The sequence below is a fragment of the Ostrea edulis genome, chromosome 4, assembly GCF_947568905.1.
Source record: "Ostrea edulis chromosome 4, xbOstEdul1.1, whole genome shotgun sequence".
Classification (NCBI taxonomy): domain Eukaryota; kingdom Metazoa; phylum Mollusca; class Bivalvia; order Ostreida; family Ostreidae; genus Ostrea; species Ostrea edulis.
The window spans coordinates 14656428-14800606 of NC_079167.1; the positions used below are offsets into that span (position 1 = coordinate 14656428).

Here is a 144179-nt window from a genome sequence, read left to right on the forward strand (position 1 = left end):
AATGATTTCAGCTTCTCCATTGTCAACTTCTCATATCTATGTAGCAATATTCCATTATCACTTGCATATGGTATTTATATCTCACCTGATTCGATGCCCAAGAACTTGTTCTGCGTATGATAAGTTTTTAAATTGCCAATACAACCTATCATAGGGTCAAATACTGTCTGACATACTTCATACCCATTGTTAGACCGTTCTTGGTTCACTGATTTTAACTACGGATTACTCCGTTTACCTGATCAAGACATACGGCGCACGGCAGGTATGACCGGTCGACAAGGAATGCTTGCTCCTCCTAGGCATCTGATCCCACCTCTGGTATGTCTAGGGCTTCGTGTTTGCCTAACTCTTTATTTTGTATTCCTTATATGAGTTATGAGATGGATTACTGTTCGTTCTCTTCACCTTTCATGCATGAATGATATCGGCTTCCTTCCTCGGAGGATCCAGTAGCCATGATAACGTACACCACCTTCAGTAATTGACTTACTATAGTGGAAGATTTTTTTTGTGTGTGGAAGAAACGTACCAGCCGCACCAATATAATCACGACATATTCACTGGGGACTTTAACGAGGTTAAGTGATGCTATTCCAGTAATTTTCAGGTTGTTCAAACATACCCCAGCTTCATCATCTATGTTTTGCGATAGATCCTGAATACGACTGTGGGTCACGCTTCTCTTTAATCACTTCAATCTTAGTCTAGTCAATCTAGCAAATCACCTCAAAGTAATTGCAACAGAAACAAACTCGACGGAATTTAATAAACAAAAGCGTGATTAACAACATACAAAAAATCGGACAAAATCGGACAATGGGAAATATTTAAAATTTAGACTTAAATATTTTAGTAAACCATCGATATTTTGTGGTGTTTACGGCACGCCGTACACGTAAAGGGGCGTAACTTAACTGTGAAAGTCATCGGAATAAAGTTATACACAACGATCTAAAGTGCATGTAATAAAAAACGCGATTAAACAGCTTAACAGTTGTATTAAAAAGGTGATTTTAAGACCTTCTATATACATACAATATTGCTCAGCATCTCGTATATTCTTTGCCGACTTCCATTCCCGGGGAACTTTCGCGAATAAAGCTTCAAAATATTTTGTTTGACCCTCTACTGAATTAATTTTAATTATAAAACACAATATTTACTTTAGAAGTTATGAATAATCAATTATAAATGAAATCTTAAAGAATTAGTATCAATTTACAAGGGGGAATTACGGTTGTTAAAAAAGAAAGTATGGAAAGCCATTCGGATTAAAAGTTTCAGTTATTTTGTATCTTCATCATTTGAGCAAGCGTTTTGTATTAAAAACTTTTATAAAACTAAGTAAGTAAAGTATTTTTGCTTTTCTTTTTCAAATTCAGGATTGGGGAGTCATTCATGGGTAATAATAATGATAATAAAACATTGATAATATAAATAATAAAAATCAATGTAAGTAAACACTTGCGCATAGTATCATGATTTGATGTAAAATCGAGTAGTTACTCTTTTTAATTACTCTTGGGCTCACGACCTGCGGAACCATATCTCCTAGCAGCATGCGAACAGCGCACTAGACCGCCTGGCCATCTATTCAAGACAACACTTGTTTTCGATGACGATGGAATTCTCGCCACGCTGGCACACGATACAGTTATTTATCGTAAATTTTAGAGGATCATACAAAATGCATATTGTGTTTGAAATGTCTATATATAAAGCACAGAAATAGCAACGAACTCTGAAATAAACATAACTGCCCTAAGGGACGAAATCAATGTCGGATGAAAATTTAAATTCAATTAGTTAGGGGGAGGGGAATAAAAACTCCCGCAAGTTTCTGTCATCCGACATCGATTACACTTTAGTGGAAAAAGGAAAAAGACAAGCGACTGTTGAATACCACATAATATTTAAAACATATTAATGAACATTTAATAGGTTTAACGAACACTTTCATTTGTGAATAAACAGTAGAAAAGGTATACAGAGGTATACAGAGTGTTATTTATAATCGTACGTTTCTTTTCTTGTTATTCGATTAGTTTCAACATTTGTCATATTAAGTTTTAAAAGGGGGGGGGGTTCTTGGTGAAAACTATGTGAACTTAGTTTTTTGTGAGACATTGAATTTTTGATCTTGCCCCTAATATAAGTGAAGAATATCGTTAAAACCAGACGTCTTTTTAGGAAACGAAGTTTGTCAATCCTTTCCCTTTCTACATGCATTCACAGGATGCGACACAACGTCAAGAATGTTCGGCATCGGAACAGGTCCTGTATAGTCAAAATGTAGACAAATCGCGAAAAAATTCTGTATATGATTAGTTTTTAAATGGAGACAGGCTACTGACAAACAAGTTGATGGTGAAGGGGTTTCAACTGTTTCGTTTAAAGTCAGCATTTCGCGAATTATATGGTCGTTATAACAATCTACTTTGCCAATACAACCTATCATTGGGTCAAATCTGTCTGACTTGTTTCATATAGATTGTTAAGCCGTTTTTGGCACAATGATATTGAATAAGGGTAACTCCGTTTGCCTTAATAAGATATAGAGCTCACGGCGGGTGTAACCGGTCAACAGGGGGTGCTTACTCCTTATAGCCCATAGACATCTGATCCCACTTCTGGTATATCCAGGGGTCCGTGTTTGCCCACCTCTCTATTTTGTATTGCTTATAGGAGTTACGAGATGGATCACTGTTCGTTATCTTCACCTTCCTATATGAGGATTTCATAGAGAAAAAGATATATTCTGGTGTCGATGTCATATCGACTTTGTACGATGGAATACCGTAGAGACACTTATAGGAGATTTGCTATGTGAAGAATTGTCTAACACAATATCATTTTTATAAGTTCAGTCATTGCCACTAACTACTAACTACAGCTGCAGAAAAGGAGCACTGCAAGAATTTTTTAAGTCATAGAGTGGACTAAAGAAATGATTAATTTGGATCCTTCGAATTGGGGCTTATCACTGCTTTCAGCAATTCTTGTATCCGTTAAAACTAAATTACAAGTCGCGCCAGATAAACTTTTGAACGTTTTTCGCTGTAAATGCAAGGCAAATTGTGACACTAGCCGTTGTACTTGTAAAAACATGGACTGAACTGTACTGCAATTACTCAAATGATCACTGATATAATTATCAGGCACGTAGCAATAATGGCTCTACACCTTTATCATTACATGCAAAGTTGATAAATTTTTACGTACAGAGGTCGATTTTTAGACAGATTGGTTGCTCTCCCTCCTCTTTTTTTTTTTTTTTTTTAAATAGCATTGTCGTGAACTGTACACAGTGGAAGTGTAAAATTGAACTGAGAGAACAACCTTAGCCCCCCACTCCCCCACCCCCCCCCCACCCCACCACCACCACACACACCATCAAGGATTTTTATAACTTTGGATTAAAATTTACTTGTCAATTTTCAGGCAATATTGTGAAATTATCTTCACCCCCCCCCCTTTTTTTTTTACGATGCTTCGTGCCTGATTCATTTTGCTTTTAATTCTATGTGTCCATTGTTTTTAAAACAGATTACTCCTGTTCTCGGTATTAATTGCACAATAATTTGGATAGAACTAAACATCAAATACGGCTATAACCCCCCCCCCCCCTCTTTCCCAAACTCTAGAACTTGACGAAGTGCACGTATTAAAGATTTCTTTATAAAATCGAAGAAACTGAACCTTGTTTCGTCATAGATGTAGTACAAACTGTTAAAACTCAGCTTAATAAAGAATTTGGTAACGTAAGCTTTACTATACACTGTTTGTTTTAAAATACATGTATTTATGTGAAACATAGGACCGGAATGGTAAGCGCGCCTCCAACTTCCGATGTAAGGGGAGTAACTGCAAAAATGTAGGTCATCTTTTACAGACCATTTTTGAAGGGGCACTTGTTTTGTGTTAACAGTTTATTTTAATGTATAAATCTTCATGTGGTAACTCATATATGCCTAATGGACAGGAAAAAGTATTTTCTTCCAAAATCCAGTTTTTAACGATTTTTGTTGGGAAATGAAGATTTCAGCCCAAAATTCGGCAAGGGAAAATAAATTTTGGTGCAGAAAAGTTTAGTTGTGCATTTGGACGTTTTATTCTTAAATTTATATGATCAATCAGTCATTTCCTATCATTTCCAATTTTTCACTATTTTTGTTTTAGAAAAAGGTAGGTTTTCCTACCTAAAATGGTATTTTTCATATATATTGCCAATAATCTATATATCTTACTTGTTGAGCAGTTTTTAAAATAAATCCTAACTTCAATATTTTATTGGTAGACTCAAATGTATGACAAAATGTGGGTTTTCTTCTTAAAATTTCAATCTTTAACAATTATATTCAAAAAAGCAAGATTTTACTCAAAAATTACAGTCAAGGAAAGAATGTATTCTGCTGTAAAAAAAATTAATCGAACATTTCCAGGTTGAAATTTGAGATATGAAACGTATTTTTACTGTATGTTACATAAAATGGACATTTTCTTCAATTTCACGTTTTTAGCGATTTTCATGAAAAAAACACATCCTTTTACCCCAAAATTCCAATTTTCCCATGGAAATACAAAAGCCGATTTTTAATATGTTGTTTGCATGTGTTTTCTTGCATGAATAATCAAAATTTCATTTCTGTTGCAATTAGTTTGAGGTTTTGCTCATTTTTGAGCTAGATTGACTAGACTATCTTGCCCTAAAAGGCTTTGAGTGAAGTGTTCCGTAGGTGTCCTTCCATAATGATTAGCATCCAAGTGCCAACCAGTACAATCAACCTAGCCTCGGTTGGAGACGGGCATGTATCGTAGATTAGACAATGAAGACGCGAGACTGTCACAAACAATCCTAAATAGGAGACAGATGGTTTGGTAAATCTGTCTTAAATGCTCTCACTCCTGGTTGAACATTATTGTCTTCATCAGGACTGACAAGTTGATAATCTACTTCCTGTACACACTCTGTACGTAAATGACTAGGCCCCTAGTCCAAAAGTTGAGTATCCAACAAAGTCTTGACGTTGAAAACCGAGCCCTAGTTGCAAAATTTAGGCCTATGCTGGGCGCTTATGGCCTTTGAGCAGGGAGGGATCTTTATCGTGCCACACCTGCTGTGACACGGGACCTCGGTTTTTACGGTCTCATCCGCAGGACCGCCCCATTTAGTTGCCTTCTACGACAAGCAACGGGTACTGAGGACCTGTTCTAACCCGGATCCCCACGGGATTTTACGCTTCCGATGTGTATCGGAGAATATTCTTTGTATGATTTATGAACACTATTCGTTATCTTCACCTTTTTATTTACATTTTAATTGAATAAACATACATTCTATATCAAATTTATTTTTCACTCGGTTCGTTGTTTCTTTTTCTAACCTGCTTACAGTGACCATGATTTAAAGTACTGAATCACGGAATAAAGATGCTTGAATTAAACTATTGTTTGATAATACCGAACATGTTTTCCTATATGTTACAATGCTAAAACGTTGGCGCGCCACAAAAATTATATAATTTTCTTAAGTATTATATGGTGAAATTTTATGAAATTTTCTTATCATTATTGTTTAACCTAGGATATTTGTTTGACAATGTTTCAGGGTACAAACATGTACTCTGACGTTTTTAAGCGCCAGTAAACTCTACATTAAATGCAAATTTTCAAGGCATTAGCTTTATTGCACTGTTAAACAACGATACTAAATTCATCATTAAATGGCTGTCTGTAGTGTGCATTCAACTTCAGTAAAATAATCATCAACACAATGTATATAGGTACGTCAAAATTAAACATTCACATTAAACATAGATATATAGATTCAGTCAAAACTAAACATTCACATTAAACATAGACTCCAGTCAAAACTAAACATTCACATTAAACATAGATATATAGATTCAGTCAAAACTAAACATTCACATTAAACATAGACTCCAGTCAAAACTAAACATTCACATTAAACATAGATATATAGACTCCAGTCAAAACTAAACATTCACATTAAACATAGATCTATAGATGCAGTCAAAACTAAACATTCACATTAAACATAGATATATAGATGCAGTCAAAACTAAACATTCACATTAAACATAGACTCCAGTCAAAACTAAACATTCACATTAAACATAGACTCCAGTCAAAACTAAACATTCACATTAAACATAGACTCCAGTCAAAACTAAACATTCACATTAAACATAGATATATAGACTCCAGTCAAAACTAAACATTCACATTAAACATAGATACATAGACTCCAGTCAAAACTAAACATTCACATTAAACATAGATATATAGAATCCAGTAAAAACTAAACATTCACATTAAACATAGATATATAGACTCCAGTCAAAACTAAACATTCACATTAAACACAGATAAATAGATTCCAATCAAAACTAAACATTCACATTAAACATAGATATATAGGTTCCAGTCAAAACTAAACATTCACATTAAACACAGATAAACTCGGTGCTCTAAATCGTAACTCATACTTAAAAGTGAAGGTTACAAAACTTTCATAAAATCATTCTTACACTGAAATAGAGCACATGCTCAAGATTGTTCGAGTATGTTTCGAAGTTTGCTCAAAGTTGTACTCAAAACAAACATAGTTGAGTTTGAGTATGAGTACGGTAAAAGTTTTATAACCTCCAGGCTCGATCATTTTAATTTTCAAGAAGCACGAAGCTTGCCGAAAATTAAAAACAAATGTTTGAGGAAACTGGTTTCTAAAGAGCACGTTTCGTGGGACCTGTTTCTCCTATTATACACGCAAGAATTTTTACCGTGATATCTGCTCTTAAAAGACAAGATGTATGTTTATATAAAAACAGTGATATTCATAATCAAACTGAAAAAAGTTTCCCATAGTAGCGTTACCCAAGTACATATACAATAATATTCATTTGTGCATTTAACAATGGGGTTGAATTATCATCCCACAATTACCACCCCAAAGACTAGATGAGAACAAAGGTATCCTGATTTTTTGCATTGTTTATACAAGTTACAGAAGTATAATGCAAATCTAAATTTATAAGGAGCAGGTAAAAAAAAAACCCGCTAAGGTATGGTCATTATCACAGGGCATTCAATGTTTGACTAAATGGAAAATAAAGAAATTTTGATAAGTTAAAATCGGCTGACCCTTTGCCAAATATAGATTTAAATGAATAGCATGGTTTCAATTTACTAGATATACGCGTTCCCTTTGAACAATAATATCTTTGAAAGCACACAACCTCTAACCTTCAACCCATTCCACATGTTAGTAAGTTTCTACACCGATTTCTGATATTTTACGGTGAAACATTGCTGGGTAAATTCAAAGAGAGAATCATCAGCAGTAAACCTATATAGTTGTCTATATTCAGTATAAATACATAGTTGTCCATCAGGGTAGGGTTGTATATCTATGGTTATATAGCACTTATTCGCAAAAATGTATATGCCCTAATGGTCGTCCGTTTGCTCGTCTTCACCGCTGAAAGTATCTAATCGCTTGCTGCGTGAAATTTACATCTTTAGGGTGAATGTGTCAATTTCAATCACGCTGTAGTCGAGTTGGTAGGAACGAGCAACAAAAAGGTTGAATGAAAAGTTAAAAATAACGAACAGTGATCAATCTCATAAATCCCATAAGCAATACAAAATAGAGTGTTGGGCAAACACGGACCCCTGGACACACCAAAGGTGGGATGAGGTGCCTAGGAGGAGTAAGCATCCCCTGTCGACCGGTCACACCTGCCGTGAGCCCTATATCTTGATAAGGTAAATGGAGTGATCCGCAGTCAAATTCAGTGTGTAAAGAACGACTTAACAATTGACATAAAACACGCCAGACAGCATTTCACTCAATGATAGGTTGTATTGGCAAACTAGATCATTATAACGACAACTGAATTTGCGAAATGCTGACTTTAAACGAGACTGTTGATACCCCTGTAACATCAACTTGTTTGTTAGCAGCCTACATCGACTTAAAAACTGTTCATACGCAGAACAAGCTCTTGCGTGTCGAATCAGTTGAGTGTCCTGTTCCAGCACAAAACACCCAAATCTGGGCGAACTGTATTGGTATTATGATACATAAATGAGGAAAATTGAAAGTCTGGTCGGGTCGTTTTTTAACTCGTGAACGTAAGATGCATTTTTTTTTTTGTTCACATTAAAGAACTCTCGCTGTTACAGCCAAGCATAGGTCTAAATATGTGGTACTTCACCGAATGCTGGTGACGTCTCAATACGAGTAAAAATTCTCAAAGGGATGTATGTAAATAAAAAAATATTTCATCACACATTTTCATAAATGTCCCACCATAGGTACAACTACAGGTAGCAAATACGTCAAAAGCCTATCTATTTCACGCTTTGATTAAACATCGTATCACAGTGCAAGCTTTCCAAATCATTATTTAAACTGTCTGGCGCCTTCTGTAAGCTCTGTTGGGACACACCATGTCTCTAGTGTAAGAAGATTTTACACTTTGGAAATAATTTACCAAGTATGTCCGGAAATATAGACGAGGAACGTATAGATAGTTTGAAATGTATAGTGTGCAAAAACGTTTTGCAGCGGCCAAAAATTCTTCCTTGTTTGCACTCAGTGTGTTCGAAATGCTTGCAAGCTGTTCTCGATAGCAACAAAAGCAAGGACAGATTCCCCTGTCCGAAATGCGAGGAATATATCACCATTCCAATTGGAGGAGTAGATGGATTTCAAGACAATGTTTACTTAAATGGGGTAATAGGTGTCCACAACTCGCACGATAGCAAGGGGAAGGTTTGCGATATTTGCTCTTTGCGAAAAAAGAAAAATGCTGCAACCTCAAAATGTTTAAATTGTGGTGATCTTCTCTGCCCCAGTTGCAGTAATTCCCATTCAGCTACCCGGCAGACTATCAACCATACGGTAGTAGATCTCGAAAGTGTCATCAAAGGTGTGCATGATAATGCTATTCGACAACTGAACAGAATAATGTGCGCCTCACATCCAGACGAGATACTGGTCATTTTCTGCTATGATTGTAATTTCCTAGTTTGTCACGAGTGCCAGCTGTCGTATCATTACAGCCACCACACGGTCGCTGTAGACGAAGCAGACGTGGATCAGCGTCAGGAAATTGCAACGTCCATACAGTTCTTGGACACCAAATTGAAAAATCTGAACGATATCGAAGATGGCGTACACGGGACCGAAGCGACAATAAATGAAAAGGAAGAAAGAATACTTGTAGATCTGGACAACTCAGCAAAGCAGCTTATTGCTCAAATTGAAACTGAGAAGGCTGAGCTCACTCAAAAAGTTAAAGCTCACATGGAAAGACAACGACAGATTTGCAGAGATCAATTAGACCTAGTCAAAGCAAGAAAGGATAAGATTCAAGAAAGCTGCGAATTTTGTAACGAAGTCGCTCAAGCTGGAAAGAATGACGAAGTAATATATCTAGAGCCCATGATTCTTCAAAGGCTTCACATCCTAGAAAATCTTCCCCGAATTCGTGACGAAGTAACATGCCAGTTCCCGGAGGTGCGCCTTCGGAACATATTTGGAAACATTGAAACAATTCGATTCTTTGATTTCCTACCGGGGTCGTCAAATGTTGTGCCTCTCCTGCCACAAGAAAACTCAGATGTCAGTGGAGCACCACAAGTCTCCCAGTTGCTGATGGTGAAGAAAATCAACACATTCACAAACGAAGACGAAACTTGTCCTAAGATCAGCAGTCTTGCCTGCACTGATAGTTTCTTTCTCGTCGGAGACAATGCCAACAGAAAAATAAAGAAATTCAATTCAACTGGGAAATATCTTGAAGCACTTGCAAGAGTGAAGTCATACAGTGTGTCAATATGTGATGACACCATCATATGTAGCGATAATTTCTCAGTTTCCGTGTACTCGTCCGACTACAATCGCAAAATTGCTATGGACGGCACCAGCAGTACTTATCCCACTTGCGTGTATGAATGCACAAATTTTGCAGTCGCCGACAGCAGCGCACATGAGGTCTACATCTTCGACAAGACCGGTGACGTCACAAGTAGCATTTCGATACCAAGGGCAACTAGGAGAACTCGCAGGCGCAGCTTAGCCTTCATCTGTTGCAACAGCAAGGGCGAGATTATCGCATCAGATTGGGGAACAAACTCCGTTTTCTTGATTGGAAAGAATGGGAAAACTCTCCGTGAATATCACACCAAAAGTGAATCCACCAGAGATTGGATACCAGGGGGTGTATGTGTTGATATCCATGACAACGTCTTTATCGCTGACCAGCAGAAAGGGGCAATTACTATTCTCAGTCCGAAATTCAAAGTTATTCTGAAGCACTCAACAAAAAGGGATTACCTAGAAAGACCCATGAACATTGCATACGACAGTTCTGGTCATATTCTGGTCGCGGGAAAAAATGGCATCGTGAACATGTACTCCTGTAAATATCTGTAGACTTATAGTTCAGGTTATGGACTTGCGTTTATCATATCATTTATCCAAAGTTGGTTGTTTTAATAGGCAAAATATACCCTAGGAAGCATTATGGGAAATAGGACATTCTAATTTGAATACTCCTCTGTGAAATTTTAGTGGTAGGGTCTAGGATTGTACATGTACGTTGCATTAATATATCATTCACACCTGGAAATGCTTCCTTTAAAGATATCAAACTTTAGGTCACCTGATTATACTTTGTTATTAATGTATACATCAAACTACAATATTTCCTTGTTGTCATAGACGTTCAATCCATGGATTGTCCACTTCATCTTATCAGGGTAAAAGTTGTCCGACATGAAACGTTGAAACATGCAGTCAAATATCAAGCATTCACTTCTATTGTCAAGCATTTGAGATAAGATTAGAAGCAGGACATGGGTCATTCGGTTGACCTTCGAAAACCGTCTTATGACAGGCGTTGGTATCATAAAGAACTCCGACCGGAGAGCAACGATTCAATTAAAGCAAGTGACCGGTCGCGGGGACTCAGTGGTAGAGCGTTCGCTTCGTAACCGGGAGGTTGTGAGTTTGAGCTCTGCTCGTTCCATGGCCGTGCAAACCCAAGAAGTTAAAATAGGTAGTGATTGCTCCTTCATCAAACGCTCGGCATTTAGAAGAATTACAGGTCTTTCCGATATAGCCTTAAAACGGAAGTTCCGTGTCGCGACAGGCGTTGGCACGTTAAAGAACCGTCACTGCTGAACGCTATTAAACATAGGTCGAAGTCGTACTTCACCTACTGCTGGTGACGTCTCAATACGAATGAACAATTCTCGATGGGACGTAAAATAAAACAATTCAAAAATGGTTACGTTGAATTGGAGATATCTCTTGAGATTATGTAATTGCTTTCTCTAAAAGTCAAATGAATCAATCACATAATTGATTAAATTGAAGTCAAAATTCAGTTATTGCTTGCATCAACCGAATTGATGCGCGCAATAATTCAATTGAAGCAATAGTTGAAGTTGCGCGCATACATTGAGTTGACTGTCTAAATTCAGTAGAATAGTTAATGCTATCAACTCAATTAATATGCGTAATAATTCAGAATTGATAATATCATTTACTAATATTGAAGATCTCGATCTGTAACTGAATTGTTGTGCGCGTCAAATGAATTGACGATACCGTATAATAATTACAGATGTCCTCACAATTATTTGAGTTTATGTAAATTTGGCGCTCCATAAGGTTGACAATGGCATAGTATAGACAAAATTAATGGATTAATTTAAAAATATCAAAAATATACACAGTAAATATCTTTAAATTTCAAATTTCTTCTAGGGGTCACCAATTGTTGTAATTAATTTAAATAAATAAGCACCGTAACCCTGGGATTCTATCAACCCATCATACATGTACGCATGTGGTGAAATATGCCTTCGTTCCAAAACTGTATGTTATTGGCAGTTAGAAACACAGCAAAATCAAAAGTGAAAGCACTTAGGTTTAGTGACGCCAACATCATGCTGCTGTTCTTTATGGAGAGCCAAATTAACAAAAACTCAAAATAATTGAAGATATCATCAATTCAATTATTGCTCTCTTTAATTGAATTAATGCGCCATTAAATCAGTTATTGCTCTCATCAAATGAATTAATGCGCACTTCAATTCAATTATTGCTCTCATCAATTGAATTAATGCGAGAGCAATAATTAATTTAGAGCTCGGTATAAATAATTTTATGATCTCTTTAATTCAATTGAAGATATCTTTAATCATTTACACTGCCTTTGTATAAGGAATTAATGTGCTATCAATTCCTTTAAAGAGAGCAACAATTCAATTAAAGAGATCATTAATTCAATTGTGGATATGTTGAATTGAAGATATCTTTAATTATATAGTTGCTCTCTCTAAAAGAATTATTGATCTCTTCACAGGAATTAAAGATATCATTAATTCAGTTGAAGAGAGCAATAATTGAATTAAAGCACGCCTTAAATCAATTATTGCTCTCATCAAATGAATTAATGCGCGCATCAATTTAATTACTGCTCTCATCAATTGATTTAATGCGCGCATTATATCAATTATTGCTCTCTTCAATTGAATTGTAGCGCGCATCAATTCAATTGTTGATACCATTAATTCATTTAAAGAGATCATTAATTCAATTAAAGCGCGCATCAATTCAGCTGAAGAATTAATGCTATCATCATTTCAATTAATGCACGCAATAATTCGGAATTGAAGATATCATTAATTATTTCAAGAGATCTTTAATCAAACTGTTGCGCGCATCAAATGAATTGATGATATCTTCAAATAATTGAAGATGTCTTCAATTATTTGAGTTTATGTTAATTTGGCACTCCATAGTTCTTGCCATACTTTCTTACCAGTTTTAGATGGCGTGCGCAATACACCATAGTGGGGGTCCTGGGATCGAAGTGACCTGATGCTCTCTTAGTAGGGATGTATATGTATATCACTTAGGTCCCTGGTTTAATCACTAATGGGGATGTAATAGGAAGGAAACAGAGTCTGTATCCAAGGAAGATGGAGGGTGCCCCAGGATAGAGAATTCATATTGATTTTAAATCGGTCGCCACTTAATTTATGTGGCGGCCGCCGGTTAATCAACTGGCGTCCGTCCCTCTTTTCTCTCTCTCTTCCACAACGAAAGGGGGTGCAACTTTTACAATTGAGAGCGTTATTGTTTGTCGAACTTGCTTTTAATGTACAAAGTTATATGAATGTTCACGATATCAAATGTGTACACGAGAATATATTAATGTTTACTAAATATACTTGCATACCAGGCATGCAGGAGCAGGGGAATGCCCCTTTCCCTTCTTTGACAACGTTGATTTTCCGTTATTTTTACAAAGTAATTTATATTCACTTGCAAAGTAAGATATATTGGCTGCTTGTGTCCCACCCCATGTTTTTTTATAGGAAGAATGTAAGCTTAAAATGATGAAATAAAGAACGAACGTCCACCCCCCCCCCCCCCCCCCCCCCCCCATGAATTAGGAATATGAAGCTTGGGCACAAGAGAACATTTAAGTTTTTCTAGGTTTTTTTTCTTGTCAAGAATGTTGGAAGACAACTTCTCTTTGGGGTGCTACCCTCATTTTGAAAAACAATGCTATTGTCTGTGTACTCTTTATACGACATAAATTATTTCTTAAATTGGCAGCCACCATGTTAATTATGTGGTGGCTGTTATAGGAATAAAACTGCAGCCGTCAGTTCCATTAAGTGCAACACCATGTAAATGAAGTGGCGGCTGCCTGTTTTTAATTTATTGAATCTCGGTATATACCCCTCATCAAAATTTGGAGGAGTATCTAACTACTGATGATATCTTCAAATAATCAGACAGTGTTACAATTAGTTGCATATATGCTAGTATGCTGTCTCTGTTCCAGAGTGCATCATGTAACAAAAATTGTTAAAAACCAACAAGATACAGAAACAAACATCTTTACTCTGAAGACGATAACAAGTACAGAAGATTGCATGCCCAAAAATCAACAAATTTGACAAAATGAAAGAAAGAGGTAACAGTAAAATATTACCTAGAAATGAACAACCATGCATCATATTTGGTAAGCTCGTAAGTGACTTTTGGCTCTGAATTCATTTAAATATACAGCTTAGTGCCATAAATTAGTCGACTAGTTCTTTTACTATAAAATTCATTAAACATATAGTAACTTTTACACCATAAGCAGGAATTAAACAACTGCAGTTTCTGGCCTCCCAGCTCTGATTTTTACCTGAAGTCATACATACTTTGTATACGACTGTAAAAACGTCACACTTGAAGTTTTAAAGTTTTCTATGTCTATGAAATAAATTTCACTTATGAAAATACACGAGGACATGAACTGCGATGGTTAACTTCAGCATACTTAATGAAGCGCGCTAGAGCATCATGAAAACTATGTCGTTGTGAAGCGTTACCAGTTCATACCCTCAAGTATTTTTTGAAAAATGAAATTTATTTTATTTATATTTTAATTTCAGTTCTGTTACAACTTCTTAATATCGGCGTACTATATTCATCAAGATTCATACGCAAAATTGTTCAGAATTGTATCACATTCATGAGGATATGGCTATCATTACAATGGTGATGCAAAAACACTGGTAATGTATTAGGAAACAGAGTTCAAAAAGTTGATGTTAAAGTTTTAAAAATCATTAATAGAAATTAAATCCAGATGTTTTGTAATAAATGCTTTTAGGTTTCATAATTATTACCGAAAAAATGAGTTCAGTACGATTTTTTTAGGTTTCATAATTATTACCAAAAAAAAAAAAAATGAGTTCAGTATGATTTTTCAAACAAAATATATTTTTCAATGAAATATATAATGTTAAACACGGACATTTACTCATTTATGGCACTATGATGTATGTTACTCACATGTTTAGAGCATACAGGGATACACGTAGGTCGTCATCTTCATAATGAATGAATCAAAAGAGAACAATTAATCATTATAATATATTGTTGGAATTTATGAGCTTTTGCTGAAAAAGAAGACCATGTCAGGTCTAGTGCTGCAGTATGGTGAAACATAAGTTTTAAATGAACATAAGATACACAATCTTCAAAGTGTCTGAAGTCATTGTGCAAAGTAAAAATAATGCTAAATGGATGATTGCAAACTATATGATCTATCCAATATTCATGAACAAATATGAAGTTTTAAGAGAAAAAAAGGGGGCGGATCAATAAATCCATCAGAAATAAAAGATGAACATCCTCTGTGTGCATGTTTGAGTATAATGTTGAATGATAGCTGAATTGCTGATACAAAGAATGATCTCTTGTAGTGTTACAGTCTCAGGACAAGCGACTGGATGGAAATTAATCTAAAACTGCTGTTATAACTGCTGTTATAACTGCTGTTATAACTGCCTATGGCACATTAAAGAAAAATACATCATTCATCATCACACAAACTATATCAGAATATTAATTGCTCCTTTAAAAAAAAAGAATTTCAATAATTCACAAGTATTTCAACAAATTCCATTAAAATTGAACACCAGTATGTGCATCTAATGTACAGCTAAAATTACAGTGCTGCAAAAAAAAACAATGGCTACAAGAGCAATTTACTTTCATTCGAACTCTAAAAATAAAACAAACTAGATAATACCACTTTATATTATAACCAATACATTCATAACAAGGGAAAATCATAACCACAGCTAAATACGTGGTAATAATTACCAGTAAGTCAATCTGTGGAAAGGCATCGACATGTCGTGTGTTACCTCAAAATATGATACATCTAAAAAGTTCCTATAACCAGTGCTTGATTGACTATGGATACCCTCTTAATATTTTTAATACATGAGAATCCCCCTTGCAACATGGCATCATTGAAAGGGTAGCATACACTGGATTACTACATGTCCTTGACCTTTGACCTAGATATCCATAAGTGTTTTCTTTTGTGCCTCCCTTTTACAATATTGAATATATGAAGCAAGTATAAGGTTGAAAATCAAAAGATAATCTAAAAATTATACCTACAACACTGACTGTTTTCAAAAATTCTGTGGCTATAGCTTTAACCTATGACCCACAGAAATCTCCTCCTGGCATCTCTGCAGTAACCACAAGAAGAAAACTTAAAATGGTATTCTTTATTTGATGTCAACAACATCTATGACCCTGACTTTTAACAGAAATCAATGGAGATATTCCTCTGCCTGTCTGTAATCTCTTTAGTCTATTTAACTCAGGGCTGTAGCAGTGAGGCTTCTTTATTGTGCCAATTTCTACCATGACACAGGACCTCAATTTTTAAACATTCCAAGCAAAGGAGCAGTCACTACCTATTTTAATATCTTGGATTTAATGCAGCCATAGCAAAAGCAGGACTCAACTCATAAACACAGCATTTGTCCCCAACATGAATAATTTTAAACCATTGCATCAACCAAATGCAACAAATTTATAGTACAAGCAAAATATTTTACCATAAAAACTGATGAAGAATACATGTTAAATGAATCATGTTTTTGATAAGAAATACATGGAAAGTACAATACAACAAAACAATACCCAGGAACCACAACATTCACCTTCTCTTATAGATATAAATAAACTGTGTTCTGGGTATTTCTATTATTCCCAATAGATAATATTGTGTAGCACACTGCAGTAATGTTTCTATAACCTATGTATGGCCACCACCCAACCCCACAATCATGTATGAACATATATATATACTTGATTCGCCACTATTTAAGGAATTTTGTATGTTAACTTAATTTGATTAAAAAATTTATATCTCGAGAGTTTTAAAAATAGATTTACCCCCCCCCCCCCCCCCCCAGATTCCTATCAGAATATTCTAGACCCATGTCATCAACAGAAAAGTCCCACATGGCTCCTGGGAGCATGAGTTGAATTTACATGTCCTGGATTCTTTCTTATTATTCTGACAAATTGTTCTGTTGTGTTTTTAATGAGGGTTTATAAAAGATCTTCCCTATATGCAAATGGTTTACCATTAATCAATCTGGAATCTACATTATACAGCTGGCATGGGATTCCTGTATAGAGTATACATATTTCTATACAAAAAGTTTTACATTCTTCTTGTAGCCTCATTTCCTGTAGAGGGTCTTGTTTGAAGATAATTTTGTCACTTGTGGAACAGTGGATCTAAAACAGACTAGAGCTGTCCTAACAGAACTGATACCCTCCATGGGGCACATCCCAAACTGAATATATTCTAAAAAACTGTATCATTCAAACACCATATTTTTCTCAATAACCTGTGATACAATCTTGTAAATCAAAGTTACACACCTTGTAAAATTACTGCTAATATGAAAATTTCATAATCCCAATTGGTATGTCTTTGAAATGTAACAGGAAGGGAGAAAATGCAACGGACCAGACCGGGATTTGAACCCGGGCCCCCTGAATCTCTAGTCAGGTGCTCTACCAACTGAGCTATCTGGCCACCGGCGATCGAACCCGGCTGACCGCTACAGAAGTATTTTTTTAAAAGTACATTTACTTGACATACATTATCATAAATAGTCAACTATGTTTTAATCTTGCAATGAAACAGAGCACCTGTAGCCATGGGTGAGTTTTGTTGAGATATTTCTTGTAATAAGGAAAAGACCTACATGCTATCCTTAACCAGATTCATTGAAGCATGAAATGTAGGTCAGATACAGCATCTATACAAGTTAAAAGAAGCTTCCAAAAATGTTATAAGATGAAGAGATCTACAGGCTACAGCTTAACCACATGTCTACAGACATACAAACAGACAAACACGGTGATTCCAGTATAACCCCGCGATTTTGTTGTGGGGAAGGAGGGGTATAATTTCAGTTTTGACCTCCTGTAATGCTGAAAAATTTAAAGCCCAGAGAAACAAAAGCAAAACTGTAAATTTTGGGGACCAAACTGAGCTCAGATGTAGTTCTTTGTTTAAGTCTATTGATAGGTTCTGGAGATGTGAAGTATTATTAACACATGTACAGACATACATACAGACATTATTGATCTGAAAAGTTCACTTGTAATCTTATTTGGTTTGGTGAGCAGTAAACAGTTAACTTCATACAACATGAGATCATTTGACATTCCAAGGATACTAGTATTGCATTTAAAAATCTCACAACCTAATTAAAAAATAATAAGCAATGGAATGTTCAATACGAATTCAGACTACACCAAACAATGTTGGACTATTCTAACATTAAATTACACTCATTCCTGTTTCAGTTACAGTGGTTGTCATCTAATAATAACATAAAAAGCTTCTAACTTTCAAAACAACAAATGACAGACACAAACAGAATTTATGATGACATCCACTGTGATCTTGGCTTTCAATACATGACCTGATTGCCTTCAGAGAATAAATTTTGTGTGAAGTCATTTATTCCTCACAAAAACATAACTCCACAGCATTAGTGACCTTTGAGATATGACAATAGGCCACAGTCATAAGATATCATCTAGGAGAAAGCTACTCTAACCAGTTAAAGACTCTGTGGCAATATTTTCTTAAGTTATCACGTTCATGTACTCGTACGTTCCTATTTCCATTGGTTCTTTGTATCATATTTTTTATTCCATATCATTCTCATATGTATTTTTCAATATCGCATACCAGTATCCAAGGTACATAAGGAGCATAGGGATGTTAACTGAGGCTCTTACTTGTAGGAGCTGGAGAAGGCAACATTAATGTGGGTGTGTGCATTTTATTACTCTAAAATATGGACTGTACTAACATAATTTGCCTGATGGAAACTGTAACCTTGACATTTGAGATATAACCTTGAGTCAGAATCCAGACATACCTATTGAGACAATATTTCAGTGAGGCAAAAGATTATGGAGCAAAGCCCAGTATATGTGTGTATGTCTGGTAGAAAGTCCCATAAGTGTTTGATCTTCAAGTTACGAGGGATCATCTCCTAGTCATAACCATCCATCCATGAATTCTGATGACCATTGGGCAAAGAGTTCTCCAGTTATTGATTGAACAACTGCTAGATAACCCCAGGACTTTTGACTTTTTCATCCGAAAACTCAAGATGTTATCTGCTAATCATGCCCAATCTGTTATGAAATGTATTAGCAATAGCTTTAAGGATTCTTCAATTATTGCTTGGATATTGATAGCTATATGCATTCCAAAGGGCCACATGACCTTTGGGACCTGAAAATATATAGGGGTCATCTACTAATCAGGACTAACTTGAGTACATAGTTTGATGATCCTTGAATAAAGCCCCCCCCCCCCCCCCCCCCCCCCCCCCCCCGAACCTCTAATTATGGGGGCATAAAAATGAAGGGTATAAACAGATACACAAGTGCAATTTACAATGTAATACTTTTTTAACCTTTAAAGAGTATATTCTCCAACCTACAATTTTTGCATACTTCAGCTGAATTCTTTTATCATCAGTAAATGTAGGTTGTATACTTTAATAAAATGACTTCATGAAAACTTCTGCATAACCTTCAACTGAAGGGTAAAACGATTACAGTCAAAATGCAGGTTACACATAACTTTTACTTCAAGGAGTCACAACAGATTCTGGCAATTGACCAATGCAAACAAAATCTCCTCTTGGGATACACTAAAAGTGATTGAAAAAAAATATATATAAATTCTGGTACATGTACAAATCTCTCTTCTTTTCCTTCATACATACCACATATCAAACTTCATCTGAATGACATATTACCATACTCTACTTCTGCGTAGATTCATTACTGCTCTTCATACAAATATTGGTAGACATGAACATAATGATCACTCCCAGTAATGAAGAGCTGTTTGGCGGCTCCACAAACAACAGACCAAGGCTTAGTGATGGTGGGGGCAGTGTTCCACTCCTGCAGCAGTTCACCATCAGTGTTCAGCAGTAGCAGACGATCGTGCGTGTAGTCCAAGGCAAATATGTCCCCAACATTGTTGAAGCAGGCACCGCCTGGATACCACTGGTTACCATGGTCACCGTTAAACATTCCTGAAATGTAAATTCAGTAACATCACACATGATTAGAGAATTCAAAATCCATAGATAGTAAACAAAATAGTGAATGGACATTTGTCCACTCAAAAGTTTTGTATAAAAGGATATTTCACTTTCAAATCATGGGCTCTATCAGGCATGCAGTTGTACCATATTTCATGAAAACATGACTTGATCACACATTAGTTTACAAAACTAATTTTCTTGTTCTGATACACGTGAATAAGTTTTTGATGTATAGTATCATTGATATAAACATGTATTTGCAGAAGACATGCATACACCTTTTGTTTTCCAGTAGTGCAAAATATCTGCCCAAATTAATATAAGCAGAACAAATGGAATTTGCTATGTTGCATGTCAATATAACATTCATGGAAATTTTGTAAATATGTTTGCTTGTTTACCGGTATGAGTAATTTTTCCGATTTATTCCCCAATTTTTACTAAACCATCTGGGTACATGTACCACCACATTTACAATGTATGACATTTAAGTCAGGATACCACAGTATACATACCTGTAACCTTTCCTTCCTGGTCTCCAACAACCACAGCCTTCAGGTCCCAGTCCGTCATCACAAGGCTCTTTCCATTGCCATTGGACTTGACAGAGAAGATGTTAGACATCCTCTGCTGGTTAGGGAGCTGGAAGGAGATCTGACACTTCTTGGTGAAATTCTGCTTGTCCTTGTCCACATGGTAAATCCTTAGGTGGTCCCCACAAGCTACAGCAAAATGACTTTGGGGATACCAAGATAGGGGATGGGGGATCGTGTCATTCTGAAAGTTGATAACTTTCTCAAATTCATCATTCTGGTCCTTAATGATAATTGTGTGACCAGTAGTCCAGACAAAAGTTCCACACACAAAGATGACACTGGTTGGATTGATGGCATCAAAAGATTTTAGGAAGTTACCATCAATGGAGAACATCTTTATCTTGTGATTCATGCTATCAGAAACAACCACTTTATCGTGCTGAATAGGATGCACTGATGTCAAGAAGGGAACATCTTTATCATCAGCACATTTTGTGTCCAGCCTCCATTTTGGAGTGATGGAAACAGATGAATTAGCAGGTTTAGTCTTTGTAGCTTTGGCTTTCTTGGACTTGGCCTCTTCAGGGGCAGATTTGGGTTTTGCTTTAGCATTTTCCTTAGAATCTTTGTTTTGAGTCTTCGAAGGATGACTTGCTTGCTTTGTAATTTTGACTTTCTTTGAAATGTCTGTAAGTGCATTCAGACTGGCAGAATTCATCATGTATCCTACACCGGGAAAGATGCCGGTTGTTGGATACTTGAGTGGATTGTGTGAGGAAGGATTAAGACATGCTTCCGACATTTCTATGTATCCTGGATATTGTCCAGACAAAGTTGAACCATAAGCTTCTGTATCAAAGAAATCTGAGTTGTACATCCCAGAGATCCCTCCACCTGGTATCTGATTACAAGGTGAAATGTTTTCCATGGAAGATGCAGTGTTCTTCTTCTTTCGTCCACGTTTCTTTTTTGGAGAAATGGTCTTAGGCTTTGCCCCCATATCCTCATAGTTTTCAGAATTAGCAGTACTTCCACTCTCACTCTGTGTGGACAGAGATATCCCTGTATCCATCATACCCTCTCTCTTATGAAGAAGACCCTCTTCTTTCAAAGGCATATTGTACACTTCTTCAGAACGCAAGAACCATTCTGGGTGGCCTGCCTTTACACATAACTCTCTGTCATTATAAATTTCCTTTACTGTTCCAACACATGGCATGTCTTTTGTCCAGTCATAACACTTGCTGTAATTAGTTACTTTGAAGAGGGACTTTAATTTACAATCATTCTGTAGTAAGGGATCTAATTCAACTGAAGGTTTTTCATACCAAGAAATTGGTTCTGGCATGAGAATCATGTTCAAGACATGAACAAGTCTTCTACAAAACATCTTCTCAAGAGCCATAAATTCCTCACAGTTACTCAGGGCACAGAATTGACTGCAGATGGTTTTGGCTTCTTTCAGATGGTAGAGCAGTTCATGAGCTGAACTTTGCCTTTTTTTATACTGTCCTTTAAGGCTTTTGAACTTCACTTGTACAGACGCAACAGCCTCTTTCTCCTGTTTTTGTATATCCTGTATTACTTTTTCAACTGTTGATTTGATTTTTTCAATCTCAACTTCTTCAGCCAGATCTGCAGCAGCCATTCCCATTTCGAAGTCTTCCATTTGTATTCTTTGAATTTGATCATCAACCCCTTTCAGCATCAGATCAAGGTTCATCTTCTGCTTTTCATATGCTTCTTGAACTGAAATACATGGGTGGTTCTGGTGATCCAGAAGAATGCAATCAGTGCACACATTCATCTCACAACCTTTACAGAAATACTTGAGGTCTTCATTTGAATGCCTACTACACTTGGAATTTTCGGTCTGTCTTCTGTTCTGTATTTCCAGTTCCTCTATAGAGGATCCATCCAAGGATATTACCTTATGATTAAGTGTAAACTTGGTAAATTTGTGCACATTCCAGCAATCTTGGCAAAGATAGTCCTTGCATTCAAGACAGAAACCTGTTGCGTCAGATTTCTTTTTCATTAACCTGCAAACCTCACACTGTTTAGTTCCTGTGCTCTGCTTCTCAGCAAGGGCTGCCAGAACTTTACTTCTCGAAAGTGCACCGATATCACCTCCAGGAATGTCAGTTTCAGTGAAGCAAGTGGGGCACCTCACTTTCTGTTCCTCCACTGTCAAACAGTTTGAGCAAACTGCATGTAGACATCCCAGACAACATGGATCAGAGAGAAGACTTTCACAGATGGGACAAATAAAATCTGTGTACATTGTGCTGGCTCTCATTTGTTTAAGTTTCAGACTATGACCATCAGGAGATTGGGCAACCATCTTTGTTTTCATACTGAGTCCATCCTCTTTCTCATCTGATATCTTATTAGCAAAATGATCCTTTGACTCCGGTTTATTAAATTGAACCTCAGGGAGCTTATCCTGTAAATTTTCCAAAGCAGCCTGGCAAACATCAACCACATCATTACTCATATCAATTTGAATTTCAGGAAAATTTTCATTTTCCAGAACAGGTTTGCTGGATATGCCTAACTCATCTGAAGAATCAATATTAATTTCAGAGCATTGCCCATTTGCTTGACGATCTTCTACATGTCTGGAATGCGACTCACTGGCAGCAAGAACTGCCGTCTGCCTCCCATCAGTGTCCAATGGTAAACTGCTGGGCGAGTCCTCTGACATGTCACCATTACCTGGCCGATCCCTCATGGGTTCTGAGAGGGGAATGCTGGGAACAGTGATGGAGTCATGGGAGGATTGTAAAGTCCCATTGCTTGTTTGAAATTCCACTGTGCCATCTTCAGTATCAGACATCATGGAATAACTACCAAAGAAAGGGCAGAATTTGTAAACTAAGTTATTAATACAAGCAATGCTCATTGCTGTATTTTTTTCTTCTTCCTTTCCACATTGAAGTGCAAAAAGAGTGTTATCAATTTTTACACATTTTAATTTTCTTGTAAAAATTCAAGTCAAAACCCAATTTCTAGTAAGAAAGTTTAAATCATGCATTACCAAGGCATACATTTCATTTGTTGACATCTGGAAGAATACTTATAGGTTATAGACTTTGTATGAGACAAGAGGCCCAGGGGCCTTATAGGTCACCTGAGTATCATGTAACAACCTTCCAATGTTTGAATTAGGTTTGTGTTTAAATATAAGAATTTTACTTTTGGATGGAAGAAACATTGAATAGCTATGTGGTCAGCCCCGCCTTTGCACCAGAACCCCTGACCCAGGGGCCATAAATTTCAGTTTTGAAAGAAGCATCCTTGATCATCATTATCATACTATTAGTTTGTCTACTTAATACCCAGCAGCAGAGGAGAAGATTTTCAAAGAAATAAAATGCATTTTCACTATATGATCAATAAGGCCCCACCCTAATACCAGAACCCCTGACCCAGGGGCCATGAATTTCACAATTTTAAAAGAGGCATCCTTGCTCATCATAACCATGCTATTGGTTTGTCTACTTAATACCCAAGGACAGAGAAGAAGATTTTCAAAGAAATAATGCATTTTCACTATATGACTTATAGAGCCCCACCCTAGCACCAGAACCCCTGATCCAGGGGCCATGAATTTCACAATTTTTAACAAGAGGTACTGTGAGCAATGCTCATTAAGAATACCCCCCGCTTACCCCAATCTCCCAAAGGGTGTTGGTAATAGGTATAAACTACCTCTTTTCTGAGTGTTGCTACTTCGATGTCCAGTGCGCATGACCTTTGACCTTTTGACCCCAAAATCGATAGGGAACATCTTCATCCCATGGGTAGTCCATATGTATGATATAGTGACTGTAGGTGGAAAGGATAACGCTTTAGAGCCCGGAAACCATATTGCTACTTCAATGTCCAGTGCGCGTGAGCTTTGACCTTTTGACCCCAAAATCGATAGGGAACATCTTCATCCCATGGGTAGTCCATATATATGATATGGTGACGGTAGGTGGAAAGAATGCTTTAGAGCCCGGAAACCATTGTGTCTACAGACGGACGGACAACCCGATTCCAGTATACCCCCCCACAACTTGTTGCGGGGGGTATAAAGAGGCATCCTTGCTCATCATTACCATGCTATTAGTTTGTCTACTTAATACCCAGAGACAGAGAAGATTTTCAGGGGCCATGAATTTCACAATTTTGGTAGAGGGCTCAATGCTCATCATAATTATGCCCACAGTTTGGCTTCTTGATGTCCAGGAGTAAAGAAGAAGATTTTTTAAAATTACACTCATTTTGATGGTTTTTGCCCCACCACTCAGGCCCCAGGGGGGCAGGGACCACGAATTTCAAAATTTTTGTTCCCCTCCACCCACAGATGCTATATGCCAAAATTGGTTGAAATTGGTTTAGGGGTTTCAGAGAAGAAGCTGAAAATGTTCAAATGTTAACGCACGACGACGGACAAAAACAGATAGCAATAGGTCACCTGAATGAATTCAGGTGACCTAAAAATATGACAACTGAGTTTTTTGGCGCGTAGACGGACCGAGCTTGCGAGGTCCGTCCACGACAAAAAATGAGGTCGTCATATTTTCTCATACAAAGTCTATAACCTTTTTATTAATACTTTCAATTTCATTTAGAAACTAACAATAATTTTATTTTTAACAATTTCTTTATTGGTTTAACTGAGTAAACGATGAAAAACACGAAAAATTTGAAAATTAACGGCGTACTAACGGCTTGTGTATTGATTGTGATGTAATGTTTGCGGGCCGGAATGTTTCCGGGCATATATAATCACACGATATATGCCCGCAAACTTTTAAAGGAAAAGAAGAGATGAAATTGAAAGTATGTAATAAATCTTAATACTAGAGATCATGATTTTGTAGATTCCTTCATATGCCAATAAAAATGACAATTTTTACACCAAATACTTAAAAAAGAATAAGACCGTTTTAATAAGATCATTGTAGTCCAATTATATCTTTAAATAGAAAAACAATTTGCAGTCAATATATGTGCCAATACACTGCTTGTGAAATTGAGAATAAACACAATGTTTAATCCTCTGATGCAGAATTAAGCATTTTGTTTTTCTTGTAAAAAGTGATATATTCTTATTCCTAGTCTAGAAGAAGAGAGAAATATTGGTTCAATATTTTGCTGTTGCAGTTATCCATATTCTTGATCCAATTTAAAAATGTACACTTGTGAGGGTTGTGCAACACTGCAGTCCACAACACACAAATTAAACTATTTCTTTTATTATGTACATTCAAAATGGAGATTTATTTATGTTAATTATAATAAACATATATATCTACCTAAAGCACCCAAATTTTGAATTTTAAGGACCCTTTTATACATGAATTAGAACAAAATATATTTGAGAGTTTATATATATAAAAAAAAGTCACCTTTTGTATTTTTATCATAGCGTATACAAGCCTCCTTTATTTAGTCTGTAATATTTCTATAAATCAGAAAATTATGCCACTAAAGCAGCAAACTTTATGTAATGAATTAATAGTTAAGACATTAAAAAGAATAGCAAGTAACTCATAAACATTAAAAACCACTTCATAGCACTACATGTATCTAGGATATAGACAAATCATATTTCATCTTTCACTTGGAAAATTTCAGTCTAAGCACTCCCCAGTATTTTTCCAATTTCACAAGAATATATGCCTAGATTTTATTGTATTGATATTTAGCATATCTTTCAGTAAAACAATTATTTTCTGATTTAGCTTACATTCAATGTTTCCTTAAGTGCAAAAAGGTTAATTTCCAGGCAGTCTGGGTTATTATCAAATCTTAGAGCTCTTAATAACCATTGGACCATAACATATTTACAGAAACAAGTGCCTGTGAGACAAATGTATAAAAATCAAATTTATTTCTTCTATTTACATTCTACTTTCATTTCTGTCTGAATTCCCAGCTGTTGAAATAGACATATACTATATTTACCTGATTGTTCACAACTGCAACACATTCATGAGGCCATCAACACAAATTTTAGAGATATCAAAAGACAAATTCATTGGAATGTAATTATTCCATTTAGTTTATCACATATACTACTTCTGGTCTGCATATTAATCAATGTAGTATCGTCAGTTTTCAAGCATGATGTCTGACTGATTAAATCGTTCACTAAACCTGCTGAAAAAAGGAAAAACCCTGACAATGGAAATAACAAATGGGATTAGAGACAGGCATTATATGAAAAAGAAGAGCAGCCCAAGCATACTTTACAGTAAAACCTTGTAGCGGTCAGCCGGGTTCGATCGGCGGTGACCAGATAGCTCAGTTAATAGAGCATGTGAGTAGAGATTCAGGGGGCCCGGGTTCGAATCCCGGTCTGGTCCGTTGCATTTTCTTCCTTCCTGTTACAAACTGCATGCATGGAGAAAGGGCCGGACTAGCTTGGCTGATTTTTGAAATGGAATAATTATGAATATATCTAACAAGAAAGATGTTAATATAGTATGCAATTTGAAGCAATTATGAAATTCATTTTATAGTGTTGGCTTTTGGTGGGTCCTACTATAGTTGGTAAAAGTTCTTAAGAACTCTGAGATCTTGTGAGGCTGGTTATCTATTACTTATTTATGCAATTCCATTTGACACGAACTGCTGATGATTCAGAAAAAGGGTTCTTACAAATGCTTGTTATAAATGCACTTTTTGAATTAAGGGTCAATAATCTTGGAACTAAACACATGCAAACTTGTGTTTCACAACTATAGGCCTAGCTATAATCATGTTGCAGTAAATTTGTTAATGCTATAGCAATGAGCTGCAGCTGACCATGCCTTTCTTTCTAATTTAAATTCTAGGCAACTAACACTACATATTCTTGTTACTCCCCGAGTGTGTATGTTTTTATCTGATTGATGTTCTCGGCTTGTGTTATGACCTTTAACATCCCAAAAATTTTATTGAAAATTAAAGCTTTTTAAAAGTTTAGTTTGGTGTGTATATAGTTTATTTATAGGAATATACAAGTCAAATAACAAATTAAGGCATAGATGCAAATCTATACAGCTACATTTTTTAATCGGTAAATAAATATAAATGGATTATAATTAATGATTTGTGTCGGATCCTGGTTGACGTACAGAACTTGTATAGACCGACTAAAAGTTTCGTTGTATTCAATCATTCGACTAGATTTGTTTTGCATTTGTCGTAAATGCAATATATTGAACAGCTGATTTTAAATGCACAAACCCGTGAATGATTGGTGTCAATACTCATTGTCTTTGTCAAAATGTTTCAAGGAGCAAACTTTAAAACAGGGCACAATTTAAAATTTATCATAACTATCCTGCAATTATTTGCACAAAAATTACCAGTTTGTAAACGTTGAACGGCGCCCTGACTGCACCGACCAAAACGAGTCATAACCTGGAAATCAAAGTGAAAGTACACATCGATTATGAAAGTTTTTCCACCGCAATTTATGAAAAACCACAAAAACAGCGTCGCGCCCGCCGTTTCAAGCTTCTTGAGTGAAAATGTGAATTGCATTGAATTCCTTACAAAATGCCATAACCAAACTTCTTCAGGGACAACTACAAACTGTTTTCTTAAATGTGTCTTTCCTTTAGTTTTTCCGGAATTATTAAAAAAAAAATATATAAAAAAAATAGAAAAGTGAAATTACCTATGAAGTCGTTTTGATGATGTCGATACGTTTTTGGACTTAACCCCCCCCCCCCCACCCCTATGAATATAATTTGTTCATAGGTAGACAATTTTCATTATTATTGATATTTAAATTTAACGTTGAGTGCCTGTGTCCTCCCCCCTCTTATTCTGGACAAGCTCATGTGATCTTCAAGGGTGGAGTAAGGAATTTTTACAAATGCATCACAGGTTAATTCTAACCAGTCTGATTAAAACAAGACGAGAGGACATAGAAAAAAAAAAGGGGGGGGGGAGCGAGATTGAAGGTCTGGTTTAGACAGACTGAATTTAAACATGGGCCACAATTACACTTACTTGAGTCACTTCGGCCATGCTATTGTGATGTTAAAAGACTTTAATTCTGCAATCTCTATTGCCATGAAAAATTTTGGCCCCATATATTGTGTCGATCCCCAACTCAACTCCAAAGGGTCATATGGCAAATGCTCCAAAAAGTTAGAGCCTCGGTTAACGTCCCTTATATACATGTACCTCATCACCAAGTCAAAAGTAGATTGCTGTGAAATTAACCTCTATCATACTGGAGTAGGTCATGACATAATTCTATGATACAAGGTCAAAAATCATGGTGTGTTATATAAGGTCTTGCCATAAGGAATCTATACACACTGCCAAAAGACAACTTCCCTACCTTCATTAGTTCAATTAGGATATATTGCCTACATTGGATTTCCTAAAAGTAGGTCAAACTCCAAGGTCAAAGTCACAAGGTTAAAAACTTTAGTACCAAAAGAAAAGACTACCTACAAGGAATGCACATATTATGAAATATGCAAGCCGGGCTATATCACTACAAATCACCATGTTCTATGAGCAAGGTTCAAGTTTCAGACATTAATGCAGACATGAAAAAAAGAATATTCCCCTCCCTCAACATTTAACTATAGTCAAGGGAGCACAAGAAAACTTTAATCCACATAACTTAGGAACATTTGTGTTTTGAATTGATTTAGTTTTGCCCTGCTAACTTAAAAAATAAATTGTTTTGATTAATCAGTATAATATTGTAGCAGTAAGGGCCATACGGTCAGTGGATATCGGCCTGGGTAGATCAGTAGAGTTGGCCTGGGTAAATCAGTATAGTTATAGTGCACCTGACTAGTAATGCAGGGGTCCCGGGTTCGATTCCTGGTCCAGCCACAGATTTTCTCCTCTCTCCTTTATATGCTACATTTGGTGCCCTTGACCACCCCTGCACTGCAGGTTGTCCTGCCAGGGGTGGAAAAGAAACTGGGATTTGTGTGTCTTCGAGGGCGAAGACAAATTAAGGAGAGGGAATGTGATTACGCCGGTTTCGAGATACGTCCAAGTTTTTTCCCTTTGAGAACTCTCATACATAGTAAGGCATGAAAGAATTTGTTTACACGCGGGAGTGGGACAGATATTCATCACAGCGTAAGTGCATGTTCTCAGTAAGTTTCTCATACGCTGTTTGATAACCCGAATTCGACTGATACACAAACTAAGTAAGTGATAAGTATTTAGGGAGTAATTAAACACATAGAATTCTTATCCTATCATGTTATTTCGTTGGTCATAAGTACCATATAATCCAAGATATTTCTTGCAAATATGACATTGTTTGTATGTTTCCACTTCGGTAAAACATTTCTTTCGATAGTATTTCCCACATTTACATATTTAAAGAGAAGCCGCTTTTAATACATTTCATTGTCTTTCTCGTTGGTTGTATATCCACTCTGTCCCACTTAGGCATTCAAAGTTCCACTAAATGCACCTCCTATGCAGAAGAGTTCGTATCTCGAAACTGGCGTATTAGGGCTATACGGACTGTGGATATCGGCCTGGATAGATCAGTGGTTAGAGCACCTGACTTCGATTCCTGGTCCAGCCAAAAGATTTTCTCCTCTCTCCTTTATAAACTACAATATATTCCCATAATAAACTATGATCTTCTATTGTGGCACCCCACTCTACAACCTTTTAATCTGCACTACCTGAAGAGTCTTGCAAATAAATACGAGTATTAATAGTCCTGCTGTTATTGAGAAAATATTTCCTACATATCATATATCCATCAATAATCTGTGTTTTGATACTGTAAAATCCGCTGAGTGTGATCCGACTTTACGGATAACCACTGTGGTGATCTGAATCCATATCATGTCTCTCTGAAACTGATGATGTCACAATGCATCAACGCAACGTTTTTTTTGGAAAATATTGACTACGTGTCACCAACAAAACTGCATGCATATACCAAAAATTATTTTACTCTATGTGTGTGTTTTTGATCATTTGGAATACATTCATTATCTTATAAATGCCGCCGTGGTCTAGAGGTAGAGCATTCACCCCACATGTGGAAGGTCAGGGTTCGAATCTCGGCCACGACAGACCTAAGTTGTTAAAACAGGTAGTGACACTTCCATCGCCTAACGCTCAGCATTAGGTGTGAATGTCACGGGTCCTCAGAAATGACCTTAAAAACCATATGTCCCATGTCACAGTAGGTGTAGCATGCTAAAGAACCCTCACTGCTCAATGGCCATAAGCACCGAGCATAGGCCAGAAGCCCTTCACCGGTATTGGTGACTTCTCCATATGAGTGAAAAATTCTTGTGAGGGATGTTAAATATGATACAATCAATTCATAAACATGGATTTAACGTTTATCTTATTATAAACATTTAACACTTTTATTCAGTTTGTGAGTAAAATGTCCAGAGTTTACACATCAATAAATTCTTCAAAAAGAATATTTAATGCTATAAGTCTCAATATACCTGGCGAATTGCCAATACGAAGCTAAAGTGACCAGGGTTAAAATGTAAATATATGTTAAAAGAGTATTTTATAGAATTTGAATAGTTTCATTGTAGTTGATATCTGTATTAATATAGGGAGGTGACCATTCTACATTGATCCGGTGCCTTTTAATGGGATTCGAAACTGTGACTGTGAGATGTAGGAGAGTTTGACTTGTAGATGGGTACTTCGACTTTCACTTTAAACAGCAAGTTGAAAACAGCATGATACATCTTTGATGCAAAATATCTCGAAAAGGAATCAAGGACCCTATTGCAAATTTGGCCTTGTTGGAAATGTTAGGATTTTTGCTAAAAGTTGAAACCTGTCATTATACTGTGAATTTTGGGGGGGGGGGGGGGGGGGGGGAATCACGAGGGTTTGAAAATGGGTCGATTATCATCATTTTTGGTGACATTTTACTCTCAGGATGACAGGTGCTTGAGTGTATTTCAACCCATTACCAGGCTAGCAGCAGGTGTCATCATGGATCTTCAAAATCTTTCATATGTGTACTTTCAAGATGCATATACATTATGTGAAAAAATTGGTTGCCATGGTAACAAAATATGAAATTTAAAAAATGGCCTCATGGAGGCGAATTTTCCAAAATTTTCTGGTAGTTTGAGACTATAGTAACTTTACAAAACAAGAGGCCCATGGGCCACATCGCTCACCTGAGTCACCTTGGTCCATATCAGAAGATTTTCCATATCTATTTGCATGTAAAACCGTAGTCCCTATTATGGCCCCAAACCTTCCCCTGGAGGCCATGGTTTTTGCAAACTTGAATCTACACTATGTCAGAAAGCTTTCATGTAAATGTGAACTTCTTTGGCCCAATGGTTCTTGATAAGAAGATTTTTAAAGATTTTCCCTATATATTTGTATGTAAAACTTTGATCCCCTAATGTGGCCCCATCCTACCCCAGGGGGGCATGATTTTAACAAACCTGAATCTGCACTATATCAGAAAGCTTTCATATAAATCTCAGCTTTTCTGGCTTAGTGGTTCTGGGAAGAAGATTTTTCCTATATATTTGTATGTAAAACTTTGACCCCCTATTGTGGCCCCATCCGACCCCCGGGGGCCATGATCTTAACAATTTATAATCTGCACTATATCAGGAAGCTTTCATATAAACCTCAGCTTTTCTGGGTCAGTGGTTCTTGAGAAGAAGATTTTTAAAGATTTTTCCTATATATTTGTATGTAAAACTTTGATGCCCCCTTTGAGGCCCCATCCAATCCCCGGGGTCCATGATTTTAACAAACTTGAATCTGCACTATAAAAAAAAAAACAAAAACAAAACAAAAAACAAAAACAAAAAAAAAACTTTGACCCCCTATTGTGGCCCCATCCGATCCCCGGGGGCCATGATTTTAACAATTTAGAATCTGTACTATATCAGGAAGCTTTCATATAAATCTCAGCTTTTCTGGCTTTTAGTGGTTCTTGGGAAAAAGATTTTTAAAGATTTTTCCTATATATTTGTATGTAAAACTTTGATCCCCTATTGTGGCCCCATCCGATCCCCGGGGGCCATGATCTTAACAATTTATAATCTGCACTATATCAGGAATTTTTCATATAAACCTCAGCTTTTCTGGGTCAGTGGTTCTTGAGAAGAAGATTTTTCCTATAAATTTGTATGTAAAACTTTGATGCCCCCCTTGAGGCCCCATCCAATCCCCGGGGTCCATGATTTTAACAAACTTGAATCTGCACTATATCAAAAAAAAAAAAAAAAAAACGAAAAAAAAAAAAAACAAACAAAAAAACAACAACTTTGACCCCCTATTGTGGCCCCATCCGACCCCCGGGGGTCATGATTTTAACAAATTAGAATCTGTACTATATCAGGAAGCTTTCATATAAATCTCAGCTTTTCTGGCTCAGTGGTTCTTGAGAAGAAGATTTTTAAAGATTTTTCCTATATATTTGTATGTAAAACTTTGATCCCCTATTGTGGCCCCATCTGACCCCCGGGGGCCATGATTTTAACAATTTAGAATTTGCATTATATAAGGAAGCTTTCATATAAATTTCATCTTTTCTGGCCCAGTGGTTCTTGAGAAGAAGATTTTTTAATGACCCTACCCTATTTTTACCTTTTCTTGATTATCTCCCCTTGGAAGGTGGCCTGGCCCTTTATTTTAACAATTTAGAATTCCCTTTACCTAAGGATGTTTTGTGCCAACTTTGGTTAAAATTGGCCCAGTGGTTGTTGAGAAGAAGTTGAAAATGTGAAAAGTTTACAGACGGACGGACGGACAGACGGACGGACGCCGGAATACGGGTGATCAGAAAAGCTCACTTGAGCTTTCAGCTCAGGTGAGCTAAAAACACATGTACATACACTGTATATCCATTTATTTTCTTTATTAAGATAATTACATTTCTTATAGAATTAATTGTGAAAGACAAATGTAACACTAAAACATCTCAAGTGCTTAAAGACATCAAAATACTTCTGGATTTATCACTAACTACAAATTGTAAAAGCATGTCTCTCTCCAATGAATGCATTTCTCCAGGAATGATCAGGGAATGCAGGGGTTCACCCAGATCAATAGATGTCATTTCTTCTAAGGTAGCACATACAATCTTCTGGGTGTCGGACCCGACACGAGAAAGTCCAACACATATTGTGTCTTCTGTTAAGGCTTCAAAGAAAAACAAACAGCATTTATCAGATTGCAGAGCAAAAACAGTATAAAATTGATAACTCATCTGTGCAATAATATCTATATCCTTTGCACAGCTGTAGTGAAGAAAAAAAAAGGATATAAAAAACAAGTTTCATATAGCCGTGGGGTGATCCCCGCAGCATAAAACAAGAGGTACTGTGAGCAATGCTCACTAAAAATACCTCCCGCTTACCCAAATCTCCCAAAGGGTGTTGTTAATAGGTATAGATTACCTCTTTCCTGAGTGTAAAAATATGGTATGTCTTTGTAGAAGAAAATGGAAAATATAGTCTGAACACAAATCCATGGCATAAACCTATAATTTTGACCTTGATATCAAAGGTCAAGTCATAAAGAGGTCATGAATGTACATGACACATAGTCTCATGGTGATACACCCATGTCTTATGGTATGACTATGTCAAAACCCTATAATCAATTTTGACCTTGAAGTCAAAGTTCAAGGTCATATAAAGGTCATGAAGGTACACGACACATCATCTCATGGTGATACACTCATGTGTCAAATATGGTATGCCTATGTCAAAGAACAAAGAAGTCATGGCCCTGACACGAATCCATTGTAAAAACCTTTAATTTTGACCTTGAGGTCAAGGTCATATGGACTTCATGAAGGTACATGACACATCGTCTCATGGTGATACACTAATGTGTCAAATATGGTATGCCTATGTCAAAGAACAAAGAAGCTATAGCCCGGACACAAATCCATTGTAAAAAAAACTCCTTTAATTTTGACCTTGAGGTCAAGGGTCAAGGTCATATAGAGGTCATGAAGGTACTCGACACATCGTCTTATGGTGATCCACCTGTGTGCCAAATATGGTATGCCTAAGTCAAAGAACAAAGAAGTTATGGCCCGGACACGAATCTGCACAGACAGACAGACGGACAGACAGACAGAGTGATTCCTAGATCAGGTGCCTAAGAGGAATAAGCATCCCCTGTCAACTGGTCACACCTGCTGTAAGCCCTATATCTTGATCAGGTAAACAGAGTAATCTGCAGTCAAAATCAGTATGTAAAGAATAGCCTAACAAATGAAATAAATATCTAAAAGAACACATGTACATTTACAAAATCAAGTATTGAATAGTTATCCTCCACAATCATCAATTTACATGGAAAGTGTCATAAGTGTGTGTTTCAAAATGTTAAGGCATATCTGAACTTGCCAATTTCTTAAGAAATCAAGTCCGTCTTGAAATCATCCTTGACTATACAAACCAGGTTTTTCACATCCATGTTTTACGGTACAACCTAGTGGGTTCAAAAGTGCCCAGACGTCTAAAGGATATATATGTAATTTACATTGCTGTGTACTGTATTACTTATCATACATGTATATTATGATATTCACATTACTGTTTCCTAAAAAAAAATACATTATTTACAGCAGTTTTTTACTGACAGAATTCAAAAACTTGAGAACCCAAGGATCAGGGAAAAATACAGAGTAGAGGTAAGGAACAGGTTCCAAGCACTGATGGAGCAAGACGGGAGTAGAAGAGGTTAGTGAAGCTATGGAAAAGTGTACTTACAGGCAGAAGAGAAGGTGGTTAGTAAGACCTGAAAGTAGAGCAAGCCATGGATAGAGGGTAGACCTAGAAGAAAGTAGAAGCATGAAGAGTGGCGAAAGTGAAGCTAGCTAAGACAAGGTCAGAGAGAGTGAAGGAGAAGCTGAGGGTGGAGTGCAGAGATGAGGACAGGGAGGTGAAGAGGAGTGTGGGAAAAGACATGAGAAAGTAGACGATAAATCTGGCAGAGAAAGTAGGAAGAGCAGCGGAGAATGGAAGGATGAAGGAGCTGTACGACTAACCAGTGTACCGACATTCAAGAGGAGGAGACAGCCAGGAGGAGTGAAGGATACAAATGGCATAGTCAGAGAGGATGGCAAGATAGGTAGAACATTTCAATGGAGTCCTCAAAAGAGAAGAGCCAGAGCACCCAGCAGCAGAAGAAGAGATGAAGGTGATAGAAGAAGTGGGAGAAATAGACTGTGGACAATTTAATCGAGAAGGTGATGGCAGCGCTGATGAAGGGTAAGACACATGGAGTAGACAATGTGAGTAGAGACCACCTAAAAGTGGATATGGAAGAGACAAATAGGAGGCTCATAGACCTGTTTAACATTACATGGCAAGAGAAGTCCCAGAAAAATAGAAGGAGTTCATTGTGAAGATCTTCAAAAAAGGAGATACGAGACTGAGAGACTGTAAGAGCAGGAGAGGAGTGACACTACTATCAGTGATGAGTAGGGAGTATGAGAGAATAATGATAGAAAAAATGAAGAAGGGAGTGGAAAAAGCACTCAGAAAGGAACAAGCAAAATCTGGACAAACAAGAGGAACATCGGATCAGATATTCATTCTGAGGAATGTCATCAGACAGGCATATGAATGGAACACCAGATCGTATTTGTATTTCATGGACTTTAAGAGAGCATTTGACAGTACTCTGGGAGAGCCAGTGGAAAATATTAGAATTATATGGGGTGCCAGAGAAGATGATCAAGATGATTAGAGAGCTATACAATGGGTGCAAGTGTGCCATGGTTGCAGATGGAGGTATATCAGTGGCTCCAGATCAAAGCCAGAGTTAAACAGGGATGTGTCATGTCAGGCTTTCTGTTTCTACTGATAATAGATTATGTGCAGTTCATCACAGGAGAACTGGAATCTGGTAGAAGTTCATGACTTCGATTTTGCAGACCACCTGGCACTTCTATCATCAAGAATTGATGCATACAAACAAAAACAATGAGAGTGAAGGAGGAAACAGGGAGAGTAGGTTTGAGGCTGAATAGCCAGAAATGCAAGATAATGAAGATGAATGGGAAGAGAAACAAGGTACAAGTAGGGGAAGACGAGGTGGAAGATGTGGAAGAGTTTACCTAGAAGCAATATTGACAACATCAGGAGGCTCACAAGACATCAAGAGCAGGACAAACAAGGCAAGGGCAGCATAGGGGAGACTGGGAAAAGTATGGAGTACAGCGAACACAGGATTTAGAACGAAGGCCATCCTATTCAAGTCAGTAGTGAGGTCAGTGCTGCTATATGGACACAAAACGTGGATGGTGAAAAAACAGAGAAGAAACTAGATGCAATCCAGTTCAAATGCTTGTGGGGGATACTGGGGATAAGTTGGCAGAAGATGGTGACAAACAAGGAAGTGGCAGACATGGCAGACATGCACCGAGCTGAGGAGACGGCGATGAAACTGGATAAGACACATGCTATGAAGGTAAAGTGACAACAACTGTGATACAGCACTGGGGTGAACACCAGAAAGGAAGAGGACCCGGAGAAGGGCAGCAGAAGCAGAAAAAAGGAGTGCAGGATGTAGAAGCTGGAATAAGGTCAAGACAGTAGCAATAGACAGAGTGGTTTGGAGAGAGCGTGTCATGGCCTTATGCCCCGGGCTTCTGACAGGGAGTGAACTAAATTAAAGTGCTGAGTAAGTTCTTATTACCACATGGTACCACAATGATGATATAACATGGACATCACAATGAATGATAACATTGATGTCACAATTTATCAGCCATGATGATTAGAATATTTATGGGAGACAATGTACATAATATAAGAATACAAATGTTTGGACTGTATGTAAAATAGGAATTCATTGAAATCAATCTCTGTTATTATACATCCTTTGAAATCACAGTGCTTGATCCAGACATATATTAGTAATAATACATGATATAAAGTATATCTGAAATAATTTAATTTTACTTGTAACATGCAATTTGGTTGGTTCAATTGACTTTGTCAACATTCTTTATATCATATGAACAATGTTTAATCCCGCTATATGATGTCACAATACATTTGCCTGTTCGGTTTCCATTTTGTTGCTACGGCAATATTGGTACGTGTCATATAAAATTCACATTTTCTATAGAATTACTCATCAAATAATATCAAACGCAGTATACTAAATTAAATCATAAGGAATGAAAGTAATTTTTACTCATTTCATATGATATAAAGTAATTTGGGATGGTTTACACTATTTTAAACACTGTTTTAATTTACTTTATATCGTATAAAATGAGTAAAATTACTTTCATTCTTTAAATAAATTCAGTAAATGTCAGACCTTAACTCTCTATGTCCAATGGTCAAGGTCATATGAGGGGACTTTCAGTAGGTCTCAGTGAAGTGGTCTATGAACTATACTAATGTAAACCATATCATTTTCTGTGTTATAATGTCAAAGTTCAAGGACATTGTAAAGTGTTGAAGTTAATAAGTTTGACCACTGAGGTTTATCTATGATCAAAGTTTGAAAACTAGATACAGTGTATTTAAAATACTTTTCTGGAAACTAAGCAAAATGCTTGTCAACACCAATCTTAAATGAGGCTTACAGACAATCATTATCAAACTATTCACCAGAATTTCTAATCCAGTGAAAATTACTTCATGTGCATTACATATATTAACTTGTTCATGGCCAAATTCACACAGTATAGTGTTTGGCCCCCTAGTTTTACTCTTCTTTGTAAGCACTGCCTTGTTTCTATATATCATGGATTTACCTAAAGAGTCATCTCCTTCCTTCCTTTTGTTTTCTATGATTTCCAGCAACTGCTCAGAGGCCTGTTTTACTGTCATAAATCGTGGTGGTTCAAATATCTTCCTTCCTCTATGTAATAATAGGAAAACATTACCTACAAGAATATCTTGCTTACAATTGTTTCAAACACTTTTTATATGCACACATTTTTTGTTAAGAACAAATGTCTTCCCAGCTCCCCAAACTGAACGTGCTCCAAATGAAACCTCCTCCCCTTAATGGACTGCATGGTATGGAGGACTGATTGATTGATTTGATGTTTTCCACTACACTCAACAATTTTTCAGTTATCGGGTGCCACCCCGTTTTTATTGGTGAAAGAGAGAACCCAAATACTATGTACCTGGAAGAGACCACCGACCTTCTGCAAGTAAACTGGGAAACTTTCTCATTTACCGTTTCGAGTGGGATTCGAACCCGCGCTGACCAGAGGTGAGAGGCCGTGTGATATTGAGTGCGAGGCTCTAACCACTCGGCCACGGAGGCCCCGGTATGGAGGAGAAAGCATTAGTAGGAACATAGACACTATGAACTGCACTATGTGCATTGAGGAAAACGATGGAAGAAAGATTCAACATGTCACTGTTGCATATGAAGCTTGAACATTATTTGTGCCTCAAATGAATAAAAATTACAGGTTTATACACTAAATTCATTTGACCCAGATTTTCATCAATAAATTCATGAAATGTACAAAGGTAAAAATGTAATATGTCAGAAAAAAAATGCAATTTCTATGACATTGACCACATAACTGATCTTGGTGTTGAGTCATGTCATATCTAAAGGTCACAATCAAACTTAGAGTCAACATTAGGGGCATCTGATATTTCAACATTGCAAAGACTTGAAAAATATAACCCGGACAAAAGTTATCTAAGTGACATTGATAATTTCTAACTGACCTTGGGAATAAATTGGGACACATCCATAAAGCATAAATGATATCTGCAGAAATGTCTATACACAGATCTACAGATGTATGGTATCACAGAGTGATGTAATATACCCCCCCCCCCCCCCCTCTTCTATCATCATACTGTTATAGCCGATCATTTGTGAAAACATGATGTCTTGTTGTCAAAATATGACATCACCAGAGCAATTCTTCAAGGGAATAATTGTTATATTATTTCAGGCTAAGGGGGTTAAATATCTTAATATTGGGTCGATAAAAAGCAAGAAACAAGAAAATGTTGGAAATTCTCCTAAACAAAATGAATTAAGGCATTTCTAAATATGAAAGAAATACATGTAAGCATGTCCAGGGGAGAGAAGACATTTATTTGTCTGTTAAAAACAATGTAGAATTTTACCGAAGTAATTCAATTGTTATATGCGTAAAATGTATACTTACTTCATTAAATTTTCAATAGTTTGTTCTTTCATCTTGATGTCTAAATGAAGAGGTTGTAACATTTTTATAGGAAATAATAAATATAAACAGGAGTCAAAGAACTATATATTGTGTATTGTGTGATGATAGGCTTTGTACCTTGTATAACTGTTATACGTGAATTGCTGTTGCAAGTAATGACAAATATTTTCATGAATCAATGTTTTGTAAATAACAAACTTTTGTCAAATAACAAACTTTTGCTGTTTCAATGTATTCAATTTCTTGATGAAAGCATTGACCTTTTAATTTGACAAATAAACCATACATATATTAAACTAGATGTGTCGGCACAACATGAATGCCCCCGCCTGCAGTAAAGTCAAATGTAGGAAATCCACCTAAGTATAGCATTGAATGTGGTACCGGTTTTCAGATTGTATGTTACACGCATTTAGTACAATGAAGAACTCAACAACAATACTTTTTAGGTTTTAACAGGCATAAAATAAATACATACTTTAAAAAAGGGGCACAACTCCATCAAAATTTAACGAACCGGAACAAAACTCAAATTCAAACTGTAGCTTATCAAAATACACCTAGATACAAAAAATCAGTTCAATACCTCAAGGCGTTTAAAAAAAAGTCCAGAAAACTGGTCATAACAGTAATTTTTCTATGTTAAAGGGGCACAACTCCATTAAAAATCAAAGAACTGGAACAAAACTCTAACTTGATCTGTAACTCATCAATACATATCTGCATACAAAAACTCAGTTCAATATCTCAAGTCGTTTACAACAAGAGATGTTTGTAAAACATATATGTCCCCCATGGTGCAAAATTGAAAATGGTTATGCACATGCATAATTTGATTGATAGTAGTATCACCAATTCAAAATATTGAGCAGACAATATCTTTCAATGTCAGGAGTGGATTGACCAAGTGACTTCAAAATCAATAGGGGTCATCTACTCCTTATGCTGTACCAGTGTAGCAGGTTTGGTGTCAATCAAGCAAATAATTCCTAAAATATAGGAGACAATATATTACTATACACTGACATTTGACCATGTGACCTAAAAATCAATAGGGGTCATCTTCTCCTGAAGAGGTACCATTGTACCAAGTTTGATGTCTGTCAAGCAAAGGGTTCTCAAGATATTGAGTGGACAGTATATTCCTATGTCCAGTTTGACCCTTGACCATGTGATTTCAAGATCAATAGGGGTCATCTTCTCCTGAAGATGTACCAGTGTACCAAGTTTGATGTCTGTCAAGCAAAGGGTTCTCATGATATTGAGTGGACAGTTTATTCCTATGTCCAGTTTGACCACTGACCATGTGACCTCAAAATTAATAGGAGTCATCTTCTCCTGAATGTGTACCAGTGTACGAGGTTTGATGTCTGTCAAGCAAAGGTTTCTCAAGATATTGAGCGGACAAGGTTATCCTATGTATAGACTAGATTGACCAAGTAGAACAATAGGGGTTCTCTTCTTTTCATAACCAACCCATATATGAAATATCATTACAATTAAGTGATTGGCTCTTAAGATATTGAGCGGATAACATGTGGTCTACCGACCTACAGGTGCAAACCAATATGCCTCTCTTCTTCAAAGGGGGGCATAAAAAAGGTCTGGAAAACTGGTCGTAACAATAATTTTTCTACTTTAAAGGGGCAAAACTCCATCAAAAATCAATAAACCTGAACAAAACTGAAACTTGATCTGTAACTGATCAATATACATCTGCTTTCGAAGAATCAATTAAATATCTCAAGGCATTAAGGAAAACGTCTGGAAAACTGGTCGTAACAATAATTTTTCTACGTTAAAGGGGCACAACTCCATAAAAAAATCAACGAACCAAAACAAAACTTGATCAGTAACTTATCAATATACACCTGCATACAAAAAATCAATTCAATATCTCAAGAAAACTGTGTGTCGCAAAAGGACCGAAGGATGCACAAGGGTAAAACTATATGCCCTGTCCACTTTGTGGCGGGGGCAGAGCATGAAAATATAAGGAATAAATGTCTAATTCATTCATATTATGGGGGATTTAAGAACAATGAAAGCATGGGGTAATTTTTTCACCAATTATTCAAATTAACCCATGCTTCCCCCATAATACACACAACCTCAACATTTAAACCTTAATATCATCATAATGAAAGAAATTAAGGAGTGTTGAATACATGTCTAAAGACAGATTACCTAATAAGCATAATGTATGCATTTTCCTTTCTCGATTCGACTTAATTTTGTCATAGTAACTGTCAGGTTTCCATGTATCTGTCCACAACACAAATGACACCGTCTCACCAAAATTGTACAGCTGAAGAAAAAATAACAAAAATAATCATGTACTAAAATGAACATAACTCAAGAGTGTAACACACACACACACTTAAAAGTTGTAATGATCACAAAAATTATGGTTGAAAAAACGAAACCTTTCTTTCTCTTTTACTTATCTTCCATTAAGAACCTCTCTTTCTCTTCCACCTATCTTCCATTAAGAACCTCTCTTTCTTTTCCACCTATCTTCCATTAGGAACCTCTTGTTCTCTTCTGCCTATCTTCCAATAGGAACCTCTCTTTCTCTTTTCACATATCTTCCATTAGAAACCTTTCTTTCTCTTTGATATATCTTTCACTAGGAACCACTCTTTCTCTTTCACTTTTCTTCCATTAAGAACCTCTCTTTCTCTTCCACCTATCTTCCATTAGGAACCTCTCTTTCTCTTCTGCCTATCTTTCTCTTTTCACATATCTTCCATTGGGAACCTTTCTTTCTCTTTCATATATCTTCCACTAGGAACCACTCTTTCTCTTTCACTTTTCTTCCATTAAGAACCTCTCTTTCTCTTCCACCTATCTTCCATTAGGAACCTCTCTTTCTTTTCTGTCTATCTTCCAATAGGAACCTCTCTTTCTTTTTTCACATATCTTCCATTAGGAACCTTTCTTTCTCTTTCATATATCTTCCACTAGGAACCACTCTTTCTCTTTCACTTATCTTCCATTAAGAACCTCTCTTTTTCTTCCACCTACCTGCAATCCACAACAGCCACAGGCATTCATTATGGAGGCATTGTGTATAATTTTATAATCTAATCCCTTCTCCTTGGCTCTTAAGACTAAATCTGTGTGTGTGGTTGCTCTACAAAGACACATTACATGTACATAATGAATGTAGAAGTACTAAATTTGTGTGTGTGTACATAATACACAAGTATACGTGTACCAATAGTAGAGGGCATATAGGATAGATTCTTCCTGGAACTTGAGTATCCAACATTTCATTATTTTTGTAGAAAAGGAAAGGATGGGAGTGATTGACATGACCATATGGGAGCTTTGAATACTGTATGTACACTGTAAATATTAGCAGAACTGTTAAACATGTTAATGCATGAATTATGTGTGTATCATTTAGCAAATACATAAAATGCAAAAGTGTCTGAACAGAGCTAGCTTTTCTAATCAGAGTTTTTTTATCATAAAAATTAACAGTGTATTTATAATAAAATTAATTTTCTAGTATAATCTTGAAAGACAATGATGCAACCATTACATCATATTTCTACTAAAAGTAACATGAGCTCTAGAACAATCTAGGTCACAGGTTTTAATCGAGTGCAAGCAGCACACAACAAGAAGTAAACTAGGTCACAGGTGTCAATTGAGTGCAAGTAATATACAACAGTGGGTCCATTAGACTAATATTCTTTATATCATATAAATAAGGTTGCTATAAGGCATACTATATGACTGACATTCTAGAATTGATGTTGCAAAGCATTTGGTTTGAGTCCTCTGTTTCCATTTTTTGCTACAATATTGATCAGCATCATAATATATTCATATTTTCATCATGATTGTTTATTAAATTACATTCAATCCATTATTCTAAATCAAATTATAAGGTATGAAAGTAATTTCTGCTCATTTTATTTATTTCTACTCATTTTGTTTGATATAAAGTAAGTTGGGACAGTTTACACTCTTTTATACAGTAAAACTCGAATATAGCGAACACGGATATAGCGAAATTACGGCTATAGCGAAGTGAAATCAATTTCCCCGGCAAATTCTTTATATTTTCTATATAAAAATCTGTGTTTATAACGAACACGGATATAGCGAATTTACGGATATAACGAAGTAAATTCATATTCCCCTTGAATTAAAAATTAACGTAAAAATCACCTTTTATAACGATTTTTTTTCCCATTTTAAACTCATGAATTTTAACAATCGCTTATTACGAAATTTTGTTCAAATTTTTCTTTCGACATGTTCTTGCGTGACTTAATAATCCCTAAAGATAAATTATCATATATAAATCAGTGTGTATATATCTTGTACAACAATATTTCTTCTCGAAAATACATAGGCTAAATTTCTCTTAGAGACAATATAAACTCAAGTATATTGATTGCTGCTTTCTTATGCAACTGATATACATGTAGAACAAATCAGTTTTATAACGAATTCGTTATATTTTAATTATGAATTCGCTATAAACATATAGCGAATTACGCTTATAGCGAATTTTTACAGAGTGTCCGCAGAAATTCGCTATATCAGAGTTTTACTGTATATTTCTTTGCAGTTAATGTAAACTGCCCCAACTTACTTTATATCATATAAAACGAGTAAAAATAATTTCATTCTTTATATAAAATTCACAAACTTGTAGTCATAAATTTATTAAACTAAGCAACTAAATTGTTTCAGAAAGACAAACAGATGGACAGATAGAAAAACAAGTATTCTGCAAGTATCGCATAGCAATACACGTACATGTCTCCTACTAGCCCCAACTCAAGTCATCTGCGATTTATTCTATATTCTCAGCAAAAATTCAAACTTGATCTGTAATTGGTCATGGTAAAGCAATGTACCAAATATCAAATGAAAATCTGCAAGTATGACAAAAAAAAGTGCAGAAAGCTGATTTGCTGAACTGACAGACAGATGGACAGAGTGCAAACCTAAAGTCCCCTCTGGCTTTGCCAGAAGGGGACTAATAAACAGTGATGGGAAAAGTGGCTCTTAGACCACTACTTGCCACTGATAATAGCAGGTAGTATGTACAATAACTGTAAAATTATGTTGCTCATTCTAAGTTCAAAACACATTCTAAAAACTAACCCAAAAGGATCGCCAACTACAAGAAAAGCTACATCTTCTTCTTCTGCTCCATTCAGAATTTCATCTGAAATGATATTACAAAAGACATTCTTTTCCATTTTCTGTCTACAACTTACTGGTTGAACATTTGATGACTTCAATGCTGTCTTGTTAGGCCCTAATTTTTTTTTTACATTAGTAGGTATAATGCTACATTAATAAAAACTTTACCTGAATTCGTCTCTACCATATCACGGTCAGCTAGAATTATTCCTCTTCCATAAAATTCTTCCTACAAGATGACAAAAATTATTTCATATACAATGTATAAAAAAAGTACCACAAATCACCTGAACACAAGCCAACAAACAGGATCACCATTAAATGATAATCCACAATTATAGGTTTCATATCCACTAGTTCAACAAGTTCCACAACCAATTTTCTTTGTGATTTCCATACACCTGTCAAAGACTGGACGTAGTATGGTAATACCATTGTCTGTCTGTCTGGACCTTGTAGGCAAAATGCAAATTGAACCATAAGTCCAGGATCTTACAACTTGGTGCATTTGTTCACCTTGATGAGAGGAAGATGCCTATTGTTTTTCAATGTCAAAGGTCAAGGTCGTAGTATGAGTTAATAGGAAAACTTTGTAGGCAGAATACAGACCGAACTATTGGAGCTAGGATCTTACAACATGGTACATTTAATCACCATGATGAGAGGAAGATGCCTATTGTTTTTCATGGTCAAAGGTCAAGGTTGTATCAGTTAATAAGAAAACAGACTAAACTGTTGGAACTAGGACCGTCAAACTTTGCAGCTCAGTTAAGGCTATCCGAGAAAAATCAAAGTGCTATTATAAATGTACCTCTGTGCACTTCGCACCATATGACGTCACAATGAAAAAGTATGTCAGAGCATACATGTTCTGATAGTTGTATCGCAGGGAAAGTGTCATAATATTTTGTTGTTATTTACTAATGTTATCAAGTGATAAGCTGTATACATGAAAACATTTCTTGTCAAATGATTATATATATTATTCCTTTATGATATCAAATCATTCTCCATTTTTAATATATAGTATGCACAAAGGTGATATTCATATTATATTGTGATCTTGAAATCGCCCCTAATCTGAATGACTGATGCATTTAAAAATTCCCTCATGTACATAAATAATCTCATACTACAGAAACAGTGGCAAAGTTCAGGTTCATCTGCTATAAAATACAATATGAATTTTTCTGATATATAATCTAGATATATTTATGCGTTTGAAAAGTGCGGGGAGCAATTTCTGTCTTGTATATTAACGGTATGATATATATAAGAATGTGGACAACCCCAGTAATTTGCTGATGACTGTTGATATGTTAAATTACAGCATGGTTAGTTTGAGTATGCATTTGTTCCCAACACTTTTCATGTTAATTGATATTTTTTTCTGAGCATATCAATAAAAATTCAGCTGGTTACCCACATGAACCTGAACTTTTGTTCACAAGTAGGGCCTCTAGCTGATTTCCAAAAATAAAGTGTTACGTGATATTCAACTGACGTCACGGGAAATTACCATGAGGGGAATTTATGGTAGTTCAGTCACAGTCAATATATGGGTAGTATCATTTCGGTGTTTAACCGTAACAAGTGTAATGATACCTGTGAATTTGAGGTGCAATTTCACCCCATGATTATTGTGCATTTTGCTATGGAAGCCCTTAACCTAGTTGCGTTGGTACACATACTCCTTATGCAAAGCGCAATAGTTACTACTAGTGTAATGATTTATGTAAGCGGAACAAAAGATCTGATTTTAATCAGATTGTATAATGCTGATGCCAACAAGATATATTTGTGAAACACCATTCAGGGCTCACTGGGATTAAAAAGAGCTTTTATTCACAATGAGAAATAGGTGTCCTTTCCCCCTAAATGGAGGTGTGTTGTTCCCAATAGATGTTTTTCAATCTTTTGTATTTCAATATTCCTAAAACTAATTAAATACTGTAAAACTTATTCCCGAATAAAATGATAATCCCAGTATTTCACAAAAATACTCCCCCCCCCCCCCCCCCCCCAATGTTCAGGGCCTGGCCCAAGTCCCTAACTCAGTATGAAATCCCTGATTACTCTATACCCCAACCTTTGACCTTGGCCTAATCATAGTTTGGACCTTGACCTTTTAATTCACCTAATTTTATGTTTCTATCTAGTTCAAAGGTCATGGACAAGGTTAACACTAATGACAAAAACATGGCTGTAAATGATTAGTGTAAATATATATATTCTAGGCACACTTTCTACTAGTGTCACCTCAATAGCAGCATTGCTGACAAACTTGGCAATGCTTACTTGCATCACAGAAAATACCAGTTGGCAATGCAGTTAAGTTCCATAGCATTTGTTTCAAGTTACATCAGATTCCCACTTTGATCTTATTCGATTCAATGTTCTTTTTGAACAGTGAAACTTTATAGATCTATACAAAGAGGAAGCTCCACTCTTTATTCTTTTGGCTAATGTAGCTGTTATTAGCAATGATAGCAGTGTGACGTTTGGCTAATGTAAATGTTATTAGCAATGATAGCAGTGTGGCTTTTGGCTAATGTAGCTGTTATTTGCAATGATAGCAGTGTGACTTTTGGCTAATGTAGCTGTTATTAGCAATGATAGCAGTGTGGCTTTTGGCTAATGTAGCTGTTATTAGCAATGATAGCAGTGTGACTTTTGGCTAATGTAACTGTTATTAGCAATGATAGCAGTGTGGCTTTTGGCTAATGTAGCTGTTATTAGCAATGATAGCAGTGTGGCTCTCATTCTTTTGTTATCAGCAATGGTATACGTCTTAGTGGTAGAGATCTGATCTATGGCAGTAATGGCAATGTATTCTGTGTTGTAGATTCTGAAATGGTTAGTTTTCTCTGCTACAGATTTGGTGATTCTCTTCTTTGATAAATTCATCCTAATATTTTCCCCGTCCTTCTTTGATATTGCCCATCTTTTAAATATGCTACGAATCAGACTACCTGATATAGGTGGAGGTTCAGTCATCCTGACTCATCCATGAACAGAATTTTCATTAAATGTTTATTTTCTGACATCTGTTGTACTGCTGATAATATACAAGAGAGACAAATGAAATAACACATCTAAACATTGTTAGTTATTGATTATGATAATTTGTTTGACCATCATTGCACTTATTCAGCACAACAGATGTCAAAAATAAACGGGTACCTGTAAAGTGCGAAATGAAATCGAAACGAAACGAAATCTACCGAAACGAAACCTACTGAAACGAAACAGATTGTATAATCGAACTCTTTTAATTATAATAATTAAAAATGGTATCTTAGGCCCCTGTTAAAGTTTACACATATAAATTTTAGAAAATGTACAACTTTTCAGGTAAATCCACCTACTAGTACCTGAGACAATTCACGTACATTTACAAACAAACAGAGGGATAAAGTGATTTCAATGTAACCCCCCTCCCCCAACATACAATAAAGTAAGGGGGTTCATTTACCCCCAACCTTGTGAACAAATACCTGTATAAATCTAAACCAAAACAAACATTTATTTTAATGAGTTCTATGGGGGTATTTATGAGGTTCTTTGTGGTATTTATGGGGTTTCTACGGGGTTCTTTGTGGTTCTATGGGGGTAAAAAGACGCATCGCCGCTTTACCATTGAACTTAACACTGTGAAACTGAAAGAACCACTTTCAGATACCCACGGTGTTTGTAATACATACCATGGCATCTTTCCAACGGTTAATATCGACGTGTATGCTTCTAGATACACTCTTTTACAGTTCTTTACTACTTCCAATCCCTTTACTGTAATGTCTTTTGCATCTCCTAGACCAAGTCCAACGAAATATAGCATTTCTTTGAAGCACGCACGTGTCAAATCTGTGAAAATTGTAAACAGAGAAAACCGGATGTTTTCCTCTCAGTAAAATTCGTTTTTATTGGACGAATCGAGAAGAATCAACCAATGAAAACTGTCGTCTCTGATGAAAGTTTGCATGATTCAGCTCAGCTGAACAAAAATACCGAAAACATTCTAGAACTTGTCATTAGAGGGAAAAAATCCTACAAAGATGTATAGTTTTGAGGGTGATTTTCGAAGAAAACCAATACAGTCTTTGAGAGGTGCCAGTAGAAAGGTAATTTTAATGAAATTCTGTGAAAGAACAATGTAAATGTAAACAAAAATATTTAGTACAATGTCGTTTATTTTTATGTCAGTTTAAGTTCGTATGTTTATGACATACGAGCTTATGAAATATGCGATATGTTCTAATTTTTTGTCAGTTTTAGTAGAGTCTAGGTGACATTTAAAAAAATCACAATTTGATAAAAATATCTCGTAATCTGCCGCTGGTAAAACCCGGGGTTTCCGAACTTTCTCTATGAACTTGAGCATTGTTGAGGGTTAGAATGGGAGAAATAGATGGTTTATATGGTTTATCTTACATTGTCTTGAAATAAATGGACCACCTATTAAGAAAAATACCAAAAATTTACTAATGAATATGTAGATAATGTAGAACGTTGCAAATTATGTCAGAATGCTTTCTAGATCCTTTCCCGATTTTAACAGGTTGGGAACACTTCCCCTATAGCGATATATTCTCACTAAAACGCGATTATCCCTCTCTAGCGAGAATAAATATATCGCGTACAACAGAGAAAAACACCCACAGAGTACATCTTTTCGTGATTCACGTGAAAAGAAGAAAAAGTGCTAAAATGTCTGATACTTCTGCAAATATATAAATCAAAACAAAAACACGAACGATGTGTATTGGATTTCAGACTGCTTCCCTCTTACGCAGCAACTTTGGTATGCAATTTCATTACTATGTTGTCAATTTCATAGAAACAATTCGCATCATGTTGAGTGCGTGTCGCACTTATTCAGTGTTGCACGGGATTTGCCATTATTTTCAATAAAGACACCAAAACACCTGTTTATGGTAATGTTTATTTCTCGCTAAAGAGGGATAATCGTGTTTTAGCGAGAATATCTCGCTATAGGCCTTTCCGAAAACGTGAGTTATCTCTCTTTGTATTCTTACATTTAGTGTGAATATGACAACTTCCGGGTAGTAACACACTCAGGCTGCGCATATATTACATAAGAGTTATATTAGTATGGGTGTTGTTCAAAATCGTAAACAGTTGAAATCATTTATACGAGAGAGTAAGAAAATGTTAATGGAAACAAAAACGAATTTCTTGATCGAGTCGGCTGTGATTTTTCGGTGGGGGGGTGGGGTTAAAAACTGAATTGGAAATCACGCAGACTTTCATTTGTTTACATATGTCTCCAATAACGACTGACATAATTATTTTGTATGAAATCAGAACAGAACTTCTGATTCTCAAGAGATGATGGTATCTCATCAACTCAAAGCTCGGGTTTTTACGAGGATCGACACGTGCAAAGATCTTGCATAACATGCCCCCCCCCCCCCCCCTCTCAAAAAAAAAAAAAATCTATTACATTAGGAAATCAACGCTCTCATTGTTTTATCAGCGCAAAAATTATTCCACCACTACCAATCGATTCTTTCAAAAATAAACCAGATAGCAATGTTTGGGTAACTTTCTCCAAAGTACCTGGACGTGTTCATTCTGTGTGCAAATCATTTGTACACTGCAGCATGAGGCTGGAATTGTTTTAAAATATCAACTGATATGTTTAAAATGCAGAAAAATAGGTAATTAAATAAAAAAAATTAATTAATTTTATTCAATATTGCTCGATTGAAATAAATTATTTTTCATAGACCTGTGTGGTCCGCCGGGGGGGGGGGGGGGGGGGGGGGGGGTATATTCTCAAATGTACTTTCTGGGGGAAGGTAAGTTTAACCCCCAATAGAATGCTTTTGACGTCTCTGTATCTTCCCTCTTTTATTCGTTTTAGCCCCCTTGAAATGTAAGTGATTATATATAGGCACGTATCGTGTCATAACAGAAATTGCAATGACAGATTTAGATCCCCCTTTTCGCCACAAATTTACAAAATAATTTGAGTAAAACTCCAAATATTTTACCCCAAATGGCTGTATTTACAGGTACACACTCTTGCCGACTATAAATTCAGGGCGTTCAATTATAAGTTATTTTATTTTCAAAACAATTGTATGTGTAAATGTCAGTTTAAAGATGGTTTGTGACGATGAATTTCTTTATGGTTATACTTGTATTTGAAACTGTATAAAATTTGTGAGTAGTCAGCTGGAAATCTGTCAGTGGACTCTCACTTACAAGTACAGGCTGGGATAAATTTTACTCGCCAATCAAAGAGATGGACATTTTCAAAATCCAGAGGTGTCAGTCCGACATACCAAGACGTTCATCGTGGCAGAACTGTTATCGCTGAATGTACTACTTTGATATTGAACAAGTAACTTCTGATATTTTATTATAAATCTGACTATTGAAACACGGGCTAAAGATCCTGATGAAATGTATGCAATATATAATATATACTAATTTCAGTCATAAAACACGTAAAATCCTGGAAAGTGGGAGGGGGAAGGGTAGTTAGAATAATCTAACTGCGTCTCATGACAGGCCCGCCGTAGGAAATTACATCACTTTAACGATAGAACATTCTATCGGGGAGGGGGGGGGGGGGGGTCCTCTACTTACAACATTAATTTTCTATTATTTTTACATGCAAAGTTGGTTATTTTCACGTGTATGAAGTAAACTTATGCATTGGGATTTTTTATTAACGTTAACATATTTGTTGGCATGATTACTGTTAAATTATACAGCAATATCTTTGCGGTCTTCTGCACTGTTGATAATGACGCTTCTCGAATATACTACCCGGAAGTCTTAAACTACTGTTACGCAAGGGCACTACGTTCCGGATCAAGGAAAGATAACTCATGTTTTCGGATTGGCCTATAGGGGAAGTGTTCCCAACCTGTTTAATTTAAACTTTGGGTTGGTGAGGTAGGCAAAATCTTAATTTTTTTTCAAATTGTTAAAGTTGACTGTCAGTTATTTCTCCAAATGGGCTGTTTATCTAAGCCACGGAAATAACTTGTACCCACAAAATTCAGGATAACATCTGCTGAAGAAAAACATTATGTCTCGGGATAAAAGGTGTGTAAATAAAACACTTTTCAAGTCAGGGAGATTTATGTCAGGCAATCAAGTTGGGAAAAAAATAAACATCGTTTTCATTTTAGTCTTACGATGTATTTCTGTAGGAGCAGACAGATTCATTACTGACAAGGACAAAGGCTGGAAGAGAAAAACGAGAGGTACAGTATATGACATCAAACAGTTTCTTAAGGAAGACACTGCATTTTCTTTTGTGGTGTTTAACTAGTAACCCCCAATTTTTGTTGAAATAAATATTTATGTATATATGAAGTAGATGGTACTTAATTGAAAATAAATTGGGAAAAATATACATGTCTGTTTTTTGTAATTTAGTTTTCATTTCATTATTATGATATTTATAGGAAAAAAGGCAAAGAAACAGTTCATCTGTGATAATTCAGTCTGCTTATCGAGGCCATATTGAAAGAAAAAGACAGGTAAAATAATTTCATTTTATTGTATACCCAACAATGTATCGTTCTTTGATACTGTGGATTTCACAGCGTGTGATCCGGTTTCCCGGATCACACACTGTAATTTTCTGATTCCATATCAGTATCCTCTGAAACTGATGCCGTCACATTATGCATCAACGCAACGTTATTTGTGGAAAATATTGACCGCGTCACAAACAAAACTGCGTACACAAAACATAATTGTATGGTATGTCTGTGTTTTTGATAATTTGGATTACATTTATTATCTTATAAATGTGGATTTAAAATGCATAAGGGGGTATATAATAAATTTATCATTACTACAGTAACTTGATCCGAAGAGTTGGATCATGTCTCGTTGACAGGCACGGATCATCTGATCTGATGATCCGCTCCTGTCAACTCGATGTGATCCGACTCTTCGGATCAAGTTACTGTAGTAATAATATATATATCTTCGCAAAACATAAAAATTTTAGAAAGTAATTAAGCCATTGATATCATACAAAATATAGAATAGTGCAAGTCTTGGGCTTAAAGTTGATGCTACATATTTCACATTTTTAACAGAGAGAGATTCTTCGACAAGAGTATGACCAGCTGATCACCAAAAAGATCACAGACCCAGTGACTTTGTTTGATGCCATTAGGAGACTGTGTTATTTTTACAGAACAGACTGTGAAAGAGATCGAGACCGACTGGTAAGTCTTATCTTTTTAAAAAATGGGATGTGTTAAATTTTTTAGCTTTAGGATACTGTTAATGCTGGGAAATATTCACACTTGTTTTATTTTCATCCGTTTTGCCCTCATCCTGAGTAGGCAAATTATAAACTGGACAAATTACTCACATCCTTAAGTAGTAAAAGATGGTTTTGAATTAATTTAAATTAAATCAATTTTGTATGCATTTGGATGAAAATTTCCTGGTACACAGTCTGTTGAAGGTAACTATTATGTACAAATAAGTTCAATGCATAGCACAGTTCTGATACTATTTATAATATGAATTTATGTCATTATACAGTTGTTATATGCCTTATTTACAAAATAGTGGTAGCTTTGCATGTTTATAAGTATTTACATGATTTTCAGATTCAGCTTTGCCAACTTGTAATCAAACAGACTGAGTCAGTGAAATCAAAAGTAACGCAGACTGGGGAGTCTGGTATTTTTCTTCTAAAGCATCTTCTGTTACTCTGTCTGAAGTAAGTAACCAAGTTAAGATTTACCTCTATATTAAAAACTGACACTAATGAATCTCTATATATTAAATGTTCTTGAGTTAGGAGTAGGTATTATGTTGTTGAAGAATTGGTTTTATGTTGTAAATGGTAAAGAATTTGTTGACATTACATGTATTTTGTAACTTTTTCGGCATTTAATCTCCAGTAAGCACGCATCTACAATCTATTGTTTGTTATTTTAGGAATCTGCAAAATGTGACAGATTCAAGGTCTTGGGGTCCTCCAATGAGAATGTTGGAAATATTCACTTCAGTAGACACCTTTAAAGAAAAGAAGGAAATTCTTGGCAAAATTTGGTTATTTCTGATCAAAAAAGGTGTGGATTGCATAATTGTACAGTACAAAGAATATTACTTTGAAATTATTTTTTCTATATATCAGATTATGATTTATTTATGAAATATGTGGATACATTTATATGCAGAATATTTTGGATCTATGAGACATGTGTTGGAAGCAAAAGTTCCTCAAAGTTTGGAGAAGTCTCCCCACCCACCCACACCACAGGCTGATAGTATTTTTAAGATGATTGTGAGCCCTATTCAGTTTGCTGTATTATCAAAGAATAAAGAATTTTGGTAAGTGCTTTCATTCTTAGTGCTTTGCATTTTTCATGATTTTAAAAATTTATATTTAGGATTGTCATTTAAGCATATGTCCTTTCATTGAATGATAGATAACATGTCTTATTGTATATAATTAATGAATCATCGTATATCTGACTTGTCACAGTGATTTAGTGCTGAGGAGTGTGTGTTACTACCTGTTTTGCCCAGCCTACTCAGAGCAGGTGGAACAATTCCTGATCCCTGCGATGGTCTACAGTAAATTTCCCTTCCCTTTTGTGGAGCTGATACAGACCCTGATTCAGCAGACATCATCTGTTTCTGGTCCAGGAAATACCAACTTAAAGAGATCTCCTGTCGTAACACCATCCCCCTGGTTACTAAGCTCAGTCATAACTTTTGCAGAGAAAAATATTGGTACGTTTTAAACTTTGAAAGAAAATACTGCATATTCTTTATCACAATAACATGAATGATAATGTGTGATATTCATGCGAAAAAAATCCCATAACCCTATCAATCGTCATTTTTGATCGTACAAAGTCACAAGATTATGAACTTTTTTAGATATACATGTTGGTGCTAACGTTAGGGTGAGGGTAGCTACATATAGTGGGTACATGCACAAATCCGGGAAGTTTTCTAAGAGGAGTAGGTTTCACCCCATGCAAATTTTTTAGGGGGTACAACCTACATGTACATGTATACCAGGGACTTAAACTTAGTATTTTTACAACTGGAAGTGCATAAGAGAAGCAGAAAGGCTACAGTTTCCCGAACAAATCCAACACGTGGGAATGCAGCAACATTGCATCCAAAATTTCTGCAGATTTATTTTCTGTCATGTTAGAAGTTAAAACTGTGTTGTCTGTGTTTTATAGAGAGTTTGAGTGTGAGTGATGCAGTGGACTTCCTCTCTGTACTGAAAACCTTACTGCCACACCTGCCAGCCGGAGTGTTTAAATCCAGCACTGACAGTGATAGCGACAGCAGTGATGAAGAAGATTCCATAGTAAATAGACATTTTTTATTTACAAATCATCTGAATCTCTCCAATGACATTCTGCAATTTGGGTTTGTTTATACTCTTTTGAGCAATGTTATCATCTGCTCTGACATTACAAGGCTAATTTTCTTAGGGCTCCACAATAGGCGTGTGGCATATAGTGATCAGCCTGTGCCGCAGTGTGTGTGTACAACCGTCCATCTATGCAGATGCTTTCTGGACTTTTTTTCTATCCCTGCAGCTATTGAATTGAAAATTTATGCATGTTTAAATGAATTGCAGATTAAGTTAAAATTGGGCTTTGTGTTATGGAGCATGAACTTCGCAATTATTGCCCTTTTGTGATGCTTGCCATCATAATGATATCTAGTTGATTATTAAGAGATTCATCAAGTGATAATGATTATTTCATTTGCTAACATTGTAAATCAAAATAGATCAAATTACATGTACTGCCTCTCTACATTACCTGATTGCTTAATTTGGCGAAAACATCTTTCATGGTATAAAACTGCAAGTGATATACTCAGAAGGACTATAAGCTATGTAAACTAAGAACGAAGACTTTTGATTTCACAAAAAAGGCATCATGAGAATTCACTCAAATATTCATTACTTGTGTATGATGTAAAGTAATCAGACATCTACACTTGCAATGCACTACTGAGAAAGAGTACGACTTAAATAATGGAGACATGCAAAGCATCAACATTATTCTCAGAATCGTAGTGTACATGTACTTCTATAAAATTGTTGGCTTTACACAATTCTCTCTACAATGTCTAAATTAATCTGTGTTACTGAAAAACTTTCAGGTTATGATCTCAAAAGAACTTCGTGATTTAGCTGCCGACTGTGTGAATTTCTTGAATTCCCAGAAATTTGTTCGCTGCGTGGTGGAGTGTTTGAACTACAGAATGGATCCACATCTCATTTCTTCTGTCTGTCTTATTTGTCATTCCCTCATGTCTCAACAGCATCTGTCCATTCATAAACTTAGGTTTGTATCCAACATTCTACATAAGGATAAAACAATAACTCAAATCTGTGAATATTATGATACTTTGTTTTGAACAAAACAAATCATAATCTATGCAGAATACTTTATTCACATTCTGGCAATTAATTCTGTATATAATTACATTATCCACTAGGCTGGCAATTAATTCTGTAAAATGATACATTATTCAAGGGCTGGTAATTAATTCTATGTATTAGTATTTTTTCGTGGAGCTGGTAATTAACTTTGTATATTTTTACTTTATTCATGGTACTGTCATTTAACTATGTACACTGTACTTATATTTTGATACTTTATTCACTGGGCTGGTAATTAGTCCCTTACCAACGAAGGCAAAGGGGACTTTAGGTTTGCGCTCCATCCGTCTGTCTGTCCGTCAGATCAGTTTTCCGCACTTTTTTTCTCTGTTCTTGCAGATATTCATTTGATATTTGAGTTATTGCTTTGCTACATGTGTATAACAAGTTACAGATCAAGTTCGAATTTCGTCTCGGTCCGTTGATTTTTCATTTAGTAGTGGCCCTTGAACTTAGAAAAATAGCATGAATTATCAGTTTTCCAGACTTTTATTTTTGTTGTGCTTGCAGATATTTGTTTGATATTCAGTGCATTGCTTTGCCATAACAAGGACTTAGAAAAATAGCATGAATTATTAGTTTACATCCAAGTTTTTTTTATTTCTGTAGATAAGAGTACTACACTCATTAAAACTTCTAGCATAGTAACACAACAATGTCGCTACATATTAGTTCTCTAAAGCGCTTTACAAATGTGAAAGAAAAGATAATATAAAATCGATGTGCACATACATGTGAATAAGATATTCATAGTGTCAGAATTAAAATGCATAATAATTATTATTAATATATAGCGCCTAATGTAATGATATGATTACCTTAATAACATATAAAACAATTGTCCCCTTTACCATAACCTACTGAATATTGTTGTGGTACAGTAATTTTTGTTACCAGTAGGAGACTATGTATTGCCATGCAATACTCTCAGAATGCTTGTTCTTTATATTATTACTTTATTCTTGACTTGGGATTCTGTATATTACAGATTATGCAGTTGTTTTCTAAGGTAGCTTATCTACTTCATTTGTGTTTTTGAGGCAGTTTTAATTAATAATCGGTGCAGAGGACAACAAATCTCTAAAAATGGAGGATTTAAGTTGTTTTCAATGTTTTCAAGGTTCCATACATGTTATTTTGTTTAGATACTTTGTGTTGTTTAGAGGAGAGAATCAAATCATTGTCATGAATATGTAATTGTTTCACATTCAATCCCAGTTCTATAAACTCAAAAAGAAATATTACTCCTACTGTTAACAGTCTGTTGTAATATTTCATAATATTCATCTCAAAAGAAAACTTGGTACCCAGTAAAAAGAAATAAAAATCTACACAGTAAATTTGTAGAAAGCTGGGTAGAATTTGATTATGATTGTACATTAATTTTGCATGACGCTGTGGGATAATCTATTTATACATGTGCTCTTGCTGTTACAGGTTATTGTATAGTCTAGCATTTAACACCAAATTTATGAAGTTGCTATGGATAACCTGTACTCATGTGTCCAACACAACAGTGACTGGGTAGGTACATGTATTACTGTTGTGACTGGGTAGGTACATGTATTACTATCGTGACTGGGTAGGTACATGTATAACTATCGTGACTGGGTAGGTACATGTTTTACTATCGTGACTGGGTAGGTACACGTTTTACTATCGTGACTGGGTAGGTACATGTATAACTATCGTGACTGGGTAGGTACATGTATAACTATCGTGACTGGGTAGGTACACGTTTTACTATCGTGACTGGGTAGGTACACGTTTTACTATCGTGACTGGGTAGGTACACGTATTACTATCGTGACTGGGTAGGTACACGTTTTACTATCGTGACTGGGTAGGTACATGTTTTACTATTGTGACTGGGTAGGTACATGTATAACTATCGTGACTGGGTAGGTACACGTATTACTATCGTGACTGGGTAGGTACACGTTTTACTATCGTGACTGGGTAGGTACACGTTTTACTATCGTGACTGGGTAGGTACACGTTTTACTATCGTGACTGGGTAGGTACACGTATTACTATCGTGACTGGGTAGGTACATGTTTTACTATCGTGACTGGGTAGGTACACGTTTTACTATCGTGACTGGGTAGGTACACGTTTTACTATCGTGACTGGGTAGGTACATGTATAACTATCGTGACTGGGTAGGTACACGTTTTACTATTGTGACTGGGTAGGTACATGTATTACTATCGTGACTGGGTAGGTACACGTATTCTATCGTGACTGGGTAGGTACACGTTTTACTGTCGTGACTGGGTAGGTACATGTATTACTATCGTGACTGGGTAGGTACACGTATTACTATCGTGACTGGGTAGGTACACGTTTTACTGTCGTGACTGGGTAGGTACACGTATTACTATCGTGACTAGGTAGGTACATGTTTTACTATCGTGACTGGGTAGGTACATGTTTTACTATCGTGACTGGGTAGGTACATGTTTTACTATCGTGACTGGGTAGGTACATGTATTACTATCGTGACTGGGTAGGTACATGTATTACTATCGTGACTGGGTAGGTACATGTTTTACTATCGTGACTGGGTAGGTACATGTATTACTATCGTGACTGGTTAGGTACATGTTTTACTATCGTGACTGGGTAGGTCCTACTATTGAGACTGGTCAGTAGATATTATGTATGGGATGTAACACTTTTCATTGCCAAAACCAGAATGTTTTTAATGCAAGCTTAAGTCACTTTGCAATTTCAGAATGTTGAGAAAAACGTGTACATGTACAGTACTAGCAAGTGTTAAAGCAAGCTCTGTATTCATTATATAGTGACTGCCTTGCAGGTCACAGATCACACTGCTGCAGACTCTGTCCCGAGGTCTGGAGATGTCGGACAGTGATATGCAAAGAATCGTACCACTGTTGTCAGTGTTCTGTTCCATGTTCAGCCACTCCCTTTACACACTACATGATGCTGACTTCTATGGAGACATGAAAAGTAAGACAAAGTATTTGTATACTCTTGTATATGTGTAAAAAGATATAAGAAAAGTCAGATTTATTGTTATATTGATATGTATCATGATTTCACAAATGCTTTCCATTAATTAAATAACAATTTTGTCATTTTTTATGCCTGTCAAAGACGGGACAGATTTTGGCAAAATGCAAAATGAATCGTAAACTCCAGGATCTTAAAACTTGGTACATTTGATCATTATGAGAGGAAGATGCCTATTGTTTTTCAAGGTCGAAATGGTAGTATCAATCAATAGGAAAACCATTTTGGCAGAATATAGACCAAACTATTAGGATTATGTCTTTTGTTTTTCAAGGTTAAAGGTCAAGGATGTAGTATCACTTAGTAGGAAAACCTTGTAGACAGGATATTGACCGAACCATTGGGGCTAGGACCGTCAAACTTGGCATACATATATCTTATGCCAAGCAGAGCTTGCCTATTGTTTCTAAAGGTCAAAGTTTTAGTAACACTTACTAGAAAAACTTTGTTGGTCCATTGGCCAGTCGTTATGTTGGTCGGTAGACCATATGTTATCCGCTCAATATCTTGAGAACCATTCACTTGATCGTAATGATATTTCATATGTGGGTTGGTTATAAGAAAAAGAGGACCTATATTGATTTTCAGGTCAAAAGGTCAAGGGTCAATCCACTCTGGACATGAAAGAGATTGTTCGCTCAATATCTTGAGAACCCTTTTCTTTGACAGACTTTAAACTTGATACACTGGTACATTGTAAGGAGTAGATTACCCCTATTGAATTTGAGGTCACATGGTTAAAGGTCAAGGGTTAAACTGGACATAGGAATATACTGTCCACTCAATATTTTGAGAACCCTTTGCTTGACAGACATCAAACTTAGTACATTGGTACATCTTAAAGAGTAGATGACCTCTATTGATTTTTAGGTCAAATGGTCAATCCACTCTGGACATAGGAAGATATTGTCTTCTCAATATCTTTAATTTGTTTGGCACTGCTATCAATTAAATGATGCATGTGTATAACCCTTTTCAATTTTACACCACAGGGGACATATATATGTTATACAAACATTTCTTGATTTTGTTATGGTATTGCCCTGTAATTTTGTCACAACCTCCCTCTCAGAGAAATGCATAATCAGTTCAAATTTAAACTTGATTGGTGCACTGTGACCTACTTAAGGCTAAAAGTATGTCAAATAATTTTCATTATGGATACAGATACTGCACTGAAGGTCTAACGGGCCACGGGCATATGTTGTACCATTTGCGGTACTTTTGTTGTGGTTATACAGACCATGAAATCAAGTGATGAATTAAGTACAAGTTTTGCTCATAAAGGAAAACTATTAAGCAGCTTTCACAATATTACATGTATGTATTAATGAACAGAAGCTGGTTTTTATAACCAAGATTTCTATATAATGAGGTTTCCTATAAGCAGCTGTGACTGTATATTGTTGTTAATTGTGATCTTAGGCAGCAAAGACAGCAGCATGCCATTTTCCCTCCAAGAGCTGGTTCCCATGGTTCTGATGTTGAGAGACACTTGTCTGGGGATCATAGAACTGGCCCACCCAGAGACTCGTCTGTCTGTGACAGAGGACTACAGAGAAGCTCTACGCAGGACTGCAATGAAGGACCCCCGAGACAGCTCATATAATGATCGGGAGGCACCATTCAGGCACACCAAGACATGGGCTTATTTATTCAAGGTCTCATATTAAATTGTACACACATCTCAGCACCAAACATTGAATTTTATAGTAGAAAAGTCTGTATTCTAGATGTTGTATAATCCAAATATACTTATAGGTACCAAGCATGTCTAGATTAGATTGTAATATCATTTTAAAAGTCATTTTAAAATACATCATAACATATACATGAAGGTTGACATTTATTTTTCATTAAGGAGGTACTCTACATTGTCATAATGGTTGACTTCCTTTTAAAACATGGATGAAAATATAATATCAACTATATTTGTCTATTCATTTAAAAAATAATCGCCTAGCTCAGTAGCTTTGTAGGTTAGCATGTCGACTGTTGAACTGTAGATTGTGGGTTTGAGTCCAGCAGGTGTTTTTCAGATTAATTTGCTTTCTACTAAATCTGCATTTTTTGACTAGATAAAGTAAATTTGAAAGTTTTTAATCTCAAAATATTGTTGTACATATCCTCCACTTTTCATCCATATCAAATTTCTCTGGTGTAGTATACCTTCTTAAGAAGTTTGTAAAATCAATAGATTTTCCATTTGGATCTTTATTCTAACCCATAAATTTTACAGGTTATAGCTACTTTAGTTAGACAGCTGTACACTAGGGATTCCAGAAAACGGTTCTGTCCCCCAAACTCCTGGCTGTCTGATAGGGTACAGATACATGCGGATAAGGTGAGCACATCATCACAAATACATGTCAGTTACTTGTAGTTGATACATTTAAATTATTATTATTGCTTTTATATAATTGTTATCTTACTTTTCTTCAATATTTTGTAGCCTTCTCAGATGTACAGAGCAAGGGGATCAGTTTTCTCTCAACGTCCCTTTGGCACAATGAGACACCTCACGAAAGCGCAGTTAGGTAGTAAACAAAATAACAGACATCGTATAAAATTGATGATCATCCATGTAGTCTGTATTGTAAACAATGTCAGAATTGTCTTTTTGTTCTTGTAGATGATGATGGGCCACCGTTATCAAACACAGATGTGAAAAACCTAGTTATACTTACTGAGCTTCCATTTGTGGTGTCATTTCAGGAAAGAGTCAAGGTAATGTGAATAAAATATGTTTGTGATTTCCATGTACATTTCGAATAAGAGCCGTTTTTATACCACCTCTTTCCTGTAAATAAAATTTTGTAATAAAAAGATATTAGATTACTGATAACATGAGAGTATGTGGGGTCAAGTTGGATATAATATTTGTGATTGTAAGTCTCATAAACCATTTATAGAAATATATGTTACACAATTCCCAGATGGAAAAAAAGTACCTACCTGGTCATCGTTTCATTTTGTGTCAGCTGGAAACTATATTGTCCAACTTGATTTTAGTGAATATTTAAAAGATATTGTTAAATGAGAATTCCTTGTATTGCAGATTTTGCAGAAGTTGATAGTGAATGACAGGGACGAGAACCAGGGTGATGCCCACAACTTCTTGACTGGTCCCTCCATTAATGTCGCTATCAGGAGGAACTATATATATGAGGATGCTTATGACAAACTTTCACCTGATAATGGTAAGTTAACAGACAGAATACCAGACACAGGGAGCCACTGCAGACACTAAGAAATCCACTCCACCACAAAATTTCTAGGTCAAGTGGTCAGATCTCTCCCATATTTTATCATTCTTTGTCAATCAATCAAAGCCCAGCCACTGACAAAAAAAATTCAAATGAAAATCCACACATAACTTTATTAATGATTCTGTTAGCATGCAGTCTGAATATAACCTCAGTGTTGATGGTCATTACAAACATACATGTAGTGGGAGTGCATATTGAAAACACTGGATTTAGAATTCAGACATAAGTGGTCCAGTTACAGTGTATATACATGTATGTCAGCCATATGGTAACAATTCAGAGATGAAAGCATTTTATAAAACTAATGTATTACAGTTGTGGAAACAAGTTTGTCATAAATGTTTTGTTTTAGAACCAAACTTGAAGCTGAAAATGAGAGTACAGTTGATGAATGCAGCAGGCTTGGATGAAGCCGGTATAGATGGAGGAGGAATATTTCGAGAATTTCTGTCAGAGCTTTTGAAAACTGGATTTGATCCAAACAGAGGATTGTTCCTGATGACCACAGATAGATTATTGTACCCAAATCCTCAGTCCGTATCACTCATGGATAATTATACCAAGCATTACTATTTCCTCGGACGTATGTTGGGCAAGGTTTGTCTATATCAATTCATTGTGGTGAATAAATTTAGTGGAAAATTTACGTGGTAAAGTTTTCAGTACATTGTGATTCAAGAATGAAGTCAAATTTTAAGGTATTAGTTTTTTGTTGCCCACCTTTAGTAGTTGTCTGACTATTTCCTCCATTTTCAGGCTATTTATGAGAACATGTTGGTAGAGATTCCGTTTGCTACCTTCTTTTTGTCAAAAATCCTCAGTCGACACGGAGGAGACCTGGACATTCATCATTTGGCATCACTTGATCCAGAAATGTACAGGTAGGTACATGTAACAGGGACTGAAGTAGCGATCGTGAATCACTATGTAGTGCTCTGGTTGCCATGTTGAATATCGATGTATTCAGTGTAAATGTTATATTTCAGAAATCTACTGTCACTGAAGACTCTGAATGGTAAAGAGGTAGATGATCTGGGTTTAGACTTCACAACAGTGGATGACAATTTTGGACAGAGAAAGGTAGAACTACAGTTATTTGTATCTTTCTCAAAGACAATAACTAAAAAACTACCAAATATATGTACATGTATTAACAGAATGAATTAAATGACAATAACTAAAAAACTACCAAATATATGTACATGTATTAACAGAATGAATTAAATGACAATAACTAAAAAACTACCAAATATATGTACATGTATTAACAGAATGAATTAAATGACAATAACTAAAAAACTACCAAATATATGTACATGTATTAACAGAATGAATTAAATGAATTTGGATTTGTTTCCTGCAGGTGGTGGAGCTGAAGCTAGGAGGAAGAAATATTGCAGTCACAGATGCCAACAAAATAGAGTATATACACCTTATGGCAGACTACAAAATCAACAAACAGGTAATATCAAACAGTGTTTTTTCTATCTTCCGAAGAAATACATGTACATTGTTATACAAATTAAAGTTTAAGGGTAACTATGTCAACACATTGTAAATGTCACTAATGCAAAAGTAGTCATAAAGATGTAACAGTAGTTATACTGTAACAGAGGTTATTTATGCTTGGGAAAATTTACACTAATGACGCAGTCATCTAATAAGCACGTAAATTTCCCCCATGCATATAGTTTTAGATATTTGATATAAGTACAATATACCGCATATTTTTCCCCAAGCGTAATGTTGGACTTGGAAAAATGTGTACTTAACCCCAGCATAAATAACCACTTTTACAATATACTCCTGATAGCCTGAATTTTCAAGGAATATACTTGTATGTTGCCTGTGTAAAATATTGAATTTACCTAGATTGGAGGTGGATGATGGTAGAGATGTAATAGTTAGGTGTCTGCTATGCAAACTACAGAAATAGTAGTCAGTGTCTGCAGACATTTAATGAAGATAGCTGAAGAGTTTTACTTGTAAATTTGTAGAACAATTCGATACTACATACATCAGGAGATTGTTACTAAGCAGTGTTATTTGCCATTTATTTGGATTTGGTACCTTTAAAAATCAGGGACAGTGTTTAGTTTACAATGGATGTGGTTTATTTCTATCAAAACTTAACTTTAATTAAGGTAGCCTGTATTTGTTTTTTGTATTACAGATAAGAACACATTGCACTGCCTTCCGTCAGGGAATGGCGGACCTTATTAACCTTGAGTGGTTGCGAATGTTTGACCACCATGAGCTCCAGACTTTGATATCAGGTGCCATGGTTCCAGTGAACATAGAGGATCTCAAGCAACACACACATTACTCAGGTTTCCACAGTATTTCAGTATTCATTAAAATTCTGGCCAAAGTTTGAAATAGTTGAGACGGAAGAACTACATGTAAAAGGATTGTACAGTATCTCTGCCCAGTTTCATCCAAATGCCCACCCAGATACTTTATTTCGTATCTTGGTATTTTTTCCTATAGATTCTATAAAGAGCACCCAAGTTTTTACTGTCAGAGACTAGAATTAGAAGTTCAGAAAATTTGAAAAATATGTAATTTTGAAAAAGGTTATTGAATGAATATTGAGAAATATGCCTGCCTTCAGTCAATGCGTGGAAGTGAACCTCACAAACTCAGTCTGTATTACAGAGCACAGACTTTGAGCAGACATAGTTCCCCCATATTCAGTTGATAATTTATAAATAATGTGTCCTATTTGATTGCCTGCTTAGAGCTGAATTATACTAGAAGTTAAAAATTTAATAGCCCCATTTTAAATTCACCAAGAGAAAATGAAAACATGAAAGTAAAAAAAAACAACCCAGGAACAAAAATTATCTACAATACAGTAAAGGTAAATCAGAAATGTTATTTTCCCAAATCCCCAAATGACTCTATGCTCTTCTTAGGATTAGGGATATGAAAATTGTTTCCACCTAAGTTCATGAAGCCTCTCACCTTGAACTTTCATGAGATACTGGAATAATGATGGTCCCTACTGAATTTGGGTATGGGGTTTAATAAGGGTTAATTTTAAAGATTATGGTTTGTAGAAATTTCTAGCCATCAAGCAGCACCCTGGTTATAATGTGCCCTATTAGGAATTTGTCTCAACTAGAGTACATGTGTCTTAGTACTAATAAGGATAGTTTTCGTTGCGATTGCTTTTACACCATTCGTCTGTATCATTTTACTGTACTTTGTACTCATTGTGTTGAATGGCCTTATTTGCCTCTCAGGCGGATATACAGTACAACACCAAGTCATCCAGAACTTCTGGGATGTCGTGGAGAACTTCACAGACACACAGAAACGTCAGCTACTGAAGTTTGTTACAAGCTGCTCAAGACCCCCCCTGCTGGGATTCAAGGTAACACTGCAGTGTGAAAGCTTGGGATATACAGCCTTGTCTGAAAGCATACCCAAGTTATTTTGTTGAGTTATCTTTCCTTTAATTGCATCATTCTCTTCACCTTAACAGACATATAAAGCATGAAAAAATACTGGTACATCTACATAAATTGCTGTTAGAATCAAAGTATTATAATATACCTCACCATCATTTATAAACTTCAATCTTTATCAAATAGCCAGATATTTCCCCAAGTAATAAGTTTGATAAATGTGTAGAAACTCTTTCCCATGCCTACAGAGTCAGAATACAGGAATAAAGGACAAGGTACAACAAAAGCCATTTCTGGCCCTGAAATTTAGACATTCTTTGATTTTATTGAAATTCAGCAATGGACTGAGATAAAACGAGAGAGTCAAATCTGGAAAATAAAAGTCTGACGTTATGATTAAGATTTTATAGTAACCAGATTGCATATTTACAACATCCTTGGATTCTTTTGACACAATTTACTTCATATTTTTAGGTAATTAACTTAATTTCAACAACACAGAACTTTATCTTGCCTAGATGAGAAGATTTTTTAAAGCATATGTATTTTAAGTTCTTTTTTCATGCTAAAATAAATGTACGTATTTACGAGACAACTTTCTCATCTTTAACATAGTTTCACAGTTACTTAATGCACAGAGAACGATTATCACAATTTCCAGTCACTTCCTTTACACAAATTCTCATGTTTCATTGACATGTCTCTAAATTATTTTATCAAAATTACTTTCTTTGTCAAATGAAAACAAAGGGTAAATCTTATTTATAATCGGATTATATATACCAAAAACAAAGCACAGGTGTAGGGTTAAGACAGTCGGACAAAAATCCCTATACATGAAAGAAATACACTAGTTCGTTGTAAGGACGTTTTACACAGTTCTTGAATTTTACTGTGAACCATTCATATTTCATAGTCTTTAGTTAATCAGATAGGGCAGTATGTTAATGCACAAATCCAGGAAGAATTTTCTTTATAAAAGAGGATTAGTTTGATTTCAATGAAGTGAAACACACTTGTATGTTAGCTGTAAAACTAGCAACCTTTGTCAACAGGACCTGAAATTTATTCTTCCCCCTACTACATTGCAGGATCTGTACCCAGCATTCTGTGTTCACTTTGGTGGAAGTGAAGAAGACCGACTGCCAACAGCTAGTACCTGTATGAACCTCTTGAAGCTCCCAGAGTTCCACGACAAAGAGACTCTCAGAACCAAACTGGTATATGCTATAGAATCAGGAGCTGGCTTTGAATTAAGCTGATCAACAAACTTTTAACCAAATTTAAAACGTCATTATTGTTATAATCATTTCCAAGCATTATTATTGACTTTAAAAACCAGATTTTTATTTTCTGTAATTTTAAAGAAAAAGAGGATATATTAAATTCATTATGTTAATGTTATGTACTGGTATTTCATGAAAATTGTGTATTTTACTGACACTATATTTTAATGACACCACACATTTCTTTTCAACATCATTGTTTTAAGTCCCACAGCCATATCTTTTGTTTATTCTTTTGGTACATTGTACACATTTTATATTTCATTTTTAATGTTTCAATAAACTACAGTATGTACTTCGCCATTTTGTTCCATTGCTGTTATAACAAGAATATTAGTAAAACTGATGGATGTTCCCCGAACTGGATCTAACCAATGAACTACTTCATATGATAACACACAATGATCAATAACTGTTGAAATATTGTTGAAATGAAGTGTTTTTCCCCCATATACATATACAAGGTATATGTTGAGGGATGTTAATCTTTACAAAATGACCTTTGTCTGAAAGCCATTAATATGCCCATTACTTATTGTGTGTTATATGATATTCAAAAACTGTTGAAATAAGGAACTTTTTCCTCATATATATGTTCTGAGTGACTTTGACTGTTCCAAAATGACCTTGGTCCAAAAGATCAATAACTTAATATATGTTGAAGGCTTTTTTCATATACAAGGTATATTTTGAATGACCTTGACCTTTGTCTGTTACTTATTTGTGTGATTTGTGATCAATACCTGTTCAAAAACTGTCAAAATAAGGAACTTATATATATTGAACGGTTGGTGTTAGTGACTTCACATGTGTATTCCTTTTGACAAGACCTTTCTATAAGTGGCAAAATTTTTGCCACCTTGATGTTGACAATGATAGTGCTATCATATTTCACATGTGTATTCCTTGTGACAATAACTTTCTTCGGGTACAAGAATTACTTTGCGGTCATAAGGGGCATCGGTGTTTCATAAATACATCTTGTTGATTTAAATTGTTATAGATTCCCAGTACGTGTACCTGAATTTTCCTCTTTTTCTTTATCGATAAACTGCTGATATCCATATATTGGATGAAAAGTCCAATTCATGTTTGTACTCAACTTATACACAAATGTATTTTGACTTGTTACTGAAAATTTACACAATTAAAAATTGTTCAACCCTAGCTGTTCTCGTTTGATATCCAACAATGTTTTTAGCTCACCTGAGCTGAAAGCTCAAGTGAGCTTTTCTGATCACCCGTATTCCGGCGTCCGTCCGTCCGTCTGTAAACTTTTCACATTTTCAACTTCTTCTTAACAACCACTGGGCCAATTTCAACCAAAGTTGGCACAAAACATCCTTATGTAAAGGGAATTCCAAATTGTTACAATAAAGGGCCAGGCCACCTTCCAAGGGGAGATAATCAAGAAAAGGTAAAAATAGGGTAGGGTCATTAAAAAATTTTCTTCTTAAGAACCACTGGGCCAGAAAAGATGAAATTTATAGATAAGCTTTATTAGGTAGTGCAGATTCTAAATTGTTAAAATCATGGCCCCCGGGGGTCGGATGGGGCCACAATAGGGGGTCAAAGTTTTACATACAAATATATAGGGAAAATCTTTAAAAATCTTCTTCTCAAGAACCACTGAGCCAGAAAAGCTGAGATCTATATAAAAGCTTCCTTATATAATGCAGATTCTAAATTGTTAAAATCACGGCCCCCGGGGGTCGGATGGGGCCACAATAGGGGGTCAAAGTTTTACATACAAATATATAGGGAAAATCTTTAAAAATCTTCTTCTCAAGAACCACTGAGCCAGAAAAGCTGAGATTTATATGAAAGCTTCCTTATATAATGCAGATTCTAAATTGTTAAAATCACGGCCCCCGGGGGCCACAATAGGGGATCAAAGTTTTACATACAAATATATAGGGAAAATCTTTAAAAATCATCTACTCAAGAACCACTGAGCCAGAAAAGCTGAGATTTATATGAAAGCTTCCTTATATAATGCAGATTCTAAATTGTTAAAATCATGGCCCCCGGGGGTCGTATGGGGCCACAATAGGGGGTCAAAGTTTTTTGGGGGGTTTTTTTGTTGTTTTTTTTTGTTTGTTGTTGATATAGTGCAGATTCAAGTTCGTTAAAATCATGGAACCCGGGGATTGAATGGGGCCTCAAGGGGGGCATCAAAGTTTTACTTACAAATATATAGGGAAAATCTTTAAAAATCTTCTTCTCAAGAACCACTGAGCCAGAAAAGCTGAGATTTATATGAAAGCTTCCTTATATAATGCAGATTCTAAATTGTTAAAATCATGGCCCCCGGGGGTCGTATGGGGCCACAATAGGGGGTCAAAGTTTTTTGGGGGGTTTTTTTGTTGTTTTTTTTTGTTTGTTGTTGATATAGTGCAGATTCAAGTTCGTTAAAATCATGGAACCCGGGGATTGAATGGGGCCTCAAGGGGGGCATCAAAGTTTTACATACAAATATATAGGGAAAATCTTTAAAAATCTTCTTCTCAAGAACCACTGAGCCAGAAAAGCTGAGATTTATATGAAAGCTTCCTTATATAATGCAGATTCTAAATTGTTAAAATCATGGCCCCCGGAGGTCGTATGGGGCCACAATAGGGGGTCAAAGTTGTTTGTGGGGTTTTTTTGTTGTTGATATAGTGCAGATTCAAGTTCGTTAAAATCATGGAACCCGGGGATTGAATGGGGCCTCAAGGGGGGCATCAAAGTTTTACATACAAATATATAGGGAAAATCTTTTAAAATCTTCTTCTCAAGAACCACTGAGCCAGAAAAGCTGAGATTTATATGAAAGCTTCCTGATATAGTGCAGATTATAAATTGCTAAGATCATGGCCCCCGGGGGGTCGGATGGGGCCACAATGGGGGGTCAAAGTTTTACATACAAATATATAGGAAAAATCTTCTTCCCAGAACCACTAAGCCAGAAAAGCTGAGATTTATATGAAAGCTTTCTGATATAGTGCAGCTTCAGGTTTGTTGAAATCATGCCCCCCCCCCCCCCTGGATGTTCAAATGCAATGCCTTATACATTGTCTACATCATCTTAGTGGTAATTAGAACAAGGCACATCATTCACCTGAGCTTTTAAAATATGTTCCCACCCCAACCTAAATGATTAAACTTAGCTGCAGCTCTCTGCAAAAATATTGTGACAGACCAGATGGTCAGATTTGCAGATAGATCAATATTTAATCTATATTACATTACATGCCAATGCATGCATATTGGCATATCAATTTGACATATGTAGAAATATCCTATAGATATATTCCTACATTAACTTTAATCTCACATGTCCCACTTTCTTTCTATGGATTTTGGCATGTAGAACTTAGCTTAAGACTCCATGGGGTCAAGGTGTGAACAAATCAACTTACAATAGTAACAGGAAGGGAGAAAATGCAATGGACCAGACTGGGATTCGAATCTGGGCCTCCTGAATCTCCAGTCAGGTGCTCTACCATCTGGCCACCGGTGACTGAACCTGTCTGACTCCCAAACACTTCCATCATGAACAAATTGCTTGTTTATTTTGGCTTGTTATACCCTTGTGATTGATGAAATCTTATATCAATTTCCCTGCATATATCCCCATGCAAAATTGGAAAATTTTTAATGCCCCTCCAAAATCATCATAAGAGTAGACATGGTTACAGAAATTTTCTAGTACGGTTTTCTATATACTTCAATCTAAACCTTGGAATACTTTGAACCCATCAAGGCCCTGGGTCATGGTGTGAACAACTTGAATTTTCAAAACGTGCATGCTTTGCATATGAATTTTACAAATTGTGCCATGTGGCTTTAAATATCTTTAAAAGAATTTTCCTAGATATTCATACTTAAAACCTTAAACCCCCCCCCCTGTGGACCTTGCCCCCCTAGTGAACTAAATGAGGACACTTGCATATTAATTTCTTTCTTGACTAGAGGACTTTTAAATGCCTTTTCTGAGATCATAGTTCGAGCAAACTTGAATCTTCATTATAGAAGGAAGCTTCTATTTTCTGGCCAGTGATTTTTTCCCCATTTGTTTCCCCTCCAGACAGTGATCCTTCTTCTGAAACAAGCTTGAATTTTGGTCTTCATCCAAAAATACTTCACTAATTATGCCTTTGGTTGAAAATTTACATGGCCCCGTGTTTCTTCAAAAGAAATTGTAAATTAGTTTACAGATGAATGGCCTAAGCACTTTCGATATTTCAAGAATCCATAATTTCACTGAAAGAAGGCCAATCTGACTTGTTATTATATACAATATATCACAAATCAGCTCAGTACCAGCAACCATAGTAAATTAGATGTGCTGGAGGGGAAAATAATGCCCCACTGGTTATTAACAGTTTATATATCTTAAATTTCAATTCAAATTGACCATGGAAACTATAAAGTGTATAAATAGTCTATAATCCTAATCTACCAAACGTTATCCAACTTAAACATACAAGTACTTGACCTGCCTACAGAGACCTCTCTATATTAAGTTAAAGAGATTTTGCTTTCAGAGATATCTTTATAAAATTTTGAATGAAAGATATCTCTTAAAACAGAGTAGATATTTTTTTCTGAGTTCAAGAGAGATATCTCTCTAACTGAAAGAGGATTATCCTTGAATGCACACGGAATGCTCCCCAAAGCAAAACAAGAGTACCGCAAACGGTACATAATACGCCTGTGAAATGCTTACATAGGGTGTTTTTCTTGTGCTATAATTTGTATAACTTTGCTTCAGGTAGTATCAGCCATCATGAGGCTGTGACAAACTTTCATATGAACAAAGGGTCTTAGCTTAAAAATCAAGATTTCCTCAAAATGGACCTAGTTCAACAACCTGTAATTTTTTCAAAAATGGAAGAAAATCAAATTCCTTCCCCAGATACACATCTTCAATACCCATACAAACATTCCACAAAATAAGATGGTCCTCATTTGAAAACTGTGGGAGGAGTTGGGCGGACAAATTATGTACCCTCCATAGAATATTAATTTCCAAATAGACTAAGTTCAACAACCTGTAATTTTCTCAAAAATTGTAGAAAATCAAAATCCATCCCACATGCTTATCTTCAGTACCTATACAAACACTCCACAAAATAAGAAGGTCCTCACATCAAAACTGTGGGAGGAGTTGGGCAGACAAATTATGTACCCTCCATAGAATATTAATTTCCAAATAGACTAAGTTCAAAAACCTGTAATTTTCTCAAAAATTGTAGAAAATCAAAATCCATCCCACATGCACATCTTCAATACCCATACAAACAATCCACAAAATAAGAAGGCTCTCACTTGAAAACTGTGGGAGGAGTAGGTCGGACAAATTATATACCCTCCATATAATAATTATTTCCAAATAAAGGGGCAAAACTCCTGGGAAAAGGTCAAAATGGATCAAAATTGCAGTATGATCTAGAGTGACCCACAAAGAAGCTACACGGCAAGTTTCAGCATGATATGTGAAAGGGAAATGGAATTATAAAGAGAAAACCCCGAACGGACGTACGTCAGAGACATCACTGTACCATAATACGTCCCGTCTAAAAATTGTGTTACATGGCAGAAGATAGAAGTGACGAGATGCAGGCATTTTTGATTTTCGATGTGCACACATGTATGAATGAGAAATACAAACATCTTATACATATATACTAATTTTTATTCACTTTGTCGAACAAATCTACTTTTCTACACGGTAGAGACAACCTCCTTTACACGTTCAGCCATTCTGATCATGTGCATTTATTGCGTCATACAAAAGGCGAAGGTCATAGACGGGAGTAACCATTGTAGTCAACTTATTAAGGTCATGTCTTTAATTTTAAAAGATATCTGTATTACATTTTCTGAAAGAGATATCTCTTTAACTTTTAATAAGAGATATCTCATTTGCATTGGTAAAGAGATATCTTATTAACTTAGACTAATAGATAGAGGCATCTTAACTTTAGTTAAGAGATATCTCTCAAAGTTTAATAGATATCTCTTTTTTTAATAAATAGTAAAAAGTATCCTAAACTTCAATTTAAAATGTCTATGAACAACCAAGATAATGAGCAGAAACAAAGAATTGTTTAAAAAATATTAAGTCCAAGGTGCACAACTCTGTCAAATATCATTTCACAAGAACCAAAAAAAGAACATGACCTGGATATTCTCTTGAAGTATTTATATACCAATATACTATGCTGAAATAGTAGTCAGGGTTTCACCCATTGTGCACTCGCCTCTGCTTTGTGTACTATGGATAAAACCCCAACTATCATTTTGGCCCAATACATGCAAAGCATATAACTATTATATAAATGGCAAAAACTGGAAATGAAGAGGGGCAACATTTTCTGTTGTGGCATAGATGAAGAGCACCAACATTATGTGCCATGGCATAGACATCATGGTGTGCAACATTATGTAGCATGGCATGAATATGGAGTGGGCAACAGTACGTCATACGGATAGAAAGGTGCAACGTTATGAAGTCGACTCTCGAGGGACCTTGATATAGAAACTCGAGTGAAATCCGGAAATTAAAGGTCCAACCACTATGGTTAAAATTTTGTATCAACTAGAGTGCATATTTACAACATCCTAACATTGTTTTGACACCTTAATTGTCCTTCATATTTTAGATAGATGTAATTGACTGGATTATATGAACATAAAACCTTATCTTGCATAGATAAAAAGATTTATAAGGTTTATGTATTCATTTTTTTTTTCATGTCAAGATAGATATTAACATCTACAAGACAATTTTTCGTCCAAAACAATGTTTCGCAGTCACGAACTACACGGGGCACAATCATCACAATTTTCAGTCACTTTACACAAAACACATTATGATAAATAACAACGAATCCTTGGCATGTCCCTAAATTTCATTCTCAACCTTACCGTCTCATTGTCAAGTCCAGATAAGTCTTAAATTTGGCTGTCGTTGAATTGTAATGAAAAGTGCAGTAGGGGGTTCAATTGACCAATAAAACAATTGCCTATCCATCCCACAAGGAAGCACACATGATGTGTCAACTATACCAAGAGTACCGCAAACGGTACAATATATGCCCGTCGGAAAGTGAAATTCAACCTTGAAGCATATTATGCACCCTGAAATGATATAACACATATTCTGAATATAAAAGCCTTAAAGTGGGTCGTGGTGCACCAATCCATCTGATATATGAACTGATTATGTATTTCTCCAAGAGGGAGGTTGTGACAAAATGTTGGTGCAATATCTATCCATGATGATAAAAAGTCCAAGAAACCATTTGATCTACTTTTAGCCCTAAAGTAGGTCATGGTGCACCAATTAAGTTGAAATGTGAACTGATCATGTATTTCTCCAAGAGGGAGGTTATGACAAAATTTCAGAGCAATACCCTGCGTCCATACCAAAAAATAAATAAAATCTGGAACTGTTTGACTTACTTCTACTCTTAAAGTAGGTCATAGTGCACCAATCCAGTAGAAATGCTAACTGCACTTGTATTCCTCAGAGAGGAAGCCTTTGACTAAATATCAGGGCAATATCTGTATTGAAAAAAAGCAAGGAAAACTGTTTGAATATTTTTAGCCCAAAAATAGGTCACGGATGGACCAATCCAGCTGAAATGCAAACTGAACTTGTATTCCTCCAAGAGGAAGCCTTGGGCTAAATTTCAGCACAATATCTGTATTCATAATGAAAAAAAAAGAAAGAAAAAAGATGTGTTTGTGAAACACAAATGCCCCGAATAATGGTCAATTCCAAAGGTCACAAGGACAAATATCTTCGTACCAGTAGAAAGATCTTGTCAAAAGAATTGCTCATAAGCAATATTAAAGCTCTTATATTTACAATTTAGAAGTTATGACTAATGTCAAATTTTTTAAAAGTAGGTCAAATGTAAAAGTCAAAAGGTTTAGTACCCATGGAAAGGTCTTGTCACAAGGAATACTCATGTGAAATATCAAAGCTCTAGCACTTACTGTTCAAAAGTTATTAGTAAGGTTAAAGTTTCATACAGGATGACAGACAGGACAAAAACAATATGCCCCCCCCCCCCCCCCCCTGATCTCGGGGGGGGGGGGGGGGGGGGGGGGGGGGGGGGCATAAAAAGCCCGGAAAACTGTTTGACCTACTTATACCCCTAAAGTCCAAGATTGGATGGACCAATCCAGCTGAAATGCAAACTCACTCTTACAATTCTTGAAGGAGACATTGTGACCAAATTTCAAAGTTGTATATGCATCTGTTACAGAAAAAAAATTGGAAAACATGACCCTGGACAGACAGCCGCATGGACAGTGCCATATAAACATAATACGGGACAGGCGTATAAGAAATCGGGACCATGATTTCACTTCGAGCCATCAAAAGTCACCTGTTTGCCATGGCATAAATCACACACAGTTTCTGCGACTGTGAAAAGAAATAAGTAACTCTAAAAATTTCCCATTTTTATTTGTACAACACATTAAGAAAAAGAAAATCATTTTTATATAAAAAATTTTTTAAAGTTTTGATACAAGAGCTTATTGTAAAGAATTTAAAAAAACACAGAAAAAGGTGTCAAAAACATGAAATGAATTGAATTATAATGAACACTTTCTTGTTTTTTGTATAACCACTGTTTCCATTAGTTGGCTTGAAGAAAGACTTCAGATATGAAATGCCCAAATCATGTTTCAGTTGAAATTACAGTACTACATTGAGTATACAAGCACTTGATAAGTGGAGGTACATAGTCGATGAAAGGCCACTAAACACAGCCTTTACTTCAGGCCTAGGAGTTCCACATCAAAGACTAAAGTTGCATTGGGAGGTATAGTGCTCTGTGTTAAGGAAAAAATGTGACTAGACCTTTTTTCAAAAAACAAACAATTTTCCTCGTCTTGATGAATTATTATAAAGATGAACACACTACAGAAGAGTTGCATAATTATAGCTCAAATATGGTTTAGCCTAGCCCTTCCTTTTTCCTGAATGGCACGGCTCAAGATCTAACAGTGTGTACCGTTTGGAATCACCACAAGGTATCAGTAGGACATGACATCAACATCGCCTAGTGACCTAGAGCATGTGACTCATATCACCTTGACTTACAAACATGCCACACACCAGCTGACAAGTGTTACTTGGAACACTCTACATTTTAAAGATTTTTCTCCATCATGGTGTGCATGGAACCTTGTATCATAGAATCTATACAACCATAAAACTGTCTATGATCAATAAAATATATAAACATTGAAAGGATATACTCCCCCCACTCCACTGGCGCCATAGGCATAATCTGGTGAGCATGTTAGGATTGCTTTCTCACCAACACTCATCTGTAAAACAAACACACAGGTTCCATAAGATATAAAGCATCAGATACATTTTAGGTTATTTAACAATGGAAAGACATATTATTTGATTCAACAATCATACTACAATTACTGATCAAGTTTCATTATTGGAATAAAAATGTCACAAAAATATACCGTCATGACTCCTTCATCCCAGCCTGAAAGCAAGAAAATGCAAAAACTTAACATATAACACAATTTGAAAAATATAAACAGCATTTCATTTGACAATTATACAGTAATTAAAAGTACAGAAAGTACTAAATTGTGCTATTAAAGCATGTCAGCACTAAAGTGCATTGGACTGCAAGTACCTCTGAATCAATTTCTTAGAATTGGACAGACCCCACAAAACAATGTTCACAACTAGAGGCAATAACAAATAGTGTTATTACACCAGCATCTTTTGTAGGAATAAGTACATTCCAGGCAAATATATGACTACATAGCATTCTTTATCTCTTTACCTGCATTTTTAATACACTGGCCTTGATTTCTTGAAACAAACTTAAGTCAAAACTTGGACATAAGTCCGAGACTTTACTTAAATTTTGGCTGTTCAAATAAAAGAAAACTCAAACTTAAGCCTGTTCATGTATGTCATCAACGACCACTCTAGATCTGAACCTCAAACCATTGGGACATGTATGAATTTCACAATACAGGTGTACTGCCAATTATACTATGCATATGATTTGTATCTAAAGTAACCAAGAGAAAGAAAAATACTTGATTTTATGCCTTTTTCAATACTTGATCGACTTGGCTCTACCCTGCAACATAGTCAAAGACCCAGAGTACATAATTATATCCACAAGATCTTAAAAACATGTATTATAATGAAAAGTTTTTCACTCAGTCATAAGTTGAAATGGGAACAGGGACCTTGAAATTCAAAACCCATAAAGATTAATTAATTTAGTTCAGTATAAATCACTACTTTTAAAGATGTGATGCTCATCAGTATAACAATAGGCTACATAGTAAGATCTATTGATCCTATCAATCACGGTTGATACAATTACATACCTTTGATGACCTGGCTCATTCCAATTTTAAATTCAAAAGGCTTCCCCCTGTCTCTTGAAGAATCAAATTTCTTTCCATTCGTCAATGTCCCTAAAATAATTATTCATGTGTATAAAACAGCCACTAAGCAAGCAAATTTGTTTTATTGTGGATTTACAGTGTGAACGAAACACCGTACATAGTGTGAGATTCAATATTGGTTTTGATTTGACAACAGGGATTTGAGATTACGTTAAAATGTCTTGTAAAGTTTATCTTATATATACTAGATATCTACATGTATAAAAGTAAAGGGATATCTTGTAAAGAAAATATATAAGATGTCTTATAAAAGATACAAGATATCTCGTAAACTTTAGAAGATATAACTTTTATCAGATACCTTATAAATTTTATCTTTTAAACATGAATAAATGTGCCATACTTTTTCACTATTAAGATGTGGTATGGGGAATTACCTTAATACAAAAAACAACAAGAGGTACTGTGAGCAATGCTCACTAAGAATACCCCCCGCTTACCCCAATCTCCCAAAGGGTGTTGGTAATAGGTATAAACTACCTCTTTTCTGAGTGTAAAAAACAAATGGCATGACAAACCGAACCATATTGCTACTTCGATGTCCAGTGCGCGTGACCTTTGACCTTTTGACCCCAAAATCGATAGGGAACATCTTCATCCCATGGGTAGTCCATATGTATGATATGGTGACTGTAGGTGGAAAGGATAACGCTTTAGAGCCCGGAAACCATATTGCTACTTCGATGTCCAGTGCACTTGACCTTTGACTTTTTGACCCCAAAATCGATAGGGAACATCTTCATCCCATGGGTAGTCCATATGTATGATATGGTGACTGTAGGTGGAAAGGATAACGCTTTAGAGCCCGGAAACCATATTGCTACTTCCATGTCCAGTGCACTTGACCTTTGACCTTTTGACCCCAAAATCAATAGGGAACATCTTCATCCCATGGGTAGTCCATATGTATGATATGGTGACTGTAGGTGGAAAGGATAACGCTTTAGAGCCCGGAAACCATATTGCTACTTCCATGTCCAGTGCGCTTGACCTTTGACCTTTTGACCCCAAAATCGATAGGGAACATCTTCATCCCATGGGTAGTCCATATATATGATATGGTGACAGTAGGTGGAAAGGATAATGCTTTAGAGTCCGGAAACCATTGCGTCTACAGACGGACGGACAGACAGACGGACAACCTGATTCCAGTATACCCCCCCCCCCCCACAACTTGTTGCGGGGGGTATAATAAGTTACAATCCATTTTTGATAATTCTGCACCAATTAAATAACACACTAATTAATATCACATTTAAATATCCGCATCAATCAAAATTGAAAGTGCATTCTGACTGATCCCCCTTTGCTTCATTAAAACTCAATACCTAACCCGAATGACGGTCAGCAAAATTACAATAATAGTACATTTTGAGTATACTACTGTTTACAGGGAAATATTTGCCCCCATTTTTTCCGTCCTTGCTGGACAAACTATATTCTGTCTTATCTCTCTTTTAACACAACTGGGTCTAGGCAAATTTAAAATGGGACGAAACTGCCTGCAAGAGTAAAAAGTCAAAATAACCACGTATACAGCCAAAATAGTACATTCTCATTCAGGTTGTACACTATTTGTCAAAACCCGGACTACTATTTTGACATAGCATACTCAAAATTAGTGATGAGCAATTGGATCAAAATCCAACAATGTTGGAGATTTTCAATTTGTAATCGATTAGCAGCATCATAATTCTCTGAACGGCCGATAATCGATCATCGGCGACAATCATTTCATCACTACTCAAAATGAAACACTGATTACACTATTATAAAAAAAATAGTACAGTGTTGAGTGTTCACATAATTCCCCAAATCAAGGGGTATAATGAGAGATCTATTAATGGATTGACATATGGAAAACTTCACATTGAATATACAATATATGGTTGGGCATTTAAAAATACACACCTGTATAGTGTACCACCACAGTCTGTCCTGCTTGGGGAAATCTCCTTCCTGGAATAAAAAAGGCCATTAATTAATCTTAGAAAATAACCTGAAAAGGGTGTTCTCTTCAAAAGCATTTATCATTTCATGATACATCAAGTTGGCTATACATGTATTATGAAGGACTGCTCCAAGATTCGGCACAGGCAACTGAAGTATCGATATTACTACCCCTCCCCCTTTTTTTGATATTTTTTTTTTGGTGGCAATAATTTCTGTGAAATGTGTGAATTCCCAGTCTATCTCATCCCTCTTTCGATTCATGTAATCATTTCACGATTTTTGTAAGTCTTCTACCATTATAATAAAATACACAAGGTATGAAACAAAAATTTGTAAACAAACAGGGGTTTCTCGTTTCGGGGCACATTTTCTAAGTAATTGCAGCGTTACCTAAGGAATTTTGGCGAGCGACAGGTCAGAGAGATGTCATACTACAAGTCTCTTCAACTCAAAACCCATCTCATCTCTTTTATTTGACACAATCTTGCATGCATTGATCGGACAGGGCTTCATCTCTTCCACTGGCAGCCAAAAAGGAGGTCACTGTGTACGAATTTATAACGTGTCGTGTGATTGGTCCGCGAATAATCCCGAGACCATTCGGATAATCCTGAGACTAAGCAATGTCTTTACATGAATCGAAAGGGGGGTGAGATAGACCGAGAATTCACACAGTTCACAGAAATTATTGCCACCAAAATAATTATCAAAAAAAAGAAGGGAGGTGTAGTAATATCCATACTTCAGGTGCCTGTGGATTCGGTGAAGGTCTCAGTCCAAATATTCAGCTGGGCTGAATCTCAGCTGAGATTAGTATAACCTCTTACACTGGGGAAGAAGGGAAAACTTGAAAGAGGGAAAACTTCTAATGAAGGGAAAACATAGCTATTCATCGATTGACCGAGGGAAATATTACAATTACTGGTTGATAGGCCTATTAGAGTCGAAACATTTTCGGGCACTTAAGTATTTCATTAGGACAAGTTAAAATTTGATTTTAAATCACTTGAAAGGGCAAGTGGGATAGAAAGTTAATGTCTATCCCTGTAGGAAAAATCCATAGAAAATTTGTCCGGTCTCTAGTGAGAATAATTATTTCAAGACCGATAAAATTGGTCTATAGAGTGAACAAATGCAATCTACCGTCGGTAGGTGGCACTGGCGGCAACATTTCTCGCAATCACAAAAAGTTTACCTCACTGCGCTAGGTACATTTCACAGTTTTATATGATAAAGCCCAAGGTTTAAATACGAAAGTATTAACGTGAAACGAAAGTAAGGAGTTCAAAGTTTACGTATATGGTGATATAGAAAGCACGTGGTACGAAATGACATTTTGTCGGTATTTTGAAGTGAGAAAATAAGTAGCAAGACCAGAAATCGGCCATATACGCAGCTTTTACGGTGATATTTAATTAAATTGAACTTCCTTTTTCTTTAAACAACACTGAGATAATGCGTATATGTCCGGTAAAATATTTTTTTCAACCTGTTGGGTAGAATTTACAAGAACGATAACTCTAATATTTGTAATCGGAAACAAAGGGAAAATAAATCATGTGCACTTCATTGTCCGAAATAAATCGCCGATATATGTGATTCAATGAAGTTTCCCGTTATCAAATTGTCATGTTTATTTTAAAAGATATATAATTATCCTAGATTGTGTACTTCACCTTGCAGATTGATACTCTACTGTCAGTAGGTGGCGCTCGTGGCATAAACAAAGGTTGTTTTTTTTTAGGACCGCCTTGGCTGAGGCCACAAGCGGTGTCCAGGGCAGAGCCCTGGTGGGGGTGGAGGGGTTGTGTGAAGGATAAATAACATAGCAATTTAAGACCGACCAGCCCATCTTTGTTCCAATTCTTAAGATGTCTCATTGCAGAAAATGATCTTTCGCAAGGCACAGAACCAACTGGCATGCTACTTTCCAGCATGTATAACTGCTTTGTTTTGCCCTCACTAGTGGCTTTGGTGCAATCTTTTAATCTTTTACATCAAGGATATTGATAAACAACAATTAAGATATACATATGTAATTGATACAATGATATTTGTGAAGAATTTCATACAGAAATACTATAATTTTCCTTGTCCGGTACCTAAAATGACCGAGGGTAGGTATATTTATTAGCGTTTTGAAGCAATATCGATACTTATTTTCAATAAAATAACATCATATTCACATTTTGCACACCCCAAAAAGGTAGAATAGGCATCAAGTTAATTTCTGTTTGGTCTATTTTCACCAATATTACTTGAGGTCAAATATTTACACAAGTCAGAAAAATAACTTCATGGAAATATGTGAGGGTAGATCTACTCGTGTTTGCCTGTCAATTGTGATGCGTTTTAAAATATTTATTAATTTTGAAATCAGCACATTTAAATTAAGTGGAATATTGATTAAAATGTTGAAAATATATTGCTTTTAAAAATCTCCCCCTGTCACTACTAAAAGGATTAAAACAGCATATATGGCAAGAAATCAGAGCAGTTTCCCAGGGTGGCAATTTTGTAACCAGATTACACTAGAAAACAGGGTTACAAGGTTAAATGCAGGGTTACACTAGAAAACAGGGTTACAAGGTTAAATGCAGGGTTTCAGGGGTTACACTAGAAAACAGGGTTACAAGGTTAAATGCAGGGTTACAGAGCTTTCTCTCAACACCCACTTATCTTTAAATGCAGGGTTACAGACCTATCTCTAATGTTGAAACAATGGTCTGTAATACCTGTTTATAGTACAGAAACTGAGAAAGCATTTGTAGGGGGGAAATCGTGAAGATTAATATAATCAGTTTCAATTGGGACATGAAAAGGAGTGGGTTTGGGAGTGTGTAATTTACAGGCCTAATTAGGCTATATGACTGAAAGTGAAACATGGCGAAATTGGAACAGTTGCAAAATAATGATTTAAAAAGTATTTAGGCCAAGGAACTTTTCGAAAAATACTTATCCAGGCCTAAACCTCAGGCTTTCATAGGGGGGAGATATTTCACAAATACTGAAATCCTCCAAAACACATGCGCTCTTGCCAAGATCTATGAACTTTTTCCCTCTCGACACAACTTTGTACAAATATGTCTTTTGGCATTTTCTAGCCTTTTAAATATTCCCACTTACCGTCTCCAGCAGCTTTAACTTCTTTCTCAACACCCATGGTTTCTGAAACTTTTCGTCTCGTCTCAATGTGAAGGAAACAACCGTTGTCTAGCGATGCGTTAATATGTCTCCGACGCCAGCGTTATCAAGTGTTGACCTACTTAATCAAACGGAAATGAAATGCCGGTAATTTCAAACGTGTAATCCGGATAAAAACGGAATTTTTTTTCAGAAAGTCGTCCAAAAACGGAAAAATAAGTTGTAAAGTATTTTTAAAGAGGAAAAATTACTATTTCAGTAGATTTTGTCCTAGTTACAATATTGTACAACAATGAAATATGGAGCATCAAATTAACATAAGCTCAAATAATTGGATATATCTTTAATTATTTGAAGATACCATTTGAGGCGCGCAACTCTTGAATATAATGACTGGTATCTTCAATTCTGAATTATTAAGTCTTGATAGCATTAATCATTCTGCTGACTTAATGCGCGTTATATACTGAATTGTTACACTCTTCAAATGAATTGATGCGCCCTATTATTCAATAGAAGAAAGCAATTAATGAATGTGCGAATCATTTTTAAAATGATGCGCGTAGTAATTGCATTATTGCCCTTTTCAATTAAATTAATGATATAATTAATTCAATTGATGTGCTCAATAATTCTTTTAGAGAGCAATTATTTAATAAGAGATGCCATCAATTCAACATTTCGGCAAAGATGCATGATTGAATCGTTGCTCCATATTTAAAAAAAAAAATAATTGATGCGTGCATTAATTCCTTATCCAGAATCGCTTTAAATAATTACAGATATCTTCAGATCATCAACTCATTTATACTGAGCTCCAAATTATGCGAGCAACAATAACCTTATGCACGTTTGTTGCTGTGTATACCAACACTCATGTGCATACTCTGTCCTCTAGGTAGCTGTGGGATCCCTTTCATCGATGTTTTCTTCCACTTCTCCTGATCATCCACTGGATCTATTCGTAATCAGTGGTGGGAGACCATTGCGAACTTCTTTGATGCACGTCTTTATGCAGAGCTGTGTCAGCTCACAGAGTATGACTTATTGTACCTAGTTTTGCTTGGTGGTCACACTTAGAGAACTACTTCTCTACAGGAGCCGGATTATGACTCTTCAGGTTTGCTCGAGCTGCTGCAGCTCACTACAGCAGGAAATAGGCTCAACTGTGAGTTAATCACCTCTAGGAAGGTCAGCTCCTCCCACATTCACCTCCTTTTCCTGTCTAATATGTACATAGTTTATTATTTATAACTGGGTTTTCTTTCTTTTTGTGCTGTTTTTTGTCCTACTCTTCATGTAATATATACGTAACATTTGTGATGTTTTCATTGTCGTAATAATGATAATAATAAATTCTTTTATTTAGACAGGATAGCACAATTAGTACAAATGACTAGTTTACATTGTGGTCCTGTATAAAACATATTCACAGACAGATAAATGAGAGAATAGAAAAATAGATAACATAATATAAAATATATACATAAAATACACACACGATATCACTGGGGGGGGGGGGGGGGGGGGGGATACACATATACATGAGAAATAATGCTGCAAATATGCTGATTTAAAAGATGTAATACAACCACAGCTTCTGACAGACTCGGGCAACTGATTCCATAAAATTGTGGAGGATACCCTAAAAGACCGTTTATAATATTCAGTTCGAATTTTTGGTAAATATAAAATGCCACTATCGCTACTTCTTGTTGTTCTGGAACTAACTTGGCTGACAAAACTAAAAACGTTCATATATTCTGGTGTCATGTTATTAAGAACCTTAAAAGCAAGCACTAGTTTTCTATATACAAAATAATCATGAACAGGCATCCATTTAAGAACACTAAAAATATCAGCTGTAGAAGTCTGAGTTACTTTCACCTTCAATATAATTCTGGCTGCCCTTTTCTGTAACTTAAAAAGTCTGTCAATAAAAACCCTGTTTTTGACTGAGCACCAAACTGTGCAACAATAGTTAAAATGAGGAAATATAACAGTGTTATAAATTTTCAATAATGCTGCATTTGACATAAAAGTTTGCAGACGACGTAAAATGCCTATTTTCTGTGAAAGTTTCTTGCATAAAGAATCAATGTGTACAGACCAGGTTAGACATTCATCTATTTGTACACCAAGAAGTTTGGCCGTTTTAACAGTATCTAAAACAATATCTCCTACTTTGATACACATTTTTCTACACTTTGAGAGTTTTTGTGCAGTGCCAATCAACATACATTGTGTTTTCGCTAAATTCATCGTAAGTTTATTACTTTCCATCCATTTCATAGAGTTTAAAAGATCATCATGTAACCTTTGCTCAATAACATCAATAGATTGATGTGAAACATCCTGAGATGTATCATTTGCATATATAGAGACATTTGAGTGCTTTAGGCATTTAGGATAATCGTTAACAAATAAAATGAAGAACAATGGACCCAATATGGACCCCTGAGGCACTCCTATTGTAACATCTTTTTCATCTGACAAAACACCTTTCCATCTAACACATTGTGATCTTCCGCTAAGATAAGACTGAAACCATTTAAAAGAATTTTGACAAATACCAAATGATGAAAGCTTGTGTAACAATACCTGGTGGTTTACAGTGTCAAAGGCTTTACTAAGATCAATAAAAAGAACACCTGTTAATTTGCCACTATCTATATTACTTAACCATTTATCAATAATGTTATGAGGAGGAGATAAAGTATGAATGAAAGAAAAACCACATTGATGCGCTCATCAATTTAATAATGATGAGAGCAATAATTAAATTGATGCGCACATCAATTCATTTGATGAGAGAGATAATTAATTGTGACAATTTAATGCGCACATCAGTTCAAGTATTGCGCGCGATATTTCAATTGATGATCGCATAAATTCAATCAGTGCCCGCGATAATTGAATGAATGATATCTTCAAATGATTAATGATATCGTCTATTATCTGCACTTGTGTTAATTTGGCGCTCCTTATCAAAATAATTGATAAAATTTGATGTTTGAAGACCCCTTAAAAGTGGTATGAAACGTTAAGCCAACATAAAATTTTGTGGACAATAAAACAATTGAAATGTTTTCTGAAATTCATGGCAAGCCCTTTTACTATTGATTCGAAAAATAAGATATCTCTTTGAATTAAAGAGATATCTCTTGTTTTAAAGAGATATATCTTTAAAATGAGAGATATCTCTTAATCTTAAGAGATATCTCTCTAAATAAGAGATATCTCTTTCACTTAGAGATATATCTCTTTCATTTAGAGAGATATCTCTTTCACCTAGAGAGGTATCTCTTACACTTAAAGAGATATCTCTTTTACTCTGAGAAATATCTCTTTTACTTTAAGAGATATCTCCTTCACTTAAAGAGATATCTCTCTAAGAATACCTATAGAGATATCTCTCAAAATATAAGAGACATCTCTTTAATCGTTGAAAAAGAGATATCTCTCAAAGAGAAAGAGATATCTCTTTCCAATATTTTTATTAGTTTGAATACTTAAGTACCCCTCCCTAAAACGGAAGCCCGCCAAAGCAAATCTTACCATGATGGCTGGGGTGTTGCTAAAACGCGAAACGGAAAATGGAACGGAAAACGGAAAATATATGCAATAATGTCATGAGGAGGTCAACATTTTGCAAAATCAAAAGGCTTATTTTGAACAAGGAATGCAGAAATTACAGAGAGAACAGGAAGTCATCCTCAGAATCCACCATTTCATATTGATACCTCATACTGAAGCATTATTATGTATTTTTACACGGTGTGTTTTGCGGATGAATGTACCAACAGGCGCCTGCTTAATATTTTGCATATAGTAAGTTTAATAAAAATATTAAGCAAGCGCCTATTGGAACAGTGGCGTAGCTTCCATTGAGGCAACCGAGGCAGCTGCCTCGGTAAAAAAAACAAACCCACCTTTTACGTTGTTAAAATGTCGATAGCTTCTGGGGGGCTGCGCCCCCCAGACCCCCTGTCTCGGTAATATTCGAACTCAAGCTACGCCTATGTGGAACCATCTTTTTTCCCGGCTTTGTCACCCCCACCCCCACCCCACCCCCAGATTTGGCAGTATGTTGTTTCACAAATGAAGAAAAAATAAATAAGGTAACATACTGAAAAAGACTTGAATTATAATTTATTACTTTATTCTGGTTGGTATGGTAAGAAAAGTTTTTATGAGCCCATCCAATGAATAAAAGGTACACCCCCCTTCCCCGAAAACAACATTGTAAAAGATAAAATAATTCTTTGAACAATTTTCCCTAAACATAGCCTTTTTAAATAGAACGTGCTTTTAATCGAGCTACATATGTTTAAGATAACTGAATTTGAATTTAGTTCTACACCTGGTACAATATACATTTATGTATCAAATCAAATTTTAAAGCGAACGAGTCCGGTGAAGAAACAAGTTTTGCCTCATTTGGGATGAATCTATGCGAAAGTTCGTACATTTACCGATATCCTGCGGATTAGTGTTGAAACTGAAGAGATACAGCGGGAAAGAAAGATAGAAACAAAACCAATGGTAACTAGGGTGAAGTTTACGTCCAATAGTAAGAGAAATTAACAGATTTATTTCATAATATATGAAGTAGCTAAAAACCTAACACAGAATTTATACTTGAATGGAATTAAAAGTCATCGCATTCTTAATCCAAATGTTAAGCTATACAAGTATTTAGTTTAAAAATTAACTGCCAGAAGTCTTCACTATTTAGCATTGGAGTGTTGCGGTTACTAAGTCTCCTGTTAGTTAAAAAATGATAAATCAGACAAAAGATGTTTAACTTGTTGACTAAATAAGATCATGAATTATTATTGTTTTATACATATCACACTCCTTCTTGTTGTAAGTACACACATACACGGTATTATGTGTAAATACGTGTACATGTGCGTTAATGACGTTTTGCCACCGGGGGGGGGGGGGGGGGGGTAAACCACGTGTGTTCTTTTCATTCTCTACCCATACGTTAGGTGTCACTGCTCACTAACACCCCTGTCATTGCCAAAATTTCGAAATTCTTGTAATTTCTTATACTAAGGTTTAACTAAATTCGATTAATCAATTTATAATGCAAAATTTTAAGATAAAGTTGTTTTATCGCTTGTAAACAATTCCCAAATTGTTGATTTTAATCAAAATGGACCCCCACCCCCACCCCCACCCCTGATTTTTACCGTTATCTTATCTACATTAATCATTCTAATTCTTAAATTCTGTTCCGTTTCGTTTTCCGTTCCGCGTTTTAGCAACACCCTGATGGCTGCAATCCCGTGGGAAGATTTTGCTTTTCACCGCATGTGAAATGTATATATGCACAGGTAACAGAAAACAAAGACAATAAATTGATGAAATATGCGAGCTAGACTAGATTTCGCCTCTCGGCAACTTGACAATATTACCCCAACCACCTCTTCAACCTTTCCCGCCATTTTTACGCTAGAAGTATTTTGCTTGGTTAAAAAATAGGGTTACATCATTTCACTGACAATGCAACAGGGAGAAGTCATTATGATCACTGGGGAGAAATCTAAAGAGATATCTCTTTATATTAAAGAGATATCCCTTTTTGAAAATTTAAAGAGATATCTCTCTAACTTAAAGAGATGTCTCTTTTTACATCGATAGAGAGATATATCTTTACGCTAGAGAGATATCTCTTTCTCTCTGAGAGATATCTCTCTAGCTTTGAGAGATATCTCTCTAGCTTTGAGAGATATATCTCAAAGAGAAAGAGATATCTCCCAAGCGTAAAGAGATATCTAATTTGCTTAAAGAGATATCTCTTTAATCAAAAGAGACATCTCTTTTGTTTAAAGAGATATCTCTTTAAACAAAAGAGATATCTCCTTAGCGTAAAAAGATATCTCTCTAACTTACAGAGATATCTCTTTAACCAATAAAGATATCTCTCTTATTTAAAGAGATATCTTATTTTATGAATAAATAGTAAAAGGGCTTACCATACAAATATTTGGAAACATTTCCATGAGATACAATATACGTGTGATCATAACATCAAAAATATTACATGTACTGATATTGTTGTAAATACTTCTGTATTTTTCGTAACAAGTTTTAAATATGATGTATGATTGTTTTTCTTTGTGTTCCATGTATCAAATTGTGTACAATTTATCAAGCATTCTGCCCTACTATATAAAATACATGTACACGTGTATTTCTATGGTAGAAACTGGAAGTCGACTTTCTTAAGTTTTGAATAAATACGATAATTGCTCTCTTGTATCTTACTATATTACTTATTGACCTCTCTCTCTCTCTTTCTCTCTCTCTCTCTCTCTCTCTCTCTCTCTCTCTCTCTCTCTCTCCAACATACACTTTTCTGAACAAACTAATTTGAAGCTATAGGAAATATGTGTGCAATTTATTTTTCTAGCTTTTCTTTTCGGGGTTTATACCTGATAAAAGAACAGTGCTCAGTGTGCTTCACAGTTCGGTTTTGGTTATACTGCATTTAAACATACATCGTTGTTATGAAATAATAGATTGACAATAAGTAGCATTATCAGATGAGACCTATTACCACTGAACATAAGTCGGGGTTTTTGATAGGTCGTTATTGCGTGGGTATGCGTGATAATAGATTGATACACTGCGTGCTGTGAATGAGGTTAAGCCTAGTGTTATATAACGAACTGTGATCAATCCCATACCTGGTAACTCCTATAAGGAATGCAAAATTCAGAGTAAGGAAAACACGGACAGATGTTAAAGAAGCAGAAAATAATAAACAATGTATTCTAATTTTCACAGATCATGCAGGTGGAATAGGAGTCATCGTTAAAAAAAATTCTCAAATCCAACATGTAAAAGTATAAGTGATGATTTCTAGCTGCACTTTTCCAATACGTCTACATTTCAATGTAGAATTGTCTTAACGACGCCTGAAAATATTTTACTAAAATAGGCCTAATGAATGATTAGAGAATGGACAAGTAATCGTAAACTATTTCATCCTTTATATGTCTAATTTCTTATGGATAGAATAGCTGCAGAAGTTCTCTGGGGAAAGCTTTTGGAGAGACAATGATTTTTTTCCAGGGACTGCAGCTATGGATAGAGGAGATTTGACTATACGGCCCAAGTTCCATTTGATTTAGATGTTTAAGGTTATCACTTCATTCTCGTGTGAAATTATGGTTTTGTTTTTGGTGGGTGTGTATCAAAAAATGTTGTCAGGGGCAATGTCTTGTGTGCTAGTATTTTCTCTGTTGCATGTCTTTTATACAATGATTTCCTAATATCAGGGCCGTAACTGCCGATGAGGCAGACGAGGCAACTGCCTCGTCTGATTTTTTGGCAAAAAAGAAAATAAAATTATATAAATGTTATATTATAGGATATATGTTTAAAATGAAGACAAGCACCTTTGTCTTTGACACCATATTACGATTCTTTACATAGTACAAATGAAACACAAACATGATAAATTGGGATTTAAAAAGTGTCATTTTCAGTCGTAAAGTCAATCGGCGGCCCCCAATCCCCTGCCTCCCCTGATTTAGAACCCTACTTACGGCCCTGAATATCCACAATCAAATTATAAATATCTACAAAGCAGCGGTTTTTTGAAACTGTTAACATTAATTTTGTCATTTTAAACAGTCCTATCTATTTTTATCATGCCGTTTAATAACAAAAGCGTGCGCTATTCTGATGCTGATATGCGCTTCTGTTTATGCATGTCTGACATTTATGGAGCGCCAAATTAACATAAACTCAAATAATTGAAGATATCTTCAATCATTTGAAGATATCATCAATTCATTTGATGCGCGCAACAATTTAACTAAAGATCTCTTCAAATAATTAATGCTATCTTCAATTCTGAATTATTGCGCGCATTAAATGAATTGATGATAGCATTAATTCTTCTGCTGAATTGATGCGCGCTTTAATTGAATTAATGATCTCTTCAAATGAATTAATGATATCAACAATTGAATTGATGCGCGCTACAATTCAATTGAAGAGAGCAATAATTGATATAATGCGCGCATTAAATCAATTGATGAGAGCAATAATTGAATTGATGCGCGCATTAATTCATTTGATGAGAGCAATAATGGATTTAATGCGCGCATTAATTCAATTATTGCTCTCTTCAATTGAATTAATGATATCTTTAATTCATTTGAAGAGAGCAATAATTCTTTTAGAGAGAGCAACTAAATAATTAAAGATATCTTCAATTCAACATATCCACAATTGAATTAATGATCTCTTTAATTGAATTGTTGCTCTCTTTAAAAGAATTGATGCGCGCATTATTTCCTTATACAAAAGCATTGTAAATAATTAAAGATATCTTCAATTGAATTAAAGAGATCATCAAATTATTTATACCGAGCTCTAAATCAATTATTGCGAGCAATATTTCTACGAAATTAATGCTCTCATCAATTGAATTGAAGAGAGCAATAATTGAATTAATGCGCGCATCAAATCTATTATTGCTCTCATTAATTCAATTGATGCTCTCATCAATTGAATTGAAGAGAGTAATAATTGAATTAATGCGCGCATTAAATCAATTATTGCTCTCATTAATTCAATTGATGCGCGCATTAATTCAATTAAAGAGAGCAATAATTGAATTGATGATATCTTCAAATAATTGAAGATATCTTCAATTATTTGAGTTTATGTTAATTTGGCGCTCCATAGACATTCTACATTACGTCTTCATTTATCCTGTAAACAAACAAGTGAACAACAACACAACGCCGAAATCATAACATGCGCTCACTGAAAATGAATATTAAACACTCAAGCAGTTCGATTCATATATTCATTTTCTGTGTGCACATTTTCTGTGTGTGCATGCTATGAGCTTATAGACTAAACCTCTGTGCCAATTCTTAGCCATAAATTGACATCTTTGCTAGTGTCTGGAGTAGACGCGCTTTTGTCCTACATTTCAACAAGTTGATTAACAGTAGAATCCAAAGATTGAATACTTGATTCAATCTATGATAAGTTGTTGTCTTTAATGAAATTGAATTACATCGTTAAAAACCACCCTGATTTTACGCACAAATACTCTGTATTTGATATAAAAAAAAGATGCTGGACTTCCTCATTGATAATATTTACGCAGTATTTGGTGACTAGGTCTTCAAATAGTCTTTTGGAATTCCCATAGGCACAAATTGTGCTCCGTTATTAGCTGACATGTGTTTGTATTCTCGTGGGACAGAATTTATTTAAAACCTTCTACATGAGAAGAAGAAAAAATCTTTTGTCGTGGCATTCTAATCAACATTTAGATATTTCGACGACATAATACTCGTTTTCATTCATTTTGTCGATTCGATATATCCAACATCGTCGGAAACCCACGGTTGATTACGCTTCGGTCCTCTCTCCATCACCCATGGGTCCATTCATTCCTACTTGCTCGTTCTCATGAATAATTAATGAGGCAATTTGATTGGGCGCTCATGGAAAACCCTAAGCGAATTTGCCCAATCAAAAAGACGCGTTCAGTCCACTTTCGATATACAATTGCTGTGATAGCAAAGTTAAATTATCGCTACCTTTAAAAACAGAAGAGTTCCATTACTATACCGATTACTTTGATTGGACGATATTTTAAAAATATTTATTCATGAGAACGAGCGAGTAGGAATGAATGGACCCACGGGTGATGGAGAGAGGAACAAAGCGTAATCAACCGTGGGTTTCCGACGATGCATGTCCCAGTAAACTCGAAGAAAAAAACCCATATAGTCTTCCAGATCTGCTTATATTTGGATTTTCTATTAAACATAGATGTCAACGGTAAACTATGGTGTGTGAAACGTTGCAATATTATACAAATCTTGTTTTATATGCAAAAATCTTTATGTTTATATTTGACAATCCTGTTATTCATATGCGAAAATCTTGATTTATTTTCGACAATCTTGATATTTATATGCAAAATTCTTGATTTATATAGGATAATCTTGATACTTATACGCCTAAACTTTGATTTATATTCGATAATCTTGATACCTTAATCTATATGCGAAAATCTTGGTTTATATTCGATAATCTTGGTATTCACATTCGAAATTTTGTTAATCTTCGATAACCTTGTTATCTATATTCGATAATCTTAATATTTATATTTGATGAATTGATCTTGTTATTTACACATGTATGTGGATACTCAAAAAATTCTAAAGAACCTTAAAGTTTAGCAAATTGAAATCACAAAACTCTTCTGAAATCAGCATCAAAATGTACGACTTTTCAACTTTTTACACGACCATTCCTCACGATAGATTAATATCCAGTGATCAGTCATCCAAATAATTACTTTGTTAAACACTACTCTGATTCTATACACAAGTACTCTGAAGTTGGTATAAAAAAAGATGATGAAATTCCTTATTGACAATACCTTTGTAGTCTTTGGTGACCAGGTCTTCCAAAAGTCTGTTTGAAATCCCATGGGCACGAGTTGTGCTCCTCCATTAGCTGACCAGTTTTTATATTCTTACGAGGCAGAATTTATTCAAAAGCTTCTACATAAAAAGAGAAAATGTCTTGTTGTGACCTTCAACTAAATAGATATATCGACGACGTTTTATCTATGGCAAGCCGTTTTACTATTTATTCGAAGAAGAGATATCTCTTTATGTTTGAGAGATATCTCTTTAAGTTAAGAGATATCCCTTTACTGATGCAAAAGAGATATATCTTAATGTTAAAGAAATACCTCTTTCAGAAAATGTAATAAAGGTATCTCTTTAACTTTAAGAGATATATTTTAAAGTTAAAGACATGACCTTAATTAATTGACTACAATGGTTACTCCCGTCTTTGACCTTCGCTTTTTGCACATGATCAAAATGGCTGTACATGTATAGATGGTTGAGTAGACTTGTTTGACAAAGTAAATAAAAATAGTTTATATATACATGTATAAAAGATGTTTGTATTTTTCATTCATACACGTGTGCACATTTGTTCACTTCCAACTTCTGCCATGTAACAAAACTTTGGCACGCTTCCGCTTTGGGGAGGATTTCGTGTACATTTAGTATAATTTTCAAAAATCAAGAGAGATATATCTTTCAGTTAGAAAGACCTCTCTCTCTCTTGAACTCGGAAAGAGATATCTTTTCTGTTTTTAGAAATATCCTTCATTCAAAATCTTATAACGATATCTCTTAATGTGAAAGATATGTCTCTTTAACTTATAAAAAGATCTCTTTATCTTAAAGAGATATATCTCTAAGTGAAAGAGATGTCTTCAAATAAAGAGATAATCTCTCTAACTGAAAAGATATCTCTTACTTTAAAGAGATATATCTTAAGGTTAAGAGATATCTCTTAACTTTTAGAGATATCTCTTAACTTTAAGAAATATCTCTTTAAGGTAAGATATATCTCATTAAATTAAAGAGATATCTTTCAAAGTTAAAGAGATATCTCTTTTTAGAATAAATGATAAAACGATTTACCATATTTATCTATAGACAATGATCATTTTAATTCATGTGTCGATTCGATATATCCCAGTGAACTAGATATAAAAGACACCACAGAGTATTCTATATCTGCTTCATACTTAGCCTATCGCCTACCCTTACAGCTACGAATTAGGTCACCGTGACGTCATGACAGTTTCCGAAACGGACTACAGTTGTAGGTCTACATGTTTTTACTGGTGAAAAGGGTGAGATGGTAGGGCATACTAGATAGAATTTAAAAAAGAAATTCAAGTATTTAGTTTGATGTTGACGGATTAAATCAACTGCTTTGAATAAACAGTTCATACGTGGAAGAGGGCTAGCTTATTTGTGCATCGACAAGCTTGTTTACATGTGTATCTATCTCGAAATGCAAAGAGTGGCAAATGTTCTTCAGTCATTCATAAATTTGTTTTGCAACATATAGTGATTAATTTTCATGATTATAAAATTGAATTATGAGTTATCAACTTTATTGTTGTATTAGCAAAACAGGAAGTGCAAGCGAGACGTGTTTTAATTTTCTCATAATCAGTTATTACGTATGAAGGTATATCGTTGAATAATGACCGCGGCATTCCTTTGATGTAGTAGAATTTAAAACAACATTTCTCGACCTCGGAGATTATTCCGCAACATACACGAAAACGCGATCTTTATTTCTTGAAATTGATTTATCTGTTATTTTCCATAGCAGCAGGCAAAACGAAACCTTTATTTTCACAAATCGGAGTTGATGGCGCCTATGACGCAATATTGATATGATTATTCACTCACCCATTACTATACTGTATGATCTTGATAACTTACTACGACCTTTACCCTAAATCACAGATTATCTGTAATCTAATGGCAAAGATAATTCCAAAATGAATAACTGCACCTTGTATACAAAGAAAATAATATGTTGTACATTGAAAAACGGAGAGAAAAACCCCCCAACTGTTTACTAGTGACATAACGATTATTAGGAATCCAGGGTGTGGACAGGGGGTTCACCTCAGCCCCCACCTTTTCTTCCTCTCTTCAACACCTCCTCTTTCTTCCAATATTCTTCCCAACCCAGTTACTCTGTCCGCCCCCCCCCCCCACCCCCGCCCACAATTATCACGGTACTATGAAATCTTGCAACCATCTCACAGATAAACCAATTTTATTGCAAAAAATATATTTTTTTTTTCAAAATAAAGTTGTGTCGACAAACAACTAATAAATGTTGCTGTACAAAGTGCTATCCGGATGTTGTCATTAATTGGGTGTTCCCGGCCGCCAAACCGGTACCCAAACCACTCTGTGCGACGGGTGAAGCAAAGTTCGTATTTGATGCAGGTAAACCGATTCTTCGGGGCTGACCACCATTTGCTCCGACTTGCTGAGATGCTACCTGCTGCTGTTGAATACCCGCTGATTGTGCAAACTGTGGTTGCTGTTTGAGAACTGCGTGTGAAGCAAACTGCTGAGGTGTTTGTGCTGCAAGAAGTTGTTGCTGTGACTGTAAAACATTCAATGCGTTGAATGTCTGCGAGCCAGGTTGCGCAATGAATTGCTGAGGCTGTTGCTGCATTCCTGCTGCAGTCGCTGCTGCGTTTAGCTGTTGTATTAAACTGGCTTGGTTAAATTGTGGAGCCTGTTGTTGATTTGATGGATTCACAGACTGAGCGCCAAACCGCGTCCCTGGTAATGCGCCAACCATTCCGGTCTGTACTCCATTGGCTGTTGCAAGTCCTCCTGCTGCGTTTGTCTGTCCAATTATTCCGTTAGCCTGGGCATTTAGATTTAAGGCTGTTTGCCCAGGTTGGGTACCCATCTGTCTAGATATGCCATTCTGCCCAGTTTGAATGTTGCCCTGTAGTTGCTGATTGGTAGCTATGGTATTCTGTATGACAGGATTCATTTGATTTGGAGAATTTCCTTGCTTCACATCAACTATTTCCACATCAAATATCAGAGTGGCAAAAGGTGGAATGGGTGGATTTGTGACAAAGGTTAAGGAAACTATAAGAAATTGAAAGAATTTTGGCTGCATTTAGACGGCGGGGTATTAAAGTATTGCTTTGAAAACGATAATAACATAGATGATTGCTTAAACAAGTAAATGTTCTAAGAGTTGTATTATGTACTGACTCTATAGAATGGAAATTTTTTGTGAGCAAACGAACTCTGGCGGAAGTTTGGGCCAGAACTCTTATATTGTGCTGAATAGTAACTTCAGATTGTTATGAAGTACCAGAATGTCTTTGCCCCTACAAACTTTGAGATGCTTCGCCAAATGATTTAACCTTGCCCAAAATGGAAGCCCAAGGTGACTGTCTTGTCTCCAGGAAATGGACACAGGGATTGAATTGCATGTACCGTTCGTTTGAACTTGAAGCACACTACCAGTATTATATGGAGGATTGCATGGGGAAATTTGATGTCATTTAGTATTTGATACCATATCTCTAATACATGCACTATTTTGCTTTCGCGGGGGCTATTTCTTATGTTAATTCGTAATTAATAACGTATGATCAGGATAATCCTGAATGTGTTTGCCTCTGCAAAGAGATTGCAAGGTTAAATACCTTGCTCTATTTAGTAATACATTTCAACAACCAAAGGATATGATTGGGGTATCCCCGTGTCTCCGTACGCATCATCGTATGTTATAATGACTCGAGCCTTCTGTCCTTTACTCATCTGGAATGGAAGTGTATATATATATAATATAACATATATATGATCGAGTGACACATTTTTTTTCCTATAGTAAAGTAAGGTTGATTTTGAAAGATGAAGATAGCAGATGTTTAATGTTTGGTATAGCAGTATTTTTTACCAAATTCCTGATATTTCTCCACGAGTATGAATACCTGTATAATATACATGTACTTACGTATCGAACCATTACATCCCATCCTGAAAATAAACTTAAAGGTAAAGACAATTCGGTTTAACATACGTTATCATTCAAAGTATACTTAATAGGGTAAGACAGGACGTATAGTGAACCTTGCGTTATCTGAACAAATCTACATGGGAAACAATACAACGTATATAATACCATTAATGACTGTCCCTTGTCCAACGACGAATTCAAACGGAGAGCGGCCACGTGACGTGTCAAATATCCGTGAATCGGTCAGCCGTCCTATTCATTAACAAATATAAAACATGTGTAAAATCACAAAAATTCCTACAAATGTAAATTCATTGACCTCTAAAGACATTTTGTGCGCTTATCCATGTACTAGCATGCATATTCCTATAAGTTATATGAATTCAAATGTTGTATGCGGGGAATATGATTATATTAAACATTTCGCGGGTCTATGTTTTGAAAATATAAAAAAAAGTATCCAACAGAAGTCTTTTATATAAATTGTACCTGTAAATGCCAAGCTGAAATATTGTCAAATAAGTTAAAAACTACTAATATAAGCAATCTGTCAATCAAATACATAAGTTATTCTGCATGTTCAGTACATCCAGTACATTCAGTACTTACCTGTATAGTGCACAGAAACAGTATTTCCATCTCGAGGTATCGTTTTATCTGGAAACAAGAATAAGTTTATATTGTGATTGCAACGAGAGAGAGAGAGAGAGAGAGAGAGAGATCATCGTTTCAAATTGGATAACATGTAGTGTGAATTTTAAAAATGCAGTTTTTGATGTTTGATAAACATTGATAGTTTTAAAAACACCAACATTTTGAACAAAATAAGTTTTTCTCTAGTATGAATGAGGCTTGAATACCGTTTGAGAACCTTTGAAAGAGTTCAAGACTGACAAGTCACAAAAGACCCGCGATGAATCTGAATAAGGTCTTCCTCGGTATGGGGCGCCAAGTAAACAAAAACTCAAACAATTGAAGATATCTTTGATTATTTGAAAATATCATAAATTCATTTATTGTGCACGCATCAGTTTTAATGGATAAGGGCAACAACTGATTTGATGCGCGCATTAATTCAATAGATGAGAGCAATAATTGATTTAATCTGCGCATCCATTTACTTATTGCTCTCATCAATTCAATTGATGAGCGTATCCATGTGGTGGAATTATTGCTCGCAAAATTTGATTTCGGTATAAATTATTTGATGATCTCTTTGTTGCAATTGACAATACCTTTATCTATTTACAACGATTTAGCATAAGGAATTCTAAAATGCGCGCATCAATTCTTTAAAGAAGAACAACAGTTCAATTAAAGAGATCATTAATTCAATTGTAGATGATTTGAATTGAAGGTATCTCTAATTCTATCACCGTTATTGCAAAGATCAAAGGAATACCGCGGTCATTATTTTATGATACACCTTCATACGTAATAACTGATAATGAGAAAAATGATAAACTCCTCGATCTCGAAATGTTGTTAGAAATATAAAGGTCAACATGCATATTTCAAAGCAACATTTTTTGACCTCGTAGGTTATCCTGCAACATGCACGAAAACGCGTTCTTTATTTCTTAATTATATACAATTTTGTTAGTTTATGTAGTTGCTCTCTCTAAAAGAATAATTGCGCGCATCAATTCAATTAATGATATCATTGATTCAATTGAAGAGAGCAATATAATTCAATTATTGTGCGCATTAATTGTACTGATGCGCGCTACCATTCAATTGAAGAGAGCAATGATTCAATTATTGATATCATAAATTCATTGAAGAGTGCAACAACTCAATCATAATGCTCATCAATTTAGCAGAATAACTAATGTTATCAATCAATTCAATTTATGCGCGTAATAATTTAAAGAGATCATTTATATGAAGAGATCTTTAAAGAGGTTCGCACCCGAGTTTTGTAGTATTGCAATTTAGTTTTGGGAAGTGGATTTTTTATTTCTACCTTGAAGAAGAATTACAAGATAAAAAAAACAACCCCAAAAACCGGGGTCATAGGGCTTGTTATTGAGCTACAGTGTTTTCAACTTGATATATTTGTACTTAAAATTTATTCGAAATTTATACAAAAGGTTGTATTGGCAAACTAGATTGTTTACGCAGAACAATCTCATGCGTATCGAATCAGTTGAGAGATATAAACACCATACAGGTGATATTGGAATATTGCTACACAGATATGGGAAGTTGACTATGGAGAAGTTGAAATCACTACGTTTATTATAAAACTGAGATGCTAGTTTGCCGTTAATATTTATTTTCAATGAAATATCTAAGAATGAAGCAGAAGTGGACGACTCTGTAGTGTCTTTTATTTCGAGTTTACATGGATCCCACCTCTAGCACATATCCAGGGGTCCGTGTTTGCCCAACTCTCTATTTTGTATTGCTTATTGCAGTTATGAGATTGATCAATCTTCACCTTTCATGGACACATCGAATCGACATATGAATGAAAATTATTGTTAATAGATAGTACGTCGTCGATATATATATCTAAATGTCAAACTGAAGGCCACAGCAAGATATTATTTCTTATCACGTAGAAGACTTTGAATAAATTCAAAAACAGGTCAGTTAACAAAGGAGCACAATTTGTGCTCATGGGAATTCCAACAGACTATTGGAAGACCTGATCACCAAAGACTACGAAGGTATTGTCAATGAGGAACACCAGCATATTTTTTAATTTCAACTTCAGAGTACTTGTGCGTGGAATCAGAGTGGTGTTTAACAAAGTAATTTTTTGGATGACTGATCACTAGATATGAATACATAATCATGTCTTCTAAAAGTACATATATAAAAAAGTGTAATGCTAGTAGACTGGAAATAAATAATGACATGTTTGCACTTAATATACGAAAAAAAGAACATATTAGCAGTAATGTCAATTTCCAAATTTGCACATAATTTACAAAGTTTAAGATGGAACTTTGCATTGTTTAATAATTGGCCCAAATACTGAATTTTTGTACAAAATGTCGGGTTATGTTTGGAAAAATATACAGAAGCTGTAAAATCATGCAGATTTAGAACCTCTTGATTGAAAAATCCTTCCGCCAAAAATGTAGTCCCTGCCAAACCCTTTCAAAATTTGAATTAACACAAACATTTTTAACTGGATATGCTTAAGGTATAACAGGTTTGGACCAATGGGGTCAGTGTTGAAACATGCAGTACATACAAAGTGATAGCATCCTGTACAGTTGTGCTCAAAAGCAAAGGAGCTGACTTCCTTAATTGGATTGTTGTGCGCACCAAATGAATTGATGATATCTTCAAATGATTCAAGATATATTCAATTATTTGAGTTTATGTGAATTTGGCGCTCCATATATACCTCTCTAATTTGAAAATCTTCCATTAGAAATTGCTTGACGGACGGACGGACAGACTGAGAGAGAGAGAGAGAGAGAGAGAGAGAGAGAGTTGTTATTATGATCAGTTTTTAAATCGAGGCAGGCCACTGACAAACAAGTTGATGGTGCAGGGGTTTCAACAGTCTCCTTTAAAGTCAGCATTTTGCAAATTTTATGGTCGTTATAACTCGAACATTTTCTTTAAATTCTATGAAAATGTTCTCAAGTAATCGCAAGTTATCTCATTGATATTAAAACATGTTAAGTCCCATAACTCTGTAAAGATAAAGCCGATAAGTCTGAAAATCGAAAGGAGTCTTTCTCTGCCTAATCCAAGTAACATGTGTTTTGTGAAATCTTCTCAAGGAAACTTAAGTTATCGGTCGAATGTCATAGAATATGCTGACATACGGACAGAGTGATTCTAACAGGCCTCACGCAAAACGGCGGGATCCTAGTAAATTGTTAAAAATATATAATCAAGTAACACTGTCTCGATTCCAGCTGGATCTGTGTCCTTCTGTATATTGCTCAACCGGACGATCGTGTTTTATTGAAAAGCTATTGAAGCTTATATTATGGTCAACACAATGCACAAAAATTACATGCATGTGGAACCATTATCTACATATTCAGAAATGAAATATGGAAAGAAATCAGAGCTAATAAAAGGAAACACTATTTAAAAGAAGATGACATATCTTGAAAATGATTAGCCGTGTAACCTAAGATCAAGTAATAAGGAAGGGTCAGTGAGACAGTCTGCTGAATATAAAGGCTCTTTTTTTTCCTGACAAGGATTTTGATAAATGCTCAGGAGTCATTTCTTTGACCGTACGATTTCATAATGTAGAAAATGTATATATGGATCTTCATGTTGTCATTGTTCGTCTCAAATTTCATCACAGTCTGAGATTGTAGGATACGTGCTCGTCGACAGACAGCATACCAATACACAATCTCACAGTGGTATTCGAACATTAGAGAGAGAACAAAATATTGCAGGCGATGACTGATTTATAATGGTAAGTGTCACGTAAATGAAAAGAAGAATATATAATTCAAATTAATACTATTTAAAAGATCCAACAGAAAAGGAATAACAGTTTCTACTGTCGATTTTTCATTAGTGCAATATCTTTATTAACTGTTCCTCTGCTAATTTAGTGTAAAAAGGTAGAAACTCGAACTAAGAGGCAACACACTGAAAACATATATCTCTACATTGTTTTACTGAGCTTGCACTGTGTAACAGTTGGCATAAACACATGTTCTTATGTATTGCCGTTTGAAAATTTTAAGGCACGAGCAATCACTGTAATGTTAATCAAATAATAGATATTTGATATTAGTACATGTATATGAATAACATGATTAACAGAAGGTAAATGTTTTGTAAATCTTACCGTCTCCAACTTTGGTTGTTCGAATTTCAACGCGGCTTTCGCTATATCCCAATAGAAGTATCACAAAAAAAGGCACCAAAGTTACTTCCATATTTACACAAATAGTAAAAAATGTCCCGAGTCGGATCAAGCAATACACCCACGTGTAAATAATAAATAAGATGGTCAGAGAGACACAAATGGACAAGAGACAGACTTAATGTCACTAATCTGACCTCAGCTGACTAATGACGGACTCCAAATAAAAACAAAATGCGTATCAACCTCTTCGACGTGTGTTCTCTCTGTTAATAAAGTTGTAGACCGTATACATATAATTTAACGAATTATCGTGATAACAACCCTACGACCGTCTTTTCGAGACTGACAATGATATGATGACAAGATCAGCACTGACGCGGCAACTTCAAGGGTTCGAGGAAGAACATGATTAATAATTACACCCATGAATGCAATTTGTGTCATTATGCATCTAAGCGGAAGGGATGTAAATGATTTCATGGGCCTTAAGTGCAAGAATGCATTTAACTACAGTGTATTTTTATACTAGGATAATGTTTTCGTACATTGCAGTACAATTAGAAAGGAAACAAGATAGTTCTTTGACGTTGCAGACAGAAATAACATTTTTATACCGTAAAGGATAGTTTCAGGGAGTCCTACAGGGATACAGACCTTCCCCATGATTATCAATAGAACACGGGACTGTGTGTGATAATCAAATGGAACAATAGTAAAATGGATAAAATAATTTACATTACAGTCCGGCAAAACATAAAACATACATATCGCCATGAAAATGCCAAACTGTCGTGTCTTGTAGCTGTTTGATAGTCGCTTAACACCTTGCGTGGCCGTCTTCTCCTTCCTATGTTTTAGGTAACATATCGACAACAACATTTTTGTGTTACACGTTGAACCGTTTAGAAAATCAAATATAAGAGCTATGAACATAAAACTAGTAAATACTTAGTACAACGCGATAACCACATCACCTAAATTATTGAGCAACAAGAGGTTTTTTTTGTTAGATATTTTTTTATTACTGTAAGTGTTGGACAAAAAATTTTCGTACATCTTTCATACAGTGTAAGCGTACATGTATGTGTATACGACTTGGAATGAACTCCAAGAAATCCTAGTTAGCCTTTTTGTCATGGGCAACAACTACGTCCTCCATAGAAATGTAGAGAGGTTTATTCCACGTGTCTACTAGGTGCAGTTCAAAAACAACATTAGTGTTTGGAGGAATCGTATTAACTGTCAAGGAAATGGTTTTCGAGAACTCGTTTTGTTTATACTGAAGAATTCACCTACAAGCGTTTTCATTATAAAATTAGTATGATAAAAATATTACAAAGCCGATTGAGTATACTCTTTACTTCTTCGGGATAGATAGATATAGATATAATCGACTAGTTTCTTTACTTTTTTAGAATATTTATATTCAGTATATATATAATAGAAAGAAAGATATAGAGATAGGTAAAATTTATCTTAAGTTTTCGAGCACCTGCAGGAAGTATCGTTATATAAACTATATACATTAAAGGATATAGTCCAGGCTTGCCCTTCTCTCCGTATGCCAAGTCGGGTGTCACTGTTAACTGACAAATCTCTCCTTTACTCATCTGCATAAAATGGAGTATACAAATGTTCATAAAGACATGTACAGCGCATTAAAAAAATCAAATTATTTAAAAAAAAAAATAAAATTGCAAAAGAATACTATGCAGCAATATTTTATCTGCTTAGCTTGTTTTTATATTTTGCTTTTATTTTCTTTGTTGTTGATTTCGTTTTTAGATGAGATCCATTTTTCGCGACTTTGGCAAACTTGAACACTTCGTGTTGTGTCGTGTTATGTTGTGTTGTAATCGCTGAGTTCGGTTTGGTTCGGCTCAATATGTTAACATATGACCGAGGTCCAAATTGTATACCCACTTTTTCGTGGTGACCCAGCATGTGCAGTCCAGAACATTCCATAATCGATCATGATATTTTTGGCTAAGAACCATTACGCAATGTTAGCAACATTCAATTTGGGCATCCAATCAACCAATGAATATTTATGTAACATAGCCGGTATATAGATATATCGTGTATTAATCACATCCGGCGAGGAAGGTGTATTTTCGGTCCTGTTTGTGCCCGTGTTTATCTGTAAACATGATTATCATAAAATATCATAGTTTGGAATGATTTGATCATTTGTAAGAATTGACTGAGTGGTTGTGGAATCATGTAAGACTCTAGCTGTCCTTGAACGCTCGTTTAATTGAGGTAGCTCCATACTCGCAGTTTTATCTGATGAAAGTATAAAAAATGTATTTATTTCCATTTCTTAGAGTTAAAACTAACAAATAATCAAATAAAATATATAGGTCATCACACTTTTTAAGATGCGAGACATACATAAACAGAATCATACATCAACGTCAGAAAATCGCAATTTTCCTTAGTGTTATCAAAATTTCATAAAAACTGGTTATGGCGATATAATAACAATTTCTCGAAATTCTCTCCTCACAAATTATACAAAATGTCTATGAAAAATAAAGGAAATATATCGCATAATGAACGGACTTGCATGTAATAAAGAAATAAAAACAGAGTTATTGCCCTTGGATTCAATATTTGAAGACTTTTTTAAAATACATGTACATGTACATGAGGGTATGAAGTGCGACGGCTTCACCCCAGCATACTTCATGTAAAGTATGCCAGTGTAACATTAAATAGTGATACCGATGAAAAACGACTCCTGTGGTTATTTCCTAAGTTAAGAATTGACTCCAATCAAATTTAACGTCATATAGTGTATTTTGATCGTTGAAAAGTGATCAACGTTAAACTTTTATTAGTAATGGGGTCATTTTTAACGGCTACTTAAATGTGACATTATATACATACATAACCATGTGTGAGAGAGAGAGAGGGGGGGGGGGGAGAGCGAGAGAGAGAGAGATTTGCAGCTGTTGCGTATTGAAACCAAAATATTTTTTCTGTTTATGAATCTACTTATAATCGAATTAATAACTCGAAACACATAACGGGTTGCTTCTACATCTTACATACATCCCGGGGAGTATTTTTTTTTTTTTTTTTTTTTTTTTACAAAAACGTAAATCAATATTTGTTTAATGTACATAATCTTAATTATCGTTAACACTTCATTTAGATTTTACGATGCCTTTTATAATAGCAAATTTATTCAGTTTCTGTTCATGCAAATTTGTAAAAACCGTAGAACATGGACTCTAGTTGTTTTTAATTCGACTGCGCATTGCCAAATAAGTCATTAAAATTGATCGTTTTTGTGTCGCCGGTCAAGCGACACGTACGTCTGGGGATCACTGTATTTGAGAAACATTTTGTATTTGGGGTTATTTTTAAATGTTGAAATATGCCCCCCCCCCCCCCCCCCCCTATTACCTGACTGAAATATGGATTGCAAAGAAATATTGTGTATATTTGGGGTTATTTTTCAATGTTGAAATATGACCCCACCACTTGTCCAAGATGTGGACTGTACAAAAACATTTTGTACATTGAGGACTTATTGAGGGTCATTTTTCAGTGATGAAATTTGACCCCATGCGCCTGAAATAATCTTTTTAACAATAGTCAAAATGTCACACTTGGGAGAGTAGTTGATTAATGGTCTGGGTCAATTTTCAACGTTAAAGAAAATTTATCAAAAATCCGTTGAAAAATGACCCCTTTGGATTGTTTTTCAACGGGGTCACAAACTAATGTTACACCGGCGTGTAGCGTTGCAGTTCACACCCTCATGTATTTCCAAAACTGAAATTCGTTTTCAATATTTACGTTACTATCATTGCCGTCAAAATAAACGAACTATATTTATCGAAATTCATACGCGCATTGTTCACAACTCCAGTGATTGATTGAATATTGTTTAACGTCCCGCTCGAGAATATTTCACTCATATGAAGACGTCACCAATGCCGGTGAAGGGCTGCAAAATTTAGGCCTATATGCTCGGCGCTTACGGCCATTGAGCAGGGAGGGATCTTTATCGTGCCACACCTGCTGTGACACGGGGCCTCGGTTTTTACGGTCTCATCCGAAGGACCGCCCCATTTAGTCGCCTCTTACGACAAGCAAGGGGTACTGAGGACCTATTCTAACCCGAGTCCCCACGGGATTGCATTCACGAGGAAATGGCTATCATTATATATAATTTTTAAAGATATCAAAAGCAAACACATTGGAAATGCAAATACATACGTATAAAAAGTACTCACATTTTTCACGCCTTCGTTTAATGCTGTCAAAATTAACAGATATATAAAGGTGATAAGTTTTATTGTCTTTATTTTAAGGCGCAGTAGAATTGTTCATCCGAATAATTAAATCATGTCAATATTAATTTCAGGTGAATTTCTATTGAAATCCAATTCATTTACCTGGTATGGCATCGCCGACTACGAAGAACATTGGTTTTCTCCCCCTGGAACTATCGATCACGGTGCCATCCTCTAACATTTCTGTAAAATGTTAAATCATGTAAAATTATCTCTCTTTTTTCAAAATATGAAACGTGAAGCGACTTTACAATGACTCACAAGTGATATCAAAACTATCTGCACGATTTCGTTAATCTAGATATCTTTTCTTTTATGATTAGAAACTGCTTCGTTTTAATGTTCATGTACCTGTGTGGTGAACCATCACTGTCCATTTGTCTTGTGGATAGGTTTTTCCTAGAAAGAGAGGTAGATGACAAACATGTACATAGCATACAACATGGCATGTACATAAACCCTTCTGATCATACCTTTTTTGAGATACAACTATTATGGTCTTATGAAGTCTGTTTTCAACTCACCATCGCCGGGAACTATGACTTCTTTCTGAATTCCAGCGGAGACACTCAAACACTGTACCACGATGGTCACACACAACAGAAGCTTGCCGTCCATGTCTACCTAAACAGAAACAGTGACAGAAAGTTCAAACTGAAATGTGGAAATGTTAATCATAAGGGACTAAGGAGAAAAACATCAATCATTAAACGCTTAAGGCGGTCTACTTCCTTGTAAAGAACAATTAAAGATGCACAACTTAAAAGACAACCGACGTCATTCATTTTTAGAGTGTTTGTATGGAGGGAGAAATGTGTATGGCGGAGGGAGTGAACAAAATTGATAGAAATTTCGCTACAGGACAAGAATCAGTTGAGGGGGGGGGGGGTATTTGAGGAGGAGACCCACTTATTTTATTTGAATAATTTGATTTTGTGGGGAAATGTTAAAATCACCAAACTAGCTTCCCTTTGCACCACTACATCAAGGAATATGTGTCTATTTTGTGTTATGGAGGATATAAATATGAAAGAGACATGGTTTAATTTACACATTCGGCTTTCCATGTTTCCACAATTCAAACAAACTAGACATTCATTCCTTTTTTTATATTCTGTGGTTCAGCTTGGTATTCATCTAATACAGTAACGGCTTTTTATGTCAGCGTGAAAGGTCGCGTGTTTTTATCGAAGGTTTGATGAATGTAAAATTAATATGTATTGTTGTCTTCAATTTAATTAATTGTGCGCATTACTACATTACGCTCTCGTTTTTGGAGATCATCAATTCGGCATTTAAAGTATTGATACCTTTATAAATGAATTAACGAACTCTTCAGCAGAAGATACTTTTCGGCGGATGTAAAAAAAAAAAAAAAAAGGGGGGGGGGAGAGGGCTTTTGTGACCAACATTAGGAAAAATAAGAGACAGCTACCGTGTTTTAATCGACACTTTTGAATTAGTACGCATTCTAAGTGTATTAAAATGAATTCTACTTATCTAGATATTTTGCAATTCAGTTAGACTGCCTTCTCTAAATGAATTGAGGATATCTATCTGATTCAGCTGCAAAGCTTTTCTCAAATCAACAACATCAAAACGTATGACATTTCAACACTTTACATGACCATTCCTCACGATGAATTAAAGACTAGACTTTTTGACATCACAGACAGCTGCTTCTTCAATAAAAATGGAAAACAGAAATATTCCTATCTAGTGATCAGTCATTCAAAAAAGTACTTTGTTAAACGCAACTCTGATTCCATACATAAGTACTCTGAAGTTGGAATAAAAAATATGCTGGAGTTCCTCATTGACAATATCTTCGTGGTCTTTGGTGATCAAGTCTTCCCCAATGGGGACGAATTGTGCTCCTTTGTTAGTTGACCTGTTTTTATATTCCTATGAAGCAGAATTTATTCAAAAACTTCTACGTGAGAAGAAAAAATCTCTTGCTGTGGTCTTCAATTCGACATTTAGATATATCGAGGACGTATTATCCATTAACAATAATAATTTTCATTCACATGTCGATTTGATATATCCCAGTGAACTCGAAATAGAAGACACCATAGAGTCGTCCACTTCTGCTTCATACTTAGATATTTTATTGAAAGTAGATATTAACGGCAAACTAACAACTCAACTTTATAACAAACGGGATGATTTCAGCTTCTCTATCGTCAACTTCCCATATTTATGTAGCAATATTCCAATGTCACCTGCATATGGTGTTTATATCCCTCAACTGATTCGATACGCAAGAGCTTGTTCTGTTTATGGTCAGTTTTTAAATCGAAGCAGCCTACTGACAAACAAGTTGATGGTGCAGGGGTTCCAACAGTCTCGTTTAAAGTCAGCATTTCGCAAATTTTATAGTAGTTATAACGATCTAGTTTGCCAATACAATCTATAATTGGGTGAAATGCTGTCTGGCGTGTTTCATACCAATTGTTAGGTCGTTCTTTACATACTAATTTTGACTACAGATTGCTCCGTTTGCCTGATCAAGATATAGGACTAATGGCGGGCGTGACCGGTTAACAGGGGATGTTTACTCCTCCTAGGCACCTGATCCCACCTCTGGTATAGCCAGGGGTCCGTGTTTGTCCTTCTCTTAATTTTGTATTGTTATAAGAGTTATATGATTAATCTCTGTTTGTTATCTATAATTTTCATCCAAACAGTATAGAATATATGCATTCTTTTGGAATACAGAAAGATTCTCGTATTTAATTGTGTCAAGGTTAATCCAAGGTCACAAACTTTTCATACCACAGGACCTCGGCTTGAAATGCTTGTTACAAATGCTGTCCACAGCATAAATTCAAGTTTGCAAAGCAGAACTAATCCCCGCTGGCAACTTCAATAAGATATAAAGTAGACCGAATTTCTTCTAATGATTTTAGATTTTTGTACATTGATTTGATATTTCTACCATACGTTTATCACCTGCATTATTGGGATTTTTCATACAGTATTAAACACTTGTAATAAAGTACTCGTACATCGCAATGACATAAAATAAAGTAGGGGTACCAGATCATATAAGAAAGAAAAAAAATTTGTTATGAAAAAAATCAAGGGTGGTATATCTAAAATGACCATAAAAGGGATAATAAATTCAAAATATCATCAATTTTACGATCGGTTACAACTTTAAGTTTAGTTTTGAAAAACCTTTCTTACTGTGTGTTTCATTTACTGGAGACAAGTCAGGTCACATATGGACTTTCAATTTTTTTTTAAAAAGAGGGAATAAAGTGATAATTTACTACGCTGTTAATTCACCTGAAAATATACATGTAGTCCCCTTCAATTCAAGTTACTCAGACCCCATTTTTGTGTTAAATGTTGTAGTAGCAAACTACTGCGAGGAAGAAAGAGTAATATTATAGAGATCTATATTATTAAACTGGTAGAGGGCCAATCTCTAAAGCTTATAAAAAGCGTGAAACGATTGTTTAAATCGAACGAGGAATTGAGATAGACAGGGAATCCACACATTACAGAGAATTATCGGTGCAAAAACAAATTATCAAAAAAAAGAAAAAGAAAAAAAAGGGTAGTTGCGAGCGACATCTACATGTATTTCTCACTGGAAATTCATCGTCGGATTGAAATTCACGCGCAGGTGTGAAACGGTGCACACATTATCTGTCAGATATATGCAACTCAATGAACTTCAGTACTAAGCAAAGGTCAAAATTTGAAGCTCTTCCACCGGCACCGGTGACGTCTCACACACCTGTATTCAAAATGGAATGGAATTCAATGAAATTTAAGATTTTCAATAAGAGAGATATATATGGCAAGCCCCTTCACTATTTATTCGAAAAATAAGATATCTCTTTAAATCTCATAGATATCTCTTAATTCTAAGAGATATCTCTCTAAAAAAGATATATCTCTTTCACTTTGAGAGATTAGTCTTCTTTTACTTATAGAGATATCTCTTACACTTAGAGAGATATCTTTCACTTTCACATAGATATCTCCTATGCTTTAAGAGATATATCTTTTACTTTGAGATATATCTCTTTTACTCTGAGAGAAATCTCTTTTACTTTGAGAGAGATATCCATCATTTAAAGAGATCTCTCTCTAAGAATTCCTAGAGAGATATCTCTTAAAGTATATGAGATATCTCTTTAATCATTGAAAAAGAGATATCTCTCAAAGAGAAAGAGATATCTCTTTCCAATATTTTTTTTATTAGTTTGAATACTTAAGGAATTCTCCCTAAACCCATTTTCGGTCCACTCCGCTCCCCATAAAACCTTTGGCTAGCGAAGATGCCCTAAACCAGAAGCCCGCCAAAGCAAATCTTACCATAATGGCTGCAATTCCGGGTGAAGATTTTGCGTTTACCGCATGTGAAGTGTAAATAGGTAACAAAAAACAAAGACCATAAAGTGATAAAATATGTAAGCTAGACTGCATTTAGCCTCTCGGCAACTTGAAAATGTTACCCCAACCACTTCTTCAACCTTTTCTGCCACAGGCACTTGTTTCTGTAAATAACTTACGACCTCTAAGTATACAGAGGTCGTAAGTTATTTACAGAAACAAGTGCCTGTGATTTGTGCACTAGAAGTATTTTGATTGGTTAAAAATAGGGATACATCATATCAATGGCAATGCAACAGAGAGAAGTCATTATGATCACCGGGGATAAAATCTAAAGAGATATCTCTTTTTGAAAATTTAAAGAGATATCTCTCTAAAGGAGATATCTCTTTTTACATTGAGATATCTCTTTACACTAGAGATATCGTTTTCTCTTTCAGCGATATCTCTCTAGCTTTAAGAGATATCTCTCAAAGAGAAAGATATCCCCAAGCATAAAGAGATATCTCTTGTTTAAAAATATCTTTTTTAGTTAAAGAGATATCTCTTGGTTAAAGATATATCTAGTGTAAAAAGATATATATCTAACTTACAGAGATATCTATACAACCAAGAGATATCTCTCTAATGTAAAGAGATATCTCTTTTATTTAGATATATCTTATTTTACGAATAAATAGTAAAAGGGCTAATGCCATAGAAATCGCTAACACAGGGTATTCTTCCTGTAACTAACATAAAATAAAAAAAAAAATGTCGTCTGTTATAGGAAAGATACAATGTCCAGGGCTGCGTTCAAGATCGTAGCAGCTATGTAGTGTTATAAACTGAACTGACATCTAGACTATAGCCCTATGTAGGGATAACAATTAAGCATTAATTCATACAATACGTTCAATAGACCTATATATCCAGCCTAGCAACTAGACTAGCCGCTATGATCTTGAACGCAACCCTGGTTACTGATACGAAATGACATACCGCATCAAAATCTTACACCCATTGAGGTTATTTGGGATGGGAACTGTTTCTTTTCGGCCGATTTCCAATTTACTGTTTTGGCTCACAGGGCAGACAAGTCGAATGTCGAGTCTGTAGTATTATCGAATTATTGATGATCATTAACAGGTATCTCCACCAAGATACATACACCTACATATCGTCCAACCAAACAGATGTAGTATGTTCTTGAAACGTTCGTTTCTGACGAAGCCAGGGTGTCGGATGACATGACAAAATATCTGCAGAACGAGATATCACGATCGGTGAAAGATGGCTATTCCATATTATCTATGCATCTATAAATGCCTTGAATCGATCAATTGTCACAATATTTCCATCAATACAAAATGTGACATCGAATTTGAAAATTGTTTTACGGAAAACAAAAAAGATGGCTGATGAGTTGGAGATCGATGTAAAGGTCCCAAGCTAGATTTGTAAGATGCAAACACACAGAAGCAATGTTAGTGAGAGCCCTGATCCTTCTGATTATTTAAGTCAATATTGCTATCCCCTTTCTTGATTATTTATATCAAGAATTTTAAAGTTCCAGGTTCCAAAAAGATGATGGCCACGGCTATTCAGTATTATCACTGATCCCTGATCAAATTGCTAAACTGGGCGATTCTGAAGTTAGTAACTTAAATTAGCAAATGACCTGGTGTTTTGGGGAGAGACTCGGAAAGTGCACATCCTGATGACCTAAGTTGGTACTGTTAGAGAGGAGGAGGGTTTGTGTAAGAAATAAGGGGACAGACCCGACAGTTTGCTAGCAACGTTTAGAATTATATTACAGCGATATATTCCCGGACATTAAAACACTCCTGTAGCAACGTTTAGAATTATATTACAGCGATATCTTCCCGGACATTAAAACACTCCTGTAGCAACGTTTAGAATTATATTACAGCGATATCTTCCCGGACATTAAAACACTCCTGTAGCAACGTTTAGAATTATATTACAGCGATATCTTCCCGGACATTAAAACACTCCTGTAGCAACGTTTAGAATTATATTACAGCGATATCTTCCTGGACATTAAAACACTCCTGCACCTTACCAGTGACCTCCAGTAAAACTGAACATTCTTTTTCTGGAGGATTAAAAGCTATATGAGATTAATGATGAATGAAGACTCTGGCTCTTATGCATATTCCCCATTCCATTAACATACCTTGGAAGAGTTCGCAAGGAAAAATAAAAGAAGGTTGTTCAAGTCATGCATCTTGTTGATTAAACTTAAAAATAAGAGATTCTCACTTAAAGTAAAACCAAAAATGCCAAGTCATTTGGAGAAGATACTGAGATACCTCAAGCAAATGGTTCACATTGGGCATCCAGTACTTTTGATTTGGACAACTTCAAAACAGTCTTGTTAATTCAAGCATGTGATAGTATGCAACCATTCTTAAGGAAGTTGTAAATTATATTTAACATTTATGTCATAGACATATGCTTAGGTGCATGAATAACAAAAACTACAGATCTGGTCCTGTTGTACAGATATACTTTCGACATTCTTAATACTTACATTCATTTATTCAAATAAAACTTAACAAAATGCAATATTAGACACAATGTTGATAACATCTTGTAAAAATGTTACAAAATTGTCTGCAAATAAAAAAAAGGATACAGAAAAACCTCAGAAGTCAAAACTACTTCAACCATCGCAAAGGACAGTTACACTGATTTTCTGAAACTTGTGTAGATATTCATCTAAACATTTCTTTAAATTACCATGCTCAAACAAAATAATACCATATTCAACTTTCTGAGCACATCAGGTGCTGTGAAATTTGGTAAAAGGTGCATTTACTAAAAAATGATTTTTTAAAAAACCAAACAAAAATAAGGTTTAGGTTGTAGGTTTTTCCTCTTAACAGTGAAAAAATATATGCTTGATGTTGAATCAAAGCACAAAAGAAATACAACTGATGCACTGGTAGAGGCAGGCATATAATTCAATGTCATTTCCACTCTCAGTGGATAATTGAAATTAATTACATAAGCATGTACATAAGACTCATACAAAACAAAGCTGTGTTTTATAAAGATTTATACCTTTGACGAAGAATACTCAAATTGGGGAATGCATACTTAATCTCCACACTTTGACCTTTTCTAAATGACCCCCAATCTTCATCTGTAAAATGATATATTCTATCAAACTTCGACAATTCCCGCATTACAAAGTGTGGGTACAGACAGAAATACAACTTCAATCTTTCTCAGACTTGGAACTTTTCCACTTGAACTAGTAATATAAAACACCTTCAGTGTTAATCATGAGCATTTAAAAACTCAGCAATTTGACAACACATTCAACCTCTGTAATGGCCATAGTGGAGGATCATGACATGTTTACCTGCTGTCGTAGGTAAAAATTGTGTTCAGTATGAGCTAATTCTACATCTGTACAATTCTTGTTATGGTCTGAACAAGCCATGCCCTGTGACCTTGACCTGGCTTTAAGAATGATGATAAACCCTGGTCATAAGCAATCCTTGTTAAATCATGGACTTTTACAGTCTCTGTATTACAAAGTTATGATTTGAAAAAAATAAAATAAATACAAAATCTAAAACTATCTTTAAAAAAAATTAAAAATCAGTCTTAAAAAAATCATGTACACAAGATAATTTTCCAGGCAAAAAAAAATAAAAATAAAAATGCATGGACAGACAGACTATGCTAAATCTCATTCATGAGATTACAATAAATACTTAAAGCCCCAGATCAAATTATTCATAATCACATTATGTGCATTTCATCCATTAACAGATCATTTGCCCTATCTTAATATATACAAAGTACATACATGTAATAGCAGTACTATCATACAATTAATAGCACTCTCCAACTTATGTGTATATCATCTGTTTCAAAGATTGGCATATGCACACCAAAATAAGATAAAAATGGAATTTGTGTTCAGTTTCAGGTCAAATATAATTTCCCTCTACGTACTGGTACTCTGTCTATATAACCCTCTCTATCCTGGTTAGCAGCAACTGAAGATATTGATACTAACTGAAGCTAATTCCCAGATATTGATACTAACTGAAGCTAATTCCCAGATATTGATACTAACTGAAGCTAATTCCCATGTTCATAATAACACCGGCATCTGCTCCATTGTACAGAAGTTTCTCAGTAATCAAAAGCTTTGATTTTATAGTATAACAGTCAGTATTTATCTTGAACATATATCGGTCATCATTTTCCTGTTCACTTCTGAATTACAATACTCTGGTAATCGATGACATCACAATGCATTTCTTTCACATTTGTGTTGAAATCAATCATCTGTGTCACTGACATTTCTCACTCAAAAAATAATTTCATATACAAAACATTTTTTGTCTTTCTATTCAAACATGTCTTTTCACTAAAAACATTTAAAAGATTCTAATGTAAAAGCTGGTTACATACTAAATTGATGAATCCAGTAACTAAAAAGTCAAATTACATCTCATTGACAGGCATGGATCATCAGATCAAACCTTCACCGTCAAGTCTCATTTGATCTGAAGGTCCATGCCTGTCAACGTGATATGATTTAACTCTTGGCATCAAATAAACATGGTAATATAGTACTATATATCGAGTTTCTAGCACTTCATGTTTATGTATATCTGACACGTTTTATACACAAGTAAAACTACCCCTTTTCATCGTCTGATGTGTTTGTGGTGCATGCTAGGAGAAATATGGAGTTTCTGTTATGAAGAAAATATTTTAGATACACTAATTAAGTGCCCTTTGTGCCCAAAAGATCGGGGGGAAAGGATGCATTTATTAAATTTACATTTGTGTGTGTGTGTGTGTGTGTGTGTGTGTATATATATATATATATATTGTGGAAATGGGTAAGGGTGGTTATTGCGGCAATATTTACAATGCTATAATATATTATCACTGAAATCATTTCAATATACACATAGAGCAAAACGTTGCAATGTTCTCTTGATTGCACATACAATATATAAATTCAAAAATGGGTATCTCTGTTCTATTCTTATCCCATTTTCTAGTCGTATTTTGTCAGTTTTAGCATATATGACAAATTCTAACAGCACAATGTTTTTAATCAATACATTTAACTGACCCTTATTTTAGAACATGGTCTGTTCATATTCATACAACCCATTACAATATGATGTCTATAAATAACTAAACAATGCAAAATACATGAAAATTCTACAAAAAGGTAAATAAATGTAAAAAGTATTTTCATTTCTCCAAAAAAATTATTAAATTTGATTTTGGAGTTTCCTTTTACACATGGTCTTCAAACAATACACCATAGAAAATTTGACCCATCTAGCACACATACTATCCATTCCTAAACAAGCAAACAGCTGAGTTCTTGAAATCTTAGTCTGGCATGCTGGACATTTTGATAATTTCAAAAGTAAAGACAATGAAATGTGCAGTCACTCTCTGCTAGTCTGAAGAAATTTTTGGTGGAAAAAATCTTTGGACTGGCAGTCTTCAAAAACTCTGCATACAAATATATTTTGTAATAACAAACCTTAATTGTTTTAGTGTCAAAACAGGTTTGTAAATATAAATTTTCATTAACTTCGCAAAAGTTTCACATAATTATGCATATGGTTCATATGTCTATAAATACAGTTTCATGATTACAAACTTTCATGAGTTTTGAGAAGTGTTTAGAGCACAAAAGTAGAGAATGGATACGGTTCTGGCAAGGAAACATACATTTCAATACTTCTATCTTATCATCTGATCACATTTCAATACTTCTATCTTACCATCTGATCACATTTCAATACTTTTATCTTACCATCTGATCCTGCTAACACATGCATAAAACATTAAAACTAAAATAGCCTATGTCTGTGCAATAAAATTCATCATATAATCACTACTGCTCACCAAAGACATAAACAACATTATTATATTATAAAGCACAGACATGTACAATGCTGTAACTCTCGTAAACATAAGAAATATTTCTTAATGAACACAGAATCAAAATACTCAGATATGCACACACTGGAAACATGTCTGACAAATCTTCTATTTCCTCCTTTGTTGAATATAATTTTTCCTTTCTTTGTATAGGAGAGGTTTTAATAAATTAGATAATATAGTTGTATAGTTTGCCTCTGACACATTCACTCCAAACTAAGCAGCTCTACATCAAATATCAGCTTTGCATTGGGAGGGATAGTATTCTGTGTCAAGGAAATAAAAAAAAGCCTCGACATCTAATTTAGTTTGCCTCTGAAAAAAGTGAATTATGACAAGAAATGTTTCAAAAACATGTATGACCCCATGGTGCAAAATTGAACAATTCAAGGTATTGAGCGGGCAATATCTATCTATGTCCAGAGTGGATTGACCCTTGACCATGAGACCTCAAAATCAACTGGGGTCATCTACTTCTTAGGATGTAACAGTGTAACAAGTTTGGTGTCAATCAAGCAAATGATTCTCAAAATACAATGTATAAAGAAAAGACAATATATTACTATGTTCTGTTTGACCCTTGACCATGTGAACCCAGAATTAATATCTTGAATTGTTTTGGCACTACTATCATTTAAATGATACATGTTTATAACCCTATTCAATTTTGCACCATTGGGGCATACATGTTTTTGATTATCTTATTCATGACATAATAATGCTATCAAATAAGCAATAACTTTAAAGTAGCTGATATTGTATACTTGGCATATATCTAACTTACTTAAAACACAGTTCAAGCTTAAATCAAGACACATTTAAAATAGAGAAAGTTTTGGGGCCTTTTTATGTACACAATTGTACCTTGTTCTTTACAGATATTTCAACACCACAACACAGCAAATATTTACTTCATGAAATGTATTCTTCCATATACTATTCATATGAAGAGTCTTGAGAGACACAAAACATGTACATTGTTCTTGATGAAGCTTGATTCAATAATTTGATTTACTTTTCAATGTGCAGGTAATAAATTGTATGAAATTGTTAGACGAAAGGTGAAGATAACTAACAGTGATCTATATCATAACTCCTATAAGCAATACAAAATAGAGAGTTGGGCAAACACGGACCCCTGGACACACCAGAGGTAGGATCAGGTGCCTAGGAGTAGTAAGCATCCCCTGTCGACCGGTCACATCCATCGTGAGCCCTGTATCTTGATCAGGTAAACGGAGTTATTCATAGTCAAAATCAGAGTGCAAAGAATGGTCTAACAATCTGTATGAAACACGTCAGACAGCATTTGACCCAATGACAGGTTGTATTGGCAAACTAGATCCAGATTTGATTTACACCACTTCTGGCATATGTAGTCGCACAGTACGTTTGAAGTTTCTCCTTCACAGCTGTTAATATTTTCGTGAGGAGCAAAGATAGGGACTTGTTAGAGCACTTACTGGATCCAGCAATGTATCTTTGTAAGGTTTTTATGTAGTTTAGGAATCCAGTAAAGGTACGGTAACTCATTCATTTGACCCATTGACTGGGATAATAAATATGCATATATAAAGGATATACTCCTGGATAACCGATGGCTCCGTATCCATAATCTGGACTACAGGTTAATATGGCACGCTCTCCGATACTCATCTGGAAAAGGAAAATCATAATCCATCAAATATCAAAACTTGTCTTCAAGCTGCTCTCACACAGGTACATAAATATCCAGTATGACTCACAATGTATCATTGAATGCTAGTATCTCAATGAACTGTATCACAAATTATAAATAAAATGGCTGAAATGAAAACTTACTTTGGCTACGCCTTCATCCCAGCCTTTGATGACTTCTTGATGACCAATCCTGAACTTGAATGGCTGTCCCCGCTCTCTTGATGAGTCAAATGTTTGACCATTTTCTAATGTCCCTACATATAGATATTTTATACTGTGAGCATCATGTTCAGAATTGCTGTCAGACTTGCCCGTAACAACCTACTTCTTTGACTTCATATAAAGAATATTTCAGCTGTATTTGGACTTTGAATATGAAGGCAAGGATAGAAATCTCAAACTGCAATTTTTAAAAAACATAACAATTCAATCCAATGCATTTTACCACAAAAATATTCATTTGCAATTTTATCACCACATCAATTGATTTGAGCCGTTCCTAACAAAAAAGACCCTTATCATATCCAACAATGTTTTTCAAAAAACGTCATAATGAAAAAATATGATGTAATTTTTTGCATACTTGTAAAGAAATAGTTCACGATTACCAATCACGAGTTTGTTGTCATCTTTGATTGACTGTAATATTATAACGACAATCAATATTGCTCTAATATTTTGAGGGATTTTTCTCTATATGTCACACTTTAGCACTAAGATACTTAAGGGCCCTTTTTGCTAGGAACGGCTTATTTGATCAAAATTGACAAGGAACAAATCTTTGCACAGTTGTTTTCAATAAGAAAATATAGAGTACAGGCTTTGAACATAAATATACATTATGTATTCACACAGTTTGAAAAGTACAATATAATCTATAAATTCAATTCAGTGTTACTCAACACCTATGCTAACTTTTTTTGTAAAAAAAAAACACCTTGTGATGAAATTACTTATATCCTTGCATTTATTTTTTAAAATGAGGAATATTTTCCTGAATTATGACATCATTCACATGAATTGCATGCAATATCGTGGGATATTTTAAAAATTTGTCACATACATTGCAGTGTCTGTTCTTTCACATGATGATATAGTGCTCTTATTTGGCTAGTCTGATTTTCATCCCTTGTTATAGGGCCAAATATAGACACAACTCTACCTTGTTCTTTGTATATTATATAACTCATAAAAATATATATCATTTGTTTTTGTTGAAAACCGAGGTCTCCCCAACTCCCTAAATAGAAAATGCTCCAAATTACACTCCCACCCCTTAATGGATTGCATGGTATGGAGGAGAAAGCATTAGTAGGAACATAGACACTATGAACTGCACTATGTGCATTGAGGAAAAAGATGAAGAAAAGATTCAACATTGATATGACCAATGTCAGGGAATTTTTAGGGTCTGTAGAGGACCGAAATTTGGCCCCATTCCCAATGCCAAAGAGCAAGTGTTTTTCCCAAAATGATGCCTTTAAAATATTCCCAAATGATGGATGCTTTGATTAGAATATGCCCGGAGGCGCCATCCAACCTTGGTGCCACTCTGTTGCAAAACATTTTTGACAGTTTTTTCTCTGCCAAAGACCGAAAATTAAAGCTTGTTTAAGCCACATTGATAATGAAATATCAAATGGTTAACTTTTTACTTGTTTTTCTTATTTACATGTATTTGTATGAAACAAATTTCCCAATTTCAATCAAATATCGTTATTTTTCCCAAACTTGAAGGCCCTGGCCCCTGGATTCAAGGGGTAAAAAAATCCCTGAATGTCATTCTTGTACATGTACAATGTATATGATACAAAAAAAGAAGTACCAGTAGGAAAGTGAACACATCCTTGTACATAAGAAAAACTGTAAACACTCCTCTTTGATTCACTATAACTTTTAGGAAAATAATTGGATCCTCACATCCTGACAATATGCATATTAAATTTGCAAATGGCAATGAAGCATTGTACAAAGTTTCAAGTCTATCGGATAAGCCATATAGGAGGAGAAGTGTTCACAAGATATTTTACATCCTCCACCCCTCTTAGATCCACTATAACTTTTTGGAAAATAATTGGATCCTCAAGTTCCGACAATATGCACATCTACAAATAGCAACGAAGCATTGTACAATGTTTCAAGTCTATCCGATGAGGAGGAGAAGCGTTCACAAGGTTTTGTGACAGACAGACAGAAGGTACAAAAACAATATGTCTCCCTAGAAGAGGTGAAACAAAATTACATGTACCTGATTTAGATTTCCTGTTGATATTGTGATGAAACAGTTTTATATCTCATAACTTTAAGACTGTTGACAAATATTTTGAATTACTTCTTTATGGATATACATAAAAGCAAAATCTTGCATAGAGAGGATAATTCAGTTACAGGTTTTCGTAAACATATGTATAATAATGAATTTCTGTATCATAGTCAGTGGCATGGTTGATTTTCATCATCATGTGCATGCATGCTAAATCATTCAAAATGAGAAATTGTTAACATTCTCCACTTTCTGATACAACATACCTGTGTAATGAACAACCACCACCTGACCTTTCTTTGGGTATGTTTGACCTGTGAATAATAAACACACAGTCTTAACATTGCAGGCATACATTTCACAAACTCATACTATCTTATTTGTTGCAGATTTTTACTGAGTCACATTGAAAGCTGTTTTCTGGTATAGTACTTTTGAAATGTAAAGTTATAAATAAACTACATGTAGCATCTGTATAACAGAATTTTTCTGGACTGATAAGAAACTGATACCTTATCGATAATCTGATTCAATACCTACACTGGGTACTTAAATTCATAAGAAAGTGTACATAAACACAATTATGGAAAAGTTTAGCAACGAATACAAACAATCAAGACTTTGTAAAGAATGCTTATCTACAGTAAAATATCAATATATCATTATTCTTTAATTGAACCAGGATACATTATCCAGAAAATTTTGCCTAGATGCACGAATTTGTGCATTATAGGATGAGGGCAAATTCTCCAAGTTTCAAATTTATGCATTATACAGGATGAGGGCAAAATGGGTAAAAGTAAATCAAGGGGGAAAATTCCCAGAATACATTATTCAAAAGATAGAGTCAAGAGAGTATTCTACTTGATAAATGCATATCCAAAAAAAGAAAAGTCAAATATTAGAGGAGATGGGGACTATGGATTGGGTGGGTGTCCTTCAACAACTATAAAGTCAACACCACATAAAAAGTGCTTGCTCACAATAATTAAAAAGCTAAAGGCAATTCTGACATTTTTAGAATATCAATATCATAATTCATTGTCAGAAACCCATTCGGTCGCACTTTTACTTCGAAGTGCGACTAACCATGGGTTTCCAACGATGATTATAATTGCATTTAATTTTGTCCTTTTACAACAACCTTTATCTGAGTATGCATAACTCTGAGTGAGAATGCACTCAGTAGACGCAGGCTATGAAATATAGGACTCACGGTATCTGCAAATTTTCAGGGAAATTGTGAAAGTGATGACTCTCATCACAAAACACTGATTCACTCTTCATAAATACTAATTTTCCAATGTTATGAATTTCACATTTAAGATGTCAGTAAATTATATGAATGTAAAATGATACTTATTTTCAAGTTTTCAATTACAATTTTTCGCAATGTTGGAGTTCAAATATGTATGGCATGCCATATCTATTCCTCCATAAAGATATTTTATAAAATTTATGACATATCTTCTATTTTCAATAAGATATCTTATAAATTGTATAAGATATCTCATATAGTTTACAGTTTATAAGAGATCTCATAAAATATACAAGATATCTATATATATATATGATATCTCATAAACAAAATATATAAGATATCTTATAAACTATATATGATATCTCATAAACTTTATAAGATATTTTGTGAACTATATATGATATCTCATAAACTTTATAAGATATCTTGTGAACTAAAGTGAAATACTCCTTTGTGATGTAGAGAACTAAGTTCATTCGTGATTGAATCCTGTTGTATATTCATTACATTTTCTACAAGTTGCATTACTTGTAGACTCTAGGTCAGGGTCATTGGTGTAGGAAGAAACCCTATGTATTCAGAAAAAACTCAGATGGGAACTGTGACCTCTTGGATTTCTTAATTCTACCAACAAGAGTTACAGTCAGAAGACAATATAACTCATTGGGAAGCATGACTATACTTACCCAATCCCCCTTGGAATAAAAGATACAGCCAAGGGCAATATTTTTAAAAAGGTAGACCAAAGTCTAAGATCACTAGGTCAAAGTCCTGGTACCAAATGAAAGGACTGGTAACAAGGCATCTATATGTCAAATATCAAAGCCCTATCTCACTTGGTTCAAAAGATATTGCCAAGGTTAATTTAAAAAAAAAAAAAGTATGATGGTGACATTGATGCCGCCGCCAACACCAAGGTCATAACAATAACTCTCTGGACATCTGCCAAGTGAGCTAAAACAGGCATTTCCACCCAAAAGCTAGACATGGTTTGTAGATAGACTCAGGAAATAGTCCTGCATAGCTCAGCCGTCAGAGCACTTGTACAGGATTGCTGGGTTTCAGGATCCACTTCCCAGTCCAACTGTAGATTGTGTATTGTCTCAATCCTTTTCTATGTTAAAGACCAATTCAATTGCTGTCAGTAAATTCAGTTGGTAGAGCACCTGACTGGAGATTCTGTAGTTTAAAGTTTGGTCGGGTTTATTGCATTTTCTTAATTCCTGTTACAATAGCTACAGATAATTGTGTCATAGCAGACTTTTTAAGTTCAGGACTTGTATTCAGGGAGATATTGCATTGCTGTCCTGGGGTAAACTACTTCAGTAGAGAATGGCAAAGGTCAAACACAATACAAGATTTCAATTATTGAGTCTCAATAGGTTAGTGGTTTGAGCACCTCAGTGGCCTGAAAAGTAATTGTAGGCATTTGGGTTTGATTCCTCATCATGGTACAGAATTTCTCTTTTAATCAGGTCCAGTACAATCTCAATATTCAGCTATACAGCTTCATCTAGCTATATACAGCTTTATAAAGCTATTTCAAATATGCTTGATTTAGCTATTCAAAACCTTTTTTCAATTTAATATCTAGAAGCATGAAACTGAATTTCCTTGAGTGAAAAAAATTCATCCATGTACTCGATACAACACATTGTAAACAAAAAATGCTTTCTCAAGAAGGAGTTTTGGTTCAAATTAATTCTAAAAGCATAAAACTGAATTTCCTTGAGTGACAAAAATATTCATCCATGTACTTCATACAACACATTGTAAACAAAAAATACTTTCTCAGGAAGGATTCTAATTCAAAACCGTCAAACATTTTGCGCTTATGATTATTAAATTGTTGAAAAATAGTTATCCCATATTCAACATTGAATAAAAGTTACCAATGAGGATCAACAGAATAATGGATTGGGAATCAGATTCCACAATGTAAAGTCATCATTATCTATGCACACAGTGTAGTGGACAGTTAACAACACAAAAGAAATTGATATTCTCTTTTCATGAAAATTCTTAAAATGATGAAATATTAAATAAAAACACAATTGTTATAGTTAGTTCAAAGTTAACATGTTCAAAATTGTTGTACAACTTTTTTGCTATGCCAATACACTTAAGAAATTCAATATAAACTAGCTTAATCAAGCTATTTCAAATACCTTTATACAGCTAAATACATAAGTGGTAAATATAGTACGGCAGAAACCCGAAAGTCCCGGATAGCGATTTTTTGAGATTTCTCTCTTATGCTGCATGTAATAGTACACAATTTGCAGAGGTTACTGTTTGTAACCTAGTTACATAAAAAATATAAACTTTTTCTGAGAATTCTTTTATAAATGAACTGAATCAGAGTTTAAACCTGCCAAAAAGCAGTAAATCTAATACGTTTCAGAAAGTCGGAACCCAAACACGGTCGAAGACACTGATCGATTTCCACAGCCCCTTTGTAAATACTGGGTTTTAAGTAATCCAATTCATGCAAAAATATTAATCCAGACTACATTTTATGTTTCTATGATTATTTCCACAACACAGAATAATAAAAACTGCTGTATTTTGTGATCATGATATTGTTTAAATGAACAAGGAGGTCCCCTTAGTTGGTCAATTCCTCCCCAAAAAGCATACATGTAAAATGATAGCTGAGGATGTCTGTCAGTAATTAGTAATGATCGAAATTAATCATTGATCCCGTTGCCCAACTCTGGTTACGTGAAGGCTCCTCATTCACTCAAGAGCCATAATTTTGAATAAAAATCTAAACTCCAAAAGTAAAGAAACTATACTCCTTAAACATGATAAATAATGTAACCCAAAAAGTGTGCATTTACAACAATTTGTCATTTTGATGAAGAAAGAAAAAGGAATTATGATAAAACAGTCTTTAATCGACTTGATGATGAAATGATAATGCAAAATGTTTTGTTTCTCTTCGATAAATTACACAGGACTACTTTAAATTACACAGCATGTGCATTTGTACTCTGCATCAAAATATTAATTGAATTATAAAATCATTCAATTACAAATATGTTTCAACAACTGAAGTTTAAAAAGAAGCACATTATTTAAAGTGTATATCAAAGTGGATTGAAATATTGCAAGAAAAAAAAGAAAAAGGCAAATCTAGCACACACGTTTTCAAAACAAGTGCATGTCAACGAGACTGGTTTGTCAAAACAATTTCACAAAGTCCCGAGATTCTTAATGGCTGCTGTGTAGATTTTTAAAACTTATGTTATTAAATGATTGTTTGTATTATCATTTTCATGTAAAATGAATTGTATTTTTGTTGAAAATGTTGGCTTGAAAAGAAAATATACTGTACTATTAATCATAAATAACTGTATGATGCAACTAGATAATGCACGTAATGTTTTTAATATTTATTATACATAATGATAGCTATTCATACTCTGGGGACAACAAGTTAGAGCCTCCGTTAATGTCCCCTATATACCTCGGTTAAGCGGCGCCAAGTCAAAAGTATCTCGCCGTGAACCCCTACCAGCCTGGAGTAGGTTATACGTTGTACTCTTTCTTCACTCAGAGCAACTCTGTCTGGCCAAGTGCATATACTACATTATGTATAATTACAAATAATATGTAGGGTGACACTATATAAATTGCTTATATAAATGCACAATATATATATGCAAATGCAATTTATTTAAGTTACCTTAGATATCTACAACTCAGTCTGACTCAATTTTGTCTATGTTTAATGTTAAAACGCGGACTTATGGTAGATCGCATAATCAAAGACCATACTCAGATTTCGGCACTTACAAAATGTATTAGATTTACCGCTTTTTGGAAGCTAGCTGAAAACTCTGGTTCAGTACCTTCATAATAGAATTCCCAGAAAAAGTTATACGATTCTCTTCTTTTAATAGGTCATAAACAGTCATCACAAAAAGTTTAATGCTGTTAAATCTACTATTGTAGAAAAATCATGCAAAAATCGCTATCGGCAGGACTTTCGGCTGCACTACATTTACCATCTATATATATAAGTTAATAAAGCTATATAAAGATATAGAGATTGATTGCACTGGACCTGTTAATAGACAACTACACTTTGCATACATGTATATGTCAAGCTGCAGTTATGTGGCTACCAAGTCGTAAAAAAATTCAAAACCAGTTACATGTTTGTCAGAAATTTGTCAAGAATTATTTCTCGACATGGGAAAAAGAAAACATTTCTTGAAGAAATGGGTTCTTTTACCCATGTGCATTAAATGTTATAACCAGTAATTACATGGATTATACAATTTTCCTTGGAGCTGATATTGCTCCAATTAGTTACTGGATACAACGGTTGAACTTGCAGTGGTAACGAGAGCAGCACTAGAAATATACACTATAATGGAATTTTTTCTCTCTCACTTTAGTGATAAGTTGCCTTTTTGTCAAAATTTGAGTACGTATGTTTACTGAAGGTATCAATGAATAGAATTATTGTTTTTATATTCAATCGTGAATATTTATACCATTTCCAGGAGTAATTTGTTGGACAGTAACTCCCATTTTTTGTTGTTTCCGAAATGGTACGGGCACCTGTCCGATGTAAACATTCGCACTTCCGCTTCTGGTGCAACGAGGCGCATGCGGAACGAAAGTGCGCGAAGCAGAAAAATTCTCAACTTCATTGAACTTAGACAAGACGAAGATGCAGCCAATGATTTATTGTGAAACATTGTAATTGTGTGTCGCGTATGCTACCACGTGTTGTCTATCTGAGAAGACTGCGTTTGAATGTCCAGATGTTTTTATATTTGATATATCTTGCTGATTACAGCTGAACACCCAGCATTAGAGAATCCCAGTACTTAGGCCTACATTTTAATATATTGACAAGTAAGCAGATTACATTCTAAAATTTTAGATAAAGAAAATCTTACTTTTCAAATTTATCTATATCTTTTAGTTCCACTGTCCGAAATTAGAATAATACGTTGTTTGAATGTAGACTGACGATTCATTCACTAAACACAACTCTGACAACAAGGGAGAACACTCAAAATGTCCCATACGCTCCCAGCTGTTTACATGTAATTGTGTTTGTTGACTATGTACTTTTACACCTTTGCGTTTTGGTTTTTTTATACCAAGTCTGCTTCCTTCATTAGTTGACTGATATTCTGATGCCTTGAGTAAGAATGCAGATGGTGTCATCTATATACATTTTACTGTTTTGTACATACTTGTTTTGATGAGTTAGATTAGTGTTGTACCGATAATCAGAAAACATCGATTGCTGACCTCAAAAAAGCTACCAATTCCGATAATTGATTTTTTTCCCCCCATGTAATCGATCATTGAATTTATTACATTTATTGTACTGTACACTATATTCTGGATTTAGTTCTTTTCCACTTCTAGAAACTTAAAGAATCAAAATGCGCATATTCATATACATAAGAAATGGAAAAGCATCTAAACAACATAGAATACACACTCATAACTGCTCTAAGTGAAGAAATACTTAAAACAGAGCACAGAAAAATTATTATTTAATATGTGGATACCCACTTTGAACTTGCAACCTGTATGTGGAACTAAATATGGTAGCAGCATTTGACCAGCATGCTAGACCTCTTGACCATTTAGTTAATTAATTAAAACTAGCTTTCTCGCCACACTGTCACTCGCTACACAGTCATTGAGAAAGGATAATTGACATTGAAAAGGGTGGTTCTTTTGGTATAGGACACAAAACTTGCCTATTATAGTACAAAGGTGGGGCCAAAATTATGGTGATCAAATGTCTGTTTTGCAAATGAGTGTCAATTATTGTTTACTATAATATTTCAGAGGACTGAAAAATGTCAGACTTGGAACAGACACAAGCAATTTATTTGGAGGACGATGATGAAGAAACAGATGAAGAAAGTACAGAAGGAAAAAAGAAAATAGTAATGTTGTTTTTAGATCACCTTTCATTCTGAGTTACACTCATATCATAAAAGGGCTGTATGCGTAGTGTGTCTGTGGATATATCTCTTTCAATCAGCATATTGTCGGTCAAATAAGAACAGTACTTAAAAGGCTAGGATAATCAAACATGGTACACATTTTCAATGTTTACAGGAAGAAACTTTTTTCAAGGCCAATTGTCAAGGTCAAACTTACATGGAAAATTTTATAAGCATAAAAGAAGATAGAAATAGTACTAATCAAACTTGATACACTTTCAAAGTTAGGTTATATTATGGCATGATGCAATGTTTCTTTGTATCTGTCTGTGTCTGTTCATTGCTTATCTGTTCATCCATCAGCAGCTTATGGAAAGAGTACTAATTACTAGGATAATGAACCTGGTACATATGTTCCATATGGTTAGAGGATGATGCCTGTTATTTTTCAATGTCAAGGTCATACTCTTATGGGTTATTATGAGGATAAACATTACCATTAAGGCTAAGATCATCAATTTTAACATAATGCCTGTACACAGGAAAGAGAAAAATTTTAGAAGGTCAAGTTAGTCATATTGATGTCAAGGCATCCCCATGTTGTGTGAATTCAAGTTGGGTTATTTTGTGACCCTTTGAGGCTATTCTGGGGCCATGCTATGGGGTAAAAAAAAAATTCATTGGAATAAAGATTTTTAAAAAATTCTTTAAAAACAGCAGAGCCCAAGTGAGCATTGTGGCCCATAGGACTTGTAAATGCCATCAACTGTGCTGTATTTTGAATATGCCCCAGTTTGGATGAGTCCTGCTGGGTATTAATGCCATAAGAACAGATCTAGTTCAGAAATTATTTATTTCCAGGTGTCATTTTTGAAAGTTTTAAAGCAAGAAGGATATCCAGAGAAGCTTTTTCCTTTGTATGATGGTAAAGTTTTAACTCTTAGTTTTTTTTTCATGAATAGTTGTTTATAGGTATAAGTGGATTTTCAAAAAGAGATCTTATCAATGCATTTCATTCCTAGGGATTCAACTTTTTCACCCAAAAATTCTCATGATGAGGACTTTATAAAGTTTTTTAGGATTTCATTGTCTCATTTTATTGAGTCTTTCATACAGATATACTGGTTTTAAGTTACCTTAACAGTAGACAACAGATTGGTTTTAAAAAATGCCATACTTGCAATAGAAGTAAATTGGTGAATATACACATTTAGTTCATCCTTGTTATTTTGGGCAGTTGTTGCTCACCATTTGATAGAATGTATAGTAAAGTGGCTAAAGATAACCAAAGTAGAAAATCTTACTGTCAGATAGATATTTTTTAGATGAAATATGCATGTAATAAAAGTCTTTGATTTTCTGTTTTTGAATTGTCTAGAATTTAGAGTAGACTCAGGTGACCTATTGCAATTGTTCTGCATCCGGTGTCGTCCATCGTCAGTCGTGCATTAACAATTGAACATTTTTAACTTCTTGGTAACTACCATTCCAATTCTTTTCAAATTTGGTATGAAGCATGTTTGGAACATTAGGGGGACTTACATTGTAAATTTGGGGACTCCTGCACCTCAGGGTCCTTAGGGGCGGAGCAAAAACTGTCAAAACTTGACCAATTTTCAGAAATCTTCTTCTCTACAACCACATACCTTTAAGAAAAACTAAATGCATAGTGATGTAGAGCAGGTAGACCTACCAAAATTGTAAATTTCATGATCCCTGGGATAGAAGTTTGGACTCCAGGGTGCGGCCAGACTTTATATATATATAGTGTATATGTGTAAAACATACATAGATACTATCTTCTTTAATGCTATTGATACTAAATTGAAACTAGATACACATTTAGAAGGAGTAGGTAGTCCTTTACCAAAATTTTAAATTTCATTATCTTAGAGAGTAGGGATTTGGTTTCAGGGTGTAGCCAAAATTATTATATTATGATTATTGTCTTTATCATTTGAAAGACTTCTTTAAGTTTGCTGATAAAGTATAAAAACTAAATTCATATTTAGGAAAAGCAAAAAAATTGTGTATTTCGCAACCCCAGGGTTAGACTTCAGCCCAGGTCCAAATTAGTCATATTGTGTTAATGTTACATAATATTGTATTACATGTATGTAAATACTTTCATCAGTATAGGTATTTTCAAGGGCATTTAAGTTTTAAGAACACATCTTGTTGGATATTTTAGCTGAATATTATAATTGAGCTTAGATATTCAGAACAGGGAATTTTTTCTCTATTTCGTAGCCCTTTCGACTAGTGGTGCTTTTAACTAATACTCAGGTGACATATAAGGCCTGTTGGCCCCTGGTTAACTTTTAATTATGGAAATTTGATTTAAAATATGAAGTTGAAAATTGTTCAGCACTAACGTTTATGTAATTTGATATGGTTATGTTTTGAAGGTGACAACGTGATTGGACGTCAGGAGGATGCTTGTAACATTGCAATTCCCTTAAAGGTTATAAACAGATACATATACAGTCTTCACAAAAACTTTTCTGACCGTCTAGCCAGTAGGGCTAGTAGGTTGGACATTTCTACTAGCCCAATGAAATTTTTACTAGCCCAGAAAAATAAGTAAAATTTTCAAAATTAGTCGCATCATTTCTCTTTCAATTTTATATTCTATTAAATACTGTCTCAAAAGATCTTAGCGTCCATGTTGCAATTGTATGAAAGCCACGGCCTGCCTTGACACCACGTCTCTTGAAACATCCTTCTCCTCTTCTCATATTTTTTTGTGCTTTGTCGGGTTTCAGATTTTTATTTCAGTTATCATCACGTTTTAAAGGTCAAGGATTTATTTGCAGTAGATGAAATGCTTTTAACCATGTGTGTTAAGCATCAAAGCAATAAGCGTCATAGTGGAAAGATTAACAAAGGAAAAGTTAAATGTAACATAGACTATATCTGTATAATTTTTATTAAAAACGATTTTTTATTGTAATTTACTAGTCCGTTGGGCTACTTTTGAGAAATTCTTTCTTGCCCAGACCAATTTTAACTCGGCTTGGATGTTGGGCTATGGAATTTTTGTGAAGACTGCATATATTTACATTTATTTGTATATAATGTTAAAACATACAATAAAATCATATCTATATGATATTGATACACTCTTTGGTCAAGAGGACTTGGCTACATGATTCAACTGTGACGTCACTGAAATTCTTGGGATAACTCTTCTCTACATCTTGGGCTAAAGCTGAGCTTCTACACAAGACAAATTACATGTTGAAAAAAGAATTTGTTTACATGCTAACCATTTGCTTCAAAGCATATACCTTCATGTATTTGTTCACCTTTTGATAGAATTGAATACTGCCTGTCATATAACTGCAGCTGCAACAAGGTCTTTTATACTTATTTTTTTTCATATTAGACACATGTAGTTTAAGAATTACGAACTTTATTACCAAATGAACAGACCCTTTACAGTGATTTTTTGGGGGTCAAAATGCCACCGATATTCGGCTGTTTCCCCTCACTAAAATTAGCTATTTTTCCCCAATTATATATATATATATTTCCCAATTTCAAATCTAGGGAAATTAGGCCATTTAAAAAAAAGGTTACCGTATATTGCTGACAACGAGTAAATACGTTTTTATACCCCCGCAACCAGTTTGGGGGGGGGGGGGGGGGGTATACTGGAATCGGGTTGTCCGTCTGTAGACGCAATGGTTTCCGGGCTTTAAAGCATTATCCTTTCCACCTACCGTCACCATATCATATATATGGACTACCCATGGGATGAAGATGTTCTCTATCAATTTTGGGGTCCAAAGGTCAAACGCACTGGACATCGAAGTAGCAATATGGTTTCCAGGTTCTAAAGCGTTATCCTTTCCACTTACAGTCACCATATCATACATATGGACTACCCATGGGATGAAAATGTTCCTTATCGATTTTGGGTCCAAAGGTCAAGCGCACTGGACATTGAAGTAGCAATATGGTTTCCGGGCTCTAAAGCGTTATCCTTTCCACCTACAGTCACCATATCGTACATATGGACTACCCATGGGATGAAGATGTTCCCTATCGATTTTGGGGTCAAAAGGTCAAAGGTCATGCGCACTGGACATCAAAGTAGCAATATGGTTCGGTTTGTCATGCCATTTGTTTTTTACACTCAGAAAAGAGGTAGTTTATACCTATTACCAACACCCTTTAGGAGATTGGGGTAAGCGGGGGGTATTCTTAGTGAGCATTGCTCACAGTACCTCTTGTTTTCTTCAGTTTTATTCTCCAAACCACTGTACATGCAAAAGGTTTTGTAAAGAATATGTGAAACAATAGAGGCATCCATATAAGCAGATATGCATTGAAGTATAGATAGTTTCCAGATACACATTAAGCCATATTGTTGACAATTTAGTTTGACCGCCATTGTATGTAGGGTCAAGCTAATAACAGGAAGTGGCCAACAGTATAAGGTTTTACTAAAATCCGAAAAATATAAAAAGGAGAGACATTCTGGAAACTTGATTATTAATATAATATTTACAAGATTATGGGTACAAATGCTGGTGAATTGATAATTTATTATTTTCTTTATGAAATTAGACAATAAGTATTTCTTAGGAAAAGTAAATATTATCTATGCAAGGTGTGACTTCCAATACATATTTAATGTTAAATAATGATTTATTTTATGATTTTAAATCAGATCTGAAATAAACCTCAAACAAAAAAATTGTTATTTGATTATTTTATGCATCTTTACTATTTTAATTTACTATGAATGATTTTTTCCAATTTGAGGAAAATGTCGCTAATTTTTGCCAATTCAAAAGGAGGGGTGGTAGTTTGAAAAATAAAAAAAATCACTGCTTTATACCAGGTGTTATACATGTTGTATGAACACAACCTCAAAACTCTCAATGCTATGATCTTTGACATTACATATTTTCATTTTTCAGGAGCTTTCTGAATTTTTAATAGCATGATAGGCAATTTCAAAAAGTTGCAACAATATCACAGAATGGCTACTCACTTTGCATGTAATTTTCATTGCCAAGCAAGTTGTTTGATTATGTATGCACACAAATTCTCCTTTTATGATTTGCAACACTGTAAGACAAGGCATTGTTCTATAATCTAGATCATCACAGATGTAAAAATAAGAATGGGGTATCTTTTTTATAATATGATATAATAAAGATACAGTTGGCATGTGATCAAATCTAACATGAAGCCTGAAGGGCTTGATTATAAAATCACATTTGAATTTTGCAGTCATGACCTCTTGACCGGAGAGTGACCTCTTGATCGGAGAGTTTTTCTTATTTGATATAGAAGTTTTGTCATATATCCTTTCTACAGCCATAGCTGGGGAAAAATTACATCCTAAAAGCAACCAAAAATAAGGAAGTCTTTCGCGGATACTTCTTGTCGGAGTGACCCCTGTGCCGTGGCCTTTGGACACAGAGGACCGATCTTGGTGCTCATTCTGTAGGATATTCAACCTACTTTTCCTTGATGCAGAGTGTGTATTGATACAGTGGATCATATTTTTATAAGGACTTGTCACACACACACACATCTACCCACCCCACCCACACCTTCAGCGGGACATTCTTCAAAATCTCCAGCTTTCAATAGGATGTTTAAATTTTCATAAATTTTTGGCAGTTGTCCTGATTTTCGTACATTCAGCTAAATACACTCTAATTAACACATTTTTGACCCCAGACTTGCTTATCAAATCAGTATCCATTGTCTAAAAATGCGTTATGGCCAAAAACAGAGATTGTGACCCCCTGCACTGGGCCCCAGGGGAGGATATCATATTTGAAATGGTTTAGAAGGGGAAGTTGCATCCTATCAGTAGATAAAATTACAAATGTCTGCTTTTATTCTGGCCAATTTTATATATAAATCCTTGAATATGCTACAAGTAGAAGAGTTTCATGAAAGCATTTTTCCTGATTTACATACCATTTAAAATTGGACTGGAAAAGGTTTTGCTTAATAGGCACACACACAATCCAGGTGTCAAAAGAAAAAGGAATCTCAATAGAAGGTGACGAAAGAAAGGGAAGGTTAAAAGGTGGGAAAAAAATTTACATCCTAACCCCCCAACCCCAACCCCAACCCCCCCAAAAAGGTCTTTTGCGCTTGCTACGTACTTGTCAGTGAACCCTGTGACGTTGCCTTTGGACATTAGAGGACTGATCTTGAGGCTCATTCTGCAGGATATTAAACATACTTTCCTTGATGCAGAGTGTGCATTGATACAGTAGTTCATATATTTTTGAAGGATTTTTTTTTCTTACCCCCCTTCCCCCTTTCAGCGGAACATTCTTCAAAATCTTCAGCTGTCGAAAGGATATATGTTTAGAAGTAATTCAGGAATTATTTTTTACTTTTTCTTTTTTGGAAGATTGGAAATAAAAGATTTGTTAATGTATATGTTTTTTTTTACAGGCTTTGTCAAGGCAGCATGCATGCATTGAAATAAGAGGAGAAAATCATTTGATTTATGACAAAGGAAGCCGAAACAAAACCAAAAAGGGCAAGGTCAGAAAAAATATCTCAAGCATTTGAATATTTCACGTGACATGGTTTTGAAATCAGAAAATCTTAAGTTTTCTGATATGTAGATGTTTGTAGACTCTAATTTTAAATAATTCACTACTGTACAATGTACATACACTTTATTAATGTGTGAAAATTTAAGTGACTTTGGCCCCAACAAAGAGACTCTGTAGTAGTGTAGATATTAACTTTTTTAGTAAAGAAGAAAATTGTATATTAGAGAATTGTACAAAGTTTTATGTAATGCATTCCAGTATGATATTGAAATATGTACATGTATATCACAATGTAGACTGGAATTACATGTACCTGTAGCAGGGTTTGATGTCAAGATTTGAGGAATCTAGGATTTGTTTCAGTTTTAAAACTCATTGATGATCTACATGTACTTGCAGCTCTTCTTGACTCCACAAGTGCGATATGAACTGAAAGACAAGGATACCCTGCTTTTTGGAGATGTACAGTGTGTGTACATAGTTGGAGAGCCTGTGAGTTAATTGTAGTAGATATGATACCAGTAACAAATCTCAAAGGTCACATGTACCGTAAAAGTACTACTGTGTGAGTGGTATTTTTAGCGAGTACAAAGTTAGCGATTTTTCCATAAATTATTGGTATATGTATATAGTGAGAGCTAATTTTAGCAACTTTATAATACCAAGAAAGATAGCCATTACCTCCAATATGGAATAAATATTAGCAAATTTCAATTTTAGCTATCAAAATACTGTCGCTAATAAAGCCACAATTAAATACTCACTAAAAATTTTGCTTATAAGGTATGTCTGATAACAGCTGTTCTGGGCTCCTGCAAAACTCAAAATTTGAAAACTTTAAAAGAATATTTCATCTTCTTTTATTTCATAAAAAAGATCATCTCTAATACAATCTTACATAATTTACAGTCATTTGGAGTGCATAGATTCAAAGTGATGTAATTTTTGCAATTTTAATCAAATTCAGTTGAAATGTTTATTTTTGTGAATTGTTTTCTTTTAGAAAACATAGAGTGCAGCTTTGAACCAACAAAATTTTTCTATCAGATATGTGTATGTCTATTGGAAAGATCAAGCTATGATGTGAATATAAAGTTTATCCAGGGGGCCTCCGTGGCGTAGTGGTTAGAGCATCGTGCTCAAAATCACACGGACTCTCACCTCTGCTCGGCGTGGGTTCGAATCCCGCTCGCGACGGTAAAGGAGAAAGTTTCCCAGTTTACTTGCGGAAGGTCGGTGGTCTCTTCTCAGGTACATTGTATCTGGGTTCTCTTCCACCAATAAAAACTGGGCACCACCATATACTGAAAAATTGTTGAGTGTGGCGGAAAACATCAATCAATAAAGTTTATCCAGGCCTGCTTTCTGTTTTCTAGTAGGAAAAACCGCATTAAAAATAGCCATTTTATATCAAAATAGCAACCAAATGTCATGATTCTATTGTCATAACTCCAGTTCCATGTCATTTTGATGAAATTGAGAAATACAGTTGAGGTGCATTGGGATTCTTGCACAAAAGACACTTAATTTTGGAAATAAAAGAAGGAATGTCAATTTTGGTGGACAAATAGAGCCCTTGTCATATAATACAATCAAACCTTGTTATCTCAAACTCGATTAGGTCGAGAAGAAACTTAAAGATTTCTGAGGGTTTAAGATTTTGAAGTTGAAATACTTAAAAGAAAATGTAGTTGGGATTTCTAAATCACTTTGACATACCAATGGTATTCGAGATATCAATGTTCAAGATTAAGTTCAACCGATGTTTACAGGCATATTTGTGCTATGACATTCGAAGTTCTTCTCTGTATTTGTCTTGCCAGATATTTCTTTTGTGACTTGTCATATTTCAATTCTAAGCAAATTTTTTAGGACAATCTGGATGATTCAGAGACAGGCTCTGAATCCGGATTCCAAACAGCTCCAACAGACCCTGTGGAAAATCGTGGAACCTCACATGTAACTACTTTGGTATACGACTCTGAGGAGGACAAGTATAACAGTGATGATAGTGTGGATCTCTTACAGCCCACTCAGGTAAAAATAGCATCTGCTATAACCCACTCTGGTAAAAACAGGATCTGCAATATCCCACACAGTGAACAGGATCTGTTACAACCCACACTGGTAAAAATCACTACTCCATCCTCTACCTTCCACGATTTAGGATTTCAAAGTTTGGGTAAAGCAGGGTTAAGCTCTTTTTCTTCTTTAATTTTGCTTGTAAAGATTTTTAGAAATTGAAAAGTCAATTTCTCTTCAGAGTATTGCACATATTTAAAGGTACAGAATGAATGATGGTTATGGTCACGTAAGCTTGCATAACATGTATTTTGAATTTTAGGCATTTATGCCAAAACAGGATGAAAGCAAGAGAAGCAGAATCAATTTTGACATGGACACAGATGATGAATCTGGTGGGTGTTTAAAAGTTTTGAGTAAATACTGCCATGTATAAGTGAATATGATTGAATGGGGTGAGGTCCTTTGTTAGTTACTATGAAAGGAATGAATGTCATGTAATTTTTACATAGAAAAATCCTTGTTCGTGCACATTTTATTTGCTATCATCATACATTTAGCATTAGGTCTATTAATGTATCATTGATGTCTAATTCTATCAAGTTATAAAACGGAAGCATTAAGCTTCCATCTACATAGAACTAAGCAGTATTAGATACATGATAGTGTTTCTATAATGATAAGAATTAGACAGGAAGGCAGTAGAACTAACTAACAGTGGTTACAACTAAGAGTGGTATCATGTTATAATCTGGTTCCAGCATTCTATGGCCAAATGAGGTAATGGATTGCATAACTGACTAAGGGTGTAGATCACTTGACCAGTGATAACCAATGGTAGCTCACCTTTTTCCTCAATTCAGATAAAGCTAACCAATAGTTAGTATTTACCTGATAGTGTCAACCCGGGTTCTGATGGGTTTCCCGAAGAGGTCAAACCGGGTACTAGATACATGTAGGTCGGCTCAACGATGTCAACCCGGGTTCATTAGGGATTTTCTGAGGGTGTCAACCCGTGAAATCAGCTTTGGGGTTTCCAGATTATTTTATCGTTGTGATGCGAGTAGCCACCGGGAAGGCCAAATATGTAGTTATAATATTTGTTTATTTTATTGTACAGTAGGTGGTGTACTTTATTAAATTGTCTGTGGATACATTTATGAATGGGAATAAACTGTGGATTTTAATTGTGTTTTTAGTAGTGTATAAATTAAAGGATCATAAACTAGAATGTAGAGACATTTTTATTCTGACCTGTGATTAAAATGCTGGAATGTTTTAAAAATAAAGAAAAATATATCTGAGAGTGAAAAAAAGTGCTCTTCAGTCACATTTAATGTAAACTGTAAAATTTTACAAATATGACTTTGGCAGCTAATGACTAAGTTGTTTGTATTATGGATGTAGATATACAGAAATATACTGTATGTACAGAAATTACCTTTCGCTTCCACTGTTTTTATATCATAGAATTAACAACTTGGACAGTTATTCTTTAATTTTAAAAAATCCATTTAAAAAATATCGTACATTGGAACAACATAGTTTATTACTGACAAAATACTAGCACATGTATTATACAAATATTTGCAGAGAGAAAGAGCCCAGATATAACTGTCAAAGAGACTCCAGCTCCTAGGAAGATGCAAGGTGTGTTCAAAGAACAGAGCACTGATTATAAAAGAATTAGAGGAAAAGAACAATTTATAGCAGGGGGAAAATTCAAAATTTTGGGGATTGCATGCATGGAATGTGAATATGTAGTTTGAAAATTCTGGATTATGATTTGAGGAAAGCAGTATTGGTCCCAACGTGGAAAGTTCCTATGATAGCTAAAAACTTTTCTGAAGCTGCAAGGCTACATTTTGTGAAGTTGATGTGCACACATCATTGTGCAATGAACAATTCAGTTGTGGTCATTTGCTATTTTGAGATCTTAATGAAAGGAAGATTTTAATTTTAGTATGAGCAAGATTTTAAGTCGGGCTCATGTTATAATGATATACTGAAGTTCAGATCTGGATTTTTTCCAGGTGTATTAAGCACTGTAGCAGTGTTACCAGAATCGGGATCTGAGACAGATGATGAAAAGAGTTCTCCATCACGAAAGAAAGGTGAGAGTTAAAAGAACACATGGAATGTGTCATATTACACAGCAAATTAAATACTATCTGGTATCATTATTTGTGCTACATGTATATATGGTGCACTTGTTTTGTGTAGATGGACAGACGAATAAATCTGGAAACAGCAGATTGTTTCAGGCTCCCACCCAGGCGTTTTTGGTAGACAGTGAGGGAGGTCAGTATTCTAATTATGAAGTCACAGATGTTTTAAACATTTGCTTCATTATAACATTAAATCATTATATCCTTATTATGAATCCGGATAAATTTTGTGTTAGGACAGCTGTTCAAAAAAACATAGATTAAAGTTTATGATATTTGTTATGCCCCCCTTCAAAGAAGAGGGGCATATTGCTTTGCACCTGTCGGTCGGTCGGTAGACCACATGTTGTCCGCTCAATATCTTGAGAACCATTCACTCGATGATAATATTTCATATGTGGGTTGGTTAAGAGTAGAAGAGGACCCCTATTGTTTTTTAGGTCAAGGGTCAATCTACTCTGGACATAGGATATAATGTCCGCTCAATATCTTGAGAACCCTTTGCTTGAAAGACATCAAACTTGGCACACTGGTACATCCTACGGAGTAGATGACCCCTATTGATTTTGAGATCACACGGTCAAAGGTCAAGGGTCACACAGGACATAGGAATATACCGTCCGTTCAATATCTTGAGAACCCTTGGTCAAAGGTCAAGGGTCAACCTGGACATTGGAATATATTGTCCGCTCAATATCTTGAGAACCCTTTGCTTGACAGACATCAAACTTAGTACACTGGTGTATATTCAGGAAAAGATGATTCCAATTGATTTTGAGGTCACATGGTCAAAGGCCAAGGGTCAAACTGGACATAGTAATATACTGTCCACTCAATATCTTGATAACCCTTTTGCTTGACAGACATCAAACTTAGCATGCTGGTACATCTTCAGGAGAAGATGACCCATATTGATTTTGAGGTCAAAAGTCAATAGTTGAACTGGACATAGTAATATATTGTCTCCTATATTTTAAAAATTATTTGCTTGATTGACACCAAACATGGTACACTGGTACAGCATAAGGAGTAGATGACCCCTATTGATTTTAGGTCACATGGTCAATTCACTCTTGACATAGGAAGATATTGTCTGCTCAATATTTTTAATTGATGATACTACTATCACTTAAATGATGTGTGTGTATAACCCTTTTCAATTTTGCACCCGGGGGGGGGGGGGGGGGGGGGGGGGGGGGTATGTGTTTTACAAACATCTCTTGTTATATTAGGAAACTCTCCAAATATTTTCAAAGGCCAGTGGGATGTACAGCTCACCTGCACAGTGGGTTGTATGGTTCACCTGTATAGTGGGTTGTATGGCTCACCTGTGCATTGGGTTGTACTCACCTGTACAGTGGGTTGTACGGCTCACCTGTACAGTTGTTTTTACCATATGAAACACTAAGTCCCATCCTGCTCTGGGGTTAAGGTGTGAACAAGTTTGCATCAACACTACATGAGGATGCTTTCACATCATTTTAACATATGTTCTTTTGTGGTTTCTGATGTATATATTCCTTTATAAAACTTAAAATCCCTTTTTAGCTCACCTGAACCGAAGGTTCAAGTGAGCTATTCTGATCACATTTTGTCCGGCGTCCGTCTGTCTGTAAACTTTTCACATTTTCGACTTCTTCTCCAGAACCACTGGGCCAATTTCAACCTAACTTGGCCAAAAGCATCCTTGGGTGAAGGGCTTTCAAGTTTGTTCAAATGAAGGGCCATGTTCCTTTCAAAGGGGAGATAATCACAAAAATGCAAAAATAGGGTGGGGTCATTTAAAAATCTTCTTCTCAAGAACCACTGGGCCAGAAGAGCTGAAATTTACCTGAAAGCTTCCTGACATATTGCAGATTCAAGTTTGTTCAAATCATGGCCCCCGGTGGTAGGATGGGGCCACAAGGGGGGATCAAAGTTTTACATACAAATATATAGTTAAAATCTTTTTCTCAATAACCACTGAGTCAGAAAAGCTGATATTTACAAGAAAACTTTATGACATAGTGAAGATTCAAGATTGTTCAAATCATGGCCCCCCGGGGATAAGATGGGGCCCCAAGGGGGATCAAAGTTTTACACACAAATATAGGGAAAATCTTTAAAAATCTTCTTCTCAAGAACCACTGAGCCAGAAAAGCTGAGATTTATTGAAAGCTTCCTTATATAATGCAGATTATAAATTGTTAAAATCATGGCCCCCGGGGGTCAGATGGGGCCACAATAGGGGATCAAAGTTTTACATACAAATATATAGGGAAAATCTTTAAAAATCTTCTTCTCAAGAACCACTGAGCCAGAAAAGCTGAGATTTATATGAAAGCCTCCTTATATAATGCAGATTCTAATTTGTTAAAATCATGGCCCCCGGGGGTCGGATGGGGCCACAATAGGGAATCAAAGTTTTACATACAAATATATAGGGAAAATCTTTAAAAATCTTCTTCTCAAGAACCACTGAACCAGAAAAGCTGAGATTTATATGAAAGCTTCCTTATATAATGCAGATTTTAAATTGTTAATATCATGGCCCCCGGGGGTCGGATGGGGCCACAATAGGGGATCAAAGTTTTACATACAAATATATAGGAAAAATCTTTAAAAATCTTCTTCTCAAGAACCACTGAGCCAGAAAAGCTGAGATTTATATGAAAGCTTCCTGATATAGTACATATTCTAAATTGTTAAAATCATGGCCCCCGGGGGTCGGATGGGGCCACAATAGGGGGTCAAAGTTTTACATACAAATATATAGGAACAATCTTTAAAAATTATCTTCCCAAGAACCACTGAGCCAGAAAAGCTGAGATTTATATGAAAGCTTCCTGATATAGTACAGATTCTAAATTGTTAAGATCATGGCCCCCGGGGATCGGATGGGGCCACAATAGGGGGTCAAAGTTTTTGTTGTTGTTTTTTTTTTTTTTTTTTTTTTTTTTTTTTGATATACAGTCAAAACTGCCATAGCGACCCACTGTATTAAGCGACTCACTGTCGTATGTGACCATAAAAAGTTCCCCCCAAGACGTTACTCTATATATTGTACATGTATTAAACGACCACCTGTCTGACGTGACCAACGACCATGATTTTTACAACCTTTTCGTGTATTTTCACGAAATTTTACCTCTATTTAACGACTTACATTTTTCGATTACAACGTGATTACTACTTTCGATTTCGGTTGAGCCGACTATTCTGGGAATTATCGCCCCTAACACTTTCGTTTTAATACGCAGTTTGTCGATGATCTTGTTTAGTCGGCCCTCTGGATAAATTATTATACCAAAGCTGTCAACATGCAGGGTTGTGTGTAGTTAATTAATAAAACCCGAGTTGTTTATTTAACAAAATCAAGGATCAGGGAATCAAGGCCAGTGTATTTGAAGGTGTGAATTTCGACAAACTTTAAGAAGTGCCGGGTAGGCTAGATCGGAAATGAAAATCTACCACTTGTTATACCATTATGTTCAACAGAGTAAAAAATTTGCCCGTTTGCGATATAAATCAGGTAAATATTGTGCTTAGGACTAAAATTTTAAACGGAGTATTCGCAGTTTTCCTGCATGAGATACTAGAGGTTTCCAGAATAATGACCTGAACTAGCGGCTCACTTCGACATGTCCCGAGTATTTGACACGTCCGAGTTCAAGAAAATTGCCTGCATTAGTTCAAAGCTTAAAAGATTTGCTGTGCATGTACAATGGATATTGTGATTTATTTAATGTTTCTCAAATTGAATAACATTTTTCCAGCATCTATTGTACAAAAGGAGACGCAACACTTCACCATTTGCTTTCTTACAACAAGCATTGCATTTTTTAGTTACACTGTACAAGTAGGCTATACAACAAAGTGTTTATATGTTTTAGAAAATTTATATGCAGTCATAAATAATTTTTAAATCCCATGTAAATGTGTAATATGAAATGCATGAAAAGTTTATCATTCTTAAATAGATTAAATGTAATTTTTGATGAATAAAAAATTATAATACAACACATTGTATTCTAGTTTTTTAACTACAGTGTTTTATTAATTTTATTTTACAACTAATAAAACCGTACTTGATATTCTTAATGATAAATTCCAAATACATGTAGTAATTTTCTCCATTGTATAAATTACATGTATTTGCGAAATTTTATCCATTAACTGCGGAAAATAGGCAACCTGTATTAAGAGACCACCTGTCATATGTGACCTTTTTTTCATTCTCTGTTGGACGGTCTCTTAATACAGGTTTGACTGTAGTGCAGATTCAAGTTTGTTAAAATCATGGACTCTGGGGATTGGATGGGGCCTCAAGGGGGGCATCAAAGTTTTACATACAAATTTATAGGAAAAATCTTTAAAAATCTTCTCAAGAACCACTGAACCAGAAAAGCTGAGATTTATATGAAAGCTTCCTGATATAGTGCAGATTATAAATTGTTAAGATCATGGCCCCCGGGTGTCGGATGGGGCCACAATGGGGGGTCAAAGTTTTACATACAAATATATAGGGAAAATCTTTAAAAATCTTCTTCCCAAAACCACTAAGCCAGAAAAGCTGAGATTTATATGAAAGCTTTCTGATATAGTGCAGATTCAGGTTTGTTAAAATCATGGCCCCCTGGGGTAGGATGGGGCCACAATAGGGGATCAAAGTTTTACATACAAATATATAGGGAAAATCTTTAAAAATCTTCTTCTCAAGAACCGTTGGGCCAAAGAAGTTCACATTTACATGAAAGCTTTCTGACATAGTGTAGATTCAAGTTTGCAAAAACCATGGCCTCCAGGGGTAGGTTTGGGGCCATGATAGGGACTACAAATAGATATGGAAAATCTTTTGATATGGACCAAGGTGACTCAGGTGAGCGATGTGGCCCATGGGCCTCTTGTTGGGCCCTGTTAAGACCCCAGCTGTCAGGTTTCTGGTGTATATATTCCTTTATAAAACTTAAATCCCTCTTTGGGCCCTGTTAAGATCCCAGCGGTCAGGGTGTCGTCAAACTTTGAATTTACATTACATGAGCATGCTTGCTTATTAATTAGACATTCGTACCACTATGGTTCTTGAGAAGAACATTCTGAAAACATTGTCTTGTATATTCTACATAAAACTTCAACCTCAGTTGCAACCTCTCCCAGATTTCAGAAGTGGTGGTGGTGGGGTGGGAATGAATCTACGCTTCCTAAGGTTCTTTGCACATGAAGTTAACTATACTCCTGTGGTTGTTGAAAAGGAAAAAAATTCAAGAATTTCTCTATGTATTCCCATGTGAATTTGAATGTCATTGAGGCCTTGTCCTGGCCAGCAGACTCATGGTCTGAACAAACTTGAATCTTAAAGGTATGTTTGTTTTATATAACAATGTATTGTGATTGTATTTCAGTGTTGGGAACCAGACCAAAATTTTGTATGATAAACTATAAAGAAAATGATATCTGACAATCTCGACAAATTATTGATTGTTATTAATGAAGTTCTTGTCTATTCAGTGCAAGTTCAAAACAGTGATTATACCCGCACTTTCTAAAGAAAGTTCGGTTATGTTGTTACCTTGGTCCGTCCATCTGTCACACTTTCATCTTTCTCATATTCCTCTTTT

At 35.3% G+C, this 144179-nt stretch overlaps 9 protein-coding genes across 10 annotated transcripts in view; 3 read left to right on the forward strand and 6 right to left on the reverse strand.

The window, feature by feature from the left end:
* The first annotated feature begins 8495 nt into the window (after positions 1-8495).
* On the forward strand, positions 8496-10686 carry LOC125671979 (E3 ubiquitin-protein ligase TRIM56-like). The gene has a single exon (XM_056162026.1). The coding sequence runs from the start codon at positions 8528-8530 to the stop codon at positions 10466-10468; it is 1941 nt and encodes a 646-aa protein (XP_056018001.1). The 5' UTR covers positions 8496-8527; the 3' UTR covers positions 10469-10686.
* Positions 10687-19430: 8744 nt separating this feature from the next.
* On the reverse strand, positions 19431-29431 carry LOC125670735 (uncharacterized). The gene is made up of 3 exons (XM_048906087.2): positions 27911-29431; positions 20541-23410; positions 19431-20013 (listed from the first exon to the last, which is right to left on the reverse strand). The coding sequence occupies exons 2-3, from the start codon at positions 23401-23403 to the stop codon at positions 19754-19756; spliced, it is 3123 nt and encodes a 1040-aa protein (XP_048762044.2). The 5' UTR covers positions 23404-23410; positions 27911-29431; the 3' UTR covers positions 19431-19753.
* A 3974-nt stretch (positions 29432-33405) lies between these two features.
* Positions 33406-48815, reverse strand: LOC125670738 (diphthine methyl ester synthase-like). Of its 2 annotated transcripts, none has more exons than XM_048906091.2 (8): positions 48594-48815; positions 45058-45118; positions 44848-44911; positions 42742-42850; positions 41902-42022; positions 39694-39733; positions 38299-38405; positions 33406-33704 (listed from the first exon to the last, which is right to left on the reverse strand). In XM_048906091.2, the coding sequence occupies exons 1-8, from the start codon at positions 48594-48596 to the stop codon at positions 33484-33486; spliced, it is 726 nt and encodes a 241-aa protein (XP_048762048.2). In that variant the 5' UTR covers positions 48597-48815; the 3' UTR covers positions 33406-33483. The 2 variants fall into 2 exon arrangements, with proteins under 2 accessions (XP_048762048.2, XP_056018002.1); XM_056162027.1 differs by having other exon boundaries at positions 48590-48767.
* Positions 48816-48842: 27 nt separating this feature from the next.
* On the forward strand, positions 48843-68503 carry LOC125670734 (ubiquitin-protein ligase E3C-like). Its single transcript, XM_048906086.2, has 24 exons — positions 48843-49010; positions 52080-52133; positions 52338-52412; positions 52983-53114; positions 53508-53620; positions 53842-53975; positions 54084-54237; positions 54392-54642; positions 55107-55237; positions 56047-56231; positions 57767-57853; positions 59151-59305; positions 60794-61029; positions 61608-61712; positions 61821-61905; positions 62001-62095; positions 62427-62568; positions 62990-63234; positions 63394-63518; positions 63624-63717; positions 64001-64099; positions 64811-64967; positions 65886-66016; positions 67142-68503. The coding sequence occupies exons 1-24, from the start codon at positions 48945-48947 to the stop codon at positions 67310-67312; spliced, it is 3222 nt and encodes a 1073-aa protein (XP_048762043.2). The 5' UTR covers positions 48843-48944; the 3' UTR covers positions 67313-68503.
* Positions 68504-75784: 7281 nt separating this feature from the next.
* Positions 75785-83051, reverse strand: LOC125670741 (peptidyl-prolyl cis-trans isomerase FKBP1A-like). Its single transcript, XM_056162028.1, has 6 exons — positions 82883-83051; positions 79715-79762; positions 77723-77812; positions 76829-76851; positions 76602-76675; positions 75785-76169 (listed from the first exon to the last, which is right to left on the reverse strand). The coding sequence occupies exons 1-6, from the start codon at positions 82917-82919 to the stop codon at positions 76115-76117; spliced, it is 327 nt and encodes a 108-aa protein (XP_056018003.1). The 5' UTR covers positions 82920-83051; the 3' UTR covers positions 75785-76114.
* Positions 83052-95567: 12516 nt separating this feature from the next.
* On the reverse strand, positions 95568-102370 carry LOC125670742 (uncharacterized). The gene is made up of 6 exons (XM_048906095.2): positions 102081-102370; positions 97901-97948; positions 97457-97543; positions 97289-97311; positions 97019-97092; positions 95568-96389 (listed from the first exon to the last, which is right to left on the reverse strand). The coding sequence occupies exons 1-6, from the start codon at positions 102169-102171 to the stop codon at positions 95645-95647; spliced, it is 1068 nt and encodes a 355-aa protein (XP_048762052.1). The 5' UTR covers positions 102172-102370; the 3' UTR covers positions 95568-95644.
* A 716-nt stretch (positions 102371-103086) lies between these two features.
* Positions 103087-107105, reverse strand: LOC125670739 (peptidyl-prolyl cis-trans isomerase FKBP1A-like). The gene is made up of 6 exons (XM_048906092.2): positions 106936-107105; positions 106763-106810; positions 106514-106594; positions 106352-106374; positions 103638-103711; positions 103087-103333 (listed from the first exon to the last, which is right to left on the reverse strand). The coding sequence occupies exons 1-6, from the start codon at positions 107027-107029 to the stop codon at positions 103219-103221; spliced, it is 435 nt and encodes a 144-aa protein (XP_048762049.2). The 5' UTR covers positions 107030-107105; the 3' UTR covers positions 103087-103218.
* Positions 107106-113289: 6184 nt separating this feature from the next.
* On the reverse strand, positions 113290-126600 carry LOC125670740 (peptidyl-prolyl cis-trans isomerase FKBP1B-like; the record flags this gene model as incomplete). The annotated part of the gene is made up of 5 exons (XM_048906093.2): positions 113290-116971; positions 118293-118366; positions 118532-118644; positions 120920-120967; positions 126423-126600. Coding segments are annotated over 5 exons (468 nt in total), but the record flags the coding sequence as incomplete, so codon positions are not given.
* The window catches only part of LOC125670732 (mediator of DNA damage checkpoint protein 1-like), a 45425-nt gene continuing 27750 nt past the window's right edge, over positions 126505-144179 (forward strand). Inside the window, exons 1-11 of the mRNA XM_048906085.2 lie at positions 126505-126789; positions 127747-127847; positions 128709-128772; positions 130256-130311; positions 134286-134378; positions 134792-134884; positions 136265-136429; positions 136737-136809; positions 138008-138064; positions 138448-138528; positions 138638-138715. Coding sequence (XP_048762042.2) covers positions 127758-127847; positions 128709-128772; positions 130256-130311; positions 134286-134378; positions 134792-134884; positions 136265-136429; positions 136737-136809; positions 138008-138064; positions 138448-138528; positions 138638-138715 — 850 coding nt within the window. The 5' untranslated portion in view covers positions 126505-126789; positions 127747-127757. The remainder of the gene's footprint in view (positions 126790-127746; positions 127848-128708; positions 128773-130255; positions 130312-134285; positions 134379-134791; positions 134885-136264; positions 136430-136736; positions 136810-138007; positions 138065-138447; positions 138529-138637; positions 138716-144179) is intronic.

Coding starts and splice junctions, on each gene's coding strand:
- LOC125671979 (XM_056162026.1), top strand. CDS start 8,528: ATGTCCGGAAATATAGACGAGGAACGTATAGATAGTTTGAAATGTATA.
- LOC125670735 (XM_048906087.2), bottom strand. CDS start 23,403: ATGATGTCTGATACTGAAGATGGCACAGTGGAATTTCAAACAAGCAAT. Junction 20,014..20,540: donor CCAGGAAGGAAAGGTTACAG/GTATGTATACTG, acceptor TTTACATTTCAG/GAATGTTTAACGGTGACCAT.
- LOC125670738 (XM_056162027.1), bottom strand. CDS start 48,727: ATGCTATATTTCGTTGGACTTGGTCTAGGAGATGCAAAAGACATTACA. Junction 42,023..42,741: donor GTGGCTGTTGTGGATTGCAG/GTAGGTGGAAGA, acceptor TTTTTTCTTCAG/CTGTACAATTTTGGTGAGAC. Junction 39,734..41,901: donor GCATACATTATGCTTATTAG/GTAATCTGTCTT, acceptor CTCTTCATTTAG/ACATCAAGATGAAAGAACAA.
- LOC125670734 (XM_048906086.2), top strand. CDS start 48,945: ATGTATAGTTTTGAGGGTGATTTTCGAAGAAAACCAATACAGTCTTTG. Junction 49,011..52,079: donor TGAGAGGTGCCAGTAGAAAG/GTAATTTTAATG, acceptor GTATTTCTGTAG/GAGCAGACAGATTCATTACT. Junction 59,306..60,793: donor CTTCTATGGAGACATGAAAA/GTAAGACAAAGT, acceptor TTGTGATCTTAG/GCAGCAAAGACAGCAGCATG.
- LOC125670741 (XM_056162028.1), bottom strand. CDS start 82,919: ATGGGTGTTGAGAAAGAAGTTAAAGCTGCTGGAGACG. Junction 79,763..82,882: donor AGTTAAAGCTGCTGGAGACG/GTAAGTGGGAAT, acceptor TTTTTATTCCAG/GAAGGAGATTTCCCCAAGCA. Junction 76,170..76,601: donor GCCAGTGGAGTGGGGGGAGT/ATATCCTTTCAA, acceptor AACACAGAGCAC/TATACCTCCCAATGCAACTT.
- LOC125670742 (XM_048906095.2), bottom strand. CDS start 102,171: ATGGAAGTAACTTTGGTGCCTTTTTTTGTGATACTTCTATTGGGATAT. Junction 97,093..97,288: donor GGGATGTAATGGTTCGATAC/GTAAGTACATGT, acceptor CTTCCATTCCAG/ATGAGTAAAGGACAGAAGGC. Junction 96,390..97,018: donor GACACGGGGATACCCCAATC/ATATCCTTTGGT, acceptor AACCTTTGTCAC/AAATCCACCCATTCCACCTT.
- LOC125670739 (XM_048906092.2), bottom strand. CDS start 107,029: ATGGACGGCAAGCTTCTGTTGTGTGTGACCATCGTGGTACAGTGTTTG. Junction 106,595..106,762: donor AGTGATGGTTCACCACACAG/GTACATGAACAT, acceptor AACATTTTACAG/AAATGTTAGAGGATGGCACC. Junction 106,375..106,513: donor AGTCGGCGATGCCATACCAG/GTAAATGAATTG, acceptor TAATTTTGACAG/CATTAAACGAAGGCGTGAAA.